Source organism: Trachypithecus francoisi, unplaced genomic scaffold (assembly GCF_009764315.1).
Source record: "Trachypithecus francoisi isolate TF-2019V2 unplaced genomic scaffold, Tfra_2.0 Lachesis_group20, whole genome shotgun sequence".
Classification (NCBI taxonomy): domain Eukaryota; kingdom Metazoa; phylum Chordata; class Mammalia; order Primates; family Cercopithecidae; genus Trachypithecus; species Trachypithecus francoisi.
The window spans coordinates 67285001-67418681 of NW_022681466.1; the positions used below are offsets into that span (position 1 = coordinate 67285001).

The window sequence follows — 133681 nt, forward strand, 5'->3', positions numbered from 1 at the left end:
TAATCCCAGCTACTCCAGAGGCCGAGGCAGAGGTTGCAGTGAGCCGAGATTGTGCCACTGCACTCCAGCCTGGCGACAGAGCGAGGCCCTGTCTCAAAAATAAAATAAAAATAAATTAATAAAATAAAATAAAAGGGAAAAGGTTACTGGCTCACGCCTGTAATCCCAGCATTTTGGGATGCAGACATGGATGGATTGCTTGAGCTCCAAAGTTCCAGATCACCCTGGGCAACATGACAAAACCCTGTCTCTACGAAAATTACAAAAAATTAGCTGGGCATGGTGGCGTGCGCCTGCAGTCCCAGCTACTCAGGAAGCTGAGGTGAGAGGATCACTTGAGCCTGGGAGGTTGAAGCTGCAATGAGCTGTGATGGCACCACTGCACTCCAGCCTGGGTGACAGAGTGAGATTCTTTCTCAAAAATAAATAAATGAAAGTTAAAAAATAAAACAAAAACAACAAAAACCAGGTGTGGTGGCTCACAGCTGTAATCCCAATACTTTGGGAGGCTGAGGTGGGTAGATCACTTGAGGTCAGGAGTTCCGAGACCAGCCTGGCTAACATGCCAAAACCCCATCTCTAACATTAGTTGGTCGTGGTGGCACGCACCTGTAATCCCAGCTACTCAGGAGGCTGAGGCAGGAGAATCACTTGAACCTGGGAGGCGGAGGTTGCAGTAAGCAGACATCGTACAACTGCACTCCAGCCTGGGTGACAAGAGCAAAACTCCATCTCAAATTAAAAAAAAAAAAAAAAGGTTTGGGGGAGAACAATTTCAAACCAAACCAAATTTGAAGCTCTTAATATAGAAAAGTATAAATAAGACTGGTGGAGAAAAAATGTATTCGATCCCCAAATTTATTCAAGATACAAAAGTTCCAGGTGACAACAACAACAACAAAATGTCTAAAAGAATAACCAACATATGCTGGTATGGTGTGGGAAGTTAAAAATAAAATAGTAACCAACAAGAGGAGAGAAGCTCCAAAGAAAGACAATGAAGAAAAGCAAATTAATTTCCAAGAAAACCAAGGATGACATTGTAGAAATGTCAAGATTGAGTGAGCTGGGGCCGGGCGTGGTGGCTCAAGCCTGTAATCCCAGCACTTTGGGAGGCTGAGACGGGCGGAACACGAGGTCAGGAGATCGAGACCATCCTGGCTAATACGGTGAAACCCTGTCTCTACTTAAAAATACAAAAAACGAGCCGGGCGACGAGGCGGGTGCCTGTAGTCCCAGCTACTCGGGAGGCTGAGGCAGGAGAATGGCGTAAACCCGGGAGGCGGAGCTTGCAGTGAGCTGAGATCCGGCCACTGCACTCCAGCCTGGGTGGCAGAGCAAGACTCCGTCTCAAAAAAAAAAAAAAAAAAGATTGAGTGAGCTAGAAAACGGAGATTGTTTGGGTGACTTCTTATGATTCCAGAGGTGGCCCATGAAATAGCTGCTGCTCTCACTCACAGGACAACCTGGGCAATTTGGGAGAGAACAGAAACTAGATCCAAGTTCATGAAATGCCTCGGAAGATCTGATTTGAGGAGAAGGCCTCATGGTTTCTAGGAGAGGTGATGGTGATGTCTGATATGCTTTTTATTTTTTATACATATTTTTGAGACAGGGTCTCCCTCTGTCACCCAGGCTGGAGTGACAATCACAGATCACTGCAGCCGTGACCTCCCAGGCTCAAGCGATCCTCCCACGTCAGCTTCCCAAGTAGCTACAGGTGTGAGCCACTACACCCAGCTAATTTATATATTTTTTGTCTTGCTATGTTGCCCAGGCTGGTCTCAAACTCCTGAGCTCAAACAGTCCTCCCGCCTCCGCCTCTGCCTCCCAAAGTGCTGGGATTACAGACATAAACCACCACACCCAGCCAATATTGGATGGCCTAGAGGGATGAGATGGGGTTTGGGCTTTAGTTACATTGACCTGGACTGGAATCCTAACTTTGCCAATTAAGAACTGTCTGAATTTAGGCAAGTCATTAATCTAATCAAATCTCAGTCTTTAGGAGCCAGGCACAGTGGCATATGCTTGTAGTACCAGTTACTTGGTTTGGGAGGCTGAGGCAGGATTGCTTGAGCCTGGGAGTTAGAGTTCAGGCTTGCCAACATAGCAAGATCTTGATTCTAAAAAAATAAATAGGCCGGGTGTGGTGGCTCACGCTTGTAATCCCAACATTTTGGGAACCAGAGGGGGGCGGATCACCTGAGGTCAGGAGTTGGAAACCAGCCTGGCCAACATAGTGAAACCCCATCTCTACTACAAATACAAAAAATTCGCTGGGCATGGTGGTGGGTGCCTGTAATCCCAGCTACTCAAGAAGCTGAGGCAGGAGAATTGCTTGAACCTGGCAGGCGGAGGTTGTAGTGAACCAAGATTGTGCCATCGCACTCCAGCCTGGGTGACGGCACGAGACTCCGTCTCAAAAAATACATAAATAAAAATAAACAAAACCTCAGTCTTCCCATCTGAAAAATGCAGACAAAAGACCTATTTTACAGGGGTACTTTAAGGACTAAATGAAATGGATACGGAATGTCGGCACATGTAGCACAGATAAAAGATAAGTAGGCAGCCAGGCGCAGTGGTTTACGCCTGTAATCCCAGCACTTTGGGTGGCCGAGGTGGGTGGATCACGAGGTCAGGAGATCGAGACCACGGCGAAACCCCGTCGCTCCTAAAAATAAAAAAAATTACTTGGGCGTGGTAGCTGGCGCCTGTAGTCCCAGCTACTTTGGAGGCTGAGGCAGGAGAATGGCATGAACCCGGCAGGCGGAGCTTGCAGTGAGCCGAGATCACGCCACTGCACTCCAGCTTAGGCGACAGAGCGAGACTCCATCTCAAAGAAAACAAAAAGATAAATAGGCACTACTCTGAATAAAATCTAAACAAGTTTGCCTGCATTATTATTTTTTATAGAGATGGGGGGTGGTCTCACGATGTTGCCCAGGCTGGTCTCAAATTCCTGGCCTCAAGTGATGCTCCCACCCTAATATCCCAAAGTGTTGGGATTACGGGCGTGAGTCACTGTGCCTGGCCCACGCAATTATTAAAGATTGACTTGCAAGGCCGGATATGTTGATCTTTTTTTTTTTTTTGAGAGGGTCCCATTCTTGCCCAGGCCGGAGTGCAGTGGTGCCTTCATGGCTCACTGCAGCCTCAACCTCCATGGGCTCAGGTGATCCTCCTACCTCCCTAGTAGCTGGAACTACAGGCACACACCACCACACCCAGCTAGTTTATGTCTTTTTTGTAGGTACAGGGTTTTGCTATGTTGCCCAGGCTGGTCTCGAACTCCTGGACTCAACTGATCCTCCTGCCTCAGCCTCCCAAAGTGCTGGGATTACAGGTGTGAGCCTCTGTGCCTGGCCATAAGTGCATTTTAAAAATTATGGATGATATACATTTATATAAGGCAAGGTCTTTAGGAAAAAATAATACGTCTTTTAAATTAGCGAGCTATTTTTCTCATCTTGAACCCCACAGTGTTCTCTGTAACACTCAGCTCCCTCTGACCTCCAGAGAACTTCGTATTCTATCATTTTCTTGCTCACATTTAATCTCCCCGGCCAGATTTTAAACTGCTCAAGCAAACACTGTTGCCAAACCATCCATTACATTCCAGGTCTTGGGTCACTGTCAACAGGTCTGTGAAAACCTGGCAGTCAGAGGTGTCAAAATAAAGGTAGGAGCATCAGGGTGTGGAAACCACACCCTGTGGAAACCAAGAGTAAACCTAATCCTTCCTTTGCCCAATGCCGTGGTTTGGCTGCAATTGGCGTATCTATGATTTTGGCTGCTTGCAACTGGAGACTGGCCTCAGAAAGCTGTGCAGTAGTGGCAGCTCAGAGCTTCAAGTGGGTCAAAGTGTTTTCCTGAGAACAGGATGAAAATGTGGGGACTCCAGAGTCTGGCAAGCCTACGGCAGTACAATCTAACCTGCAAAATCCTGGCAATGTGGCATAGTCAAGGGCTCGTTGCCTCGATCCAGAACGTTAAAACAAGCAGGCAGCAGTCTGGGAACAATGATGGACCCTGCCAGAAGGCAGGTAACACAACCAGGATGAAAACAATCAGGAAAGCGCAGTAAGCCTGCCCCACCCATTCCCACCCATTCGCTATCAGGAGAAACTAGCTACTTTGGAGACCTTTCAAACAAGTGAGGTGACTTAATAAAGCAGAACCCCTCTGTACCCCACAAATCCTTCTGTATCTGTCCGCAACAGCCAGTTAGGCATTGACAGGCTGGCAGTCCCTCTACCTCCCCTTGCATCCCCCCTTCTGTGCTTTGTCCCTCTACCTCCCCTCGCATCCCCCCTTCTGTGCTTTGTCCATAGCAGACAGCGGTGTGGTTGGCACAGATTGAGACACTGGATAAGCAAAAATGAAAGCAGGGGAGGCCAGGCGCCATGGCTCACACCTGTAATCCCAGCACTTTGGGAGGCCGAAGTGGGCGGATCACTTGAGGTCAGGAGTTTGACACCAGCCTGGCCAACATGGTGAAACCTTGTCACTACTGAAGATACAATAATGAGCCGGGTGTGGTGGCACATGCCTGTAATCCCAGCTACTCGGGAGGCGGAGGCTGTAGTGAGCCAAGACTGCACCTCCACCCTGGGCGACAAAGCAAGACCCTGTCTCTACCCCTCCCCCACCAAAAAAGAAGCAGGGAGAAAAGACCGGGGTGCGCACCCTGAAGGAAGAGACAGGAGGTTGCAGCTCAGGACGACAAGATGGAAACATTCTTATGTCCAGCTCTGGGTGGTGCCTGCACAGAGCACACATGTAAAACTCCACTGGTAAGTATGCTTAAGACCTGTGCCGTGTCCTTATATAACCTACACCTCCACGAAAACCCAAAACAAACAGGCCACAAGCTCCCTGTTCACTATCTTTTATTAAAGGGGCCACATCCTCATGGGACTCCAGCCACACCAGTCAGGTCCCCCAAATATAGCAGGAGGCCTGGAAGAGGAGGGGAATGACTTATGATCCTACCATGCCTCCCTAGAAACAGAAACCACCACAGACAGACAGACAGACGGACAGGGGCTGGGGAGAACTTGCCTCACTCTGTCCTCTCCCCCTTTCCCCTACTTGAAAAGAAAGTCAAACACTGGCTACGCAGCACCCCAGCCCCCCACCCCACCCATAGCAGCGTTTGTGGGACCCACCCCCTTGCGAGGGGTGGCCCCGAGGCAGCTTCCTCTCTCTCTTCACTTTGGTTTGCTCCTGGCAACTCCGTGCCCTCGTCCTTTCCTCAGCCTCCAGCTCGGCCTCCCCCGCGTCTTCTATCACCTACTCGGACCTTCTCTCTCGTCTCCTGGGCCTCCCCGCCCCAGCGCTTCCGGGGAAGCAGCGTCTCAGGCGTCTTCCCTTCTCCTAGCAAGGGGCCCCACCAGGCCCTCTGCCCAGGATGTGGGACTCACACAGCTGCCCCACTCTCCTTGAGGTCAGGGGCAGAGCGCTGCCGTCTCATTCGTGGGGGAGTAGTGTATGGGGGGTAGCGGGGCCCTTGGGGCCGCTGGGCTGGGTAGGGTTGGGGTGCCTGGGGATGAGAGTTGTGCTTTTTGGGCTGGAAGTGCTGGGGCTCAGGCTGTGCAGAACCCGCTCCCCGGGATCGGCCCCCTCCGTCCAGGGAGTTCCTGCGGGGATGGTGGGACCTTCGGGGACTCGGAGGCCTGCGGGCAGGGGTGGTTGGAGGGGGAGCGGCCTCCTCAGAGGGTTGGGGCGGAGCCGGAGCCTCCCCGCTCCCCATCCCTGGCCAAGACTCCCGGTGCTGGGGGTTGCTCTTGAAGGGAAAGCGTAGCTTGCAGTCGTGAGGGGGCACGAAGCGGGCTGGGGGCCTGCGCAGCCCCCCGCCCCGGCCCCCAGAGCCCTGCAGTCCCTGCAGCCGTAGCTGCTCCTGCTTAAGCCAGCGAAGACGACCACGACGGAAGGCAGGGTCCTCCTCCATGAGCCGTGACACCCGCTCCCAGCTTGACAGTGGTGGCGAGGGGGGCCGGGCTGACGGCATGCGGTCACTGGGGGCTGCCTCCTCTGCTGCCTCTGATCCCTCCGGGGGGGCCCAGGGGACCTCACCACCTTCTTCATTCTCATCCTCATGATCCTGGGAGGGAGGAGTGAGAGGAAAGGAGAAGGGATGTGAGGAGAGGTGAATCCTCAGGACCTGTGGATTCAAGAGGGACCGGGAGTGGCTGGAGGTCAGAGGGTCTGGAGAAAAGCCTGGAGATAAGGAAGCTCGAAAAATAGGGGTTTAGGGCCGGGCGTGGTGGCTCACGCCTGTAATCCCAGCACTTTGGGAGGCTGAGGCAGGCAGATTACAAGATCAAGAGATCAAGACCATCCTGGCCAACATGGTGAAACCCCATCTCTACTAAAAAAAAAAAAAAAAAAAAAAAAAATTAACCGGGCATGGTGGTGCACACCTGTAGTCCCAGCTACTCAGGAGGCTGAGGCAGAATTGCTTGAACCCGGGAGGCAGAGGTTGCAGTGATCTGAGATCGTGCTACTGCACTCCAGACTGGCAACAGAGGGAGACTCTGCCTCAGAAAACAAAACAAAACAAAAAAACCCTGCACACTTTGTATCAGTGGGTCTTAAACTTCGCTGTACTTCAGGAACACCCAGAGCTTATTACAAATGCAGATTTGTCCCCAAAGACGTGGATTCAGTAGGTCTGGGGTGGAACCCAGGAATCTGCATTTTTGATTAGCAGTCTGGTGACAGGGAGGCATGTGGTTCATAAACGATATTGAAAAAAACTGCGCTATACTTCAATGAAATTTTTTCCAGACTCGGGGAAGGTTAGGCTCTGAGATGGAAGGTTCAGACTCCGAAAGGGAAGAGCTGAGGGAGGAGAGAAGGGAGGGAGAAGGCCGGACCTACCTGGGCCAGGGGGATGACCCTCTCCATGCGGAGCATGCGGTCCCGCAGGGCCTGCAGCTCCCGGTCCTTGCTGCTGTTCTGCAGCTTCACCTCCTGCAGAATGCCCGTCAGCTTGTCGATGTGGGCCCGGAGGTCCTCCACCTCTGCCCCTCGGGCTCCCTCCTCACTGCCACCACCACTGCCAGGTCCACCTCCTTCCTCCTCGCCCACAGTGTCCCAGACATCCCGGGCCACGGCCCTCCAGGCATCTCCGGGGCCCTCCGGCTTGCCATAGGTGCGACACAGCTCCCGCATCTTGAGGGCAGCCAGGGCCTCAATCTCAGCCCGCCCGTGGCGGAAGTCAGCCAGGGCCACCTCGTAGCAGATCTCCTTCACGGCCTGCATCTTCAGGTCAGCCATGGTGGCCCAGCGGGGGTCTTTGCCCTGCAGCCTCCGTCGCTGGGGGATCTGATAAACCCTGCGAGGGGCCCTGCGTTTGCCACTGCTGGGCAGGCCACAGCGTTTGACAATGGTCTGGACTGTGGTGGGAGGCAGCTGCTCTCGCAAGGAGGAGATGAGTCGCCAGCTCTCTTCACAGGAGCGCTTGTCAGAGTCATCCCCGCTGTCTGAGTCCGCATACTGGGGCCAGAGAAAGAGGAAGAGAGGGCTAAGGACATCCAGAGTCCATGTGTCACTAAGGACACTGGAAACGCACCCATCAGGGAGCCTGGGTTCAAGTCCTGCTCCATCCCGACAGCACACCCTTGGGCAGACTGCTTAATCTCTGCTCCTCTAGACAACAGAGATAATGACGGTATCTACCTCCCAGATCTATTTAGAGTACTTAGAACCATGGCTGGCATGGAGAAAGTTACCGTAACTATTAGCTGTAGCTAATCAAGTGTGGAACTTTGTGAAAGACTTAAAAGACCACGGAGGGGTGGTGGCTCATGCCTACAATCCCAGCACGTTGGAAGGCCAAGGCAGGAGGATCGCTTGAGCCCAGGAGCTGAAGACCAGCCTGGGCAACGTAGTGAGACCACCATCTCTACAAAAAAATAAAAAAACCAAAACAAATGTAGCCAGGCATGGAAGTGCACACCTGTAATCCGAGCTACTCAGGAGGTTGAGTTGGGAGGATTGCTTGAACCCAAGGAGTTCGAGGCTGCAGCGAGCTATGATCAAGTCACTGCACTCCAGTCAGGGTGACAGAGCAAGATCCTGTCTCAAAAACAAAACAGAAAGTCCATGGCCAGGCGCGGTGGCTCACGTCTGTAATCCCAGCACTTTGGAAAGCCAAGGCGGGCGGATCACGAGGTCAGGAGTTCAAGACCAGCCTGGCCAACATGCTGAAACCCTGTCTCTACTAAAAATACAAAAATTAGCCGGGCGTGGTGGCGGACTCCTGTAATCCCAGCTACTGGGGAGGCTGAGGCAGGAGAATCGCTTGAAACCAGGAAGCAGAGGCTAGTGAGCTGAGACTGCCCCACTGCATTCCAGCCTGGGTGACAGAGGGAGACTCCGTCTCAAGAAAAAAAAAAAGAACAATCTTAAAAGCAACACAGGTGGTACTTGGATATGGTGAAAATCATAAACTTGGCACGATCAACTGGAGTATGGGAAACCCTGGTCAACTGGAGGAATCTTCCTTCCTTCCTCACAACGGATTCCTCCTGTAGTCACATCTCTCTCCTGGCTTTTTCCTTTCGGACCCTTCCCCTTACCCCATGCCCACTTCCTTCCCACTCTGGCTCTGCATCTGCAGTGAGCACTGCACTCGGACTCAGGCTTGCCGCTCATCCGCCCGTCAGCCCATCTCCAGCTCCTGCTGCCCCTCACCAGTCGCTGCTGCTCCAGCAGAAGATCAGCTTCTTCCTTTTCTTTCCTGTACTGATTCTCCAGATCCTGCAGCCTGGGATTGGGCGGGGAGGGAAGGAAGAGCAACCTTGGTGAGGTACCTGACAAGAGGAGGACACGGGCCCAGAGGCCTGGGAGGGCCGGCCTAGAGGGCCGTGGGGCACGTGGGCATCCCCCTCGCACCTCTTCTCCATTTCCAGCTTGATGTCGATGCCTTGCTGCTCCAGCAGTTCCTTCTGGGCAAAGTTCCAGTCGACTGGCTCAGAGGGCGGTCCTGGGGGTGGGGGGACCCCTCGTTCCCGTTCCAGCCTCGCCTGCTCCGGGTGGTTGAAGCGGAAAACGTGGTTCTTTCCCATCACAATCCTATTCCCTAGAGATGGGAGGAGGGAAAAGTAAACTCGCTCCCCAACAGCACCAAACCCATCCCTACACCCAAGGCAAAGAGGATCTAGCACAGGGGCTGTGACACCCTCTCTTCCATCACCCCAAGTCTGAGGGCAGTTGGAGCCTATGCTCCCCTGGCTGACACCCAGGGACCAACTCCATTCCTGTCAGCCAAAGGGAATTGCGAGAGCTTGGCATCCTCTTCCTGTTCCCTGGGGCAGCAGGAGAAACCAAGACCTGACTCCTTGACCTTCGCTTCCCAGTTCCTTCTTTATATCCCTGTGCTATTTCTGATGTATTTCAGGGTCCCTGTGCTATTTCTGATGTATTTCAGGGTCCTCCTCTAGGATGCACCCAGAAGGCCCTCCCTTGAGACTTCCTCCACACAGCCAGGCCCCAGAACCCTCACTCTGCCACACATCTTCTACCTGACTTCAGCACCAGCGGCTCCGTCACAAGCTTCCCATTCACATATGTCTCAGCTCCTTCACAAGGCTCCAGAGTGACCACCACTGAACGGAAGGGCAGAGGAAGGGGAAAAATTAGACCCTGGAGGAAGGTGGGTCATGGTCACAGATTCCCACCTTGCCTTACCCTGAAAAACCACACATGCACCACCAGTCCCACCCGCAGTACCTGTGGGGGGTGCCATGGCCCCTCTGGTGGCAGGCAGCACAGGAAAGGAAGAGCAGAAGGAGGGTTAGAGCCCCAACTACAATTCCCAGAAGCCTCTGCAGTGGCTCCTGACTCACCCACCTCTACCCTCCCCAGCAGCAGCTTCAAAAACCAATAATTGTCAAAAGGATTCATTCCTCATGTTTAACTGCTCAGAGGCCTGTCATTTCTGCCTTCCAGATGTCCATTTCTACCTTTCCCACTGACGTTATCCCTGGTGGGGCCTGGGTTTCTCCAGCAGGCTTGTAGCCCACCTCTCTGCCTCATGCATCTTGCAAACTGCTGCCTGACTCACCTTCTCAAGACACAGCTGACATATGACAAGAGAAAGTCAACCCAACCCAAACATCCATCAAGCTGCTCCTCAGTACAAATCACTGAGCCTGCCAGTTTCTGGGGACACGAAGATGCATGAGGCAACTCCCCGCCCTCAAGGAGCAGTGGCCATTGCCACAGAGGAACCCTGGTTTCCCAAAGGCCCAGGCTCTGCAGCTCCTTAGCCAGGGATGCTGAACAAGTCAATTTAACTTCTGTGATATTCTATAAGGTGGGATAATGAAGTCTGAATGAAGAGTTGTTAGAAGGCCCAAATAAGTAAACTATAAAATAACATGCAAACGTTTTATTATTACAACACTTATACTAGAAGTAATAGAGAAACACAGAAACTGGGATGAACGATAACATCAGGCAGGGATGGGGAGAACGGATGCTGCTGGGAGAACAAGGAGAGCAGAGGACTCAGCGTAGGGGCAGAGGACAGGAAATGAGCCAATGCAAAGAGAGACTCAGAAGACGGGGAGAGAGGCAGCCAAGGGCATCACAGTGGCTCAGGGCAACGGCGGCAGCAGGAATGGACAGCAGGATGGGATGCGGGTGCCTAGAGGGGGTGCCATCTATCCCCACCTTTTCTTCATTTCCATCATGCCCCAAAATTCATTTATTGATTTAAACCCAAATATACCACACTCCTACTATCTTCCAAACACGATTTTGTTAGGTCTTAGAAATACAGTGGTGATATAAAACAAAAAATTCCTGCTCTCATAGACCTTACTTCCGGCTAGTAAGACAGACAATAAACAAGATACTCTAAAGTCATTTAATCGTGATGGTTTTTTTTTTTTTTTTTTTTTTTTGAGATGGAGTTTCGCTCTTGTTGCCCAGGCTGGAGTGCAATGGTGCGATCTTGGCTCACTGCACCCTCTGCCTCCTGGGTTTAAGCAATTCTCCTGCCTCAGCCTCCTGAGTAGCTGGGATTACAGGCATGTGCCACCACACCCAGCTAATTTAGTATTTTTAGTAGAGATGGGGTTTCTCCATGTTGCCCAGGCTGGTCTCTAACTCCCGACCTCAGGTGATCCACCCACCTCAGCCTCCCAAAGTGCTGGGATAACAGGTGGGAGCCACCGTACCCGGCCAGATGCCATTTATTAAAACTAAAAAAAGAGGGAAAAAAAGGCATTTAATTCTATTAATTTTTTTTTTTTTTGAGACGGAGTCTTGCTCTGTCGCCTGGGCTGGAGTGCAGTGGCCGGATCTCGGCTCACTGCAAGCTCCGCCTCCCAGGTTTACGCCATTCTCCTGCCTCAGTCTCCGGAGTAGCTGGGACTACAGGCGCCCGCCACCTCGCCCAGCTAGTTTTTTGTATTTTTTTAGTAGAGACGGGGTTTCACAGTGTTAGCCAGAATGGTCTCGATCTCCTGACCTTGTGATCCGCCCGTCTCGGCCTCCCAAAGTGCTGGGATGACAGGCTTGAGCCACCGTGCCCGGCCCTCTATTAATATTTTTAAAAGTAGATAATCTAAAGTCCTCTCTAAAGAAGGGAGTTGGGGCCGGGCGCGGTGGCTCAAGCCTGTAATCCAAGCACTTTGGGAGGCCGAGACGGGTGGATCACGAGGTCAGGAGATCGAGACCATCCTGGCTAACACGGTGAAACCCCGTCTCTACTAAAAATACAAAAACTAGCCGGGCGAGGTGGCAGGCGCCTGTAGTCCCAGCTACTCGGGAGGCTGAGGCAGGAGAATGGCGTAAACCCGGGAGGCGGAGCTTGCAGTGAGCTGAGATCTGGCCACTGCACTCCAGTCCCGGCGACAGAGCGAGACTCCGCCTCAAAAAAAAAAAAAAAAAGAAGGGAGTTGGGTTGGGCGCAGTTGCTCATGCCTGTAATCCCAGCACTTTGTGAGGCCGAGGCAGGTGGACTGCTTGAGCTCAGGACTTTGAGACCAGCCTGGGCAACACATTAAAACCCTGTTTGTACAAAAAGTACGAAAATTAGCCAGGTGTGGTGGTGCAGGTCTGTAGTTCCAGCTACTCAGGAGGCTGAAGTGGGAGGATCGCTTGAACCCAGGAGGTTGAGGCTGCAGTGAACCATGATCGTGTCACTGCACTCTAGCCTGGGCAACAGGGTAACACCCTGTCTCAAAAAATAAAAACGAAAATGAAAATAAAAAGAGGGTATAGGTGTTATGGCGGGTAAGTGGGGCTGGGTGAGAAGACTGCTCCAGCTTGGCCCAGGCAGCCTTACCCTGAACCCATGATAATCTGACAGTCCAGGGCAGAGTTCACAGCACAGCCCCTGGTGCCTTCCATCCTGTGTCTAAATCCAGTTCTGCCATTTTGTGTGCTATTTTGCAAATCACCTAACCCCCGAGAGTCTCAGTTCTCTCACCTGTGAGCTGTGTGAGAAAATGCAGATGCACAGAGTAGATGGTTAGTAAAAACCACTCTTCTACATCTGTACCTGTCTGTGCTGCCCCGTCCTCTCTGCCTGTCTCTGGCCAGGACTTAAATCTGCTGTTAAGAACCGAGGCCCAGGCCGGGCACGGTGCCTGTAATCCCAGCACTTTGGGAGGCTGAGGTGGGAGGATCACAAGGTCAGGAGTTCAAGACTAGCCTGACCAACATGGTGAAACCCTGTCTCTACTAAAAATATAAAAGCAGCCGGGCGCGGTGGCTCACGTCTGTAATCCCAGCACTTTGGGAGGCCGAGGCAGGCGGATCATGAGGTCGCCAGATCGAGACCATCCTGGCTAACACGGTGAAACTCTATCTCTACTAAAAATACAAAAAATTAGCCAGGCGTGGTGGCGGGCACCTGTAGTCCCAGCTACTCGGGAAGCTGAGCCAGAAGAATGGCGTGAACCCAGGAGGTGGAGCTTGTAGTGAGCTGAGATCGCGCCACTGCACTCCAGTCTGGGTGACAGAGCAAGACTCCAATTCAAAAAAAAAATACATATATATATACACATATATATATACACACACACACACACATATGTAAAAATTAGGGCTGGGTGTGGTGGCTCACACCTGTAATCCCAGCACTTTGGGAGGTCAAGGCGGGCAGATCACCTGAGGTTGGGAAGTCGAGACCGACCAACATGGAGAAACCCTGTCTCTACTAAAAACACAAAATTAGCCAGGTGTGGTGGCACACACCTGTAATCCCAGCTACTCAGGAGGCTAGGTAGGAGAATTGCTTGAACCCAGGAGGTGGAGGTTGCAGTGAGTCAAGATCATGCCACTGCACTTCAGCCTGGGTGATAGAGCAAGACTCTGTCTCAAAAAAAAAAAAAAAAAAAAAAAAAAAGCTAACCATACAGGCCCCAGGTCCCTCGTTCCCTGGAACGTGTTAGGCCAAGCACTCCTAGGTCTCTGAGGCACAACGCACACACCAGGTCCAAGCTGACAGACGGTACATGTGTACCAAGTCCTGCCTCCCCGCCCAACTCATTTTCACAGAGACTTTGCTTGAGTTTATGTGAACCCAAATCATTCTATTTTTTTAAAAGTGTCAGAACTAAAACAAACTGGCGACCTCAAAAATATACCTCAGCAGGTGCAGTGGCTCATGCCTGTAATCCCAGGGCTTTGGGAGGCCGAGGCAGGCAGATCACCTGGGGTCAGGAGTTTGAGACTAGCCTGACCAACATGGTGAAACCCCGTCTCTATCAAAAATACAAAAACAGCCTGGCGTGGTGGCATGTGCCTGTAATCCCAGCTACTCAGGGGGTTGAGGCAAGAGAACCACTTGAATCTGGGAGGTGGGGGCTGCAGTGAGCCAAGATCATGCCACTGCACTCCAGTCTTGGGAAGACAGCGAGACTCCATCTCAAAAAAAAAGGCCGGGCGCAGTGGCTCACGCCTGTAATCCCAGCACTTTGGGAGGCCGAGGCAGGCAGATTATCTGAGGTAAGGAGTTTGAGACCAGCCTGACCAACATGGAGAAACCCCGTCTCTACTAAAAACACAAAATTAACCAGGCATGGTGGTGCATGCTTGTAATCCCAGCTACTCAGGAGGCTGAGGCAGGAGAATCGCTTGAACCTGGGAGGTGGAGGCTGCAGTGAGCCCAGATAGCGCCGCTGCACTCCAGCCTGCACAACAAGAGCAAAAACTCCGTCTCAAAAAAACAAAAACAAAAAGAAAAAGAAACCTCGGCAATCGTAGCTGGATTAAAGCAGGTTTTCCACAGGGATAAGTTCCGATATTCAAATACAGGTTTTTATTTAAAAAGGATCACGATGCTAGTTTTCATTAACAAGATCAAGAAGGGCAGGATCTTCTCTTCAGCAAAATCCCACCCTCTGGCTCACCAGTGTTCCATTTCTTTTTTCTTCTTCTTTTTTTTTTTGAGACGGAGTCTCGCTCTGTCACCCAGGCTGGAGTGCAGTGGCTGGATCTCAGCTCACTGCAAGCTCTGCCTCCCGGGTTTACGCCATTCTCCTGCCTCAGCCTCCCGAGTAGCTGGGACTACAGGCGCCCGCCACCTGGCCCGGCTAATTTTTTGCATTTTTTAGTAGAGACGGGGTTTCACCGTGTTAGCCAGGATGGTCTCGATCCCCTGACCTTGTGATCCGCCCGCCTCGGCCTCCCAAAGTGCTGGGATTACAGGTGTGCGTGAGCCACCGCGCCCGGCCAGTGTCCCATTTCTACCTTGGGACCCTCACCAGTTCCTAAGCATGCAGTAGTCTGCCCTCTCAGGGTGAGTGCAGAGGGCCAGGCCTGGGGTCTTCCTCCGTTCATACCATGAGCCTGAAGCCCCTCTGAGGACAAGACCGCATCCCCTCTTTATATGGCCGCACTCCCTGGTGCCCGACCCAGACCTCTGTGTTCAGTGTCTGGGGTGGAACATGGGGGCCTCTCTGTCTCCCTGTCTGGCCTCTCTCACCCCCTCAGCCATTACCTTCTCCATCTGGCTGGGGGATGCTCCGGAAGAGACAGTGTTGCTCCCGAATGAACTGTCCGGTCAGCTTGATGTCCACATCTACCTGGCCGACCCTGGGGAAGCAGCGGCCAATGTGTGTGAGCATACGCCAGACTTTAACCAAGCCCTGAACACTAGTTTATCCAACTCAATGAGCCAAGCAAATTACTCCCATTTCACAGATGAGGAAGCAGAGGCTCAGGGAGGAGAACTGGTATGCCCAGGGTCATTGCGGTGGGCAGTGGAGATGCTGGGATCAGAGCCCAGGTCTGCCTGACTCTGAAGCCATGCTCTTAGTCACCAAGTTATACAGGAAAGGGGAAAAGCAAACCTGGGAGAAAGGGGCACCCTCAGCCACAGGTCTCCACCCATCCTTAGGCTGATGATCCTGAGAGCTCACTCCCTACCCAAGATGCTCATCAAGGACAGCCACAAATGCCTGTGGTGGGAGGGGAAGGGCACCCTCACCCTTTTAGGGCAAGCACCGAGCCCCCAGGACTTCGTAATACCAGCCCAAGGAGCCACCTGCCTTTAGCTGCCCAGCCCGCAACCACACAGACCAGGCCATGTTTCCCTTCCCCCGCCCCCAGGGAAGGCCCTAGCAAGGAAGACCAAGGCAACGGCACCGGGGCTAAGAATGCAGGCTCTACGCTTCCCAACTCTATGCCCCAGCACAAAAGGATGTCTCGCCCCAACCAAACTGGCAGGTGGCGGCAAGACAACCACTGGGAAGGCAGCTCAGCGACTTCTCTTGAAGCTGGGAGAGCATGCAGGGCTGCGGAGGCAGCTGTTTAGAGATCGGAGGTATCTCCAGGGACCACCGGGGAAGGGAGACACCAATGTGGCCAACCCCCTGCAGCCACACCCCAAAAGCAGAGGCTGCCCCCTAGGTTGCTGGGTACACGCTACCTGGTGACGCCATCTTTGATGTGGTAGAGCAGACACTCAGACATCAGAGGGTCTTCGTTCAGGTTCACCAGGTGGGGAGTCTAAGGTGGGAGAGAAAGGTGGTCAGGGGGAGCCAGCCACGGCTGCTATGGAAAGGAAGAAACGGAGCGGTGGAAGGAGACACCCCTCCAGGCCTGGCACTGCCAGCTGCATCCCCTCACTCTGGAGAGCTCTCTTGCCCTCTGTGCTCCTCCCATCGTCATCCTTCCACCCTGAGGATCACATTGGTTCTTTGGTTCCCACCTCTCACACCAGCCGCCTTCGGCACAGCCTGATCCACCCTCTCCTCACACAAGGGGCCTACAAAAATTGCCCCACCCATCCAGCTGTGTCCTGGTCAGCAACCCTTCCCAAGGCCTGTCTCTTCAGAAGCACTCGACCCACCAGGCTTCCTGACCAGAAGTCCCGGAACCCCCTGCATTTTCTTCCTCTTCCCTATATTCCTCTGTCTCAGGTCCCATCATTTCTTTCCTCAAAATGTACCTTGCAGCTTCTGGAGAGTTGGGGGAGACTGAGTGAGCAGACCGGTGCTCCACACCTTTCATCAACCTTGAATTTCCTACACACATGAATTACTTTCACAATTTAAAAATAAAAAGTGTCGCTTCAACTTAAAAGCAAATGGAACTAACATGTTTCTTGAAGCGGACTCCCTGACTCTTCCCCAGTGACTACCTCTCCCTGGACTGCGTCACCTCAAGCCTGGGTCCCTGCAGTGCCTGCCTGGGGCTGTCCTTGCCTGAGCCCCCCAGCCAAGACCGTCCTGAGTGACTGTCATGCTACTCTGTGCTGAAAACCCAGCCCATTCCCTTCTCCCAAGCACCTTCTCCTGACTTGAATCTGTTACGACAGCCCTGCCCTTGCTGGGCAATACTCTGGGTGGCATACAGGCCTTGCTGCTCCTATACCCGTTCATGCCACTGCTGCCACACCTGAGGAAGTCTCCCTTCCTGCCAGCTGCTGCCCCCTTACATACCTGTCCATCCCTGGGCACCACCCTGTCCCAGGCCCACCTGCCTTCCTGCCACCCCTCAGGTCTCCCAGCTTCCTGCGCACACCTCGCTATGGCATGGCTTTGCGTCTCTGCTGAGACCTCTCCAGCTGGAACCCCAGGCCCGCAGGACTTGAGCCTGCTTTTTCCCCTGACATCCCTGGGCCTCCTCCACGTCCCGGCTCTAGTCCACCTGTCCAAGCCCCCCTCCCAGGCTTCTCTCCCAGGCTCTGGACTTCCACTCAGCGAACCCCTGAGCACTCACTCCAAAGCAGGCCTCCTGTGTCCCTGACCGCCAGTGTCCCCAACAACAGCCCCCCTCCCACCCTGCCCCCACCTGCCAAAATCATTCACTTCCTTTACATTCCTCCCAGTCTGTCTGAAATGTACCTTCCTCCAGGAAGTTTTCCTGAGCCTTCCATCAGAACACAAGACCCCTGCCTCTGCTGCAGAAGGACTAACTGTGGCCTTTCCACCTCACCCTGGTGAAGCACTAGGCGGGGTACAGAGATGAGTCAAGCCCAGGCACTGCTGTCCAGTCGGTCAGGAAATCAGAGTCAGCTAGGGGAGGTGAGGCTTGGCGTGGAAACACCATTACAAGTGGGACACGGATGCCTCACGGGGGGAGTTTCTGATCGTCTCATGCTCTTGCTTAAGTTCATGTGTTCATTCATTTGTTCCCAGGGGGTTGAGTGCCTCTGTGTCCTGGGAGGGACTCACATGCAAAGAGGAACAGAGTGAAGAACTGTGGGATTTCATGGCCGGGCGCGGTGGCTCAAGCCTGTAATCCCAGCACTTTGGGAGGCCGAGACGGGCGGATCACGAGGTCAGGAGATCGAGACCATCCTGGCTAACACAGTGAAACCCCGTCTCTACTAAAAATACAAAAAAAAAAAAAAAACTAGCCGGGCGAGGTGGCGGCGCCTGTAGTCCCAGCTACTCGGGAGGCTGAGGCAGGAGAATGGCGTAAACCCGGGAGGCGGAGCTTGCAGTGAGCTGAGATCCGGCCACTGCACTCCAGTCCGGGCGACAGAGCGAGACTCCGCCTCAAAAAAAAAAAAAAAAAAAAAAAAAAAAAAGAACTGTGGGATTTCAAGGGGACCAGGACTTAACGGAAGGGCAACACGGGAGCCGGCCTTTGAGGACGAGGAGGGCGTGGACATGCACAAGGAAGAGCGCTCCAGGAGAAAGCAGCCTGGACAGAAGCACGGAGGCAGAAAGCACAGGGTAGAGAAGGGAAACAGCATGGAGTCAAACCTGTTTCTCTGGGAGCCACCTGAACACTCAAGAGCCCAAAGCTGTGTCCCCCCCGGGGGTCTGTGTATCCTGTGCATCCGCCCTTCGCCCAATGCTCCAAGGATCACCCCTGCGACACTTCTCCTGAGAGACACCCATGTCCTTCCCTGCGCTGCAGTGTCAGGCCTGCTCTGGGACTGGCAAACACTGATGGGCTCCCGAAGCGGAAAAAAATCTATCCCTGGGAGAGGGAACACGATTTGGGGCAGTGCTTTTTAACTTTTTCTTCAGCCCTATAACTCTTTGTTCAAAATGAAACCTTCTCTAGAAGCCGAGGACATCAAGCAGATAAGCAAGAAGCCGCTCAGGCCCAGGGTGGGGGTGGGAGCCCCGGGGTCTGGTCCTGTCCCTCTCCTCAGCCCCTGAGAAGGAAGCTCAGAACCAGGTTTGAACACCACTGATTCAAGCAATCCTTAGCCCCGGTCGGGGTGGGTCTTAGCAAGAGGGGACTCCCTCCAAGACAAACTACAGTTGTTTTCCTCTAGGACCCAACCATTCCCTGTTTGAGCTATCCACACCAAACCCATTTCCCCCATGAGTCTAACAGTTCTCTCTTCTGGCTTCAGACCACATGGCTTTCAAACATGAGAATAGTTCTTCTTTTTTTTTTTTTGAGACAGAGTCTCACTCTGTCGCCCAGGCTGGAATGCAGTGGCATGATCTCGGCTCACTGCAAGCTCCGCCTCCCGGGTTCACGCCATTCTCCTGCCTCAGCCTCCCCAGTAGCTGGGACTACAGGCGCCACCACCACGCCTGGCTCATTTTTTTTTTTTTTTTTTTGTATTTTTAGTAGAGATGGGGTTTCACCATGTTAGTCAGGGTGGTCTTGATCTCCTGACCTTGTGATCCGCCCATCTCGGCCTCCCAAAGTGCTGGGATTACAGACGTGAGCCACCGTGCCGGGCCCAACCACATGGCTTTCAAACATGAGAATAGTTCATCCTCACCACCTTGAGAAAAATGTAAAAGTGAACTACCCTAAGACAACTTCTCACCAATTGCACTGGCAAAGAGAAAAGTCTTATTAAGCCAGAATGTGGAAAAGGGTGAGGGGAAATGGGCTCTCTTGTATGTTACCCTTGGGAGTATAAATTGGTATGGTTATAATCTTCAGAGGGCATTTTGGCAACATAGATTAAAATTTTACATGGCTACCATTTGATTCAAAATCTACACTTCTAGGAATCTGCTCTACAGACAACACATTTGCAAGACAATGCATTGCAGCCTTTTTTGTAGTATCAAGGAATGGGAAACATGCTGAATGTCCATTAGTGGGAAGCTGGTTAAATACGTTATCCTACACAACAGAATACCCTGACACCGGGGAGAAAAATAAAGGAACCTTTAAAATAAGGTATACAGGCCAAGCGCAGTAGCTCACACCTGTAATCCCAGCACTTTGGGAGGCCAAGGCTGGCACATCATTTGAGGCCAGGAGTTTGAGAATAGCCTGGCCAACATGGCAAAACCCCGTCTCTACCAAAATACAAAAATTAGCCTGGCGTGGTGGCGGGTGCCTGTAATCCCAGCTACTCGGGAGGCTGAGGCATGAGAATCACTTGAACCTGGGAGGCAGGGTTTACACTGAGCCAAGATTGTGCCACTGCACTCCAGCCTGGGTGACAGAGTGTGACTCTGTCTCAAAAATAAATAAATAAATAAAATGAAGTAAAATAAAATAAGCTATGCAACTATAACTATCAAGAGAGGCCGTGAATGTGTGCAAATGTGTATAGTTCTATATAACACATATCTGTACATGTATTATAACATCCCCTAGACAGCATTTCTAGGAGAACATTTTTTTTTTTTTGAGACGGAGTCTCACTCTGTCACCCAGGCTGGAGTGCAGTGGCGTGATCTCTGCTCACGGCAACCTCCACCTCCCGGGTTCGTGCCATTCTCCTGTCTCAGCCTCCCTAGTAGCTGGGACTACAGGCACCCACCACCATGCCTGGCTAATTTTTTTTTATCTTTAGTAGAGACGGGGTTTCATCATATTAGCCAGGATGGTCTCAATCTCCTGACCTCGTGGTCCGCCTGCCTCAGCCTCCCAAAGAGCTGGGATTACAAGTGTGAGCCACCGCACCCAGCCCAAAGAGAATATATTAATAACTCATAATGGGCCGGGCACAGTGGCTTACACCTGTATCCCAAGACTTTGGGACTCCGAAGTGGGTGGATCACAAGGACAGAAGTTCAAGACCACTCTGGCCAACATAGTGAAACCTCATCTCTAATAAAAATACAAAAACTTAGCTGGGTGTGGTGGTGTGCACCTGTAATCCCAGCTACTCAGGAGGCTGAGGCGGGAGAATTGCATGAACCCGGGAGGCAGAGCTTGCAGTGAGCCAAGATCATGCCGTTGCACTCCGGCCCAGGTGACAGTGTGAGACTCTGTCTCAAAAAAAAGAACTCATAATGAAGGCTGCCTCTAAGAGGGGAACTTAAGGGTGGGAAGGATGGAGAGTTACTTTTTTTGTTTTCTGTAACAAAATGCTGTAAACGGAGAGACTTTTCACTGTACACACCCGTTAGAACTATTAGAATATTCTCTCTGGTGTGTATTACCTTTATAAGAACAATTAAAAAATAAAACAAGAACCCCCTTCTTTGGTCTCCAGGCTTTGGCAGGTGGCATCTCTGCAAGCTCTCCAAGGAACAAACCTCCACCCCACCAGTCTCCCACTCCTTTCTGCTTTTTCTCCATCCTTGTGACCGTGGTGGAAGTGGCCCAGCTCCAGGTATGCAAAGGTGGCTGGAAGCCATGCTAAGAGCGCCTGTAGCCCCTCTCTCCACCTAGATGTGGCTGGGTCCCAGAAGAGTCTGACTCCTTCAGAAGGACCCCAAAGCCCAGGGTACCCAGCTCCAGACAAGACCCCAGACAAGCAGCCTGGCCTGCTGCCCATAGCTCTCTCACTCCCTCACTGTGGCTTGGGCCAGGCAAGGCAAAACCCCTCTCCTCTTTTCAGAACAGGGGTTCAGTGATCCCTGCTTGCTTAGTCCCCCAGACGGACCTGACTTTACAAAACAGAGAAGAGCCTTGTTCTGATAACCCATCACCTCTTCCAGGCAGCCCCCAGTGACCCTATCAGGCCCAGAGCACAGTGTATCTGATTTAGGGCCTGATCCTCTGCTGCTTCACACCATGGTCCAACGGGCTGGGCTGGTTCCCTGGTGGAACTGGAAGTTCATGCTCTGCTCAAACTGGCCTCTGCACCATCCCTTCATTGGTATGCACCAGTACAGCGGGGTGGCTGTCTATAACCAGTGTCCTTTCTGACTGGTCAGTCCCTCTGCCGGATGGTTATTAATATTTTGAGTATCATTCCTGCCTCCACCTGAGCCTGACCTCTCCTGCCCTGCTCCTTCCTTCCTTTCAGCAATGATTTATTAGGCACCTAAAACCTGGCGGCAGGCACGCGTTGGGCACTGGCATGTCCCACTCACCCCAACACGTACCCCAGGCTGTTCAATCTCATGTCGGCCCTACTCCTCCATACCCCCCAGGTCCTGTCCATCTTTCAGGTTCCACTTTCCAAACCACCTTCTCCAGGAAACCAGTTGCAGCATAGCTCCAAGCCACATGGGTGCCTCCATCTATAACCAACCCCTCACTGCAGTGGCAACCACTGTTTTACAGCACAGTGCTTACACCTCCTCTATTCCCTTTAGTCTAGTCTTCCCAAGTTATCCTTTTGAAAATAGATTCCTTTAGTTATCTTTTTAAGCATGCACAGAATACAAAACTCAAATGATACAAAAGCATGCACAGTGCCTCAGTCTCTATCCCAACCAATCTCCGATTTCCCAGGTCCTCTCCCTCTCCTGAGGCTGACTGTCAAGTGGCTGCAGGGAAAAGGCAGGGATGACTAGACAACACAGAGAGGAGGTGGCAGGGTGGGGACAGAAATGATGGAGGGACAAGCCAGGGACCTCAAAGGGAGCGATCAGGGACAGCATTCACTACCCTGCACCTGCTGCCTCTTTTCTAAGCATCCAGAGGCTCTCCAAGCCTCCTCGCCCGATTCCTCACTCACCTTCTTTGGAGAGAAGACGCCCACAGTTCCCCCATCCTCCCGGACGGCCACCCCCATCTCAGCCAGCAATGCTTCTCTGTGGGCAGAGGAGAGGCAAATGTCAGTCTTACCTTCACTGCCTGTGACCTCCTTCCCTGTGGGACCTGATCTCCCTCGCGGCCTCCAACTCCTCCCAGGACCCCAGCAGTCAGCCCTCACACCTCTCCATCCTCAAGGCTTCTGTCTTGCGTAGCTTCTCCTCCCACGTCTCGTTCAGCTCAGCTATTATCTTCTCTGTCTCCTGGGAGTATAAGGGTGGGTAGGTTTCAGGATGGTCTGGGACAAGCAGACCCAGGGTAAGGACAATCTACCCTGGGGCCATGCTACTCCTAGAATTCCTTCTTTCTCAAGCTTGACTTTGGAGAAGTAAACTCCCAGGAACGCCCAGACCCCCAGCCCTTGCCAGCTCCAGCTTCCTACCTGTAGCCTCTCCATGGCTTCCTCAGGCCCAATCTGGGGCTCTGAGTTGGGGGAGAATGACGGCTCCAGCTCCCCATTATGTGTGGTGGGTGATGAGGGTGAAACTGGAGCCGGGGGAGATGACACAGCTGGCAGGGCGCTTCCAACACTCCCTTCCTCCGCCTTCAGGCCTGGGAGGGAGACAGGGGAAAAAGAATGAGGCTAAGGAAAGAAGGAGCTGATGAGAGACATCCAGGAGACCAAGAGCTTCACAGAGTGGAGAGCTTGTTACTGAAGAAGGCGGCCAGTCCTTTCCACTATTACATAACTTGCACCATCAGAAAATTTTTAGGTGGGGCCAGGTGTGGTGGCTCACACTTGTAATCCCAGCACTTTGGGAGGCCGAGGTGGGCGGATCACCTGAGGTCAGGAGTTCGAGACCAGCCTGGCCAACATGGTGAAACTCCATCTCTACTAAAATACAAACATTAGTCTGGTGTGGTGACGGGCACCTGTAATTCCAGCTATTTGGGAGGCTGAGGGAGGAGAACCACTTAAACCCAGGAAGCGGAGGTTGCAGTGAGCCGAGACCACACCATTGCATTACAGACAGGGTTTCACATTTGGTCAGACTGGTCACAAACTCCTGACCTCAGGTGATCTGCCTGATCTGGCCTCCCCAAATGCTGAGATTACAGTCATGAGCCACCATGCCAGGCCAAAACCCCCATCTCTACTAAAAACCAAAAATTAGCCAGGTGTGGTGGCGGGCGCCTGTAATCCCAGCTATTCAGGAGGCTGAGGCAGGAGAATCACTTGAACCCAGGAGGCGGAGGTTGAAGTGAGCCAAGATCGAGCCACTGCATTCCAGCCTGGCGACAGAGCAAGACTCCGTCTCAAAAAATTAATTAATTAATTAAAAAGAAATTCTTAGCTGTGTTGAGCTGAAACTGGCCCCACGTCATGTGTGCTGGTGTTTCTAGTTCTGCCCTCTGGGATAAAAAGGTCTTACTGCTTTCTCTTCTGCAAGACAATCCTTCAAATGTTGGAAGGCAAACATCCTAGTTACCTTCTCCTTCTCTTCCCAAGAACACTCATATTCTCTGCACTGTGCCCTCAGCACCCTAACCATCTTCAATGCGATGATCTCCAGACTGAATGCAGGGCCCATTCCTGACCCAGTCAACATGGATTACACATCCAGTGACTTGGACACTGTTTCCATCACCGAGGCTGAGAACGACATGCCAGAAAGCACTCCACTGGAACTGTGACGCTATGGTCCACTTGGACTCTGGTGTTTTACAAGAACTTCTGTCAAGAAAGTTACAGTAGCCTAGCCTCTTCTCAACAATGTACCGTTTGACCTGTAAGTCCAGATTGCCATGTTTTCCTATAACGGTCATTAGTTCTAGGAGCCTGCCAGGTCCCTCTGGATCCTGACTCTCCCCAAGAGCATTAGTCCCTCCCTGTAACATCTGAAGACATACGTCCCCGCTCCACATCTGTGTCCACGTCACTGAGCACATGGAGGGTTTCATCGTGCGTGGTCCCTCCCTGGCTCCAGGACTGGGCAAAGGCAAGGGAGGAGGGATGGGGTGGCCCAAGGGGCATCCCTGAGCTGCCCCTCCCTGGAAACTCGACCTTCCAGAGCAGAGGCTGACAGTCCCTGAGCCATCAGTAGTTCCCGCAGCCGGGCTACTTCCTCCTGCAGCTCTCTGATCAGCCGGGCATTAGGGTCCTCATTGATGATGGCATTGCAGCGGATTTGCTTGGTGCGGTCAGCATACCTGGGTGACAGAAGAGAAGGGTCGGTGAGGCCTGGGTGCATGGGACCCTTGGTCTGCTGTTTCTCCTTCCCTCTCTCCCAGGTCTCAAGATATTGTGGCAGGGCTCGGGCATCTCCCCCGTCTCGTCTCACGAGCAGGGTCCTGAGCAGCTTGCTGAACTCCTGGCACTTTTCCTATGCTGCCCCATCCCTGCTAGAGCCAGAAGCCACACCTGAGGGTGCTGAGAGTCTCCTCGTAATTGATGTCAGCAGGGCTCAGGGCTGCAATCATTGCTGTGCGTGAGTTCCCACCTGTGAATGGAGTGCAGGGAAAAGCTTTAGCTGAGGTAGGGGCTAAGAAAAGTCAGACCGGGTCACGGGGCTGGGGCCCACTGCCCAGGCGGGGGTCTTATAGGGTTACGGTCTGAGGTAGGGGAATCTAGTGGGGTGGAACTAACCATGACATGTGGTTGTGGGAGGGAATGAGGTCAGGGAGATACAGCTGCAGGACAGTCACAGAACCATGGAAGGGGGATGAAGTCAGCAGTGCAGCAGTGGGTATGAGATCAGGGATTGGGGATCAGGGAAGGGTCATGAGTAGCCAGGTCAGTGAGGCCCTTGGCTTGGCGGGAGGGTATGGCCTTGTTCTCAGCATCAGGAAATCTTTGAAGGATGTTCCCTTTGAAGGGTCAGGGGGAGAAGTGAGACAATGGGATTTGGGATTCTCGGCATAGCAAGGGGATTTGTCAGACGTATCAGAGGAGTTTGTGGGATGTGTCAGGGTCAGCAGAGAGAGAGGAAGAGGCCCTCACCCAAATTTTCCTTGAGCAGCCAGGTGAGCACAGAGTCCCTGTAGGGGATAAAATCCGACTTCCGCTTCTTTGATTGCTGGGGAATAAAAAGGTGAAGGAGATTAGGGTGGGTCACCCCCCTTTCCCAAGCCCCTTCTCTTTCCAACACCCAGGTCTCACCATATCTGCAAGGGCCGAGATCACCTTCCCTAGAGTCGTCAGCGACTTATTAATGTTGGCGCCCTCCTGGAAAAGGATAAGGAATGTGGGGATGAGACCCTCCTCTCCCAATCCGATTCATTTCCCCTTCCCACCTCCCCAGTGAGAGTCTCATGTTCCGAATGAAGACCTCCACACACAGCCCAAAACACTGCCCCACAAACCACCCTCTGAAGCCCCTCACCTTCAGGCGCATGCCCCGGGCCCCTGAGGAGTCGGCTCGCTCACTCCCTGCAAGGTCCACCAAACTGATCTTACTGACCTGGGGTCAGAGGAAACAGGCAGGAGATAAGGTGCAGGTGGGGGATGGGGCAGGCAAATCAGGGAAGCACCCAGCAGGAATGTGGGCAGCTGGCAAGGGCTAGAGAGAGCCAGGAGGAGGCGAGGGAGGAGGCCGGGGGAAACAGAATACATGACAACAGTGAGACGGTGGTTACTCACTCAATTACAAATAGCTACAGGCCCACCGCAGGCACGGACAAGGGACACACAGGGGATCCAAGCCCTGTCCTGGGTCTTGTAAGAACAGCCGGGTGCGGTGGCTCACATCTGTAATCCCGGCACTTTGGGAGGCTGAGGCGGGTGGATCACCTGAGGTCAGGAGTTCAAGACCAGCCTGGCCAACACAGCGAAACCTCGTCTCTACTAAAAATACAAAAAAATTAGCCAGGCCTGGTGGCATATGCCTGTAATCCCAGGTACTCGGGAGGCTGAGGCAGGAGAATCGCTTGAACCCAGGAGGTGGAGGGTGCAGTGAGCCGAGATCGCACCACAGCACCACTGCACACCAACCTGGGCGACAGAGCAAGACCCTTAAAAAAAAAAAAAAAAAAGACAAGCAAACAGTAGAGGGGGACAGATTGATCTGATGGGAAAATGGGGTGGGGGTGGGGCAGGGTCATGGAAGGCCTGAGGAGGCACTCAACCCAGCATGGGCAAGGAGGGCCCAAGACCTTCTACCATGTCACTGTCCCTGTTGCCAGGGGAGGTTGCGTCCAGTGCAGGGCCGGGGGGCAGTCTCACCTTCTCCGAGTCCAGCCCAGTGAGCTGGTCATGGCAGCGCTGTGTGAAGACGATGGTAAAGACGGCATGGGATCGGCTGCTGGTCTCATTCATATTGGTGGCAGCCACAGTCCTTGGGGGCAAAGGAAGCAGTCACTGGATCTTGCCTCTCACCTTTCCAACCCTGGCCCCCTTGCCCTCTGCTCCATCAGCCTGCCTCACCGTGCTTTATTTCCACAGTCCATGAGGTCAGCAATGTCTGCGTAGGAGGTCACAGCCAACTTGGACAGGTCCTGCACGTAGGGGCCCAGGATGGGATGCTCCCGGACCCGCAGAGAACCCCGACTCTTGGGGTTCAAGAGGTCTCGTACCCGCTCACAGTAGATCTCCATATAGCTCACCTGAGTGGGAGAAGCAAATGAGAAGTAACAAAACTAGCAACAACAATGACAACGAAACCTAATCTGACTCTACTGGACATGATCCAGGTGACTGCAGCTAATACACAGTGCGAAGCATTCTGCAGATGCTAGCTCAGCGACCTGTCCAACAAGCCAGGAAGTCCGATCATTAGCATCTCCCAGACGAACATACAAAGCTGAAGGACAGAATCACTGCCCCAAAGTCACAGTTTATAACCAGCAGAGCCAGGATTAGATCCCAGGATGTCTGATTTCAGTGATGGCCCTCAGCAGTCTGGACCGCTCTCAGCTCCGCCACCAGGACCCGGGCTTACCTCCACAGAGTAGGATAGCTGAGCACTCTGGTTCTCACTAACGCGAGAGAAGAGGTCCTCACAGAGCTGGAGGGGGACACAAGGAAATACAGAGAAGCTCCTAGTTTAGGGCACACCTGAAGTATCCAGCCATAGGCCAGGCCCAGTCCCAAGTGACCCCATTTAACCCTTGCCACAGCCCTGAGGGAGGGGTTATTCCCATTTCACAGATGGGAAAACAACCTCAGAGAGGTTCCCACTTGCCCAAGAACACAGGCTAGCGTTCAGCCAGCCAGGGTGCAAACCCCAGGCGTCCTGACTCCCAAGCCTGTGTGCCAGGTTGCTATGCTAGACAGCCAGGAACAATTATGGTCAACTCTGTTATCGCAATTGGCGTTTCCAGAGTTAACACTCTGCGATGGTACACAAGCCTGCAGGAGAACCATCCTCACAAATTATTATGAAACTAAGTAAAACAGTAATAAGTGATAACACTGGCGCTCGAACCCAAGACTCACTGATGCCAAAACCTTGCTCTTCTCAATGAGGCTCGTTGCCTCCGATAGGGGCAAAGACCCTCCCACCCCAGTGGGCTGTCCAGCTTGCAGTCAACCTCTATCTCCCATCACCAGCGGCCTCAGAGCCAGGTCTCTGTTCCACAATCCTCAGACCCCATTCCTTCCTTCTTCAAGGGGCAGCTAAAGATGTTCCTGCCCTGGCTGCCGCACCAGGTCCTAGGTGTACCTGGGGCACGATGCCCTGCTGTCCTGGCTCCTGCCGCCCCATCATGGTATAGGATTTCCCAGCCCCGGTCTGCCCATAGGCAAAGATGCACACGTTGTAGCCTTCAAAGGCGTGGAGCAGCATCTCTTCTCCAATGTCCCGATACACCTGCTGCTGAGATGCAAACTGGGGGTCCTCCGCCTAGGACAAAGCGGGGGCAGAGAAAAACAGAAGGAACCCTGGATGTTTTTATCTTTTGTGTCTGTCCCAAGCGTCTTGCTTCCATCACTGATGATTCTCCAAAGGTCCTGTGTGCCCTCCCACCCTCATCATTGTCCTAAATACCCTGAGGATCCTATCCAGCCCCTGCTAGTCCTAATTACCCCAAGGGATTCTGCCTTCCTGTCATGGCCTCAATCACAGCCTAAGGGTCCTACCACCCCCATCCAGGATCATCCTCCCAATTCAGCCTGAATAATCCCCTGGGGGTCCTATTTCTCAACATGTCCCCTCCCCAGGACCTAAATCCACTATCTCTCACTGCCCTGCTCTTCCCCCAGCCCAACAACCCACCGAAGTGTGTGACCAGTAGGAGTAGTCGAAGGTGAAGCTTTTGGGGGCATCCTTGCTCTGTTTAGGATTGATGATGGCTGAGGGGCAGGAGAGGGTAAAGGAAGGAAAGTCAAGGTCAGGTACTCCCAGCCCCTGCCCTTACCAACCCCTGGAATCCAAGCATCCCACTCCTCACCACTGCCCTGACTCATCTCTCCCCTTTAATATTCCCCACCCCCTCCAGCCACCAAAGCTAATTTTGGCTTCCTAGGACCCGCCCCCACTGAGCTGCCTCCCTGGATTGGGCAATGGAGGGCTCCAGGCCAACATTCCCCCTCCCAGAGACTGGGAACACGGGAAAGGCCAGCCTGCCCCAGGCCCCGCCCTTACAATTAGCACCTGCTCTGTGCCCAGCACAGACCTCCTCTTAGTTTGGCCCAGCGGGACTGGCCTATGTGGTGGGCCCGGCCTTCCCTGTCTGTGCCCAGCCAGGCCCCGGGGACTCACTCACAGGTGGTGTTGCCCTGCATGCTGACCACACACTTGGCATCCTGGCTGGTCTCACGGGCGTTAAAGGGCCGAACCCTCACTGCCACTTTCACTGAGGCACCAGCCATGGCTTCAGACACTCCTGCCCTCCTCAGCTGGAGGACAGAGAAAGGAGTGGTGGGGTCAGAGCCACTGGGGGGACCCAGACATTGCCTCCCAGCTTCTTCCCAGAACCAGTCTCTTCACATCTCCCCCAGAGCCACCCAGGCTCTCAAGGACCCAGCTCTGATTCCCCTGACTTTCCTCCCAAATGTCACTGTCTTGAGAGACTCCCAAAGGTATTTCTGCCTCTCTCCCCAGCCATATTCCACCTTGCAGGAAGCTGGGCGGTCTCCCCCAGAGTTACCTGGCGTCCTGGCCCCAGACCAGGGGGGCTGTATCAGTTCTTGCTGCCACTGGCCCTCGTAGGGGGAGCCCCATCCTATTCCTGGGACCTGGCCACACCAGCTGGGGCTCTGGGAGACACCCTGGTTGTGGGGGAAGAGTTGTTAGGAGGGACCGGTGGCTCCAGAGACCTGTCTGGGGTTCCCAGGTTGGAGGGCCAAGGTTGGGGGGAAGAGTAGGAAAAGTATGGACAGCTGCCCCTCTGGAGTGGCGGAATGCAATGTGAATCCAAGGGCAAGGACGGTGATATTTTTATTCCTCATCACTCGCAAGTGTACTGAACGTTCAGATAGAGGACAGAGACAGAAAGAGGCTGGACAGAGGGCAATTCAGAGAGAGGGGCACACGGACAGAGACGTGAGGGTGGCGGGAAGAGAGAGAGGAGGGGTAGAGAGTCACAGACACCAAGAAAATGAGAGAAATAAGACAAAAGGCAAGCCTGAGGTCATGCTATGAAGGAAAGAATGGGAGAGGAAAGGAGAAAGAGATACAGCACAGCAAACACAAGCTGTTAAAGAGGCAGGAACTCCGGGGCCAAAGCACAAACTGGGGGCCCACAAGAGAGATCAGAAAGGAAACTGCAAATGCAAAACCTGTCCTAAAATTTAAAATTCCCCACAGGGTCGGCAAGGGAGAATCCAGTTCCCACCTAAGGCCCACAACCTCCACACCCCAAGCCGGTAGTGCGGATGGGCAAAGTCCAAGGACTGTAGGTAGGGCCCAGGACTGGGATCCACAGGGCCAGCTGTGTGGGCTTTAAGCCCCTTGCCCAGCCCCCAGCACTTCCTCCTCAGGATCCAGGACAATGGGCACGGGAGGGTGGGGTCATCCTGTAGCCATCAGACCAATCCTCAGGGCTCCACCCTTGGGGTGCCCAAAAATACCTGTGTTTGAGGGTAGAGGATCCCTGGGGCCTCCCTGAAAGGGAGAAAGAAAAGGAAAAAGAAGCCGGCTGGCCAGTGCCAGCCCCAGCCTGGGGCTAGTGCTATGGCGTCCACTGCCCTGGGGAAGGTGCCAGGCTGGAGCCCAGGAATGTGGGTGATCGGGTGCCCACACCCTGGGAGGAGAGGCTGAGCAGCCCACGCCCACGGACAACAGGGAGGAGAACCACGAAGAGAAATAAGGGATGCTGAGCCCCCTCCTGTGATCCCTGTGGGCCCCAAACTCCTGTCACACTGGGCCTCCCCTCACCAGCCTTCCTGGGCAGAGCATGGGAGGGTGAGGGACTGGTCTGTCCCAGGACAGGAAGGGAGTAGCTGGAATCACAGAAGCTGGCTCAGGAAGAACAGCCCTGACCCCCCAGACCCTGACCAGGGGAGGGAAGGACACTGGTGGGGACGAGCGATGGTGACGCCGTTGCTGCAGCTAATGGGACAAGGAATGGGGTGGCATGGCTGGGGGCCAGCAGGGTAAGGGAACAGAGGCAGGGACAGGGGTCAGCCGGTGCAGCTGTGAAGGAGCCGTGGGGTACAAGGAGGATACTGGGAGGCTGGGGTGGGGCCGACCGGCCCGAAAGGGAGTCTTGGGCCACCTGCACCTTGCCCACCCGGCAGTTCTCACACAGGTCCCCGCCCGGCCTCTCTGGGCGGCCATGCGGACCGGTCCTCCTGTCTAGCCAGCCGGCGGCCGCCCGGGCCTGGCACCTCGCTGCGCCTCCGCGGAACAAACAGCACATGATCCCGGCTCTCGAGCCTAGATCGCGCCGCCGGACCCCGGCTCCCCGCCCCCCAACCCGGCACATTCCTCCGCGGGCGTCCCTTCCCTCCCCCTTCCCCAGCCCTCACCTCGGCGCGGCTGGGCTCCCGGAACGGCTCGGCGGAGAGGGACAAGCTTTCCAGGAAGCGTGAGGCGGCAGCGGGAAGGATCTGGGGCCGGTTCGAAGCTGCCCCCGCCCCTCGCCGGGTCCCCGGGCGGCGGGCGGCGGACTCGCGCCCCGGGGGCGGCAGCAGTAGCGGCGCCAGCGGCCGGCGCCCGCCCGGGCAGCGCGAGCTGGGGCGGGAGCGAGGGGCGGGGGACGCGCGGGAGCGCGCGGAGGGGCGGGCGCGCGCCGTCCTGGGAAGGAGCCGGGAGCCACCCGGGCTACTGTTATTAAAGGGGCAACGGTCCCGGCCTGTGGGGCCCAGCGAGCAGGGACGCGGGGACCGAGCTGCGGACGCAGAAGGGCGAGCAGACGCCGCAACCCAAGAGGGCTGCAGACGTCTGAGGAGCAGGGAAACGTCGGGTGCTGACCCGCGGGGGCACCAAGGCCCCGGCCCAGCACATGTCGCCGCCGTTGGAGGCGCGTCCAGGGGGCGGAGCCTCCTGCCGAGGCCCGCCCAGAAGGCGGCTCCGCTCAGGCCCCGCCCTCAGGCGAGCACCGCCCGTCGGCTCCTCCCGCGGCTCGAATCGCCGTCTCTCTCCTCCCCGCCCCGCCGAGTTCTAGAATTCGCCGCGCAGCTGCTTCAGGTGCTGGGGCCAAGTGCGGCCGGCCGTGGCGCGGCTACTCGGACGCTCTGTCCCCGCCTGGCCCTCAAGTTCGGCCGCCCCGGACGCCGCCTCAGGCCCAAACAATCCCTTCAGGCCCGGGTGCCACCTAAGGCCGGAGCTGCCCCCTCAGACCTGGGACTCCCCTCAGGCCCCAGCCTGCCGCTCAGCCTGGGCCCACCACCTCGGGCCCCTCTCGGGGCACGCAGCCCCCCGTCGTCGCAGCCCCCAGGCTGGGCTGTCCGGAAGGTCCGGCCACGCCCGGTCCACCTGTCGAGGGTCCCGGTCGCCCTTTCAGGCGCCCCCCGCGCCCTCCGGCCCGGCGCTTCCCTCCAGCGGGGCTCCAGGTTCCAGGCAGCCCCTCAGCCCCAGCCTGACTCTCGGGTCCTCATCCACCCTTGCAGGCCCGGGCCGTGGCTACCCCGAAGTCAACTGTGGAGGATCCTTCCTGGCTTCCTTCAGCTCTGTCCTGCCCTTGGATCTACGTCACCCGCTTGGGCCCCACTTATCTGAGGCCGGAATGCCCCGCAGCTCCCGCTTCCCCCGCCCCACGCGCCCCCCCGCGTTCTGCTGACCCCCCTCCGAGTCACGACATCCCCTTTAGACCCCACTTTAGGCCCTTTCAGCTCAACTCCAACCTTTGACCTCTCTCCGCCTTTGACCTCACCTGCTTTCTCAGCCCATCCCTAGTTCCCTTGGATAAAGGCTAGTTCACCTCTACAGTTCTAGCTGGCTGCTTCTGTCCTTCAGGAGCCTGCAGGCACTCTCTCCTAACTTACCTAGTTTTTTTGTTTGTTTGTTTGTTTGTTGAGACGGAGTCTTGCTTTGTCGCCCAGGCTGGAGTTCAGTGGTGCGACCTCGGCTCATGGCAACCTCCGCCTCCTGGGTTCAAGCAATTCTCCTGCCTCAGCCTCCTGAATAGCTGGGATTACAGGTGCACACCACCACACCCAGCTAATTTTTGTAATTTTAGTAGAGAGAGGGTTTCGCTGTGTTAGTCAGGCTGGTCTCGAACTTCTGACCTCAAGTGATCCGCCCACCTTGGCCTCCCAAAGTGCTGGGATTACAGTCTTGAGCCACCGCGCCTGGCTTTTTTTTTTTTTTCTTCTTAGAGACAGGGTCTCACTCTGACGCCCAGGCTGGAGTGCAGTGGTGCAATCTCACCTCACTGCAGCCTTGACCTCCCGGGGCTCAGATGGTACTCCCACCTCAGCCTCCCAGGTACAAGTGCACACCACCACACTTGGCTAAATTTTTTTGTATTTTTGTAGAGAGGGGGTTTTGCCATGTTGCCCAGGCTGATCTCAAACTCCTGGGCTCAAGTGATCCACCCACTTCCACCTCCCAAATTGCTGGGATTACAGGCGTGAGCCACTGTCCCCAGCCTTAACTGCCCTTTCTCCCCACCCCAACTGGCCTTCAGGTCATCTTTGGCTGTCCCTAATTTTAGCTATATGCAACTGACCTCCCTGCTCACCTTCCTATCCACAGGCATTCCCAACTGCCCCCTCCTTCCCTGTCACCAGTTGACCATTATGTCCACATTAACTTTTTTTTTTTTTTTTTTTTTTTTGAGACGGAGTCTCGCTCTGTCACCCAGGCTGGAGTGCAGTGGCCGGATCTCAGCTCACTGCAAGCTCCGCCTCCCGGGTTTACGCCATTCTCCTGCCTCAGCCTCCTGAGTAGCTGGGACTACAGGCGCCCGCCACCTCGCCCGGCTAGTTTTTTGTATTTTTTAGTAGAGACGGGGTTTCACCGTGTTAGCCAGGATGGTCTCGATCTCCTGACCTTGTGATCCGCCCATCTCGGCCTCCCAAAGTGCTAGGATTACAGGCTTGAGCCACCGCGCCCGGCCACACTTAACTTTTTAAAATTTATTTATTTTTGAGACAGAGTTTCACTCTTGTTGCCCAGGCTGGAGTGCAATGGCATGATCTCAACTCACCGCAACCTCTGCCTCCCCGGTTCAAGCAATTCTACTGCCTCAGCCTCCTGAGTAGCTGGAATTACAGACACCCGCCACCACCCAGCTAATTTTTGTATTTTTTTAGTAGAGACAGGGTTTCTCCATGTTGGTCAGACTGGTCTCGAACTCCCGACCTCAGGTGATCCACCCACCTCGGCCTCCCAGAGTGCTGGGATTACAGGCATGAGCCACCACACCCGGCCAACTTTTTTTTATTTTTTATTTTTTGGAGACGGAGTCTTGCTGTGTCACCCGGGCTGGAGTGCAGTGGCCGGATTTCAGCTCATCGCAAGCTCTGCCTCCTGGGTTTATGCCATTCTCCTGCCTCAGCCTCCCGAGTAGCTGGGACTACAGGCGCCTGCCACCTCGCCCGGCTAGTTTTTTGTATTTTGTATTTTGTATTTTTTTTTTTGAGACGGAGTCTCTCTCTGCCGCCCAGGCTGGAGTGCAGTGGCCGGGTCTCAGCTCACTGCAAGCTCCGCCTCCTGGGTTTACGCCATTCTCCTGCCTCAGCCTCCCAAGCAGCTGGGACAACAGGCGCCCGCCACGTCGCCCGGCTAGTTTTTTGTATTTTTTAGTAGAGACGGGGTTTCATCATGTTAGCCAGGATGGTCTCGATCTCCTGACCTCGTGATCCGCCCGTCTCGGCCTCCCAAAGTGCTGGGATTACAGGCTTGAGCCACCGCGCCTGGCCCAACTTTTTTTAAAAATAGAGATGATGTCTCTCTGTGTTGCCCACGCTGGTCTCCAACTCCTAAGGTCAGGCAATTCTCACGCCCCGGCCCCTCAAAGTGCTGGGATTACAGGTGTGAGCCACAGCGCCCAGTCCACACACTTAACTTTCACTAACCACTCATAGTTGATTCATTGAGAACCCTCAATTCTGTCACTTCTCTTACCCCCAAATGCCTCCGCCCCATCCAATCTCCACTGTCATTATTTTTCAATTTCATTGTTCCATATTGCCAGTTGTCACTTAACTGCCATCTGTAAATTTCACTTACTTTGCACATTTAGCTTCAGAAGATTTGCTTTCTCCTTTATCTTTTTACCATACCCACTTTTCCTGTGCTCACTGTCTTCAACCTAATGTTCAATTAATAGTCCAGCACTACAAGTATCTTTTTCTTTTTTTTTTTTTTGAGACAGAGTCTTGCTCTGTTGCCAGGCTGGAGTGCACTGGTGCAATTTTAGCTCACTGCAACTTCCTACTCCCTGGTTCAAACGATTCTTCTGCCTCAGCCTCCCGAGTAGCTGGAATTAGAGGCATACACCACCATGCCTAGCTAATTTTGTATTTTTAGTAGAGATGGGGTTTCTCCATGTTGGTCAGACTGGTCTCAAACTCCCAACCTCAGGTGATCCACCTGCCTCGGCCTCCCAAAGGGCTGGGATTACAGGCGTAAGCCACCGTGCCCAGCTGCTACAAATACCTTTTAAGCTCTCTCTTTTTTCAGCATCCATATGTTCTTTTTCCAGTCTCTAGATCTGATACTGGTCTCATCCCTACAGACATTATATGAATGAATGTCTTTTTTTTTTTTTTGAGATGGAGTCTTGCTCTGTCCCCCAGGCTGGAGTGCAGCGGCATGATCTCAGCTCACTGCAACCTCCGCCTCCCGGGTTCAAGCGATTCTTCTGCCTCAGCCTTGTGGGTAGCTGGGACTACAGAAGCACGCCACCACGCCCTACTAATTTTTGTATTTTTAGTAGAATTAGGGTTTCACCATATTGGCCGGGCTGGTCTCGAACTCCTGACCTCATGATCCGCCTGCCTTGGCCTCCCAAAGTGCTGGGATTACAGGCGTGAGCCACCACGCCCAGCTGGAATGAATGACTTCTTTTCCATTATCCTCCCAGCACCAAAAAGGAAACTAGCTACCCAGCCCAGTCCAGTCATGCAGGTGCAGGATGATGGAGGCAACCTCATCCCCTTTGCCAAGTGAGTCCTCCCACTGGGTGGGGAGCATGGGGAGGGGATGGAGGGAATATTGCATGCCTGGGTCCTTCCCTAAGAGGATTAGGAAATAAAGAAAAGGAAATGCAATGCCTGGTCTCAGGAGATTGATGATTCATTAATTTATTCAACAAATAGTTTGAACACTACAGTGTTCCAGGGACTGTATTAGGCACTGGGGATTAAGCAATTAGCAGGATAGAGGTCCTGCTCTTGTAGAGCTTACATTCTAGAGAGGGGAACACATTCTAGAATGTGTAAACAAATAAAATTTCAGCTAATGATGGGTGCTATTTAAAACGTAAAACACAGGGCCGGTTGTGGTAGCTCACTCCTGTAATCCCAGCACTTTGGGAGGCCGAGGCGGGCGGATCACCTGAGATCAGGAGTTCGAGACCAGCCTGGCCAACTATGGCAAAACCCAATCTCTACTAGAAATACAAAAATTAGCCAGGCACAGTGGTGCTCACCTGTAATCCCAGCTACTCGGGAGGCTGAGGCATGAGAATCGCTTGAACCTGGGAGGCGGAGGTTGCAGTGAGCCAAGATTGCGCTATTGCACTCCAGCCTGGGCGACGAGCAAAACGCCATCTCAATAAATAAATAAATAAAATTATGAGATTTTTTTGTGATTTTTTTTCTTTTCTTTTCTTTTCTTTTTTTTTTTGTGAGACGGAGTCTCGCTCTGTCCCCCAGGCTGGAGTGCAGTGGCACCATCTCGGCCCACTGCAAGCTCCGCCTCCCAGGTTCCCGCCATTCTCCTGCCTCAGCCTCCTGAGTAGCTGGGACTACAGGCACCCGCCACCGCACCCAGCTAATTTTTTGTATTTTTTTTTTTTTTTTGAGACGGAGTCTCGCTCTGTCACCCGGGCTGGAGCGTGGTGGCCGGATCTCAGCTCACTGCAAGCTCCACCTCCCGGATTTACGCCATTCTCCTGCCTTAGCCTTCCGAGTAGCTGGGACTACAGGCGCCCGCCACCTCGCCTGGCTAGCTTTTTGTATTTTTTTTAGTGGAGACGGGGTTTCACCGTGTTAGCCAGGATGGTCTCGATCTCCTGACCTCGTGATCCGCCCGTCTTGGCCTCCCAAAGTGCTGGGATTACATTTTTTGTATTTTTTTTTTTTTTTTTTGAGGCAGAGTCTCGCTCTGTCGCCCGGACTGGAGTGCAGTGGCCAGATCTCAGCTCACTGCAAGCTCCGCCTCCCGGGTTTACGCCATTCTTCTGCCTCAGCCTCCTGAGTAGCTGGGACTACAGGCGCCCGCCACCTCGCCTGGCTCGTTTTTGTATTTTTAGTAGAGATGGGGTTTCACTGTGTTAGCCAGGATGGTCTCGATCTCCTGACCTCGTGATCCGCCCATCTCGGCCTCCCAAAGTGCTGGGATTACAGGCTTGAGCCACCACGCCCGGCCCATTTTTTGTATTTTTAATAGAGACAGGGTTTCACTGTGGTCTCGATCTCCTGACCTTGTGATCCGCCCGCCTCGGCCTCCCAAAGTGCTGGGATTACAGGCGTGTGTCACTGTGCCTGGCCTTTTATTCTTTTTTGAGACGGAGTTTCTCTCGTCGCCCAGGCTGGAGTACAATGGCGCGATCTCGGCTCACTGCAACCTCCACCCTCTGGCAGGATTCTCCTGCCTCAGCCGCCCAAGTAGCTGAGATTACAGGTGCCTGCCACCACGGCTGGCTAATCTTTTGTAATTTTAGTAGAGACGGGGTTTCAACATGTTGGCCAAGCTGATCTTGGACTTCAGACCTCAAGTGATCCACTCACACTGGCCTCCTAAAGTGCTGGGATTACAGGCGTGAGCCATCACGCCCGGCCAGTGTTAGTGTACTTTATGTGTGGCCCAAGACAATTTTTCTTCTTCCAGTGTGGCCCAGGAAGCCAAAAGATTGGATATCCCCCGTATAGAGCTTAGACTCAGTGAGATCTGAGGGTCAAACTATAGCCAATCTCCATCCTCAACCCAGCTTCAATTTCCTTTCAAGGCAGAGGCCTTACCACCTTCTTCAGCTAAAGTGGTTAAGAGAGGACACGGCCTGAGGGAACCTGGCAGCTTTATAGTCCCATGGAAAGATGGCCCTTGAATCCTTCGGGTGAGTAGATTGCTGTAAGGGAAGAGCCAGACCTGAGCCTATCTTGTCCTCCCCTCAGGTGTTCCAGGGTGGTCAGCCGATCTCCACCACCAAGGTTGCCTTCCCAGAGCCTCAGACTCATGCCCCAGCGTTATGGAGATGTCTTCTGGAAGAACCTTAGTCAAAGGCCCAGGTGAGTAAAGGAGAAAATGGATACCAACTGGATGTGGTCTTAACTGGATTAAACTACCATAAACCCATATAGCAATAGGCCCTAGTCCGGGGTTAATTTCCCACTGGCTGGTGGACATTATAGCTCCTAATGATAGAAAGGAGGTTGGGAGAGATTATTAAAGAAGCAGTATGGATGGATGTGTCCCCTCTGCACTTATAGCCCCCTTTTTGTTCTTCACAGCCTCACTTGGCTGGAGGAGCAGCACATTCCACCCATGCTGGTAAGACAGACCCTCTGCCTTCAACACTTCTCTGTTAAAATTGCACCCACTGCTATCCTGTCCCAAGCTCTCCTCATTACCGCTTCCCTATGGTATTCCCCAACCAGTGCACTCCCTTTCTATGAATCAGTCATCATGTTTTCGAGATATCACAGAGGTCTTCCCAAGACCCCGGACTCCCTACCTAGTTCAATGCAAGCGCCCTTGAGAGAGCCAGTTCTTTTTTCTAGCTCTTTTTCCCCATTCTCTCGCACAGAGAGCCACTGGTTGCTCCCAGCTTGGTCTGTATCCTCCTGAGCAGCTCCCACCCCCTGAAATGCTTTGGAGAAGAAAGAAGAGGAGGCCATGTTTGGAAAGAATGCAGCAGCAGGGGCTTGGGGGGGTCCCCGCCCGGGTGAGGGCTGTCACTTACCACCTGGAGGACCTAAGAAGGCGTCAGAGCATCATCAATGAGTAAGGAAGGGAGACATCTAGGTTCTGGCAGTCATGCAAGATTTGGGGGCAGAACAGTTTGAGCTAAGGAAGGGGTTGAGAGCTTTGAGGGGAGGTTTGAGGGGAGCTTTGAGGGGAGACTGCTTGGGAGGAAGCTGTGGGCTTTGGTGTGATTGAAACAGGTTTCTGTAATATGAAAAGAAGGAGGGAATTGCGGTAAGGAGGATGAGCCACATGAGCTGGAAGGAGTAGAAACTGGATCACTGAAGACAGGAAAGCAAACCATAGAACTGGAGGACAGTGGGGAGGCTGGGGTCACCTCTGGGTTCCTAGACAACATGCTTCAGTCTGAGGGGAGCAGAAAATTGGGAGTGGAGAGTTAGAGGTCAAATGACAACTCCCTGGAGTCCCAGCAGGAAGTATTTCAGAACAGAAAGGTGAAGAATGGAGAGACAGGAAGCCTGGCCTCCAGGTACTTCTCTCCTCAGCCTAAAGTCTCCACAGACTGAAGAAGGCCCAGTGGGGCAGCTCTGGGGCTGCATCTGAGCCAGTGGTGCTTGGCGAAGAGGGCTGTGGATTTCCTAGCACCAATGAATACCCTGATCTGGAAGAGGAGAGGGCAACCTATCCACAAGAAGAGAACAGTTTTCTCACTCCTGGCAGGGCCCAGGTATTGTTGGAGTGGAACTGGGTGGAGTGAGAGGGAGTGACGTGGGTTTCTGCTCTTGCATGGAGATGCAGTAGAAGCTGAGAGCCAGGTTGGAGAGCTGGATTTGAGAGGAACAAAAATAACGTAGCTGAGAGCCAGAGACTTTGAGGTACCTAAGCTTGGGTACTAGGAAATCTGGAAAAAAATATCTACTTTTCCATTCTCTTTTTCAATTTATCTCATCTTTACAGCTGCTTTGGTCTCCCTGGAGTCCCCTGGGTCAGAAGGTGGCTTGTGCCTCCAGGCAGCTGCACTCTCTGGCCTCCTTCAGGACTGTCACAGCCAGGAGGAACCCCCCTCACAATCCCTGGGGGATGGAGTTGGCAGCGTCTGAAGAGTAAAGAGAAACCACCGATGCCGAGATACTGGTGGTGCCCCAGGGACCCAAGACTAGTTCCGTCACTAGAGTCACCCCCATTGCTGACATGAAGGCGTTTCCCCTTCCTTAGCCTCTCCAACTGCCGTTCCCATCCTCTGAACTAGGCATTAACAGCCCCCCTGGGCTCCCAACTCAACCCACCGCTCTCACACGAGCACCCCAAGTCCTGTTTTCCTCCAGGCCCCGCCCCGGCCTTGTGTTCTCTCTGTTATTAAAAAGCAAGTAAGTGGAGCCCGAGTTGTCTTTCTTCTTGGGATGCAGCGATGGAGAGGCCAATGGGGAAGAAGGGCTCCTTTCGCTTTCTCGAGGACTCAGCTACAATGAAGTCGGGCTGGGTCCCCAAATTCAAGGAGTCTTGTCCGAGGCGAGAAGGGTCCTGCTCCCAGTCCTGTGTTCCTCGCCCGGCCCCTCGGGTTCCAGCACTGGTCGGCCGCCCCTGCCCCGTTCTCTCGGACTGGGAGTCAGCCGGCCGAGCTTCCGCCTCCAGGACCCTGGAATCCTGCCCCTCAGCGCTGCTGCCCTTTTGGGGACTTCCCAGTTGTATGTATGTCCCTCGGGCTGGCTCAGAGCCTCAGAAGCCGAGTCCCTCTGCCAGGCGCCCCACCCAGAACCCCACGTGTGCTGACCCCAGGTTCCCTTCCTGACCCCCATCTCCTTAATTGGGAAGCCCCGCCCCGTGCGCAGTGACGTCGGACGCCGCTGTCAGCCGGCGCTGGGGGGGGTCGGTGTGGGGTAGAATGGCCGCTGCCGCCGTCACCCGCGGGACCCCGGGAGGTAAGAGCCAGGGCCTCTCGCCCGCCTCTCCGCCCCCGCGCCAGGGGGCGCAGCTCCTCCAGGTCCTGACGCGGAGCGCCGCGCCGAGGACCACCGTCCCTCCTCCCGGTTCGCCCTCACCTCCCGCTTCCGTCCTCCTCCCCCGCGCCAGGGGGCGCCGCTCACCGCAGGGCCCCACAGCAGACCAGCGCGTGCCGGGGACTGTCCCGGAGACCCCCGCACCCGGCACCCGCACTGTCCCTCTCCCACCGCGTGCCCGTGGACTCTGCTCCCGGCTTCTCCAGAACATCCCTCTATGCGGGCGGGACCCTCCCACCTCGAAGGTTCTCCTGGGACCACCACTCCGCCGGGGGGCCGCCCAGAGTGCCAAGCGTCCGATCCGGCGCCGCCCAAGTGCAGCCCAAGGACCCGCTCCCGCTCCGCACCCTGGCAGGCTGCCTAGCTGGGACTGCGCACCTGCGCCCTGGGGTGGAGTCCTTACCCCAACCCCAGCTTCACTGCACACGGTCGAGCCCGACGGGCCTCCTCCCATCTCCATCCTGGACACCTGGCGGAGCCCGTGCTGAGAGCCTCCTCCAGCTCCCATCTGTTCCCCCAGAAGGGCGGGGGGCTCAGGCTGGAGCCAGAGCGGTAGATGGGGTAGGCTAGGCCTGGAGGCCAGGGGAGGCAGAGGCGTTTGGGGAGAGGGCGGTAGAGAGGGCTGTCAGCTGGAGGGCGGGTGGTCCTGAGGGTGGGAATCTGGGTGTCTGGCCCAGATTCTATCAGGTCCTAACCAACCTGGAGGAGAGAATAGGTTAGGCTCAGTTATCAGATCTGCCCTTCCCCTTGGAAAAATCAAATAGAGAAGGAACTCAGGGCGTGTCTTCTACAGGCCTAGCTCTCTACCGGAGGTAGAATCTCCTGCCCTGCCCCCAGGATCCTGGCTGTCTCGCCAAACCATCCTCCAAGGACCGGATGGCCTGAGTCCCAACCCCCAGGACCTGACCTAGCCATAGCCCCAGTCTGTGCAAAAGCTCAAGCTTTAGGGCCTCTGAGGCCCCAGACCTGCCTGTCTTCTCCCCTCCCCCACCCCAACCCATTTCTTCCTGCTCACTCTTTCTGTCCAGTCTCCTCACTCATATTGACTCCGGCACCGTGTCTGGTTCTCCCTTCTACTGTCACATCACAGTCAGCCCCTCCCTCCCTTTCCTCATCCTTCCCAGATACTATGACCCAGTTCTATACTCACTCCCCACCTCATACGTCTCATCCTGGATTAATGTGGGGGCTTCTGCCATGACCTTGTTCTCTCCCTTCCCAGCACAGACTCCCCCTCCCCCCGGCCCCTCAGGCCGGGGGTGACCTTGCCCCCTGGAACCCTCACCATGAATACCAAGGACACCACCGAGGTTGCTGGTAAGTTCACAAAGCAGGTTCCCAATGTGGCCACAACCTTTCGTTCTCCCCATGCCTTAGTAGCCCCGTAATTCTTGGATTCCTTGTTCTTCTTAGTGAGGTTTCAGTTCTCCCCAGTGCTCTGTATTGCCTTCAGCCCTTTCCCCTTGGACAGGGATGCCCCGGGGTAGCACACTAAACCCTCCCTTCTAATTCCCTTTAGAAAACAGCCACCACCTGAAGATCTTTCTCCCCAAGAAGCTGCTGGAGTGTCTTCCTCGCTGCCCGCTGCTGCCTCCAGAGAGGCTACGGTGGAATACAAATGAGGTTTTCTAGGGAGGCTGGGGGTTGGGGCCCAGCAAGACCTAGTAGGCTGGAGGAGGGTGAGTGGGGGGTCTTTCTGTGTCTCTCCACACTCTTAACTGCAGAGCACCATTCTGAGCTCTTTGGGGATCATAGGAGAGTTATAAAGAACATGGATCTTGGCCGGGCGCGGTGGCTTATGCCTGTAATCCCGGCACTTTGGGAGGCTGAGGCGGGTGGATCACCTGAGGTCAGGAGTTCAAGACCAGCCTGGCCAACATGGTGGAACGCGTCTCTACTATAATTACAAAAAATCAGCCAGGGGTGGTGATGTGCGCCTGTATTCCCAGCTACTCGGGAGGCTGAGGCGGGGACAATCACTTGAGCCAGGGAGGCGGAGGCTGCGGTGAGCCGAGATCGTGCCACTGCACTCCAGCCTGGGCAACAGAGCGAGACTCTGTCTCAAAAAAAAAAAAAGACATGGATCTTGTAGGAGCCCTCTTTTCCATGGCATAGCCCCCTGGGTAAAAACAAAAGCTACTGCCAATAAAATATTCCTTACATACTGGGCACTATGCTGAACACTTGGCCTGCCTTGTCTTGTTTAATCCTCTAAGGATGCTACAGAGCAAGCCCTGTTATTGCTCCTATGTTATTGATGAGGAAACTGATTTACCTCATAGTTTATCTAACTTAGTCCAGAGCCCTTTTTTTTTTTTCTTTTGAGATGGAGTCTCACTCTTGTTGCCCAGGCTGGAGTGCAATGGCGCGGAGATCTCAGCTCACTGCAACCCCTGCCTCAGCCTCCCAAGTAGCTGGGATTACAGGCGTGTGCCACCATGTTGGTCAGGCTGGTCTCAAACTCCTGACTTGAGGTGATCGTTCTGTTTCGGCCTCCCCAAGTGCTGGGATTACAGGTGTGAGCCACCGAGTTCGGCTTTTTTTTTTTTTTTTGAGATGGAGTCTCACTCTGTCGCCCAGGCTGGAGTGCAGTGGTGTGGTCTTGGCTCACTGCAACCTCCACCTCCCAGGTTCAAGTGATTCTTCTGCCTCAGCCTCCCGAGTAGCTGGGACTACAGGCCCACCACCACACCCGGCTAATTTTTGTATTTTTAGTAGAGACAGGGTTTCACTAGGTTGGCCAGGCTGGTCTCGAACACTGGACCTAGTGATCCGCCCGCCTCAGCCTCCTACAGTGCTGGGATTACAGGCATGAGCCACCATGCCCGGCCGGAACCTTTGTTTCTAACCACCACTGATACTGGCTCCTTCTGGAGGGGGCACAGTCCTTGTGTACACACCTTCTGTATTCTGCATACGTAGTGCCTTGTATGTAGTTGGTTGTTAATATTTATCAATTTGATGTCAGAAGAGAACTGTCAGTATGTGTGTGTGTGTGATTGTTGTAAGTGCGATAGAGCTTTTAGGAAGGGCCAGTGTGGTCAGCAGGGCTTCATGGAGCATCTGAAAAGGGGTTTGGTTTATAGAATAGCTAGGATTTCCAGACACGGAGGGCACTAACATGCAGGAGGTAACTCTTAAAGCATGTTCAGGAAGGAATCAATGGACCCATCTGGCAGGAATTGTAGGAGCAATATGGGTAAATAGTGGGCACAGTGAAAGTTTGATCCCTTGTTGGGGAGAACCTTGGAGTCAGGCTAAAGAATCTGAAATTCCTGCCAGGCACAGTGGCTCATGCCTGTAATCCCAGCACTTTGGGAGGCCGAGGCAGGTGGATCATGAGGTCAGGCGATCGAGACCAGCCTGGCTAACACGGTGAAACCCCGTCTCTACTAAAAATACAAAAAATTAGCCAGGCGTGGTGGCGGGCGCCTGTAGTCCCAGCTACTAGGGAGGCTGAGGCAGGAGAATGGTGTGAACCCAGGAGGCGGAGCTTGTAGTGAGCTGAGATCACGCCACTGCACTCCAGCCTGGGCGACAGAGTGAGACTCTTGTCTCAATCAATCAATCAATCAATAAAAGAATCTGAAATTCCTGGTAGTGTCAAACTACTGAAATTTTTTGCTAGGAAGGGGCACAGAGGCCAAGCATGGTGGCTCATGCCTATATAATCCCAGCACTTTGGGAGGCTGAGGTAGGCAGATCACCTGAGGTCACGAGTTCGAGATCAGCCTGGCCAACATGGTGAAACCCCTGTTTCTACTAAAAAAACAAAAATTAGCCAGACATGGTGGCAAGTGCCTGTAATCTCAGCTACTCGGGAGGCTGAGGTGGGAGAATCACTTGAACCTGGGGGGTAGAGGTTTCAGTGAGCCGAGATCACTCCAGCCTGGATGACAGAGTGAGACTCTGCCTCAAAAAAAAAAAAAAGAGGGCCGGGCGTGGTGGCTCAAGCCTGTAATCCCAGCACTTTGGGAGGCCGAGGCGGGCGGATCATGAGGTCAGGAGATCGAGACTATCCTGGCTAACATGGTGAAACCCCGTCTCAAAAAAAAATACAAAAACTAGCTGGGCGAGGTGGCGGGCACCTGTAGTCCCAGCTGCTCGTGAGGCTGAATCAGGAGAATGGCGTAAACCCGGGAGGCGGAGCTTGCAGTGAGCTGAGATCCGGCCACTGCACTCTAGCCCGGGCGACAGAGGGAGACTCCATCTCAAAAAAAAAAAAAAAAAAAAAAAAAAAAGGCTGGGCGTGGTGGCTCACATCTGTAATCCCAGCACTTTGGGAGGCCAAGGCGGGTGGATCACCTGAGGTCGGAAGTTCGAGATCAGCCTGAGCAATGTGGAGAAACCCCATCTCTACTAAAAACAAAACAAAACAAAACAACAAAATTACCCGGGTATGGTGGCACATGCCTATAATCCCAGCTACTTGGGAGGCTGAGGCAGGAGAACTGCTTGAACCTGGGAGGCAGAGGTTGCAGTGAGCTGAGATCGCGCCATTGCACTCCAGCCTGGGCAACAAGAGTAAAACTCCATCTCAAAAGAAAAGAAAAGAAAAGAAAAAAGCAAGGGGCACAGAAATGAGATTTTTGGAGGGTAAAATAATTCAAAGTATGATGAATGGACGATGAAGAATGTGGGCCTGCCCCTAAGATAAAGGCCCCAGGTGGGAGTAAGGGAAGGATAAAATGTTAGACTTTTGTCTTAGGACAAAAGAGGGGTTCTTAGGAGGGCAGTGGGTCTTGCTGGGTCCAGATACCTAGAAGCTTCCTCCACTAGCTGCCACAATTCAGCAGAGAGTGAGACACTGACAGGATGACCAAGAAGCCAGGCTGAGACTATGAAGGAGACACCCACCTGAGTGCCTACTCTTCTACAGGAGATTGCATCCTACCTGATCACCTTCGAGAAGCATGATGAGTGGCTGTCTTGTGCCCCAAAGACAAGGTGAGAAAGTGTGAGAACGTGGGGGAGTGGCAGGGGTTCTGGGTTCTGTTCACAGAATTCCAGGGCAGCCCTTCCCTTCACAGGCCTCAGAATGGCTCCATCATCCTCTACAATCGCAAGAAGGTGAAATATCGGAAGGACGGTTACCTCTGGAAGAAGCGGAAGGATGGGAAGACCACCCGAGAGGACCACATGAAGCTGAAGGTCCAGGGCATGGAGGTAAGAGAGTCAGACCTTCAGCTCATCTTCCCGAGCCTGCCCTCCTCCACCCTTAGCTGAACTTGCGCCCTACCAGGGCTTGGTGGCATTGTCCACCTCAGCCCCCTCCCAGTTACTCTTCCCTTCTCACTCACTTTGGGTCGGCTGACATTGCTTTGGCCACTCTCCACTTCCCATTTCCCTCCACGACTCAACTCTCCAGGCCGTAGGCCATGCCTCCCTTCCAGAACGCTGATGCCCAGGCCCCTCACTGCTCTTGTGTTTCCCTCAGGGATCCCAGCAGTGATGCTCTCAGCACAGGTTTCTCTTCCCCAGATCATGGCCCCTCATCTCAGATGCCTTCTTGCTCTGCCCTCTGGTTCCTAGATAGTCCCATACCTCAAATCTGGTCCTCACTGTAAGGCCCCAGCCCCACTGCTCATCTGTGACTCAGGGCTGCTGGGCTTCAAAGGGATGGGGACTAGGTGGGGGCGAGGGTGGGGGAAGGGTTGAAGAGGAACTGGTGGAAAGATTGGGATTCCTGCAAAGGGACTGAACAGAGGAAGAGTTGGGGAGCAGACTAGCCCTCCCCCCACCCCAGCCTGTCTCCTGGCAGTGTCTCTATGGCTGCTACGTTCACTCTTCCATCGTCCCCACATTCCATCGGCGCTGCTACTGGCTGCTCCAGGTAAGGACGGAAGAGCCCAGGGAGCCACACTCTTCCTGGTTTTTTGAGGGTCTGAAAGAAGGAAGTGAAAGGATAACTAAGTTCTGAGTGAGGAAAGGAGCCTGGGAAGAAGAGAAAGGGGCTTGGGGATGGAGAGAGTCAGAAATTGGGGGTGAGGTTAGGAGGGTGCCCAGGAAGAAGTGAGGATTAGGAAGCTGAGCCCCTGGACCTCAGGACCCCATGGCTCTGTGTGTCCCCTTATGCTCTCAGAACCCTGACATCGTCCTTGTGCACTACCTGAACGTCCCAGCCCTGGAGGACTGTGGAAAGGGCTGCAGCCCCATCTTTTGTTCCATCAGCAGCGACCGTCGAGAGTGGCTGAAGTGGTCCCGGGAGGAGTTGTTGGGACAGCTGAAGCCCATGTGTAAGCAGCAGGGTGGGGATAGAGCTCCAAGGGGAGAGTAGCAACAGGGCTCCCAGAGGGGCCATGGTTCTGGACCCAAAGCCTGATGGCTGATCGTCTCCGTCCAAGCTGGGAGGGTGCTAGGATTCCTGGCGTGTTCTCAGGTATTAGAATACGGAGAAAGGACTAAAGCGACATGTCTGAGCAATCTTGAGGCTGCTGGCTTCTGTTCACCTGGCCAGAAGTCTTGAAGCGTGTCAGGTGCTTGGAGGAGCCATCAAGGTACTCTGGGGCCTGTTTCGTGGGGGTCCCACAGCACTTCCCCCTAACTTCTCTAGTTCATGGCATCAAGTGGAGCTGTGGGAATGGAACAGAGGAGTTCTCTGTAGAACAGCTGGTGCAGCAGATTTTGGACACCCACCCAACCAAGCCTGCGCCCCGAACCCACGCCTGCCTCTGCAGTGGGGGACTTGGTAAGTTACTCCCTGACCTCTTGGCTGTCTTCCCACCTAGCCACCCTGCTCTTACGCAAGCCAGGGGGATATCCGTCTTGATGGGATTTGCATGCTGATTTGCAAGTCTTTTGCATGTCCCAGAAAGATGGGCCAGATGAACAGAGATGTTCCCATCTGGGTGCACACTGGCCGCAGCCTTGCACTCAGCCGTCCTGGCAGCTTCTGCCCTTCCTGTCTTCTACCTTCAGCAATCCCTGTCCCCTCAGCACCACCCAGGACACTCAGCCTTAGCCTTCCTCCTAGTTGGCACCCCCTTGGGTCTGTTCTTTTGTCCTTTTCCTATGCCTTTACCTTTGGCTTTTAGCTACTCTCCCAAGCCCTCAGTTCTCCTCTGCAGTGTTCCTCTGGTTCTGCTTGTTTTGGGGGGAAATGGAGAGGGGGAGGGGCAATAAAGGGTAGGGATAGAGAACAGACATTTCTGATGCCTCCCAGTGGCTACAGTCAGTATTACACCTGTGGTTTCTAGGGATGTCCCAGGAAATACTTCTGAGGGCTTCAAGGTAGAGAAGGGTACGGAATGATGTGTCTTACCTTCTCTCCTTCCTGCTCCTCTCCACTCCAGGTTCTGGGAGCCTTACCCACAAATGCAGCAGCACGAAACACCGCATCATCTCTCCCAAAGTGGAGCCCCGAGCTTTAACCCTGACCTCTGTCCCCCACACTCACCCCCCAGAGCCTCCTCCACTGATAGCCCCACTTCCCCCAGAGCTCCCTAAGGCACACACCTCCCCATCTTCTTCCTCTTCTTCCTCCTCATCGGGTTTTGCAGAGCCCCTGGAAATCAGACCTAGCCCACCCACTTCTCGAGGGGGTTCTTCAAGAGGAGGCACAGCTATCCTCCTCCTGACAGGACTGGAGCAGCGGGCTGGGGGCTTGACGCCCACCAGGCACTTGGCTCCCCAGGCTGATCCTAGGCCTTCCATGAGTTTGGCAGTGGTTGTAGGCACTGAGCCTTCTGCCCCACCGGCTCCTCCCAGTCCTGCCTTTGACCCTGATCGTTTTCTCAACAGCCCCCAGAGGGGCCAGACATATGGAGGGGGGCAGGGAGTAAGCCCAGACTTCCCCGAGGCAGAGGCCGCTCATACCCCCTGTTCTGCCCTAGAGCCTGCTGCTGCCCTGGAGCCCCAGGCAGCTGCTCGGGGTCCCCCCCCACAGTCGGGAGCAGGTGGGAGAAGAGGAAACTGCTTCTTCATCCAAGATGATGACAGTGGGGAGGAGCTCAAGGGTCAGGGGGCTGCCCCACCCATACCTTCACCCCCTCCCTCACCCCCACCCTCACCTGCCCCCTTGGAGCCATCAAGCAGGGTAGGAAGAGGAGAGGCCTTGTTTGGAGGACCTGTTGGGGCCAGCGAACTGGAGCCCTTCAGTCTTTCATCATTCCCAGACCTTATGGGAGAACTCATCAGTGAGGAAGCTACAAGCATCCCTGCTCCAGCCCCCCAGCTCTCTCCTGCTCTTAGCACCATCACAGACTTCTCCCCAGAGTGGTCCTACCCGGAGGTGAGGCTCAGGCTTATCTCCTCCCTTCTCCCTCCCATTTGTTTTCTGACTGCCCAAAACAAATTGTATTAATGCTTACCCCATGGTCTGTGACCTAGTTTCCCTCAGTTTTGATGGCTTCTGAGGCTTCTTAGTTCTCTACCCAATCCCTGTCTTGTATTTTTTTTTTTCTCTTTTTGAGATCTTTTTGTGTTTTTCTTTTTGAGTCTCACCCTGTCGCCCAGGCTGGAGTGCAATGGCATGATCTCGGCTTACTGCAACCTCCACCACCTGGGTTCAAATGATTTTCCTGCCTCAGCCTCCTGAGTAGCTGGGATTATAGGTGCCCACCACCCTGCCTGGCTAATTTTTTGTATTTTTAGTAGAGACGGGGTTTCACCATATTGGCCAGGCTGGGCTCGAACTCCTGACCTCAGGTGATCGCCTGTCTTGGCCTCCCAAAGTGCTGGGATCACAGGCGTGAGCCACCGTGCCCGGGCGCCAATCTCTTTTTTACGTAGAGTGAAGCTGCTTTCCTGTTTCCAGAGTCCTCAGCAACTTAACCTGTTTTCTGTTCCTCTCCCTTCCACGTGTTAGCATGGTTTCTGGAGTCTCCTGGGACCTCATTCCCTTCCTGACTGTTTTCAGGGGTAGGGAGCTGGGGCTGTGCAGCCTGGAGAAGAAAGGAAAGATCAGGGATGTGATTGCAGACTTTGAGCAGCTGAAAGACTGTCTTCAGCAGTGCAGAAGTTCTGTTTTGTGCTGCCTTTGAGAGGGAAAGGAGGAACTGCAGTGGGGCTGAATTAGACCAAGAACAGAGCTTCCTTCTGGTGACAGCTCTGTGGTAGCTTTGGGGGAGGCCCTGAATTCCCAGTTGCTGGCAGATTCAGGTAGAGACCAGGCAACCACTTAGCAGGAATGTTGGGGAGGGATAGACTAACTGACCTCACCCCACTGGGTCCTGTCTATCCCTGTACCCCCAGGCTCTAGCACAGGACCTGCCATACCCTATAACGGTCTGAATACATGAATGAGGGAGTGGATGAACGCCCACCTCCAGTCACATGGTCTCTGACTTCTGTCTGCAGGGTGGGGTCAAGGTGCTCATCACAGGTCCTTGGACCGAGGCCGCCGAGCATTACTCCTGTGTCTTTGATCACATCGCAGTACCAGCCTCACTTGTCCAGCCTGGTGTCTTGCGCTGCTACTGTCCCGGTATGAGGATTGGGAACTGTAGGGGGAGGGACTGACATGGGCAGTTAGGATAGATCAGGACCTCCAGGCTTCCAGAAAGCACTGGGAACGAATGGATTGTTTTGAGAGCACAAGGACTTCATGCAGTCCTGAGGTTGAGCCCCATGCTCTCCCAGCAGGCAGAAGAGCCTGGACTTAGGTGTCAGATCTAGGTTCTGGTCCAAGAAATCTACTCCTTAGCTAACCAGTGACGTTAGATAACGCTGATCCTTCCTGAGGTCCTTGGCCCCCCCTCCTGTAGGGTTAGGCATTGACCAAAGGGATTTCTAATGTCTGTCCAGGCTTTCTGGCCTAGTTAGAGCCAGAGTCTCCCGTTCCACCCCCCGGGGGAAGGAGAAAGAAGACATGTGGGTGTCCTCTAACCAGTCTGGGGACCGAAGGACATTGGCTTTTAGAACTGTGGTGTCCAGTATGGTAGCCATTAGCCACATGAGCCTATTTAATTAAAGCTAAAGAATACTTAAAATTGACTTCCCCAGTCTCACTGACCACATTCCAAGTGCTCAGTAGCCACACGTGGCTGGTGTTACCCTGTTGGATAGTGATGACATAGAACGTTTTTGTCAGTGCAGAAATGTTCTTTTGGACAGCACTGGTCCAGACTTCATTGCCAAGGTTCATCTCTGCCCTTTTGCCACCAGCCTTGCCCTTACCCTATGCTCAAAAATCAGCCTTACTAGGGGACCTCAAGGACCACCAAAGTGACAGGTTGGCAGCTTTGCTGTCTGTGAGTGTGTTTGCCCCCAGTCTCTACAGCGGCATCCAGCATGTGTGGATGGAAAGGGGATGAGACCAGAGAATCTGGGGACTGGGAGAAAAAGTCTCAGCACCTGCTCTTAGGATCAGGGCCTGCTGGTTCCATCCTTATGGCCACTGGACACTGTTTATGAGCAGCGAGCTCCCCTTTCCTCCATCTCAGTAACAAGGTCATAACTTCTGGACTCTGATCCAGGGATCAAGAGGATTTTCCAACATCAAATTGTTCATAATTAGTCTCTTGACGCTCTGTTTCCAAACCTTCTTGCTGAATAACAAATATCTTCAACTACAGGGTCTAGAATCGAAGGGCTCTCTGGCCCATAGTATGTATTAAGTTCTCAAATGGACTCCCTTCCCAGTTAGTGCCAAGGCCGCTGAAGCCAGGGGCCTCTTGGCCCACAGCAGGGCAGTAGGGGAAATAGCTATGGAATAATTGTCTATGGCTGACCCAGGTAGCCAGAGAAGGAGCCAGGCAAAGAGAGCCCTTCTCGCTGATCCTGCCCTCTCCAGCCCATGAGGTAGGGCTGGTGTCTTTGCAGGTGGCAGGGCGGGAGGGGCCCCTTTCTGCTTCTGTGCTCTTTGAGTATCGAGCCCGCCGATTCCTGTCTCTGCCTAGTACTCAACTTGACTGGCTGTCACTGGACGGTGAGTATCTAGCCCTCTGACCCCAAGTATCAGGCCCATAGCCTTTGAGCATGACATGCTCCTAGACCCCTCAGGGTTCAGGTGACCACCACTGAGCCCCAACTTTACCATTCTTTTTTTTTTCAATTCCTGTTTCATTAGTGATCTCTCTCTCTTTTTTTTTTTTTTTGAGACTGAGTTTCACTCTTGTTGCCCAGGCTGGAGTGCAATGGCACAATCTTGGCTCACTGCAACCTCCACCTCCCGGGTTCAAGCGATTCTCCTGCCTCAGCCTCCAGAGTAGCTGAGATTACAGGCATGTGCCACCACGCCCGGCTAATTTTTTTGTATTTTTAGTAGAGATGGGGTTTCTCCATGTTGGTCAGGCTGGTCTCAAACTCCCGACCTCAGATGATCCGCCCGCCTCGGCCTCTCAAAGTGCTGAGATGACAGGCATGAAGCCACCGCGCCCGGCCCTTCATTAGTGATTTCTAAATGTGGCAGCAAACGTCCCTCACCTCCTCTTCCCCATAAATCTTGGGGTCATTTTTATACCAGTTCTTTTTTGTTTTTTTGAGACGGAGTCTCGCTCTGTCGCCCAGGCTGGTATGCAGCCGCGTGATCTCGGCTCACTGCAAGCTCCGCCTCCTGGGTTCACGCCATTCTCCCGCCTCAGCCTCCGGAGTAGCTGGGACTACAGGTGCCCACCACCAAGCCCGGCTAATTTCTTTTTCTTTTTGTATTTTTAGTAGAGACGGGGTTTCACCATGTTAGCCAGGATGGTCTCGATCTCCTGACCTCATGACCCACCCGCCTCATCCTCCCAAAGTGCTAGGATTACAGGCGTGAGCCACTGCACCCGGCCTTTATATCAGTTCTTGACCTTCCCTTCATCCCAAAGGGTGGAATCTAGACAAGGAAGGTCAACAGGCAGGGCAGGGACAGTGTCTAGAGCAATATATAGGTGCTATGCACAAGTTTATATATTTATTATTTATTTTTCTCTTCTTTTTTGAGACAGAGTCTCGTTCTGTCTCCCAGGCTGGATTGCAGTGACACGATCTCAGCTCACTGCAACCTCCACCTCCGGGGTTCAAGTGATTCTCCTGCCTCAGCCTCCCGAGTAGCTGGGATTACAGGCGCCCACCACCACGCCTGGCTTAATTTTTTGTATTTTTAGTAGAGACAGGGTTCTCCATGTTGGTCAGGCTGGTCTCGAACTCCTGACCTCAAGCAATCCGCCCCGCTCAGCCTCCCAAAGTGCTGGGATTACAGGCGTGAGCCACCACACCCAGCTGTAGTTACATATTTAAATTTCTATTGTTTTTTCTCTTCTGATTATAAAGATGTGTTCATTAATGGAAATTCAGAAATTATACAAAAGCACAAAATAGAAAATAAAAATTCTGACTGGGCCCAGTGGCTCACACTTGTAATCCCAGCACTCTGTGGGGCCAGAGTGGATGGATCACCTGAGGTCAGGAGTTTGAGACAAGCCTGACCAATATGGTGAAACCCCGTCTCCACTAAAAATACAAAAATTAGGCCGGGCGCGGTGGCTCAAGCCTGTAATCCCAGCACTTTGGGAGGCCGAGACGGGCGGATCACGAGGTCAGGAGATCGAGACCATCCTGGCTAACACGGTGAAACCCCGTCTCTACTAAAAAATACAAAAAATTAGCCGGGCGAGGTGGCAGGCGCCTGTAGTCCCAGCTACTCGGGAGGCTGAGGCGGGAGAATGGCGTAAACCCTGGAGGCGGAGCTTGCAGTGAGCTGAGATCCGGCCACTGCACTCCAGCCTGGGCGGCAGAGCGAGACTCCGTCTCAAAAAAAAAAAAAAAATACAAAAATTAGCCGGGCGTGGTGGCACGTGCCTGTAATCCCAGCTACACGGGAGCTCAAGACAGGATAACTGCTCGAACCCGGGAGGCAGAGGTTGCAGTGAGCTGAGACTGTGCCACTGCACTGCAGCCTGGGCAACAGAGCGAGACTCCATCTCAAAAAAAAAAAAAAAGAAAAGAAAAATTTCCTATACTACTACTTCTCAGTGATATCCATTGCTAATAACATGGTGTACTAACACAAACACGGAGGCACATGCATACATGTATATATATGTGTGTGTATTTATTTAAATCTGGGATTGTTTTTGTTCCTGTTACTGGTTCTCTCTCTTGTGGCCTTGAGCGCTGTTTCTGTCTGCACCTGCTGCTTTCTCAAGCTTTGCTTTTCTCCCTCTCTTCCTCTTGATGTCTTTGTTGGTACCTCTTGGTTCCTCTCAGTTCTGCGGCCGTCTTGTGTTATCTTAGTCTCTCTCTGTCCTTACTTCTCTCTCCGGAGCTCTGGTCCCTAGTTTTGCCTCAGCCTTGGAGCTGGCCCCCACACGAAGCCTGTGTTGTGTGCTGGGTTGCTTGTCTCTGACTTGAGTCTGCCTACCTTGGGATCTGGCCAGGTCTCTCAGTCCTGTGCTGTCTCTGTCCTGCCCTGTGACTGTTCGTTACCTTATTTCTCTGTCCCTGTCTAATCTGCATTTTACCATCTCTCCTATGAGTCTCTTCCATCCCTCTTCTTTCCATTTCTTCTTGAACCAATATCTTAACTTGCGTCTCTTTGATCATCCTGTCTTACTGCTTGTTTGGCACTTTCCCCCAGCCCTCCTCTGTCCTTTCTCTATTCTCCTTCACTTGGTCTTTTTTGCCCTCTCCCCTCCGTTTGTTTTACTTGGATTTCTGTTAATCATTCTCTGTCCTCCCTTACTATCACCTGTGTACCTCCATCCCCTTCTATCCTGGCATTTCAGAACATCTCCAACCTTCACCCTGTTTCTCTGTGTCTGTTTTCCTACGGCTCTGATCCCCTCCCGCCTCCCCTTCTTGTCCTTGTTTGATCTCAAGACGGGACACATATAGCTTGGGGGGATGTGTGTGTCTGTGCATGTGTGTGTGTGTGTGTTTGTGTATTTGTGTATGGGGGGCAGAAGGAGGAGGAGGAGAAATGGACATGGCTATCCATCTCTGTCACCTTCCCTCCCCCACCATCATCTTTGTGGACAGCTGCAGGGGGCTGGGAGGAGGGAGAGGTGCTTTTCAAATCACAGTCCCTGAGCTCTTTGGGGCAGTGGTTATTAAAGAGGAGGGACCCTGGAATCCTTCACCTTCACCATGGAGGACAAAGGTAGTGTCTGCTGCAAAAACTGATGGAACATTTTACCTAGGAAAAGGCTGGGGGGAAGAGTGTGCATGCATAGGATTTGGGACCGCAGAAGGCTAGATGGCCATTTGGGAATTCCTACTACCTCTGTACCTTGAAGGAAACAGTTTTGGTTCCAGATCTGGTTCTAGGTCAGTGGGAAGTATTCACAGCCCTAGCTTAAGGACTGAGTCCTGGTGGGCTTTATTGGGGTAAAGGAGCTGCTGTTTTGGGGAAGATAAAAGAATATGGTTCTGTGTCCTCATCCCCAGATCTTGGGACAGGTCTGCTTTTGGTGTTCAGGGCATCACCTAGACTCTGCCCACTCAGCCTCCCACACCCGTTCCCCCTCAGACAACCAGTTCCGGATGTCCATACTAGAGCGACTGGAGCAGATGGAGAAGCGGATGGCAGAGATCGCAGCAGCTGGGCAGGCACCTTGCCGGGGTCCTGACGCTCCTCCAGTTCAGGTACTTCTGTGAGGAGGGAGGTGGGCTCTGGTGGGAAGCAGGGGGAGGATGCAGCTGAAGAAAACGTCCAGCGCCCGTGGCTCTCCTCCCTCCCCTCTCCCCAGCCTCCTCAGCCTGTCTTCCCTCTCCCTGATGTCACCCCGTTCCCATCCCCACCTCGTGGATAGAGTGGCTATTCTGGGCATCCTCTTGGCATGATAGGCTTCGGACTATTTCTGGTCTGAAGAAGGGTGGACGTGAAGGAGAGGGCGGGGGAGGGGCCAGGAGCATTTTGGGGCTTGGATCACGGTGGGTCCCAAGTTTCTGAAAGAAGAGGGCTGAGGAACGGCTCAGAGAAGGCTCTGGCTTCTGAAGGGAAGAAGCCATGTGTGAATATGGCACTCATCTGAGCTGATGGGAAGGCACATGGGCAAGATGGTGTCAGCTCCGGCTGCTGGATGGGCTAGAGGAAGTGGCTATGGGAGCAGGAGACACTGAGGCCACACAGGAACTTTAACTGATGGGATCCTAGAGTGGGACGCGTGGGGAAGGGGTAAGATTCGAAGCTGGGAGGATAATGTGAGGTGGCCAAGGGCCATCCCAAGCCAGGGGAGCAGATACCTGGGTCTCTGCCTAAGAGTGTGTATATCGCAGGATGAAGGCCAGGGGCCTGGGTTCGAGGCACGGGTAGTGGTCTTGGTAGAAAGCATGATCCCACGCTCCACCTGGAAGGGTCCTGAACGTCTGGCCCACGGAAGCCCCTTCCGGGGCATGAGCCTTCTGCACCTGGCTGCTGCCCAGGGCTATGCCCGCCTCATCGAGACCCTGAGCCAGTGGCGGTGAGCAAGGGCAGCTGGGTGAGGGCTGGGCAGCCTCTGGGACAGAAGTGTCAGGGGACTGAAGAGGGACGGAAGAGGAACTGGAGGACCTGGGGCCCTACCAAGTGGGAGCTGGGGTCATTGTGGGAAGGGAGGGGCTGGGAGAGGACTTACATTTTGGGGAACTTTCATTCCCTGACTTAAGACACTTTGACTTCTTGACCTCCTTAAACTCGTGTCCTTGACTGCCTCTTCCCACCGGCCCTGTACAGCGTGCCTCCTAGTGCCTTTCCTTCTGACGTTCTTACTTTGCCCACTTTTTCCCTCATTGGGCTCCGCTGTCTCTCTCCCAAACCCTCCAGGAGTGTGGAGACTGGAAGCTTGGACTTAGAGCAAGAGGTTGACCCGCTCAACGTGGATCATTTCTCTTGCACCCCTCTGGTGAGGATGACAATTCCTGAGTGCACATGGGGCACTGGGCGATGGGAACCGCCCTTGAAAAGGAAGATCCTGAGGAATGTAGGGAGTGGGGCGGGCTGGGGTCTGAAGACCTGACTACTGGAGGAAAAGCCCCAGGCCTCAACCTCCACCTCCTGTCCCGCCCCCTTCCTCAGATGTGGGCTTGTGCCCTGGGACACCTGGAAGCTGCCGTGCTTCTTTTCCGTTGGAACCGACAGGCACTGAGCATTCCCGACTCTCTGGGCCGTCTGCCATTGTCTGTGGCTCATTCCCGGGGTCATGTGCGCCTTGCCCGCTGCCTTGAGGAACTACAGAGACAAGAGGCTTCGGTGGAGCCCCCACTTGCCCTGTCACCACCCTCCTCCAGCCCAGACACTGGTGAGGGTGGCCCTAATCTTTTGGAGAGAGGGATGTGGGCAGGAGGCTAGGCCAGGGCAAAGCCAAAAGGTGGGAAAGGAGTAAAAGAGGAGACAAACCACAGAGGCAGGGATGAGATAACAGAAGCAAGAACAGACAGGGGACCGATAACAGGATGGCGGAGGCAGGACACTTGATCAAGGGATGGCCATGGCTCCTGCTGCCTTGACTCTCTTCCCTCCCCACACAGGTCTGAGCAGCGTCTCCTCACCTTCGGAGCTGTCGGATGGCACCTTCTCCGTCACATCAGCCTATTCTAGTGCCCCAGATGGCAGTCCCCCCCCTGCACCTCTGCCAGCCTCTGAGATGACTATGGAGGATATGGCCCCAGGCCAGCTTTCTTCTGGTGTCCCAGAGGCCCCCCTACTCCTCATGGACTATGAGGCTACCAACTCCAAGGGACCCCTGTCCTCCCCTCCTGCTCTCCCACCAGCCTCAGATGATGGGGCTGCTCCAGAGGACGCCGACAGCCCACAGGCTGTGGATGTGATCCCGGTACTGCTTCTGTCGACGGAGTTATGGGGGCTAGAAGTGGAGTAGGTAGGGTGAGGCCAACTTCCATGAAGCAGAATCAAAGTCTGGCTTCAGTTTAGGAAGGACCCATTTACTTCATTTTGGGACAGGCAAGGTAGCCTTTTGCTTAGCTCCTTTCAGACCATGTGACTTGGAAGTCATGAGGCAGTGGAGGTTAAAAATTCTGGCTGATCCCACAATTCAGATGTTGGAAAAAAAAATTTTTTTGGCCGGGCTGGGTGGCTCACACCTGTAATCCCAGCACTTTGGGTGGCCGAGGCGGGTGGTTCACTTCAGGCCCAGAGTTTGAGACCAGCCTAGGCAACATGGCGAAACCCCACCTCTACAAGAGATACAAAAACTGGGCATGGTGGTACGTGCCTGTAATCCCAGCTGCTTGCGAGGCTGAGACATGAGAATCGCTTGAACCTGGGAGGCATAGGCTGCAGTGAGCTGAGATTGCACCACTGCACTCCAGCCTGGGTGACAGAGTGAGACTCTGTCTCAAAAAAAAAAGAAAGACAGGCCGGGCGCGGTGGCTCAAGCCTGTAATCCCAGCACTTTGGGAGGCCGAGACGGGCGGATCACGAGGTCAGGAGATCGAGACCATCCTGGCTAACACGGTGAAACCCCGTCTCTACTAAAAATACAAAAAAAAAAAAAAAACTAGCCGGGCGAGGTGGCGGGCGCCTGTAGTCCCAGCTACTCGGGAGGCTGAGGCAGGAGAATGGCGTAAACCTGGGAGACGGAGCTTGCAGTGAGCTGAGATCCGGCCACTGCACTCCAGTCCGGGCGACAGAGCGAGACTCCGCCTCAAAAAAAAAAAGAAAAAAAGAAAAAATAGTAAGATTTAAAATATAAAAAGCATTAAAAAATATTCTGGCTGGGTGTGGTGCCTCACCCCTGTAATCCCAGCACTTTAGAGAACGAGGTGGGAGGATCACTTGAGGCCAGGGGTTTGAGACCAGTCTGGCCAACGTAACAAGACCCCATCTCTACAAAAAGTAATTTTTAAAAAGTAGGCATGGTGGCACACACCTGTAGTTGTAGCTACTTGGGAGGCTGAAGTAGGAGAACCCCTTGAGCCCGGGAGTATGAACCTGCAGTGAGCTAACTACCATTGCATTCCAGCCTGGGCAAGAAACCCTGTCTCTATAATGCACGAAAATTCTGGGGAATATCTTCAGTTAGAGCTGGTTGGTAAGAGTTACCTGTTGATCCATGTAGGGACAAGGTTCTAGGAGAACCAAGATGACAGAGGGCAGCTGGGAGTTGTGTGGAGAAGTAAGGTTGGCAAGATGGGGTTATTTGGCAATGATCTGATGCAGGAAGGAGGCTTGCACACGATAAAGCTAAGAAGGTCTGTGGAATGGAAGTCAATCTTCAAGTATAGCCTTGGACTTCTCTGCTAGAGACTGGGAACATACCTGGTTTAGAGAGACTAATGGGAGTAAGTGGGTGGCACTTTACGTACAACAAGCTTAAGAGAACTCCACAAGCAGGCCGTGTTGAGTGTGTCCAGCAGGAAGTACTGGGGCATAGGCTTCAGGGCTGGAGCAGAGGCCAGACTGGAGCCATTCATAGGGCAGTAGTTGGCAAGTGTTGGGACGGTTCTTGGAGAGTTGAAAGGGAGTTGGGGGTGGGCACAGCCAAGCCTGTGGGGAGCATGTGCTGGTCAGCTGGCATGGGGCAGGCCCAGGTAGGACAGTGGATGGTTGGCCTGAAAGGGTGTCAAGTCCTCCATTTGTTCAGCTTCTGAATCCCCACTTGGGAGTGTCTCCTTTTTATCCTGTATTCTCCATAGCATCTCAGCACGGAGGGACCCCCAAGTGGGAGCCCCACCAGTATCAATGAATGAGTCTGGAACAGTGGCCCAGAAAGACAGGGTTAGCAGCGCCTGGCAGGGAGAGAAGGAACGAGCCAGGAATGGACGGAGGTTACAGCTGGCAGTTGGGGCTCCTCAGGGTTCACGCAGCTTCTCCCTTCATCCAGGTGGACATGATCTCGCTGGCCAAGCAGATCATCGAAGCCACACCAGAGCGGATTAAACGAGAGGACTTTGTGGGGCTGCCTGAGGCTGGAGCCTCCATGCGGGAGCGGCCAGGGGCTGTGGGACTCAGTGAGACCATGTCCTGGCTGGCCAGCTACCTGGAGAATGTGGACCACTTCCCCAGCTCAACCCCTCCCAGGTGACTAGCTCAGGACAAAGCCTCCAGATTCTTCAAAGATGGGAGGAAGGGAGAAAGGTGGCTTTCCACAGCCAAAGCTCCATTCTGGCTGAGGCCCCAGGGCCTTGGAGAAGCAAACTGAACTGGCTGATGAACTCTGAACTCACTCTCCAGACTCAGTTGCTGGTGGTCTTCCTTCACAGCCATCCATAGGTAGCAGAGGAGAGACTCAGATGCTTCATGACACCCTCTTTCCCTGCCCCCTACAGTGAACTGCCGTTTGAGCGAGGTCGCCTGGCTGTCCCTCCAGCACCCTCCTGGGCAGAGTTTCTCTCTGCATCTACCAGTGGCAAGATGGAAAGTGATTTTGCCCTGCTGACCCTATCCGATCATGAGCAGCGGGAACTGTACGAAGCGGCCCGCGTCATCCAGACGGCCTTCCGAAAGTACAAGGTCAGGGGAGAGGGGCTCACGGTGAATTACACCGTCTCCGGTCAGGGGAGACCGGGCCCCCAGGGCGCTTGCAGGAGGAGCAGTCATGCAGACAGGCCTTGGATGGGGTAAAGGGTCAGGGGAACCCCAGAAAAGTTGGAGGGACAAGTCAGATATCCCACCATGTGGGTCATGAGGTGCTGCGACTTCTCTCCCCTCAGGGCCGGCGGCTGAAGGAGCAGCAGGAGGTAGCAGCAGCTGTAATCCAGCGCTGTTACCGGAAGTACAAGCAGGTGAGACCCTTCTCCCTCAAAAGCATACCCACCAACCCACACCCACGCCTAACCATTCCAGAACGTTGCCAGAGTCCTAACTCCCCTTCTCTCTCCACAAGCTGACCTGGATTGCACTTAAGGTATTAGGCATGAGATCTGAGTGTGAGGTCTGTGATGATTCAGACTTTCCTTGAGTGTGTGGGTTACAGAAAGAGCCTTGCATCAGCCTATCTTGGGTGAGCCCCAGGGCTTTGGGTCTCTGTCCCTTGATTTCAGCCCCCGTCCCTCCTCCCCACCCCTGCAGTTTGCACTCTATAAGAAGATGACCCAGGCGGCCATCCTGATCCAGAGCAAGTTCCGAAGCTACTATGAACAGAAGCGATTTCAGCAGAGCCGGCGAGCGGCTGTGCTCATCCAGCAGCACTACCGCTCCTACCGCCGCAGGCCCGGCCCTCCCCACCGGCCTTCGGCCACCCTGCCTGCCCGCAACAAGTAGGGCTCAGCCCCAGCCCTCTGTGCCCACCCACTGCGTCCACGCCATTCCCCCTTATTCAACTTCTTGATCATCTTGCCTTACCGCCATTCCCTGCCTAGGGTTCCAGGGGGCCGAAGGCATGCAATGCCTGGGGGGGTTCTGTGAGGTCCATCTTTTATTTCTTTCACCAGAGGCTCCTTTCTCACCAAGAAGCAGGACCAGGCAGCCCGGAAGATCATGAGATTCCTGCGGCGCTGCCGACACAGGTACTCATCCCTTCTCCCCCTGGGCTTTTGCTCTGCCACCTGTCCTGATCGCCAGTCTTCTCTGACTCCTGTCTCTCTCTCTGCAGGATGAGGGAACTGAAGCAGAACCAGGAGCTGGAAGGGCTTTCCCAGCCGGGACTGGCCACCTGACCCGGCCACCGCCTTTCTCACCACCCTGGGGACGCCTCGTGCAGTCTTAACAGGGAGGGGGCTTTCTGGGGCAGGGGGAGCCCCTGTCGGCAGCTTTCCCGTTCACCTTTGTTGGAGCCCTTCGTAGGCCTCCTCCCTCCTCCCCACGCCTTGCTCCCACACCCCTCTCCTCGTCCCTCCTGGTCGTGCCCCATCTCTTTTGGTCCTGGCTCCAGAAGAGCCGCGCCCCACATACCTGCATCTTCCGCTGTGACCTCCAGAGCCCTGCCTGCCCCTGCTCCCCAGCTCCTCCTGCCTGCACCCGACTCGGCCCCCTCCTGACTTGCCTTATTTATTTGTTCGACGCGTCTCTGAATGTATCCGCCTCGGTTCCCACCTCTGCCTTCGCTGCGCACGCCCCTCGTGTTTCAGGGCTGACCATGCCCCCACCCGACTCCGCATGTTTGCGTCTGTTTCCTCCCTTTCTGGCCCTGTCTTACCCCATCACCCGACTCTGGCCACCGACTTCAGGGCCGAAAGGGAGGTGGTGTACATAGGAACGCGTTGCGGAGTCCGCCCCGTCCCCCGAGGGGAGGGGTCTTGTACATACTGTAACATACAGAGTATAGTGAAGAATCTATTTAAGGCGCCGCGGGGAGGGCTGCACGGCCGGGCTTGTGGTTCTCTAGCGCGGCGGGGGCCTCCTGCCGGCTCCACGGGCACTTTCTACTTGTGCATGGGCTTGGTTTATACGAATTGCCATTAAACATCGCTGCACCAGCCAGCCTGCGGCCTCTGTCTACGGGGGCGGGGCGGGGCCTCGGCCAGCTGGAGGTCGCCACGCGCCGCTGGCCTCGGATCTGCGCCCGGGCCAGGCGGGCTCGGGATTTTCCGCCTCCGATGTGTTTCCGGCCTTAAAGGCATTCCGCCCTTCCCTTTAAGACGCACCGCCCCCTCTCAGTCACTCCCAAGATGGCGGACCTACTGGGCTCCATCCTGAGCTCCATGGAGAAGCCACCCAGCCTCGGTGACCAGGAGACTCGGCGCAAGGCCCGAGGTGAGGATCCCAAATTCACAACCGCCTTCCTTCGCCCGGTTTTCAGGACCGCACTTTTCCCTCTTTGGACGATACCGCCTCCTCAACCTTGAAAGACCCCTCACAGGCCCCTTCCGAGACCCTCAGAGTCCCTAAAAGGGCTGCTGACACGCCCGCTGTTCTTAGCGGACAGTGATTGGCTACCTGAGAGATAGCGACAGCCTCCTGCCTCTTTTCCCGACCCTGGCCTTCCGCAGTCCTTGTTTCCCATTAGCCAACCGGCCCGCCTGTCTGCTGCTGACCTGGTCTGATTGGTAGGGTGTCTCCAACCTGCCGCATTCCTGCCCCGCCCGCCTCTAGCTCTATTTCCATTGGATTTAGGACACGCCCATCTACTCTGCCTTCATCTCCATTGGCTATCTCAACTTAAAGCTCTGCCTCCTAGGCCTGTTCGACCTTCCTTCGGGCCCACCCCAGCCTCAGAACTCCCATTGGTTGTTGGGTCCTGTGCCTCTTCTTGCCCCTCCTGCTTGGTTTAACCCAGTCCCTTCTGCCTCCTTTCTGCAACCTTTTTCCCATCTGTATCCTTAAATTCCCGAGCTGCCCGGGCGGATCGTAGTGTTGATTGGAGGGATGAGAATGCCCGCCGGGTCCGATTGGCCACTGTCTCCGCCTGCGTTCTCTGAGTAGCTTCCCTGAGGGCTGGCTGGAGTTCGGCGGCCGGCGTAGGGCGCGGCCCGGCGGGGCGGTGGGAGCCTCCCCGGGGTTGCTCGTGTTGGGGCTTGGGATGATCCTGGCGGAATGCAGGACCCCAACTCCCAAACCTGCGGACCTTGACCGCGGACGAGCCCTGTCCCGGCTCCCCACGTGCCCCAGGGGGGCCAGGGCAGACAGGACGCCTTCCAAGTATTCAAGGGGTGCTGGATGCCTACACTTCGTCTCGTTATTTCCTGAACAACTGTTAGGGGCCAGGGGTACCCCTCAGGGAGGCCACAGTCCGGGGCTGGGGCACTCATTGATGCAGTGATCACACGGAAGTTTAATAACCAACTTGATAAGTGCTCTGAGAGAAAAATAAGTGTGAAAGCGGCCACTGAGATTCTCCCCCAGGCCGCAGTGAGCCGAGATCAGAACAGATAATTCTGTAAATGAGAGAGAGAAGCAAAGCGTTACAGGCAGAAGAGTCTATTTGAAATCTCTGAGGAAGGAGGAAGCATGATGGGAATGGGGAACTGGAATTCTTTAATTCTCTGACGACTGACTAAGTGGGTGATCACCGGCGGCATTGACAGACTAGGAAGCTTAAGTTAGTCACTCGCCTGAGGTCACATGGTTAGTTTGGTAAGTGGCAGAGTTTCAAACCCAGGTATGACTGGGCTTGAAGCCTATGTTCTTGACCATAATCTTATGCCACTTCTCTAGATGCAGAAAAGACTCGAAAATCAGTTAAAGAACAGTCAGTGGGGTCCGGCCTTGTAGCTCACACCTGTAATCCCACCACTTTGGGAGGCTGCGGCGGACGGATCGCTTGAGCCCAGGAGTTCAAGACCAGTGTAGGCAACATGGAAAAACCCCGTCTCTACAAAAAAATACAAAAATTGGCCGGGCGCTGTGGCTCACGCCTGTAATCCCAAAACTTTGGGAGGCCGAGGCGGGCGATCATGAGACCAAGAGATCAAGACCATCCTGGCCAACATGGTGAAACCCCGTCTCTACTAAAAGTACAAAAATTAGCTGGACATGGTGGCGCGTGCCTGTAATCCCAGCTACTCAGGAGGCTGAGGCAGGAGAATCCGTTGAACCCGGGAGGCAGAGGTTGCAGTGAGCCAAGATTGCCCCACTGCACTCCAGCCTGGCGGCAGAGCGAGACTCCGTCTCATAAATAAATAAATAAATAAATAAATAAATAAATATTAGCCGGGCAACAGAGCGAGACTCCATCTCATAAATAAATAAATAAATAAATGCCAGGCAACAGAGCGAGACTCCGTCTCATAAATAAATAAATAAATAAATAACCGGGCTCAGTGGCGCGCTCCTGTGGTCCCAATTCTCTGGAGAATCTTGGGAGAATTCCACAAGGGGGGAGAATCACTTATCACTTCAGTCTGGGAGGTTGAGGCTGCAGTGAGAGGTGATTGCGTCACTGCACTCCAGTCTGGGCCGTGAAATTGAGACTGTTTCCAACAACAAAAAATGAAATGCCCTGATGGTCAGTGAGGGCAGAGGGATGACAGCTCCGAGGCTGTCAGGCCCTGGGGCTCCAGAGGATAACTGAACAGTAGATGAACAGGATCCCTGCCCTCCAGGAGCTCATACTATGCTAAAGGAGACAACAAGTTATGATATGTTAGTTCTCTATGCTGTGCTGGGTGTCTGAGCCAACGGAGCCTGGAGCCCAGGGGAAGAAGTAACTCTGACTCATGGTAGATCTCAATGTTTGCAAGAGGAGGAAAAGCATTAAAGCAGAGGAACATGTGCAAAGGCATGGAGTTATTTAAAAAAATGGGGAGAGAGCTGGGCACCGTGGCTCATGCCTATAATCCCAGCACTTTGGGAGGCTGAGGCAGGCAGATCACTTGAAGTCAGAAGTTCAAGACTAGCCTGGCCAACATGGTGAAACATCATCTCTACGAAAAATACAAAAAAAAATGGCCAGGCGTGGCGGCTCACGCCTATAGTCCCAGCACTTTGGGAGGCTGAGGCGGATAGATGAACTCCGACCTGAGGTTGGGAATTCGAGACCAGCCTGATCAAAATGGAGAAACCCCATCTCTACTAAAAATACAAAAATTAGTGAGGTGTGGTGGCGCATGACTGTGATCCCAGCTACTTGGGAGGCTGAGGCAGGAGAATCACTTGAACCCGGGAGGCAGAGGTTTCAGTGAGCCAAGATTGTGCCACTGCACTGCAGCATGGGCAAAGAGAGCGAAACTCCATCTCATAAAAAGAAAAAGAAAAAGAAAGTAGCCAGATATGGTGGTTCACACCTGTAATCCCAGCTACTTAGGAGGCTGAGGCATGAGAATCGCTGGAACCTGGGATGCAGAGGTTGCAGAGAGCCGAGATCTTGCCACTGCACTCCAGCCTGGGCACAGAGCGAGACTCTGTCTTGAAATAAATAAATAAATAAATGATGGGGAGAGGTTCAGTGCAGCTGGAGAGGATTCAGATCCTGTGGAAGAAGGAGGCCTTAAGGATGTAAAGGATTTGAAATGGCAAAAGAGAGAAAAATTTCAGGCTGAGGAGCAGGAATAGGAAAAAGCATCCACCCAAATCTCAAGAGGTAGTAAAATCACATCATGGGGAAGACAGGCAAGCATGGAGGGCCCGGGTTAGAAATTCCTCCTCCTCCTCCAGAGGCAGAGGAGATCTGGTGCAGAGGCAGGATCTAAGGAAGAGGAAGAAAGTTAAATAAGACCCTTAGCCAGGCAAGGGGACTCACTGCTGTAATCCCAGCACTTTGGGAAGCTGGTCTTGAACTCCCAGCCTCAAGTGATCCTCCCACCTTGGCCTCTCAAATTGCTTGAGAAGCTTGAGTCTCTGCACCCCGAGCTGGCTGTTTTTTTTGGTTTTGTTTTGTTTTTAAGTTTTCTGTAAAGATGGGGTCTCGGGCATCTTTAGGCAAGAGGCAGGCAGATCTCTTGAGCCCAAGAGTTCAGAAAGAAAAGACCCTTCACAGCTAACCTTGGACTCCCAAAGGAGAAGGGTGTCAGATTATCCATTTCGGCTTTATCCTGTCTGTAGAAGTGGGAAGTGGGGGATTTTACAAAATATAGGAAGTTAAATAATTTCCCCTTTCTGGCCCGGTGCAGTGGCTCAAGCCTGTAATCCCAGCACTTTGGGAGGCCAAGGCAGGTGGATCACAAGGTCAGGAGTTCGAGACCAGCCTGGCCAATATGGTGAAACCCCATCTCTACTAAAAATACAAAAGTTAGCTGGGTGTGGTGGCGGGTGCTTATAGTCCCAGCTACTCAGACGGCTGAGGCAGAAGAATCGCTTGAACCCAGGAGGTGGAGGTTGCAGTGAGCCAAGATCATGCCACTGCACTCCAGCCTGGGTGACAAAACGAGGTTCTGTCTCAAAAAAAAAAAAATTCCCCTTTCCTGTGTAGACAACGAGATGATAGACTCTTTGAGGCCAGGGTCTTAGTCTGTTTTCCTTCCCAGATGCATTATGGTTCTTTTTTTTTTTTTTTGAGACGGAGTCTTGCTCTGTCGCCCGGGCTGGAGTGCGGTGGCTGGATCTCAGCTCACTGCAAGCTCCGCCTCCCGGGTTTACGCCATTCTCCTGCCTCAGCCTCCCGAGTAGCTGGGACTACAGGCGCCCGCCACCTCGCCCGGCTAGTTTTTTGTATTTTTAGTAGAGATGGGGTTTCACCGTGTTAGCCAGGATGGTCTTGATCTCCTGACCTCGTGATCCGCCCGTCTCGGCCTCCCAAAGTGCTGGGATTACAGGCTTGAGCCACCGCGCCCGCCTCTTTTTTTTTTTTTTTTTTTTTTGAGGCGGAGTCTCGCTCTGTCGCCCGGACTGGAGTGCAGTGGCCGGATCTCAGCTCACTGCAAGCTCCGCCTCCCGGGTTTACGCCATTCTCCTGCCTCAGCCTCCCGAGTAGCTGGGACTACAGGCGCCCGCCACCTCGTCCGGCTAGTTTTTGTATTTTTAGTAGAGACGGGGTTTCACCGTGTTAGCCAGGATGGTCTCGATCTCCTGACCTTGTGATCCGCCCGCCTCGGCCTCCCAAAGTGCTGGGATTACAGGCTTGAGCCACCGCGCCCGGCCTCTTTTTTTTTTTTTTACAGGGTCTTGCTCTGTCACCTAGACCTCTCAGGCTCAAGTGAGCTTCCTACCTCAACCTCGCGAGTAGCTGGGACTACAGACATGCATCACCGTGCCTGACTAATTCTTTATTTTTTGTAGAGACAGGGTCTCACTATATTGCCCCCACTGGTCTCGAACTTCTGGCCTCAAGCAGTCCTCCCACCTTGGCCTTCCAAAATGCTGGGATTATATACGTAGGCCACCACGCTCAGCCCAAACATTTATTTAATGCCCACAATGTACAAAGAACTAACTATAGTCCGGGCATGGTGGCGCACACCTACAATCCCAACACTTTGGAAGGCCAAGGTGGGAGGATTGCTTGAAGCCAATTGGAGATGAGACTGGGCAACCAACTGAGACCCCATCTTAACAGAAAACTTAAAAAAAAAAAAAAAAATCCAAGGCTGGGTGCAGAGGCTCAAGCCTCTTAAGCAGTTTGAGAGGCCCAGGTGGGAGGAGTATTTGAAGCCGAGTTCAAGACCAGCCTGGGCCCACACTTGTAATCCCAGCACTTTGGGAGGCTGAGGCGGGCAGATCACGAGGTCAGGCGTTCGAGACAAGTATGACCAACATCCTGAAACCCCATCTCTACTAAAAATACAAAAATTAGCCAGGTGTGGTTGCACACGCCTGTAGTCCCAGCTACTCAGGAGGCTGAGGCAGGAGAATCTCTTGAACCTGGGAGGCAGAGGTTGCCGTCAGCCAAGACTGTGCCATTGCACCCTAGCCTGGGTGACAGGGTGAGACTCCGTCTCAACAACAACAACAAAAATACCATCCTGGGCAACGTAGTGAGACCTCATTTCACAAATATTTTTGTTTAATTATTTTTTTAAAAGTAGATGAGCATGGAGGCACACGCCTGTGGCCCCAGCTACTTGAGAAGCTAAGGTAGGAGGATCCCTTGAGCCGAGGAGGTCAAGGCTACAGTGAGCTGTGATTGTGCCACTGCACTCCAGCCTGGGCAATAAAGTGAGATCCTGTCCCAAAAATAAATCAATATATAGGCCGGGTGCAGTGGCTCACACCTGTAATCCTAGCACTTTGGGAGGCCGAGGTGGGTGGATCACCTGAGCTCAGGAGTTTGAGACCAGCCTGGCCAACATGGTGAAACCCCGTCTCTACTAAAAATACAAAAATGAGCCGGGTGTGGTGGCGGGCGCCTGTAATCCCAGCTACTCGGGAGGCTGAGACAGGAGAATCGCTTGAACCCGGGAGGCGGAGGTTGCAGCGAGCTGAGATGCCACTGCACTCCAGCCTGGGCGACAGAGCGAGACTCCGTCTCAAAAATCAATCAATCAATCAATGTTTGTTAATTGGTTTCCCCAGTGGAGTTGGAAAAGGGGGTTAAGCATTATTCTGATCTTTGTCACTCCCACTAAACTGGGAACTCTTGAAGGGCCACATCATGTCTTAATCATCTCAGTACTTCAGGGTCTCGCCTGGTGCCAGATACCGTAGTCCCTGCTTCTCCCTTATCCAAGGTTTTCTTTCCAAGGTTTTAGTTACCTGCAGCCCAGAACTATTATATACAATAAGATATTTTGAGAGAGAGAGAGCACAGCCACAAACTTTTATTTCAGTACATTGTTATAATTGTTCTGTTGTATTATTGTTATTCTTAATCTCGCTCTCTTTTTTTTTTCTCTGAGGTGGAGTCTAGCTCTGTCGCCCAGGCTGGAGTGCAGTGGCGCCATCTCGGCTCACTGTAAGCTTGGCCTCCCAGGTTCATGCCATTCTCCTGCCTCAGCCTCCCAAGTAGCTGGGACTACACGCACCTGGCACCACACCTGGCTAATTTTTTGTGTGTATATATATTTGTATATATATGTGTATATATATATGTATATATATGTGTGTATATATGTATATATGTATATATATGGATATATGTATATATATGTATATATATGTGTGTATATATATATGTATATATATATATATATATATTTTTGAGACGGAGTCTCGCTCTGTCGCCCCGGCTGGAGTGCAGTGGCCGGATCTCAGCTCACTGCAAGCTCCACCTCCCAGGTTTACGCCATTCTCCCGCTTCAGCCTCCCAAGTAGTTGGGACTACAGGCGCCCGCCGCCACACCCGGCTAGTTTTTTGTGTTTTTTTTTACTAGAGACGAGGTTTCACCGTGTTAGCCAGGATGGTCTCAATCTCCTGACCTCATGATCCGCCCGTCTCGGCCTCCCAAAGTGCTGGGATTACAGGTGTGAGCCACCACGCCTGGTCATCTCTCTTTTTTTTTTTTTTTTTGAGACAGAATTTCACTCTTGTTACCCAGGCTGGAGTGCAATGGCGCGATCTCAGCTCACTGCAACCTCTGCCTCCCAGGTTCAAGCGAGTCTCCTGACTCAGCCTCCCCAGTAGCTGAAATTATAGGTGCCCACCACCACACCTGGCTAATTTTTGTATTTTTAGTAGAGATGGGGTTTCACCATGTTGACTAGGCTGGTCTCGAACTCCTGACCTCAGGTGATCCACCCGCCTCGGCCTCCCAAAGTGCTGGGATATAGGCTTGAGCCACCGTGCCTGACTTGTTATTCTTAATCTCTTACTGTGCCTAATTTATAAATTAAACGTTATCATAGCCATGTATGTGTAGAAAAAGACATAGTATATATAGAGGTCAGTACTATCCACAATTTCAAGCCTCCACTGAGGGTCCTGGAATGAACCCCCATGGATAAAGGGGACTATTAGGTAGAATAAACATCAATAAATGCTTGATGAATAAACGCTAATCCTGCCTTCCCAGCCTGACACTACCCGGGGGCACCACACTTCACTTGAAGCCTTAGAAACCTTCCCCATCCATGCTTCCAGCCCCGGCTTCATGCTGCCATTTCTCACCCCCAGAACAGGCTGCCCGCCTGAAGAAACTACAAGAGCAAGAGAAACAACAGAAAGTGGAGTTTCGTAAAAGGGTGAGAACAACTGGAGTGATCAAAGACAGACTCAGGGAGGACTTCCAATAAGTTAAAATTGGAAGGTTGAGGACTCAGTTTTTCTGAAAATGTCTTGAGAGAGGTGACGCCTGGAAGCCAGTGGCGTGGAGGCTGGGGAGGGGGCTGGGGAGGCGTAGAAGGGCCGCCGACTCAGCTGGGGGGGGGGTACTTGGGTGGAGCCATTTGTTTCATATCTTCTTCCTTTCCCCTCTCCCAAGATGGAGAAGGAGGTGTCAGATTTCATTCAAGACAGTGGGCAGATCAAGAAAAAGTTTCAGCCGATGAACAAGATCGAGAGGAGCATACTGTGAGTGTCTCTGGGCTGGGGGAAGGAGGAAATGGGTGGCTAGCGGGGCATGAAAGGGCCAGCACAGGGCTCCTCCAGAGGAGGGCACTAGGCCCACTCCTGGCTCATGATACTCTTTCCCCTCTGCCGTCCCATCCCAGACATGATGTAGTGGAAGTGGCTGGCCTGACATCCTTCTCCTTTGGGGAAGATGATGACTGTCGCTATGTCATGATCTTCAAAAAGGTAAAAGGCCTGAGTTCCTCTTTCTCTCCTCTCCCCTTTGTGGCCTTCTCCCCGCTCCCCGATGAAGGAATGAAATGAAACATTTGTATGGACTCTGACCCCATCATTGTGCTCTTCTCCAGGAGTTTGCACCCTCAGATGAAGAGCTAGACTCCTACCGTCGTGGAGAGGAATGGGATCCCCAGAAGGCTGAGGAGAAGCGGAAGCTGAAGGTGAGCTATGCTTGGCAGCCCTTGGGGCCCAGAAGCCCACCACCTGGGAGGGGTGGGGATTTGGGCTGGGGCCCTGAGCACCAGTGCCCCCACTTTCACCCCTAGGAGCTGGCTCAGAGGCAGGAGGAGGAGGCCGCCCAGCAGGGGCCCGTGGTGGTGAGCCCTGCTAGCGACTACAAGGACAAGTACAGCCACCTCATTGGCAAGGGAGCAGCGAAAGACGCAGCCCACATGCTGCAGGCCAATAAAACCTACGGCTGTGGTGAGGCCACAGTGCGGCCGGGGGTGGCTGGGAGAGGAGCATAGGATGTGGTGGGAGGGCAGTGGAGGCTGAGGGAAGGGTTTCTAGGTCCTCCCTACCCTCCTCTCTGCCCCTAGTGCCCGTGGCCAATAAGAGGGACACACGCTCCATTGAAGAGGCTATGAATGAGATCAGAGCCAAGAAGCGTCTGCGGCAGAGTGGGGAAGAGTTGCCACCAACCTCCTAGGTGCCCCGCCCAGCTCCCTTTGACCCCTGGGGCAGGGCAGGGGGCAGGGAGGGACAAGGCTGCTGCTATTAGAACCCATCCTGGAGCCCCACCTCTGAACCGCCTCCTACCAGCTGTCCCGCGGGCTGGGGGAAAACAGGTGTTTGATTTGTCACTGTTGGAGCGTGGATATGTGCGTGGTATGTGTGTGTGTGTGTGAGAGTGTGAATGCACAGTGGGTATTTAATCTGTATGATTCCCCGTTCTTGAAATTTTCTTCCCCAGGGGGCTGGGGTACTTTACATTCAATAAATGCTGTTTCACCCAGTGTCCTGGTTGGTTTGTACACAGAAAGGTGGGTCCCGGAGCCACTGGTAGAGAAGAAGGGGAGTAAGTTTCAGTTGAACAGCATAAAATTGCTGTTTGTGTAGGTTAAACATGGCCAGCTGACACTATCAGAGGTTTTTTGTTTGTTTTGAGACAGAGTCTTTGTTGCTCAGGCTAGAGTGCAGTAGTGTGATCTCGGTTCACTGCAACCTCTGCCTCCTAGGTTCAAGCAATTCTCCTGCCTTAGCCTCCTGAGTAGCTGGGATTACAGGCATGTGTCACCACACCCGGGTAATTTTTTGTATGTTTAGTAGAGACAGGGTTTCACCATATTGGCCAGGCTGGTCTCTAACTCCCAACCTCAGGTGATCTGCCCACCTCAGCCTCCCAAAGTGCTGGGATTACAAGTGTGAGCCACTGTGCTCAACCCAGAGGGTTTTATAAGATGCAGTATTTTAAGAGTGCAATCAGAGGCTGGGCACAGTGGCTCACACCTGTAATCCCAGCATTTTAAGAGGCCAAGGCTGGAGGACCACTTGAGGCCAGGAGGTCAAGATCAGCCTGGGCAACATAGTGAGACTTTCTGTCTACAAAATTAAAAAATTGGCTGGGTGCAGTGGCTCACACCTGCAATCCCAGCACTTTGGGAGGCCAAGGCGGGCGGATCATGAGGTCAGGAGATCGAGACCATCCTGGCTAACACGGTGAAACCCCATCTCTACTAAAAATACAAAAAAATTAGCCGGGTGTGGTGGCGGGCACCTGTAGTCCCAGCTACTTGGGAGGCTGAGGCAGGAGAATGGCGTGAACCCAGGAGGCAGAGCTTACAGTGAGCCGAGATCATGCCACTGCACTCCAGCCTGGGGGACAGAGCAAGACTCTGTCTCAAAAAATAAATAAATAAAAATTAAATTAAATTAAATTAAAAATTGGCAGGATGCAGTAACTCACACCTGCAATCCCAGCACTTTGGGAGGCCGAGGCAGGAGAATCGCTTGACTCCAGGAGTTTGAGATCAGTCTAGGCCACAAACCTTCTCTACAAAAAGAAAATAAAATATACAAAATTTTAAAATTAGCCATGCCTGGTGGTGTGCACCTGTAGTCCCAGCTACTTTGCAGGCTGAGGCAAGAGGATTGCTTGAGCCCAGGAGTTTGAGGCTACAGTGAACTGTGATCGCATCACTGCACTCCTGCTTGGGTGTTGGATCAAGAAGCTGGCTCAAAATAAAGATACAAGAGTATAATCGCTGGAGTCAAATACCTTGGCTTTGGATCCTAATCCTGCCAGCTGCCAACCGTTACTTTGGGTAAGGCATTTAACCTTTTGTGCCTCAGTTTCCTCACCTGTAAAATAAGGATAATTATGGCAGCTGACAGACCTGTTTGAACAATTGCGCAGGACAATACATGTCAAATATTGAGAACAGTTTCAGATCCTGTAAGTTCCTTAGGAGAGGCAGCCACTGTCATCATCACTCTCATCCTCACAAAGCCCTCACTAGGACTGCAGCCTCACTCTAGTGTCCTGTGCAGACCATTTACTTCACAGCCAGCTTCCCCTCATGGTGGTGGCAGGACCCTCAGCCCCACCCTGCTCCCCTCTCCTGGAGCTGGTTTCTTATTCCCTCTGAAACTCTTTATTAATTTAGTTTTTTGTTTGTTGTCTTTTTTTGTTGTTGTTGTTATTGTTGCTTTGATACAGGGTCTTGCCCTGCAGCCCAGGCTGGAGTGCAGTGGTACGAACAGAGTGTACTGCAGCCTCGACCTCCTGGGCTCAAGTGATCCTCTCAACTCAGCCTCCCAGGTAGCCGGGGCTACAGGCATGCGCTACCATGCCTGGCTCCACTGGCAACTCTGCCTCATTTTGCCATATAACATCTGCTTCCCCCTACCTCCTTTGGAAATGTGAACACCTCTGTTGTTCTAGATCCACCCAGCTTCCTCTCTGCATCCCTCACCTCCTCTTTGTCCTAGTGGGTTACACATCTATTTGCCTCCCCTCCCTGCTCCCATCTCTCCACCTCCTGTCTTTCCCAGCTCAGCCCAGAAACCAGTATCCCTCCTCTCGCGCCCACAAAGAAGCACACAGCTGTCTTGGTTGGCACTAGTGTTTATTTCAGGAAGCAGGTCTGGAAGACCTGGGTCTGTCCAGTGGAGTCCTAGAGCCTCTAGCTTCTCACTTGGCCTTCGGGTTACGGAACTTGCGTCCAGCAAAGACTGCCTTGTCCCCAAGAGCCTCCTCGATCCTAGAATGCAGGCAAGGTCAGGGCTGCTGCCTTCCAACCTAACGGCCTCCAGCACCCCAATGCCCAGGCCCACTGTTCCCGCTGTACCTCATGAGTTGGTTGTATTTGGCCAGACGCTCTGAGCGGCAGGGGGCGCCAGTCTTGATCTGATGAGGGAAGAAGGATTTGGAGGGTTGGGTGAGGCTGGAGAGGAGGGGTTGGACCTGGCCCCAAGGGAACATTCACCTCAGAGGCAGGAGGCCAGGGACCCCAAGAAAACTTGGTGAGACACTCAGTAGACAGAAGCTGCAAGTACCTGTCCTGTGCAGAGCCCCACCACAAGGTCAGCAATGAATGTGTCCTCAGTCTCCCCAGAGCGGTGGCTCACCATCACCCCCCAGCCATTAGACTGGGCCAGTTTGCACCTGAGTGGAAAGGATATTTGATGTGGCCTTCTAGAGGCTCCTCAGGGGGAAAGCAGAGGTTGGGTGGGGACTGTCCCTGCTGTTTTGGGTAGCAAGCACTCTGCAGGAAGGGCAGTGACTAAGTTCTTTGGGAAGTAGGAGAGGAAAAGAATTCTCATCTTGATTTTGGGCTCTTGAGATGCTGGTGAGAACAGCAGAATCTGAGACAGGAATGGTGTGGGCTGCGGGTGGGGAGTCATGACAGGGCCACAGTGGCAAAGCTCTTGGAGTCAGGCCAAAGATTAGTCAAAGCATTGAGATCAACGTGTGGGTAGGTCAGGTGCCGGGGAAAGGTAAGCTTGGAGTTAGTGGGTGAGACTGTAGCTGGAGTGGGCAGAGCTGGGGCAGAGGGAGGCGATGGTGAGCCTCAGGGTCAGGAGATACTCACGCCTGGATTGATTCAGTCACCGAGCCAATCTGGTTGACCTTTAGCAGCAGACAGTTGCAGGCCTTCTTCTCAACGGCCTGGGCAATCCTCTTGGGGTTGGTGACTGTCAGGTCATCCCCCACAATCTGGATGTTCACCCCCGAGAGGAAAGAGGTCCAAGTGGCCCAGTCATCCTGGTCAAAGGGGTCCTCGATGGAGACCACTGGTGGGGTTTGGGAGCAGAGACAGGGCTAGAGGTCAGAAGGCGCCTCATGGAGGGGTGACAGGGCAGAAGAGCTTAAATGGGGATTTCAATGGGGCTAAGGATTGGAAGGATCCAAGCCCATGGTAAAGCAGGTCACTGAAATCAGGGTATTAGGCAGCTGCAGGGGATTCGGGCAGGAACACTGGGACACCTGAGCGCCTCACCAGGATAGTTCTTGATAAAACTCTTATAGAGCTCTCCGAGCTTCTCCCCAGTGATGTGCCGTGCGGGATCATCGGGCGACTTGAAGTCAAGATCGTACTTCCCATTGCGATAGAACTCAGATGCTGCCACATCCATGCCGATCACCACCTTGTCTGGGTAACCAGCTGCCTGGATGGCTGTCTTCAGCAGCTCCAGGGCTGGGGGAGGACCAAGAAAGGACCTGAGACTCCAGCACTCCTTGTCTACAGCCTTCCCTGCCCATGTGGAGATCCAGGGGGTCTGCCCCCCAGGGTGCTCAGCACTGACCCTCATTGTTCTCTAGGATGTTGGGTGCGAAGCCACCTTCATCACCCACATTGGTGGCATCCTTCCCATATTTGGCCTTGATGACGCCCTTAAGGTGGTGGTAGACCTCAGCACCAATGCGCATGGCTTCCTTGAAGGAGCTGGCTCCCACAGGCAGAATCATGAACTCCTGCATGGCCAGCTTGTTTCCAGCGTGGGAGCCCCCGTTGATCACATTGAAGGCCTGAGATGGGGAGACGGTGTCTGGACCTGGGCTGGGGCATGAGGGCTCAAGAAGGGACAGGGGCAGGGGGTGTTGGGGTGGAAACCTGGCTTCCCTGCTTACTCGCTCAGTGATCTAGGATGAGTAATTTTGCTCAAGAGCCTCTTTCCTCATTTCTTTTTTTTTTTTTTTCTGAGACAGAGTCTCGCTTTGTCACCAGGCTGGAGGGCAATGGTGCAATCTCAGCTTACCGCAACCTCTGCCTCCCGGGTTCAAGTGATTCTCCTGCCTTAGCCTCCCAAGTAGCTGGGACTATAGGCGGGCGCCACCATGCCTGGCTAATTTTTGTATTTTTAGTAGAGACAGGGTTTCACCGTGTTGGTCAGGCTGGTGTCGAACTCCTGACCTCATGATCTGCCCGCCTCGGCCTCCCAAAGTGCTGGGATTACAGGCGTGAGCCACCGTGTCCAGCCTCTCTTTCCTCATTTCTATAAAATTTCTACTTCCCTGTAGGATCTTTTGCTGAAAATTAGAGAAATTGAATGTAAAGTTCTTAGCATGTGCCTAGTATATAACAGCTAACACTTTTTTTTTTTTGAGACAGAGTCTGGCTCTGTCGCCCAGGCTGGAGAGCAGTGGCGCGATCTCGGCTCACTGCAAGCTCCGCCTCCCAGGTTCACGCCATTCTCCTGCCTCAGCCTCCCGTGTAGTTGGGACTACAGGTGCCCACCACCACGCCCGACTAATTTTTGTATTTTTAGTAGAGACGGGATTTCACCATGTTAGCCCGGATGGTCTCGATCTCCTGACCTTGTGATCCACCCGTCTCGGCCTCCCAAAGTGCTGGGATTACAGGCGTGAGCCGCTGCACCCGGGTTTTTTTTTTAAGATGGAGTCTTGCTCTTTTGCCCAGGCTGGAGTGCAGTGGCACGATCTCGGCTCACTGCAACCTCTGCCTCCTGGGTTCAAGTAATTCTCCTGCCTCAGCCTCCTGAGTAGCTGGGATTACAGGCGCCCGCCACCACACCCAGCTAATTTTTTGTATTTTTAGTAGAGATGGGGTTTCACCATGTTGGTCAGGCTGGTCTCGAACCACTGACCTTGTGATCCACCCACCTCAGCCTCCCAAAGTGCTGGGATTACAGGCGTGAGCCACCGCGCCCGGCCATAGCTAACACTTTTATATGGCATTTACTACACGCCAGGCACTAAGTACTTTACATATATAAGCCCATTTCATTCTCAAAACACCTCTATTCATTGGTATCATTATTACACCCCATTTTACAGATGGGGAATCATATATAAGCCTATTTCATTCTCAAAACAGCTCTATTCATTGGTATCATTATTACCCCCCATTTTACAGATGGGGAAACCGAGACGGAGCAGTTAAAGAACTTGCCTAAAATCATACAACTCTTAACAGGCAGAGCCAGGATTCAAAACCAGCAATCTATCTCTAGAGTCCCTGCTCTTATGCAATCTTCCTAGTAAGTAACAAGAAATGGTAACATTATTATTGAGATTAAATTCAAAGAGTTTCCATTCATTAAGAGGGCACTGGTGTAAGAAGGACTCAAGAAGATACAAAGAAATGCCAAGATCTTTGCCTCAAAGAAACTCTGAATATGATTTGGGGTGTGAGGTGTAGGGTGCGGGGTTGGAATGAGGCTGGAGTTACCGAGCCTGGGACTGGAATGGGAAGGAACTGGGTTATATGGCAGGGAAGGAAGCACATAGAAGCTTCAGGGAAGGTTTGGATTGTGGGAAAGAGGGAGGGGCTGGACCACAGCAGGAGAGATTCAGTTTCAGGAAACTGCTTCTTAGGAGCTGGTCTGAAAGGTGGATTTTCCATGGGGGCATCCCTGGCTGGGTGGGGGTGGCTCTGTCAAGGCGAGATCTAGTGGGGGCGGGTAGCTGCACTTACTGGCACTGGGAGTATGAGGTCAGGGTTCCCAGCGAGATCTGCGATGTGGCGGTACAGGGGGACCCCCTTCTCAGCTGCTCCTGCCTTACACACGGCCAAGGACACGCCCAGGATGGCATTGGCCCCAAACTTGGCTGGAAGGAGGCAAGCGGGAGGCAAGGATGAGAGCTTCTTCCGGGTTTGGGGTGGCTACTCCAGGAAGACGCCAGAGCTCCGAACCACTGAGCATGAAGAATTGGTTAACAGATCTCTCTCCCACCGCCTGAGTAGCTCTGGGAGCCCCCACCCCGGGGGAATGTGTCAGCTGCATGTCTGTGTCCACGGCCCAGCCCAGGCCTGGCAGAGGGCAGGCATAGGAAATGCCTGTGGAATGAACACACATCCATCCAGCTGCGGTGTGACCCAAAATGGGGGACCCAGAAATAACCCATCAGGCCTCACCCCTGTAGCTTCTCACCATCTCTCCCATACCTCAACCCTTCCCCACCGCTGCCCTGCACTCACACTTATTCTCGGTCCCATCCAGCTCAATCATAAATTTGTCAACTTTTTCTTGATCCACAACACTTAGTTTCTGGAAGGGTGGGTTTGAGAGGGGAGAGCAGAGGTCAGATTTCTCAGAAGTCAGGGCACGCACAGGGGGAGGATAAGTGAAAATGGGGAGAGGCGTGTCCGGGGTGAGGGAGCAGGGGCAGGGAGAGGAGACTGCAGGGAGCCGGCTTCCCCACTTGCCTTTTCCAGCAGAGCAGGGCCTAGAGTCTTGTTGATGTGCTCCACAGCCTTCAGGACTCCTAGACAGGTCAGAGGACGAGGTTTGGATCTCAATCAATTGGGCCTCTTTCTGTGGACTCCAGCTCCTCAAGAGCTTTGGGGGTTCCAGTCCTCTACCCATTGTGCACCCATGTCCTAAAGCCACCCACACAGACTCCTTCTGCACTGGTGTCTCCTCACCTTTCCCCAGGTAGCGGCCTTTGTCGCCATCTCTTAGTTCCAGAGCTTCATAGATACCCGTGGAAGCCCCACTGGGCACAGCTGCTCGGAATCGGCCTGGGGCAGGAGAAATTGGAAGATCACAGGGATGGCTAGGCCAAGTGGCTCATGCCTGTAATCCCAGCACTTTGGGAGGCCTAGGCAGGTGGATCACTTGAGGTCAAGAGTTCAAGACCAGCCTGACCAACATGGTGAAACCGTCTCTACTAAAAATACAAAAATTAGCTGGGCATGATGGCACAGGCCTGTAATCCCAGCTACTTGGGAGGTTGAGGCATGAGAATCGCTTGAACCCGGGAGGCAGAGGTTGCAGTGAGCCGAGATTGCATCACTGCGTTCCAGCCTGGGTGACAGAGCGAGACTCTGTCTCAAAAAAAAAAAAAAAAAAAAAGCTCACAGGGAGTCCCCTCTACCCCTCAAAGGGCTGAGGTATCCTCTCTGAGCTCAGGGACAGGAGGCAGTGCAGAGAGAGACTCCTGCTTCTCCCCTTCTCCCAGCTTCCAGCTCTGGTTCCATGTTGGAAGAGGGCTTGGGAAGAAGTCTGGGAAAGGGAACACAGAGAAAGGAGAGGATATGGCACAGAATTGGGGGGCGACGCCCAAAGGGTTGGGGTCTTCTGAGGCGAGCCTATCCAATGGGCCTCATGTTACCCTTGGCTGTGTGCAGGTCCACCTCCACTGTGGGGTTGCCCCTGGAGTCCAGGATTTCCCGGGCAAAGATTTTCTGCATGGCCATGGCTGCAGGACAGGAGGTGTAAGTGTAGACAGTTGATCTCTTAAGGAACCAGAAAGCCCTTGCCCTTTAAGAGTCTTCCCCACTCCAAGAAGGCAGGTGCTGGAGCTAAAAATACCCTACAAAAAGGTCACAGACCAAAGAGGCAGGCGCAGCCCCCTCCCCCACTCAGAACAGCTCTTATTCCACCCTCCCATCCTAAGAATCCAGGGGCCTCTCATCTATGGCTCCTAGGATGCCATCACTCCCCAAGCCCCCACCTCCCCAAGGCTGCACTTAGGCCTTCTCCTTCCACCCTCTGGTCAAGCAGTCTGTTCTCCATGGCTGGTGGCCTTCCAGTCCTTTCTGGTTCTCATTTTCCTGCTCCGAAATCCTCTTGGACCCCAATTCCCTACCAGGGTTCCAACTGGTTCCAACTCTAGCTGCCTTCTCTATCCATCCCTGCTGCCCCTCCTCACAGCCTCCCTTCCCTAGATCCTTAGGCGCTCCCGGAGTTGGTCCCATCTGCTTGCTCCAGCCGCCCCTTCCCCCAGCTTTTTCAAGCACCTCCAGTCCCAGGAGGAAAAAAAGCAGAAACGTTCCCCGCTTCCTCCAAGTCAACACCATGCGCACCCTTTAACTACGTCCACCCCCGGGGCTGGAAGATTTACCTGACCTGGGATGTCTTCGTTGGAGGTTTGGATGGAGCTCCGAGTCTAGGTGGCAGCTGGGACAGTGTCAGCTCACCCCCTCTCAGGCTGCGCATTTATCCCTGAGCCACTGGGTCCCCAGCCAGCCCCGCCTCTCTCTCTCTCCATCCTCCCCCCTTCACACTGGGCTGGCAGCCAAGTGCCCACTACAGCCTAAAGCAGAAGCCTCTGGCCCTGGGCACCTGCCCCCTTACCAAAGGTCAACTACTATCCCCCCACTTTCTTTCTGTCCCCGAGGAACAGTCCCTGTTTTAATTCCACCCTTTGGGAGGAGCAGGGGAGGGGCTTCAGATGAGGGGTCTCCCCCACCCCAGGATTACATTCCCCTTTTGCAAACGTCAAGAGGAATGTGTGACCTTTAGGAAAGGCCAGGGGTAACCTGAGCCCTGCAAGGCTGGGGAGGGGGCCTGGAAGAGGGGCTGCAGGATTGACGTCCACACATGCTCAGATCGCTGGGCGGGCCTCTGCCCTCAGTGGGGGAAGGGAGGGGACTGTTGGGCAAGCTCTGACATCTAAAATTGAATCCCCCACCTCAGAAGGCGAGAGGGTCTCACCTCTTAGGGTCCTCATAACGGCCATTATCGGCGCCGCCCCATCCTACCCTCTCCAGGCCAGCCAGCGTGGGGATGAGTTAGGGGCCAGGAGACGAATTTAGACCAGCCCTCTAGGCTGGAGCGGCGCCCGATTGATAACGCTGGGACAGCACTTGTCGCCCGGCGTGGAGACTGTTGGTCAGAGCCCTTCTCCCCACCGACTGTGGGCGCTCAGCACACGGCCCCAGCCCATCAATGAATGGGGTTGAATCAACAGTGAACGAAAATGAATGGACCGAGGACGGGTGGCCCTTTGTGAGCTTCTGCACGCCTGGGGCTCCTCCGGCGCCCCGCCGTAGCACTGCGGGGAGGTGGGTCTCTGCTCTTGGTAGAGATCTCCACCTTGCCGGCTCTAGGGCCAGTGCGGGGTCTGCCCCGAGCTCCTCTGCGGCCATGCCAGCCGAACGGCTGAGGTCACGGGGCTCGACTCGGAGGCCCTTCCCGCCGGCGCCGGGGCAGCCCGCGCCCGGTGACTCACCCCCGCCGCCCTCTCCCCACCCCTGCTCCCCGCCCCGCCGGCCAGCGCGGCCTCCCAGCCTCCACCTCAGGCCACCTGCCCCACCACCCGTCCCGTCTCCCATCTCGCCCCGCCCTCTCATCTCAGGCCGCTCCTCCCGGGATTTTTCCACCCTGGGGTGCGGGTGCGGCGGGTCAGGGGTCAGGAGATGGCGGGGGGTGGGGGGAGCGCCGCCACGTGCCCGGGTGCGGCCCCGCCCGAGCCCGCCAGTGACTCAGCCGCGCGGCTGTCGAGGAACACGCGCTCGAGGGGCGTCGGGGACTGTGGGGTTCGGCGTGGACGCCAGGGATGCGCGCCGCGCTCGGGAGGAGGCGAGAGAAAACCAAGCCCGGGCCGCGCTCCGTGACCTCGCGCCCCTAACCCAGGCTCCGGAAGCGGCCCAGCCCTCGGCGGCGGGTCGGAGAAGACGGCTTCACCGCGGCCGCCCCGCCCTCCCCAGGTGGCGGCGAGCGCACATCTGACTGAGAAGAAACCCAAAGGGCCCGAAGTGGGACTTTCCCCTTCTTGAAAAAGTTGTCACTCTTGCAACTTGAGTATTCTTCCGCTTCGAAAAATAGCCCCGCCTGTTAAGCCCCGCGGGTGTCCGCGCTCAGTGACCTCTGCAGACTCAGGCCAAGGGGCACGGCCGGTGATCCAGACATTGCCTGCCCGGGGCGGGCATGGCTGGGATATGGGATAAGGCCCTGGGCTAGAGCCGATCCAGAGAAGGGACAATCCTCTGGACTGAGAATGGGCCCTGGTGAACCTAACCTGCACTACCCGGGAAGACGCTGGGGACAGAAGTGGCCCCGGTGGGTGCCTTCAGCTATGAGAGCGACTAGGGTATTTGGCCGAACTCCCCTTTGCTTTCCTATTGAATAAGTAAAATCAAGGGTGGTGAGGCGGCAGCGTGCACGGCTTCGCCCCCGCCCTTTCCGCCAGGCGGGAGACACGTCCCCAGCCCGCCTTCTTTCCCGGAGGGTCCACATGGGTCGGGCCGGGCGCGCTCCCGTGCAGCCGGCTCCGGCCCCGACCGCCCCATGCGCTCTCCCTCCCGGCCTTGGCGCAGGCGCAGGCGCGGGCACACGCGCCGCCGCCCGCCGGTCCTTCCCTTCGGCGGAGGTGGGGGAAGGAGGAGTCATCCCATTTAACCCTGGACTCCCCGAACTCTCCTTAATTTGCTAAATTTGCAGCTTGCTAATTCTTCCTCCTTTCTCTTCCCTTCCTTCCTTCTGGCTCACTCCCTGCCCCGATACCAAAGTCTGGTTTATATTCAATGCAAATTGGAGCAAACCCTACCCTTCACCTCTCTCCCGCCACCCCACATCTTTCTACATTGCTTTCCATCGAACTCTGCAAATTTTGCAATAGGGGGAGGGATTTTTAAAATTGCATTTGCAAAGTTCGCTGTCTGGGCTGGCGAGTGGGGGAGGGAGGGAATGGGGAGTAGGCCCCGCCCCTACCGTCCTTTGCAAATAAAAATCTAGCGGGGCGGGGGGGAGGAGCAGGAAGTGGCGGTGCGAGGGCTGCTGCACAGCGAGCAGAGCCGCGGTCCGGACGGCAGCGCGTGTCTCGAGCTCTCCGCCTCCCCCCGCCCGCCAGCCGAGGCAGCTCGAGCCCAGCCCGCGGCCCCAGCAGCAGCGCCGAGAGCAGCCCCAGTAGCAGCGCCATGGCCGGGTGGAACGCCTACATCGACAACCTCATGGCGGACGGGACCTGTCAGGACGCGGCCATCGTGGGTTACAAGGACTCGCCATCCGTCTGGGCCGCCGTCCCCGGGAAAACCTTCGTCAACATCACGGTACTGCGAGGCCTGTGGTCCGGGGCACTGGTCGGGCTTGGACCCTGAGGGAGGGAATTGGGTGGGGGCGGGCGCGGTCTAGAGCGCGCAGCGAGAGGCCCTGACTGGGTGCTTGCCCTAGGAAGCGGCGCGAATGGCGGCTGCACGTGAGCGGGTCCCTCGGTTGCCCCTAAGTCCTATGTCCCAGGCGGCAGCGCCCATCCCGCCCGCTACCCCGCTTTCCGCGACGGGGCGTTACATCCGGGGCACAGGGCGGGGAGGGGCGCGGCGCCCGGTGCGGCGGCCCACTTCCGCCTCTCCCAGGGCGGGGCGGGGACGCGCCTCAATTTTAATTGGGGATTGGGATTGAGAGGGGACCCGGGGACCCTCAAACTCACAGCTCCCCATCCGGCCGCCAGCTCGCGCCCCTCTGCCATTGTTTCCCCTGGTGCGGGAGGGAGCCCCAGGCGCGTGGTATTGGTCCCTTGCCCACCCTCTGTGGACTCCCGGCCCCTCCCAACTCCGTTAGAGAGGGCGAGGCCACCACACGCCCCCCCAGCTCAGCACGTTGGACTCAACATTCCTGCGAGGCCAATCCCGGAAGTCCCCTCGCCCTCCCTTCCCGCCATCCGGCGGGGCCTGGAGCAGGGGAACTTTGTGAGAAGTTCTGAGACAGCATAAGCGAAAGAATATGGGTTGACTACCGTTGCTCCCACCACCATCTCCCTGTCCACACTGCCCGGAAGTGGGGAGGGGGAGCGGAAGTTCGAAAGGGGGGGAAGGGGGTTTCCGGGCGGGAGGGGACCGGATGTGGGGGCTTGGGGTGAAAGGGGGAGGGGGGAAAAGGTTCCCGGGGTACCTAGACCCGAGAGCCGGCCTGCCGGGTCTAGCCCCCGTCCACCTTCAAAAGTTTTCCAACTTTCCCGGAAAGCCCCCAGGGGTCTGCTTCCTCATGTCAGGGCAGACATACCTGGAGCTAAACTAGGTTACTTGGAGACCCAGGCGTCCGGGCCCTAAGAGCTCCTGCAGAACCTTTGACCAAATAAGGGCAAAGTTGCTTCTCTTGTCTCGCCCGCCCCCCTCCCTTCCCCTCTCCGCTTCTGCTTTTCCTGAAGGAGAGTTCTGAGCATCCAAAGGCTCCTCACTTTTCTCACTGATTCCCTTTATTTCCTGGGTTTACTTTCCCCGTTAACACTGAGATCTAAATCTCTAGAGAAGTATGTCATCCCTTCCTCCCTGGTCCCATGTTCTAGGTTTGAGAATCATGATCGTTTTCTGCACTGACGTTCCACAGTCCTCAGAGTTTCTCACAGTTCATTGATGGGTACTGAGTATGTAACTTCGCGGGGTGGGTCTTTGGAGAACAAGGTGGGAATCTTGGTGCACTGACTAACTTGATGGGCGCTTGGTTCCTCTTCCAGCCAGCTGAGGTGGGTGTCCTGGTTGGCAAAGACCGGTCAAGTTTTTACGTCAATGGGCTGACACTTGGGGGCCAGAAATGTTCGGTGATCCGGGACTCACTGCTGCAGGATGGGGAGTTTAGCATGGATCTTCGTACCAAGAGCACCGGTGGGGCCCCCACCTTCAATGTCACTGTCACCAAGACTGACAAGAGTGAGTTCCTGAGTCTTACCCTTCCTCTAGCGCCAAGATCTCATGTACCGCCCTCTGGTAATCTTGAGGGTGCTTTTTTGTGTGATTCCCCAGCATGAAGGGAGTCAGACCAGTATTCTGCCCCTTGGCTGCTGGATACTGGATGGAACATGGGATAGTCCCTCCATTTGTCTCAGTTCCTCATCTTGTAATTCGAAGTTGTTGAACTGCATTACCTCTTAAGTTACTTCTGCCTTGAGCTCAGATTAGAAGCTGTTTTCTAGGAGTATAAGTAGATTGTTGGGGTCCTGAATCATCAGCTTTTTTGTTAGAACCCGGAGGTGGCATGCTCATCCACAGCCCTTTCTAGCCTGAACACGAGTCAACAGTCTATGAGCCTTTGACCCCCAAGTTTTTAGTCTCTTCCTCTCCAGCATTTAAGCTTGATTTTCCTCTTTTGAAAAGCCTTATTGTTTCAGGGTGACTGACAGCCTGCCTGTGTGTGTGTGTTGGGGGGGGTGGTTGGGAGAGATGAGGTTGGGTTACAGCCCCCAGGGCTGGACAGCTGCTGAACAGCTGGCAGGGGGTGGAATTGTGACACCTGGGTCCTAGCCTCCTTTCTCTTTCCTCCTCCTCCAGCGCTAGTCCTGCTGATGGGCAAAGAAGGTGTCCATGGTGGTTTGATCAACAAGAAATGTTATGAAATGGCCTCCCACCTTCGGCGTTCCCAGTACTGACCTCGTCTGTCCCTTCCCCTTCACCGCTCCCCACAGCTTTGCACCCCTTTCCTCCCCATACACACACAAACCATTTTATTTTTTGGGCCATTACCCCATACCCCTTATTGCTGCCAAAACCACATGGGCTGGGGGCCAGGGCTGGATGGACAGACACCTCCCCCTACCCATATCCCTCCCGTGTGTGGTTGGAAAACTTTTTTGTTTTTTGGGTTTTTTTTTTTTTTTTTTTTTTTCTGAATAAAAAGATTCTAACAAGGTGCTGTGTGATTTGAGCTTGGGTGTCAGAATGGGGGACAGGCACTGTGACTTGCCTCCTTTATCATGGCTTGGGAGCAGGAAGGTTGAGGCACTACAAGGTGCAGGAATTTGAGCTTCTGGCCAGGTGGCCATGCCCCTCCACAGTGGCATTTCCAGGCCTAAGTCCTCAGTGTGCTGGTTAAATTGGTGGATAATGGAATAGAGCCATCTGGACCAGAGAATGGGTGCAGGCCTGCAGGCAAGGCAGGGCTAGTTGAGTCATCCTTGTGGGTGGGGCTCCCCCTGAGTCACAGCAAATGCCTGCTGGGGCTGTCCCCATGACTCTAGGTTAGTGTCTCAGCATTCTCTTGCTCCTTATGGCTAAAGGGGTGATTCCCCCAAAGGGTCAAGTTCACCTGAAAATGATCTCACCCTTCCTTAGTCCACAAAAAACAATTTTATTAGCCCAAGAAGTGAAGACCCAGTCCCTTTGCTTGCCCCAGCCCCACCCCAATGCCCCTCAAAAGGATAGGTGTGGGTAAGGGAGCAGCTTAGGATGGAATGTCCCCTATCCCTCAACTTAGAAGACTGCAGGGAAGAAGACGGTCTGTGCAAATATGTCACCAGAAGTGTACGTGTAGAGGGTTATTAGACCAGGATAACAGGGGAAGAGGAAGGAGAGGGTGGGGGATCTGTTGAAGGCCCAGGAAAAACAAGGGGAGCTGGGGCTAGGGAACCAAATGAAGTGGGAAGAGTGGGGCTAGAACCCAAAAGTGGGGTCCTTTCTGAGGCAGAGTGGTCCCTTGGCTCCACTTCTTCATCACCCTCCTCTTGCCCCTGAGCTGCTTCCTCTTGCTCTTCGTCCCCAGGACCACGATGAACAGGCTGCTTGCAAATGGGGCAGGTCTTCCGGGTCTGAGTGAGCCAGGGGTCCACGCAGCGGCTGTGGTAGGCTGCAGAGAGGAACAAGGTGAAGCACCTGGTGGCTGCCAGTGGCAGAGGAGCATGAGCAGGCAGTGAGGGCCTCACCATGAGCACAGGGGAGTACCCGCAGCTTGTCCCCATCCTCATATTCATCCAGGCAGATGGCACAGACATCATACTGGTCTCCTGGGACAGAAAGAAAATAATCTAGTCCTTCACTGAGCCACCATGACCCAGGGCTAAGGCTTTTAAAGCCTTGCGAAAATGTTCCCTCACCTACAAAGCCAGTGGAAAAGCTAAGACAGGAAGGCAGGATAAGGTCAGGGCAGAACATGGAAGAATTTAGGGCTAAAAGGGACAAGCAAAGAGAAGCAGAGGTAAGAAGGGAAGTGGTTTTTGGGGAGGTGTGAAGGTGGAGATAGGGAGTGGAAGGGACGGAAATGGGCAGGGCTTCTGCCATAGCCTTATACGGGCACTGGAGGCCCCAGGGCCTAAAGCCCCAGCCCCACAGTACCGGTTTCTTCCTTCTCTAACTGAATCCTCCCCATTCCTCCCATTTTTCTGCCCTCTCCACATCCCCCATAAGCAAAGTCTGTCCCTCTATTGTTTCCCACAATGATTTCACTTAATCATCTTTGCATCTCTCCCATCTTCACTGTATTTATGGGTAAAAACAAGAAAAGACAGCATCTCAAGCTGAAAACTTCTTACTACCATCTTTATTTTTATTACTTTTATTTTTTTGAGAAAGGGACTCCCTCTGTTGCCCAGGCTGGAGCACAGTGGTGCAATCTCAGCACGCTACAACCTCCGCCTTCCTGGTTCAAGTGATTCTCCTTTCTCAGTCTCCCAAGTAGCTGGGACTATAAGCGCACAACGCCATGTCCAGCTAATTTTTTTTTTTTTTTTTTTTTTGAGACGGAGTCTTGCTCTGTCGCCCGGACTGGAGTGCAGTGGCCGGATCTTAGCTCACTGCAAGCTCCGCCTCCCGGGTTTACCGCCATTCTCCTGCCTCAGCCTCCCGAGCAGCTGGGACTACAGGCGCCGCCACGTCGCCCGGCTAGTTTTTTGTATTTTTTAGTAGAGACGGGGTTTCACCGTGTTAGCCAGGATGGTCTCGATCTCCTGACCTCGTGATCCACCCGCCTCGGCCTCCCAAAGTGCTGGGATTACAGGCTTGAGCCACCGCGCCCGGCCTGTCCAGCTAATTTTTGTTATTTTTTATAGAGATGGGGTCTCACCACGTTGCCCAGGCTGCCCTGGAACTCCTGGGGTCAAGGGATCCACTTGCCTCAGCCTCCCAAAGTGGTGGGATTTTTTTGTTTCATAATGTTGCCCAGGCTGGTCTCAAACTCCTGGGCTCAAGTGACCTACCCACCTCGGCCTTCCAAAGTGCTGGGATTACAGGCACTTGGGATTACGTGAGCCACTGGGCCCAGCCACTGCCATCTTTGTATACCCTATCTTCTGGACTCAAAGTCCTTCAGAACCAGGTAAACCGTGGGAAAAGCCCTCTCTTCCCCTAACCCCCTCACCCTTCTGATAGTCATGTGTAGGAATCTGTTTCAGTTGCTCTTTGGTAAGTCGATTCCGCTGGAGCCGTTTCCGGTGCTGGATACAACGAACTATCTGGTGGAAGAGGGGGTGGATAGACAAGGCTTAGGAATAAAACTAGACAATCTAAGACAAGCCACTCCCATCTCCCAACTCCAGATCCAGTCTGGCCTTACAGGCCTCAGTGCTTCCCATCATGTTCCCTCAGCTACTCACCATTACTGCTCCCATGGCCAAAACCAGCAGTCCCACAATCCCTGTGAAAGGGATGAGGTAATAGCCCAAGGGGAAGGTATTATCTGGAACCAGAAGCACCCGAGCCCTGGGGAGGGGAAAGGACAACCAGTCTCAGCAGGGCGAGAAAGGCAAAGGGAGAAAAAAAGAGGGACAAAGCAACTGGCTCTGGACAAAGCCCATAGATGGGGATGGGAATGGGAATGGGAAGAAAGAGGCAGGGAAGGAAGGACAAGAGGCTGAATGGTTCAGGTAATGAGGAGGCCTGGGCTCCAGGTTGGCATGGAACTGCTTGCTAAAGGAAGAATGAGAAGGAGGCATATGTCCTACCCCTTTTCGTAGACAAAGAGGGCACGGAGGTACTCGGAGCTTCTCTCCCCAATAAATACAGATGGGATCCAGATCTGCTGCTGGATTTCCTCTGCAGGGATCAAGGTGTTACTCTGGAAACTCACAACCTTCTACTCAAATCCTTTGGGAACCCTGGCATCTGGCACTTTCGCCCCAACCCACCTAAAGGATTGGCTTCTTTCCTGAAGCCTTCAGCCTTCCCACCATCTCTGGATCCTACTGAAAGCCCAGCTGTATAGATTCCCCCAGCCTTACCACTGTTCCACACCATGTTCAGAAGTTCATTGGAATTCACATTATGTACTACAGCGGCACCATATCCAGCCTTCTGGGCATTTAGGACCTAGGGAGACAAGGCAGAGGACAAGGAGCCATCATAGGCCTGACTTGTCTTCATTCCTGGTGCCTTTTTTTACCCTCAGCTGCCCAGCTCCCACTCCACATTCAGCAACCTTGAGGTCAAAGTTGCAGTCGAATCTTCGAAGCAGCGCAATAAAGACTGACCCATTGACCGGGGCTGGGGGTGGTGGGGCAATGGGGCTGCAGGCATTGTCTGGGTGAGCCTCCACAAGGAACCCCTGAAGGATAGAAGCAAACAACAGTGAGATTTCTCCTCCCTAGGTTTCACTCTCTACAAGGGCCACCAAACACACCAGCCCACATGCTGCACATCCTCTATCCTCACTTCCTTCTCCTTCCTGGGGTCTGAGCATCCCAACCTCACAACTTTCTCTTAGCCTCTTGAAAAGGCAATGACATAAAACATCCCTTCACCAAACTCTCCCATCATCCCTCTCGCTGTCTCAGATGGGCTAATCTGTACCCTAAACTGCAAGCTAATGCAATTATTCTGTCTTCTAATGTTCCGACTCTCAAGTTCTGTTTCACAGTCCCCTCTCCAACACATACTCATACAGAACACACTCCCCTTCCTTCAATTTTCTTTTTCTTTTTTTTTTGAGATGGAGTCTCGTTCTGTCACCCAGGCTGGAGTGCAGTGGTGCGATCTCGACTCACTGCAACCTCCACCTCCCGGGTTCAGGTGATTCTCCTGCCTCAGTCTCCCAAGTAGTTGGGACTACAGTCATGCACCATCATGCCCAGCTAATTTTTGTAATTTTAGTAGAGATAGGGTTTCACCATGTTGGCCAGGCTGGTCTTGAACTGGGATTACAGATGAGTCACCGCGCCCGGCCTCTTCAATTTTCTAGTTACCCATCTCACAAACAACTCGACTGCTACTACGGCCCAACTGAGTTCTTGCTATGTGGCAGTCTTTGAGATGAAGTACTACAAAAATTGCGTATCTAATCTTCACAATAACCCTAGGAAAACTTCTAATATCCCATTTGACAGTAAAACAAACTAAGGCTCAAAGAGAAATTAACTTGCCCAAGGTCATACAAGCAATAACTAGCTCCTGAGACCCTCTTGATAAGCACCGTTGATCCTGCCTTCTGTCTCTGTCCACTTTCAGTCTCTCTGATAACCTTGGAGTTCCAGGGGTGGACACTTTGTCTTCTTCCTCTGGATTCTGGATTCTACACTAGACGTGCTCAGTTCCTAACCTGATTTTCCTACCTCCAGTTTCACCCAGGACAAACCTCCCCAACCCCAGCCCAGGATGGAAGATCTTGCTAAATATTAAAAAAAGAAAAAAGACAGAAAAGGAAGGAAAGTGGGGGGAAGGAGAGGAAGAAAAAAAAGAAAGAAGGAAAATCACCTGGAGTCCCTCTTGGCTCAAGGTAGCCCCAAACAGAGCTGGGAGGTCTGCAAAGTCCATGCTGGCATTGTGGTCCGAGGTCTGCGGACAAAAAAGGCAATGTTCCCCTTCAGCCTGCAACCGTTCCCTTCAGCGCCCTTTCCCCCTCCGTCCCTCGGACTCACCGCTCGAATGAGCCCCCGGATGGGGGTCGCTCCCCACAGCACAGCGGCCACAACCACAGGAAGCGGGAAGGCTGCAGGGTGCATGGCAGCGGGAGGAAAGAGGCTGAGGAGGCCGCTCGTCCTGGTAGCAAGGAGCAGAAGCGGAGTTCTGCGCCCTCCCTGCCCCTCCTTTAGGATCCCAGGGGTCCAACCACCCCCAGGTCCCACTTCCCAGCTACATGGGGGCGCCGGGGAAGGAACCCCGACTCAAAGAATGAGATATCCAACCCGTTTAGTTGAGCTGGATGAGAGGCACTAAATGTATCCTTTTCTGGCACGGGAATAAAACGGGGAAAGGGGACGGAGCCTAACACAGGTGACAGAAAAACTTCGGGAAGGGTGGCGGAGCTCAAGGAGGTGGGACTTCCTGCCAGGTGGGCCGTGTTCCCAGCCTCTGGAAAAGGGCTTCCGGTAGAGAAAGTCAGGCCGCTTTCAGCATTTGATGCTTGAGATGAAGAACTTCCGGTCCTAAAAGGCCGGTTAAAAAAAGGTCAGCGATGGAGGGAGTGCCTGTGGAAATGGAAGGAGCACTGGTTGCCCAGAAGACGACCTAATAAAGGTGCCCGGAAACCTGGAGCCGCCTAGTTTACAAACCTCTCCTCCCGCTGGCCGCCGCCACCACTCCTTCAAATCTCGCGAGAGTGCTCACCACCTCCCCCGTCCCCTCGCTGCTGAACGCTTGGTGTGTCTATCGCGAGAGCTCTCCTACTCTGGTGAGCCGTGCTCACTCGATCTCGCGAGACCTTGAGACAAACTCTTCTCTATTTTCCCGCGATTCCAATTTGGTGAAAACTGCGCCTTTCCTCTGGTTTCCTAAATCAGTTACACCCCTTCTCGCACGCTTCCCTCAAGCTCCTCCTTCAGCTCCGCCTTACTCCCGGCCGCCTTTGCGCTGCGCGCCTGCGCCCGCGCTGGCTTCCAGCGGGTGCCGGACCTGAGAGCCGGAGGGGCGTGCGCGCGCCCTCGCCCTGTTGCGCGCGCGGTGTCACCTTGGGCGCGAGCGGGGCCGCGTGCGCACGGGACCCGGAGCCGAGGGCCATTGAGTGGCGATGGCGGCGACGGCGAGTGCCGGGGCCGGCGGGATGGACGGGAAGCCCCGTACCTCCCCTAAGTCCGTCAAGTTCCTGTTTGGGGGCCTGGCCGGGTAAGCTCAGGCCCCAGGGTTGGGAAAAGAGGAGGAAGGGACGGGTGCAAGGAACTGGGCCCGGTTCATCTCTGGGTCTGTTGCAGTGAACTGTGCCGGCACGGGGTCAGCGTGATCTCCAGCGTATTGCGAGTTCCCCAGTGGGCTGCTAGGGCCCCATTGCAAGGCCCGTTCTGGACTGTATGCGGGGTCGTTGCACAACCCCCGCCGGGCCACCTGAGTTTCCCAGCGCATTGCCAAGCTTGGCCGGGCTACAGGGGGTTCCAGGCCATTAAATGGCTCCTAGAGGACTACCTGGAGTCCTAAATCTTGGACGCCCCTTCGTCCCCTCCCTGTGTCGGACTGCGTGCAGCCCCAGGTCACTGCTTGACTGTCATGAAGCTACTTGGAGCACTTTCATTGCATGGCCCCCACTGGACAACTAGACTTTTCAGACCCGTTGCACTCGGTGTACATATAGACTGTTACACACGTGCTCACCAGCATTCTGATTCTTGAATCGCATGGCAGGCCCTGACCTTTGTAACCTCTTGCTGCCAGGCTCCAGTGGGCACTGGTAGATCTGGAATGCCTGGCCCTTCACTCCACCTCTGTCTTCCCCCAGGATGGGAGCTACGGTTTTTGTCCAGCCCCTGGACCTTGTGAAGAACCGGATGCAGCTGAGCGGGGAAGGGGCCAAGACTCGAGAGTACAAAACCAGCTTCCATGCCCTCACCAGTATCCTGAAGGCAGAAGGCCTGAGGGGCATTTACACCGGGTATTGGGGCCTCAGGATGGAGGGTAGGGTGTGGGTTGGTAGCTCCAGACCTTGGCCTGATATGCTGACCCCTCTGCTCCTCAGGCTGTCAGCTGGCCTGCTGCGCCAGGCCACCTACACCACTACCCGCCTTGGCATCTATACCGTGCTGTTTGAGCGCCTGACTGGGGCTGATGGTACTCCCCCTGGCTTTCTGCTGAAGGCTGTGATTGGCATGACCGCAGGTGCCACTGGTGCCTTTGTGGGAACACCAGCCGAAGTGGCTCTTATCCGCATGACTGCGGATGGCCGGTGAGTTCCAAGTCTGAGCCTAACCCCAGCCCCATTCCCTGGAATCTAGAATGAAAGGACCACTTTTCTATCCCAGATCTAGAGCAGAGCCTTTACCTGTTCTGGCCTTCCTTTCTTTGCATCTGTGGGCCCCTGTGGGCTATCCTGATCTTGACCTCTTCCTGCCTTCCCATCAGGCTTCCACCTGACCAGCGCCGTGGCTACAAAAATGTGTTTAATGCCCTGATTCGGATTACCCGGGAAGAGGGAGTCCTCACACTGTGGCGGGTGAGTGGAGGGGCTGGAGACTTGGGGTTTGTGAAGTCCGGTTTTAGGGGTTTCTGACTCCTGCCCGCTCCCCTCCCTCCAGGGCTGCATCCCTACCATGGCTCGGGCCGTCGTCGTCAATGCTGCCCAGCTGGCCTCCTACTCCCAATCCAAGCAGTTCTTGCTGGACTCAGGTGAGACCCAGAGCTGGGCCCTTAGCTCCCAGCCTGGCCTGAGCCACCTCTGAGCTGACTGCCACTCCCGCCTCACCTCCCCCAGGCTACTTCTCTGACAACATCTTGTGCCACTTCTGCGCCAGCATGATAAGCGGTCTTGTCACCACTGCTGCCTCCATGCCTGTGGATATTGCTAAGACCCGGTGAGCGTGCAGTCTGGTCCTGGAGGTGGGTGGGAAGGTGTCCTTTCGGTCTCTCATGCCCCTGCCTCCTCGCCTTCAGAATCCAGAACATGCGGATGATTGATGGGAAGCCGGAATACAAGAACGGACTGGTGAGCAAGGCATTCTGGGAGCCTGGGTGGGGTGTTGGATCTCTCCTGGGAAAGGTGTGAAGGCAGCTGGGTAAGGGGGATGGGGCCCTCGAGTCCTAGCCCAAGCGCCCTGCTTGTCTGTGTCTAGGATGTCCTGTTCAAGGTTGTCCGCTACGAGGGCTTCTTCAGCCTGTGGAAAGGCTTCACACCGTACTATGCCCGCCTGGGCCCCCACACCGTCCTCACCTTCATCTTCTTGGAGCAGATGAACAAGGCCTATAAGCGTCTCTTCCTCAGTGGCTGAAGCGGCCAGAGGCTCCCACTTGCCTGCTGCGTCTATGGCCGCTGCGCCCTGGGGGCCTGGACTCTGCTGCCCTGGACCCCTCTATTTATTTCCCTTCCACAGTGTGGTTTCTTCCTCTGCGGTAAAGGACTTGATCTGTTCTACCCCCTGCGCCAGCTTGCCCTGCTCGTCCTGATCCTGTGATTTCTCTGTCCCTGGCTATTCTTGCAGGGAGCTGGAAAACTTCCTGAGGATTTCTGGCCTCCCCCTGGGTTTTAGTTTCAGGGCACACAGGACAGCAGAAGATCCCCTTTCTCAGTGGGGAAACCAAGGCAGAACTGAGGGGACAGGGAGGAGCAGAAGCCATCAAGATGGTCAAAGGACCTACAGAGGGAGATGTGGCCCTTCCTCCCCCTCACTGAGGACTTAATAAATCGGATTGATGACACCAGCCCCAAATCTGGAGAGTCTGGGGGGTGGTTAGGAGAGGGGAGGAGACTGGACAAAGAAGCTGGTGCCCCTGGAGAATAGGAACTGGAGTTTTTAAGAAAAATGGTTAAAGAAAAAGCAGCCGCTGGTTTTATGCAAATGCTGTAAATCTGTCATGCCACAGCAGCTGACAGGGCTAGAAAAACTCAAATCCCAGGCCCGGCGTGTTTCCTCCAGCCACTTGCCCAAGAATGCCACAGACGCACAGATCATTTCACATAATCCCCAGGAAAAGCCCCTCCGTCTGATGAGTGTTTCTGCAGCCTAAAGAGGGAGGAAATAAAGAGACTCAGAGAGGAAGTCAGACCATTGTGGGCTGGAGGCAGTGCGCATGCAGGGCCAGGGCTTAAGTGGGTGAGCACTGGAAGCTTGAGGAAAGGGGGATGCTGGCCAGAGACCTGATCTGGGTCCTTGGCTGGGGAGAGAGAACCTTATCCGTTTCTTTAGAAGATGTGTGGTTCCCAGGCCAGCCCTCAAGGAGCCTTAAAACCTCTTGGGGGCATAAAAGAGCTTGGGAAGGTCAAACTGAGGAGTGCTGGCCAGGCTAGGGGACAGGCAGGCAGCAGGTGGGAGCTGTCCCTTTGGCAGAGCCTCATCAGCAGAAGAGGTGGAGCTCAGCATCGTGGCACCCCTGCTGCTCCCTCCGTGTACACTCTGTCCTGGGCCTTAGTGGCTGTTGTGAGACACTTGAAGCCTAGACCTTGTCCTTAAGGAGTTTCCAGTCTAGAAGGCAAGATTATACAGGAGCAATTGGGAAACTGAGTGTAGCAATAGTGTTGCAGGGTAACCTGGAAAGCACCTGACCTCACCTGGGAGAAGTGACTTGCACACTGAGTGGTTATACTGGCTGGGGAGGGGGCAAGGACAGCACACCTGGCTGGACTGAGGGCAAAGGCCTAGAGTAAAACACTGTCGGGGAGCAGGTGATCTATAGGCTTGTGGTAGTTGGAGCACAGGCTGTGATCTGGCTTGAGATGAAGCTGGACTGTCAGATGGGGACAGTGCGTGGCACTCCCTGACTGCCAACCTCAGGAGTTGGTCCTCCACCTGGGGAGAGGTGCAGTCAGACTTTCAGGTTTGGGAGATCTTCCGGGACCATCTGGAGGGGGATGGGGGTCTCCATGGTCCCATTCTGTGGGCCCCAAGCCCTGGATTGGGCTGGAGACAAGGCAGGAGAGGAAGCCACACCAGTGTGTTTAGGGAATGGCAGGATTTATGAGAAAAATGGGGTCCCGTTTGCCTGTGTCCCAGCCTGAAAGCAGGAAACCCAAGACTTCAGTCACACTCACCAAACGGTGCATGCTGCAAGGCCAACCCCTTGCTGTCTTGCTGACCTGGGCAGTGAGAGCTGCACTTCTGAGACTGCAGGTGCAAAGCAGGCACCCACCTTTGCCCCTAGTACTGCAGGCTGCTGCCAGGTGGGTGTCAGCAGTTGTCGTTAAACTCCAGGAAGACGACAATTTTTGAGCTGGATCTGATGCCTAAGGTGGCCTGGTGGGTGGCCAGCCCTGGAGGAGAGAAGGAGGCACCCCAGGCAGGGGAAGTGCAGGCTATCACTGAAGGTCTATTGGATAAGTTGTGACCAGTGTAGGGGCAGTTGGAGCCTTGTGAATTCTCATGACAGGTGCCCCAGGCACTCTTCACCAAAAGAAACCGAGTTGTTTTGAAACAGGCTCTCACTCTGTCACCCAGGCTGGAGTACAGTGGCACAGTCAGGGCTCACTGCAGCCTCCATCTCCCAGGCTCAGGTGATCCTCCCTCCTCAGCCACCCAGGTACCTGGGACCACAGGCACACACCACCACAGCTGGCTGACATTTTGTATTTTTTGTGGAGATCAGATTTTGCCATGTTGCCAAGCCTGGTGTCAAACTCCTGGGCCCAAGCAACCCACCCGCCTCAGCCTTCCAGAGTGTGGAATTACAGGTGTGAGCCCCTGCACCCGGCCAGAAGGCATTTTTTTTTTTTTTTAGATGGAGCCTTACTCTGTTACCCAGGCTGGAGTTCAGTGGCACAATCTTGGCTCTCTGCAACTTCCACCTCCCAGGTTCAAGTGATTCTCCTGCCCCAGCCTCCCGAGTAGCTGGGATTAAAGGTGTGCACCACCATGCCCGGCTAATTTTTGTATTTTTAGTAGAGACAGGGTTTCACCATGTTTGCCAGGCTGGTCTCGAACTCCTGACCTGGCGATCCACCCACCTTGGCCTCCCAAAGTGCTGGGATTACAGGCATGAGCCATCACTCCCAAACCTAAAATTATTTTTTATTATACAGATAATATACAATAATAGTGGAAAACTAGAAAATGCTAAACAGGGAAAAAGAAAATAAAACCACCCATATTTGTAACATCCAGACACAATGAGTGCTCACATCCTGATAAATCACTTTCCAGATTTTCTTCTGTGCATAGATGCACGTGGGAACCATGCTGTATTCTGCCAAAATGATTCACCGCGAGGTCTGGCAGCACCCCATGCAGCATCGGGAGCTTTGTCCTGTGACCCACCCAACTCCATGTCATTCCCCCTTCTGCTTTGCTGGGACTGAAGTTGTGTGCCTGTGGTGTGAAGAGAGGGCTTCTGATACAGAAAAAGGAATTAAGACCCCTCCCCCAAGACTCTGTGTTCCTCATCCCCCCAACCCCCAACTAGATTCGATAGAAGAGCCCATAGCCTCCTCTCTCAAGGTCCACAAGCCTCCCACCCTCAGAGGCTGTGGCCAGAGTACCCAATGCTCACTGTGCCCAGCAGGTCCTCACCACGACCCTGACTCAGAGCTGAGGGCCTCCTTCCTGCCACTAGAGGCCCCACACGGCCATTAGGCCGTACCCACAGGAAGAGGCTGGAGCGGAAAGTGGGGAGTGAGCCTCGAAGGAAGAGAAGCCAGGCCCGGGGCACCGTCACTTGCCGTCCCCTCTGCAGCTCCAGATGTGTGGTTTGTGTGGCTGTGGCCAGAGGAGCACCTTGGCCAGAGTCCAGGGCCTGTGGTTTCACATGCCTGACCCAGGTCAGCAGCAGGATGAGGACCACAGAGGCAAAGAGCAGCCAGAGGAGACCCAAGACATAGAAGCCCAGGGGGAGGAGGCAGCAAAAGTCGGGGTGGAGAAAAGGGTCATTTCTGTAGCTCTCGAAATGCCCTTGGAGCACCCCACGGAGCTTTGGTTGCTGATCAAATTCAGGGATGGTTTTTTTGGTGGATTCTAAGAGTGATACGGGTTTTGTGGTAGTCAAAAATATGACGCTTTTTGGAGTGATCAGGCTTGTGGCAGACTCCGGAATGGTCAGGCTTGTGGCGGACTCTGGGATGGTCCGACTTGAGGCCAGCTCTGGGGTGGTCTGAGTTGGAGTGGGCTCTGGGGTGGTCGGGCTTGGGGTGGGCTCTGGGGTGGTCGGGCTTGGGGTGGGCTCTGGGGTGGTCGGGCTTGGGGTGGGCTCCGGGGTGGTCGGGCTTGGGGTGGGCTCTGGGGTGGTCTGATTTGGAGTGGGCTCCGGGGTGGTTGGGCTTGGGGTGGGCTCTGGGGTGGTCGGGCTTGGGGTGGGCTCCGGCTCTGGGATGGTCCGGCTTGAGGCCAGCTCTGGGGTGGTCTGAGTTGGACTGGGCTCTGGGGTGGTCGGGCTTGGGGCGGGCTCTGGGGCGGGCTCCGGGGTAGTTGGGCTTGGGGTGGGCTCTGAGGTAGTCGGGCTTGGGGTCAGTTCAGTAGTGGATTTTGGAGTTTTGGAGAATGTGGCGGATCCCGTGTGAAGTGTGAAATCTGGGGTCCATCTGGGTGGGAATGTGGTCTGCTCCTTAGTGGATTCTTGTGTTGGATGCAAGGAGGAGGGCATTTGGCTGTCTACAGAAGCAGCAGACCATGAGTGGAATAGACCCCAGGGAGTTGTATGGGCTTTGGTGGAGAACTTGACCACAGTCCTTGTGGCACGCACCTCATCACCCTCAGTGTCCTCGTCTGTGTAGTAATCATATAGCCCTGGGTCATCTTCATCACCAAGGGTGGGGCATCCCTTTCCCGGGTATTTGTAGACAGGAATCTTGTCTGAATTGTCACACTGCACACTGGCCACGTTAGAGGTCATGGCCTTGACGTCCACACCTTCCTTCCACACGTAGACATTTTCGGCATTGTCCTGCAGCCAGCGACGAAAATAGAGGATCTCACAGTTGCATAACCAGGGGTTCCCATGGAGAAAAGCAAAAGGCAGGAGGTGGAACCCAAAAAAGCCCTTTGGTATCGTATACAGCGAGTTCTCTTGGAGGAGGAGGGTGTCAAGATTCCCCAGCCCATCCAGGAGCCCGGCGGGGAGCTCGGTCAAGTGGTTGTTAGCCAGACTGAGCTTCTCCAGTTTGGGTGTGGGCGTCAGGAGCCCTGGGGGCAGGGTCTTCAGCTCATTGCCTTTCAGGTAGAGCTCTTGGAGTTTGCCAAGACCATGCAGGGCACCAAGAGGCAGCGAGGTCAGCTGGTTGAAGGAGACGTCCAAGATGGTGAGAGCAGGCAGTGTCTGCCCTAGCAAGGGCAGGCTTTGCAGCTTATTGTGGGATAGATCCAGGGTCCCCAGCACTGGCAGTGTCCCATCGAGCTGGAGCTTGGTGAGCTCGCACTTATCTAGGTACAGCTGAGTGAGGCGAGTGAAAGGCAGCAGGGATGCCAGGGAGAAGGTGTACAGGAGGTTCTCACCCAAGTGGAGGATTGTCGTGTCTTTTGGCAGGTCTGGAGGCAGCGCTATCAGATTCCTCTTGTCACAGTTCACTTCTAGGTGGCTGGCCACTTTGGAGACCTCACAGATGGGGTGGGGATGTAAGGGGCTTGGCAGCAGGAGCAGCAAGAGGAGGAGAGGCATGAGGACCTGTGGGCAAGGGGGCCTTGAGTGGACCCCCCTGCAGCCCCTGGCAGCATTCCCCCAGGTCCCAGCCCCCTTCCCCCTGCAGCTTCGCTTCCAGAAACAGCGTTCACACCTCCTGTCCTCCCTACTCCCCTCTCCCACCCTTGCCTGCAGAGCTTAGCTCCAGTCCCTCTTTCCCCTCCCTCCGACCCCTCTCCTGCTCCAGCACCAACCCCGGCTTACAGGCAGGCGGAAAGACCTCCGAAAGCACACAAAGTCTTCTAAGGTGCCACTCGACTCAGTCCTTCTCTCTTCTAGCCCCATGGAGGACTAAGCCAGTGGCAAGGAAGGGGATGGGGGTGAGGAGGAAATGCAGGCCTGATAGGGATTCCAGTGACCAGGAATCCCTTGGACACAAGCCCTTATCGCCTCATTCCACGGCTTTCCCCCAAGCCTTCTTTGTGGTTCTCTCTTCCGCTTTCCTTTTACACAAGGGAGATGGGGGTGGACTCCTCCAAACAGCCTTCCGCCATCTTTTAAAAACCTCTCCAGGGCCGGGCACAGTGGCTCACGCCTGTAATCCCATAGCTTTGGGAGGCTGAGGTGGGTGGATCACCTGAGGTTGGGAGTTCGAGACCAGCCTGACCAACATGGGGAAACCCTGTCTCTACTAAAAATACATTAGCCAGGCGTGGTGGCGCATGCCTGTAATTCCAGCTCCTCGGGAGGCTGAGGCAGGAGAATCACTTGAACCCGGGAAGTGGAAGGAGGTTGCAGTGAGCCGAGATCGTGCCATTGTACTCCAGCCTGGGTGACAAGAGCGAAACTCCATCTTAAAAACAAAAAAACCTCTCCAGATGCCACCTTCTCTTCCTCTTCACAGCTGCATTCTGAGAATTGCCTACTCTTTTTTTTTTTTGAGATGGAGTCTCACTCTGTCGCCCAGGCTGGAGTGCAGTGGCACCATCTCGGCTCACTGCAACCTCCACCTCCCGGGTTCACGCCATTCTCCTGCCTCAGCCTCCCGAGTAGCTGGGACTACTGGTGCCCGCCACCACGCCCGGCTAATTTTTTGTATTTTTTTTAGTAGAGACGGGGTTTCACCGTGTTAGCCAGGATGGTCTTCATCTCCTGACCTCGTGATCCGCCCGCCTCGACCTGAGTTGCCTACTTTTAATTCTCTCCCACCTTTCTCTCTGCCTTCTCATCCCAGTCTATGCTGATTTCTTTCCCCCGCGACTCCATTGACTCGGTTCTTACCAAGGTCTTTAATGCCCTCCCTTCTCTACGTCCACGGGACACTTCTCCATGGCGATCTTACTTTATTTCAGCAGCCCACATACCCATGGCCACCACCCCTTGGGATTCTTCTTGTGGCCTCTGTGACACATGACCCTGTAATTTTCTTAGTTTTCTTCTTACCTGTTTGGTTGGGCCTTCTCAGTCTCCTTCACAGATTCCCCTTCCTGTGCCTTTCCTGAACAATTAACCTGCCCCCAGAGTCTGTGCTTAGGCTCTCTTCTTTCCCTTTTTTTTGAGACAGAGTCTTGCTCTGTTTCCCAGGCTGGAGTGCAGTGGCATGATCTCGGCTCACTGCAACCTCCGCCTCTTGGGTTCAAGCAATTCTCCTGCCTCAGCCTCCCAAGTAGCTGGGATTACAGTCACGCACCACAATGCCCAGCTAATTTTTGTATTTTTAGTAAAGATGGGGTTTCACCATATTGGTCAGCCTGGTCTCGAACTCCTGACCTCCAGTGATCCACCCACATCGGCCTCCCGAAGTGGTGGGATTAGAGGCAGGAGCCACCGTGCCCGGCCTTCTCTTCTTTCCTTATGCTATGCAACCACCTGAGATTATCCTCATCCATTCCCTTGCCTTCAACCACCACCTACAACCTAATGATTCTCAAATCTATGTCTCTAGTCCAGACCCTTCTCCTGAGACACAAGCACATGTGTACAGTTGCCTTCTGGACATCTCTACTTGGATGTCCCACAGACACCAAAACAGTATGTTCAAAGCTGAAGTCATCATTTCTCTCCAGATGGCTTCTTCTCCTGTGTTGCTTAACCTGGTGAATGGCACCATCATCCACTCATTTACCTAACCAATCAATCAACACAGACACAATCCCTAATAGCCATCTCTAACGTCTCCTGTCTTTCATCCCCATCACCAAGTCCTGCTGATTTTATCTCCCGTCTCTCTCAAATCTACTCTCCATCCACACCATCCTCCCAGCATTCCTAGTCCAAGGTTGTTATTGTTTCTTCCTCCTCCTCCTCCTCTTCTTCTTCCTCCTTTTCCTCATTTCTTCTTTCTTGTTCTTCTTCTTTCTTTCTCTTCTTCTTCTCCTCCTCCTCCTCCCCTCCTCCTCCTCCTCCTCCTCCTTCTTCTTCTTCTTCATGTTCTCTCTTTTTTTTTTTTTTTTCCCTTTTTTGAGATGGAGTCTGGCCCTGTCACCCAGGCTGGAGTGCAATGGTGCCATCTCGGCTCACTGCAACCTCTGCCTCCCTGGTTCAAGTGATTCTTCTGCCTCAGCCTCCTGAGTAGCTAGAATTACAGGTGCGTACCACCATGCCTGGCTAATTTTTCGTATCTTAAGTAGAGACAGGGTTTCACCATGTTGTCCAGGCTGGTCTCCCTTGCTCTGTCTCCCAGGCTGGAATGGAGTGGCACAATCATGGCTCACTCAACAACAAACTCCTAGACCCAAGGGATCCTCCCGCTTCAGCCTCCCAAGAAGTTGGGACTACAGGCGCGCACCACCACACCTGTCTAATTTTTTTTTTTCTAGAGACAGGGTCTCCCTTTGTTGCCTAGGCTGGTCTCAAACTCCTGGGCTCAAGCAATCCTCCCACCTCGGCCTCCCAAAGTGCTGGAAGTACAGACGTGAGCCACCATGCTCCGCCCAGGGCACCATCTTCTCGCTACTGCTTCCCTGCAACAGCCTCCTTGCTGGTCTCCCCACTTCTCAATTCCCTTTGTTCTCTTTATTCTCCACTGGAGTGGTCTTTCAGATCTTCACATTTGCTCATATCCTTCCATTGCTTGAAATTCACCAATGAGGCCGGGCGCCGTGGCTCACGCCTGTAATCCCAGCACTTTGGGAGTCTGAGGCGGGCAGATCATGAGGTCAGGAGATGGAAACCATCCTGGCTAACATGGTGAAACCCTGTCTCTACTAAAAATACAAAAAAAAAGCCGGGCGAGGTGGCGGGCGCCTGTAGTCCCAGCTACTCGGGAGGCTGAGGCAGGAGAATGGCGTAAACCCGGGGGGCGGAGCTTGCAGTGAGCCGAGATCCGGCCACTGCACTCCAGCCTGGGTGACAGAGTAAGACTTCATCTCAAAAAAAAAAAGGGAAGAAAGAAATTCACCAATGGGCTCACACCTGTAATCCTAGCAGTTTGGGAGGCTAGGGCGGGTGGATCATCTGAGGTCAGGAGTTTGAGACCAGCCTGGCCAACATGGCAAAAACCTGTCTCTACTAAAAATACAAAAAATTAGCCAGGCGTGGTGGCGGGTGTCTGTAGTTCCAGCTACTAGGGAGGCTGAGGCAGGAGAATCGCTTGAACCCTGGGGGCATAGGTTGCAGTGAGCTGAGATCACGCCACCTCACTCCAGCCTGGGTGAAAGAGCGAAATTCTGTCTCTAAATAAATAAATAAATAAATAAATTCACTAACGCCTCCTTATACATCTCAGGAGGAAGTCGAAAGCTCCCAACGTGGCCTGTGGGATCCTGCAAGATCTCACCTTCACCTTTGCCTGCCTGTCCAGCCCCATCAGTTACCACTCTACCCTTACTCTTGTTCATTCTCTCCTGTGCCTGAACTTTTTCTTCAAACTTATCCCCTTCTGCCTAACTTTTACTTATTTGGCAAGTTCCAGCTCAGAACTCCTTCCTCTGGAAAGCCTTTTCTGACTTCTCAAGACGAGGTTAAATGTCTATTATAGAAAGTCGGACACCATGCCCCGCCTGTTGGCCCATTGCCCCTTCTGTGATGAGAATGTGCCCTGCACTGTTCCCCAGTAGGAGCTCCAGGCAGCTGCCTGAGCCTGCCCCTATCTGCTTCCAGCTGGTGACTGGACAAGGGACAGACCTTTAAGCCAGATGCAGTTAATCCATAGATTTGCCATTTATATGATTTGCCAGCTGCAAAGGCATTGCAAAATGTGGAGAAAACAAGGTAGTATAGAAAGTGAGGTAGAAGATTGTCTAGAGAGAAGCCAGGAAATTAAATAAGGACCCTAAGCCCCAAGGCTGTTGATTTTTTTTTTTTTTTTTTGACACTCACCCAGGCTGGAGTGCAGTGGCATGATCTCAGCTTACTGCAACCTGTTCAAGCAATTCTCCTGCGTCAGCCTCCCAGATAGCTGGGATTATAGGTGCACACCACCATGCTGGGCTAATTTTTGTATTTTTAGTAGAGATGGGGTTTCACCATGTTGGCCAGTCTGGTCTTGAACTGCTGCTCTCAAGTGATCTGCCCACCTCGGCCTCCCAAAGTTCTGGGATGACAGGTCTGAGCCACTGCGCCCAGCCTGCTGTTGATTTTTGAGGGCATTTTACTGTATCAGAATGTTTAGTTGTAAGCAACAGAAAATGGTCTGCCTAATTTAGACTGCAAAGGAAATCATTAAAAATACATTGGTGGGGCACATTTCCTTTTTTTTTTTTTTCCTCTTTTGAGATGGAGTCTCTCTCTGTTACCCAGCCTTTAGTACAGTGGCATGATCTCGGCTCGCTGCAATCTCCGCCTCCCGGGTTCACGCCATTCTCCTGCCTCAGCCTCCCGAATAGCTGGGACTACAGGCACCCGCCACCACGCCCGGCTAATTCTTTTTGTATTTTAGTAGAGACGGGGTTTCACCGTGTTAGCCAGGATGGTCTCCATCTCCTGACCTCCTGATCCGCCCGTCTCGGTCTCCCAAAATGCTGGGATTACAGGCATGAGCCACTGTGCCCGGCCTGTGGGGCACATTTTCTCAGGACCTCCTGGGACAGTGTCATGGGTGAAAAAACAAAAAACGAAACAAAACGAAACAAAACAACAACAATAAAAACCCTGGCTACTTCAAAGACTTCCCAGTGAGGCCTGGAGAAGCAGATATGGAGCTATGCAGCCAGGAACAGTGCCCAGAACCAGGCTGCAGAACCAGTCTGGTGAGCAAAATTCTGCTCCTGCTGCAAGACCAGGTTATGGAAGCGTGTAGAACTCGAGCTACTGAGCCAGAAACAGTGTTATCACAACAGCACCTGCTGCAGACAAAATCCTACACCATCCCTATTCCTTTGTGATACTAGCTCCCAATTCAAAGTCTGGGCCAGGCATGGTGGCTCACACCTGTAATCCCAGCACTCTGGGAGGCCGAGGGAGGTGGATCACCTGAGGTCAGAGTTCGAGACCAGCCTGGCCAACATAGTGAAACCCCGTCTCTACTAAAAATAAAAATTAGCCGGGCGTGGTGGTGCGCGCCCGTAATCCCAGCTACTCAGGAGGCTGAGGCAGGAGAATCACGTGAACCCGGGAGGTGGAGGTTGCAGTGAGCCAAGAACGCGCCATTGCACTCCAGCCTGGGTGACAGAGTGAGACTCCATCTCGAAAAAACAAAACAAAAGTCCGGGTGAGTCTGATTGGGCATGTGTCTGTGACCCAGCTGCAAGAGAGTCTGGGAAAGCAGGTGTCTGGCATTTCCAGCTAGGAAAGCTGAAGCATGCTCCACTTCTCCAGAGATTCTGAAGTTGAAGGATTTTACAAACATAGACTCACATGCTTTGGCACCTACTAAAGTGCTCCTATGTTTTACTTTCTTCAGATATCAATGTCCTGATTATTTATTTATTTATTTATTTAGTCTTCTGGCTCTGTTGCCCAGGCTGTAGTGCAGTGGCACGACCTCAGCTCACTGCAACCTCTGCCTCCTGGGTTCAAGCAGTCCTCCCACCTCAGCCTCCCAAGAAGCTGGGACTATAGGCACATGCCACCATGTCTGGCTGGTTTTTGTATTTTTTGTAGAGATGGGTTTTGCTATGGCTGGTTGTGAACTTTGAGTTCAAGGGATCTGCCTGCCTCGGCCTCCCAAAGTGTTGAGATTACAGGTGTGAGCCATCGCGTCACGCCCTGAATTGTATTAACACATTTTCAAATTTTGCATCTTTGAGTCCTTGGAATTAACCTTACTTGGTCAATATAATTCTGAGTTGATTTGCTCACTTTTTTTTTTTTTTTTGAGACAGAGTCTTACTCTGTTGCCAGGCTGGAGTGTAGTGGCACGATCTCGGCTCACTACAGCCTCTGCCTCCCAGGTTCAAGCAATTCTCCTGCCTCAGCCTCCCGAGTAGCTGGGATTACAGGCACACACCACCACGCCCAGCTAATGTTTTGTATTTTTAGTAGAGAGGGTGCTTCACCATGTTGGCCAGGATGGTCTCAATCTCTTTTTTTGCTCTTGTTGCCCGGGCTGGAGTTCAATGGCGTGATCTCGGCTCACTGCAACCTCCACCCCTGGGTTCATGCGATTCTCCTGCCTCAGTCTCCCAAGTAGCTGGGATTAAAGGCATGCACCACCACACCTGACTAATTTTGTATTTTTAATGGAGACAGGGTTTCTCCATTGTTGGTCAGGCTGGTCTCGATCTTCCGACCTCAGGTGATCAGCCTGCTTCAGCCTCCCAAAGTGCTAGGATTATAGGGGTGAGCGACTGCACCTGGCTAGTCTGGATCTCTTGACTTCGTGATCCACTCGGCCTGCCAAAGTGCTGGGATTACAGGCGTGAGCCACCGTGTCTGGCCTGCTCACATTTTATTTAGGACTTCTGCATCTAAGTTAGAAAATAGGAGTGGCTTATAGATCTCTTTTGGGGATCTTTGTCTGTTTTTGTTTGTTTGGTTGTTTGGTTTTATGATCAGAATTATGCCACCCTTGTAAATTGGAAAACTATATTCTCTGGAACAGTTATAGATAGGGATTTTCTGTTCTATATAGATTGGTGGAGTTCACCTATAAACCCATCTGGATGTGGTGCCATTTTGGAGATAGCTTTCTGTGTTTTTTGTTTGCTTGGTTTGGTTTGATTTGAGACAGGGTCTCACTTTGTCACCCAGGGTAGAGTGCAGGGTGCCATCATGGCTCACTACAGCCTCAACCTCCCAGGCTCAAGCGATCTTCCCACCTCAGTCTCCTAAGTAGCTGGGACCTCAGGCATGTGCCACTATGCCCAGCTATTTTAAAAAATTTTTTGTAGAGACAGAGTCTCACTATGTTACCCAAGCTGGACTCGAACTCCTGGGCTCAAGCAGTCCTCCTGTCTCCACCTCCCAGCCACTCGAAAGGCTGAGGTAGGAGGATTGCTTGAGCCCAGGAGGTCGAGGCTGCAGTAAGCCATGATTGCACCACTGCAGTCTGGCCTGGGTGACACAGTGAGACCCTGTCTCAAAATAAAATAAAATAAAATAAAATAAAATAAAATAATTCCTTCCCTAATATTCTTCCTGTTGTTGAAGCCACCTTTGCAAAATTATGACTGAGACAGTGAAAGAGGTCTAACCAACTCCATCTTGCTTCTAAACTTTAAGCTGTGCTTCTTCCTTTCTGGGCATAGGCTGAGCTAACTTTGAGAGGAACTGAGTTTATTGTTCATAGTTAACAGGCGTGAGCCATCACACCCAGCCTATAGTTTATAGTTTAAAACAAAGACGGTAACAGCCCTTTCCCAAAACAGACCTACTTCTTGCCTGGGGACTAGACTGCCTTTGTAGGACTAACAAAGTAGCCACGAGATTAGCAATTGTGGTTTAGGAGGCTGGGTGCCAGTGGCTCACGCCTGTAATCCCAGCACTTTGGGAGGCTGAGGTGGGCGGATCATCTGAGGTCAGAAATTTGAGACCAGCATGACCAACATGGTGAAACCCTGTCTTTACTAAAAATATAAAAATTAGCTGGGCGTGCTGGTGGGCACCTGTAATCCCAGCTACTCGGGAGGCTGAGATGGGAGAATTGCTTGAACCCCAGAGGCGGAGGTTGCAGTGAGCCGAGACGGCACCAACTGCACTCCAGCCTGGCTGACAGAGCAAGACTCTGTCTTAATAAAGAGAGAGAGAGAGAGAGAGAGAGACAGAGAGAAAAGGAAGGAAAGGAAGGAAAGGAAAGAGAAAGAGAGAGGAAAGAAAAGAAAGAAGAAAGAAAGAAAGAAAGAAAGAAAGAAAGAAAGAAAGAAAGAAAGAAGAAAAAGAAAGAAAGAAAGAAAAAGAAAGCAAGCTAGCTAGCTGGAGGCCACAGGATTCTGACCCTCCCTGGACTGCCTGTAAGACCAGTGCTTGATGTATTTTGCAGACCCTGCCCTTGATGGATCAGCTGGCCCCACCCAGATCAATCAACTGGCTCATCTGATCTTGTGGCCCCCACCCGGGAACTGACTCAGCACAAGAGAACAGCTTCAGCTTCCCATATTTTCATCTCTGACCTGATCAATCAGCACTCCCGGCTCACTGGCTTTCCCCCACCCACCAAGTTGTTCTTAAAAGCTCTCATCCCCGAATGCTCAGGGAGACTGATTTGAGTAACAGTAAAACTCTGGTCTCCCACACAGTCGGCTGTGCGTGAATTACTCTTTCTCTATTGCAGTTCCCCTATCTTGATAAATTGGCTCTGTCTAGGCAGTGGGCAAGGTGAACCCATTGGACGGTTACCTTATTATCTGAGCCTAGCCCAGGGGTGTGATCTAATCGTGGACAACTGTCCTCCTCCTAGGATTCCACATGGTGAATGAGGTGATAAGGGAAGAGGATGCAGAACTGGTCTTCATTCATTTCAGCAGGAAAAGCTGTAGAGACGTTCCTGCTACTAAGGTCCCCAAAGTTACCTGATTCCTGAGCTGTCCTGTGTTGTCAATGTTCTCTTGCATCCAGTGAGCTCCTGTATCTCTTTCCAAGAAATTTCTGTTGGATTAAGTTAGCTAGAGTAGATTTCTGTTACATGCATTCGAAGAAACCTAATCCAGTTCTTGTTTTTGTTGTTGTTGTTGTTGTTGTTGAGACAGAGTCTCACTGTGTCAGGTTGGAGTGCAGTGGCACAATCTCGGCTCACTGAAACCTCCTGCTCACTGCAACCTCCGCCTCTTGAGTTCAAGCGATTCTCCTGCCTTAGCCTCCCGAGTAGCTGGGATTACAGGTACACGCCACCACACCTCACTAATTTTTGTATTTTTGTAGAGACGGGGTTTCACCATGTTGGCCAGGCTGGTCTTGAACTCCTGACCCAAGGTGATCCACCCACCTTGGCCTCCCAAAGTGCTGGGATTACAGGTGGGAGTCACCACGTCTGGCCCCTAATCCAGTTCTCCAGTTCTCTAGTGTAATTCATTCCTTTCTTTCCTTTTTCTTTCCTTTCTTTCCCTCCCTCCCTCCTTCCCTCCCTCCCTCCCTCCCTTCCTTCCTTCCTTCCTTCCTTCCTCCTTCCTTCCTTCCTTCCTTCTTTTCTTTTCTTTTTTTCTTTTTGAGATAGGGTCTCACTCTGTTACCCAGACGGTAGTGCAGTGGAGTGGCATGATTGTGGCTTGCTGCAACCTCCACCTCCCAGGCTCAAGTGATCCTCCCACCTTGGCCTGCCTAGTAGCTGGGACAGCAGGCGTGTGCCACCACGTCCGGCTAATTTTTAGTTTAGTTTTTTTTTTTTTTTTGGAGAGATGGAATTTGCCATGTTGCACAGGCTAGTCTTGAACTCCTGGACTCAAGTGATCCACCTGCTTCAGCCTCCCAAAATGCTGGGATTACAGGCATGAGCCCATGCGCCCCCCGCCCCAGTGTAGTTCATTTCTAAAGAATTTGTGTAGAAGACATTAGTTGGAGGTCTATCTAAAATCCATTCAACTTTTGCTCCTTTCTTTCTTTTGAGAAACTACTCCTATCTCATCCCTAGAATTTTTGGTGACATTGACTCTCTCTCAGCTGCAAGAGTGGATCTAAGCCACTCAATAGACTCCCTCCTCTTTAACAGAGTTTATGGACCGGCCAGTACCCTGACATAAGCTGATTAGGGTGTTCATGGTCAGGGTGATTGGCCCAGGGATAGAAATAGGACATAAGTTGGTGCTTTCATAATGAAACTCAAGACTGTTGTTTGATGGTTAAGGTATACAAACCTTCTCTGAATATGGATGAGGAAATATGTAACTCCAGGTGAGCTGTCAGCTGTTGACATTTTTTTTTTTTTTTACTTATTTTTTTTTTGAGACGGAGTCTCGCTCTGTCGCCCAGGCTGGAGTGCAGTGGTGTGATCTTGGCTCACTGCAAGCTCTGTCTCCCGGGTTTACGCCATTCTCCTGCCTCAGCCTCCCGAGTAGCTGGGACTACAGGCGCCTGCCACCACACCCGGCTAGGTTTTTTTGTATTTTAGTAGAGACAGGGTTTCACCGTGTTAGCCAGGATGGTCTCGATCTCCTGACCTCATGATCCACCCACCTCAGTCTCCCAAAGTGCTGGGATTACAGGCGTGAGCCACCGCGCCTGGCCAGCTGTTGGCATTATTCTCGTGATTATGATGGGGTCTAGCGTTAGGATGAAGCTATTGTCAGAAAAGGTATGTGTTCATCAACAGTTGACTGGATAAAGAAAATTGTGAGGTCAGGGCCGGGCGCGTGGCTCATGCCTGTAATCCGAGCACTTTGGGAGGCGGAGGTGGGCGGATCACGAGGTCAGGAGATCGAGACCATCCTGGTTAACATGGTGAAACCCCGTCTCTACTAAAAATACAAGAAACTAGACAGACGTGGTAGTGGGCACCTGTAGTCTCAGCTACTTGGGAGGCTGAGGCAGGAGATTGGCATGAAACTGGGAGACAGAGCTTGCAGTGAACCGAGATCGCACCACTGCACTCCAGCCTGGGCGACAGAGAGAGACTCCGTCTCAAAATAAAATAAAATGGCCGGGCGCGGTGGCTCAAGCCTGTAATCCCAGCACTTTGGGAGGCCGAGACGGGCGGATCACGAGGTCAGGAGATCGAGACCATCCTGGCTAACATGGTGAAACCCCGTCTCTACTAAAAATTACAAAAAACTAGCCGGGCGACATGGCGGGCGCCTGTAGTCCCAGCTGCTTGGGAGGCTGAGGCAGGAGAATGGCGTAAACCCAGGAGGCGGAGCTTGCAGTGAGCTGAGACCCGGCCACTGCACTCCAGCCTGGGCGGCAGAGCGAGACTCCGTCTCAAAAAAAAAAAAATAATAAAATAAAATAAAATAAAATAAAAGAGCCTGGGGATGGTGGCTCATGCCTGTAACCCCGGCACTTTGGGAGAGCGAAGCTGGAGGATTGCTTAAGTTTAGGAGTTTGAGACCGGCTTGGGTATAACACAGTGAGATCTCATCTCTACCAAAAACAAAAACAAAAAGATTAGCAGGACTTGGTGGTGTACTCTTGTAGTCTCAGTTACTGAGGCAGGAGGATCCCTTTAGCCCAGGAGGTCAGGGCTGCAGTGAAACGTGATTGTGTCACTGCACTCCAGTCTGGATGACAGAGCCAGACCCTATCTCCCTGTCTCAAAAAAAAAAAAAAGTTAGGAGGCCGAGGCTGACGGATTGCTTGAGCCCAAGAGCTTGAGACCAGCCTGGGCTACATGGCAAAACTTGGTCTCTACAAAAAAATATAAAAAATTAGCCGGGCATGGGCATGGTGACTCCTGCCTGTGGTCCCAGCTACTCAGGACACAGAAGTAGGAGGATCACCTGAGCCTGTGAGATCGAGGGTGCAGTGAGCTGTGATCTCAACACTGTACTCCAGCCTGGGCAACAGAGTTAAACCTTTTTTTTTTTTTTTTTTTTTGAGACGGAGTCTTGCTCTGCCACCCAGGCTGGAGTGCAGTGGCCGGATCTCAGCTCACTGCAAGCTCCGCCTCCCGGGTTTATGCCATTCTCCTGCCTCAGCCTCCCGAGTAGCTGGGACTACAGGCGCCCGCCTCGTCGCCTGGCTAGTTTTTTGTATTTTTAAGTAGAGACAGGGTTTCACCGTATTAGCCAGGATGGTCTCGATCTCCTGACCTCGTGATCCTCCCGTCTCGGCCTCCCAAAGTGCTGGGATTACAGGCTTGAGCCACCACGCCCAGCCTGTTTTTTTGTTTTAAGATGGAACCTCACTCTGTTGTCCAGGCTGGAGTGCAGTGGTGCGATCTCAGCTCACTGCAACCTTCGACTCCTGGGTTCAAGCGATTCTCTTCTCTGAGCCTCCCAAGTAGCTGGGACTACAGGCCCATGCCACCACGTCTGACTATTTGTGTGTGTGTGTGTTTTTAGTAGAGACAGGGTTTCACAGTGTTGCCCAGACTGGTTTTGAACTCCTAAGCTCAGGCAATCCGCTGGCCTCAGCCTCCCAGAGTGCTAGGATTATAGGCATGAGCCACTGCACCCAGCCGCCAGACCCTGTTTTTTTTTTTTTTTTTTTTTTTTTGAGGTAGAGTCTTGCTCTGTTACCAGGCTGGAGTGTAGTGGCGCGATCTTGGCTCACTGCAACCTCCGCCTCCCAGGTTCAAGCGATTCTCGTGCCTCAGCCTCCCTAGTACGTGGGATTACAGGCATGTGACATCACGCCCAGCTAATTTTGTATTTTTAGTAGAGACAGGTTTCTTTTTTTTTTTTTTTTTTTGAGACGGAGTCTCGCTCTGCCGCCCAGGCTGGAGTGCTGTGGCCAGATCTCAGCTCACTGCAAGCTCCGCCTCCCGGGTTCACGCCATTCTCCTGCCTCAGCCTCCCGAGTAGCTGGGACTACAGGCGTCCGCCACCTCGCCCGGCTAATTTTTTGTATTTTTAGTAGAGACGGGGTTTCACCGTGTTAGCCAGGATGGTCTCGATCTCCTGACCTCGTGATCCGCCCGTCTCGGCCTCCCAAAGTGCTGGGATTACAGGCTTGAGCCACCGCGCCCGGCCAAGAGACAGGGTTTCTCCATGTTGGTCAGGCTGGTCTCGAACTCCCAACCTCAGGTGATCTGCCCGCCTCGGCCTCCCAGAGTGCTGGGATTACAGGCATGAGCCACTGAGCCCAGTTTCTTTCCATTTTTTAAACTCTCAACCTACCTGTACTGTTTTATTTGAAGTTAATTTCATATAAGTAACATAAGTTAGGTCATACTTTTTTTTTTTTTTTTTGAGACGGAGTCTCACTCTGTCGCCCAGGCTGGAGTGCAGTGGCCGGATCTCAGCTCACTGCAAGCTCCGCCTCCTGGGTTCCCGCCATTCTCCTGCCTCAGTCTCCCGAGTAGCTGGGACTACAGGCGCCCGCCAACTCGCCCGGCTAGTTTTTTGTATTTTTTTTTTAGTAGAGACGGGGTTTCACCGGGTTAGCCAGGATGGTCTCGATCTCCTGACCTCGTGATCCGCCCGTCTCGGCCTCCCAAAGTGCTGGGATTACAGGCTTGAGCCACCGCGCCCGGCCAGGTCATACTTTTTAATCCAGCCTGTCAATCTCTGTTTTTTAGTTAATATACTAATCCTTTTACCTGTAATATAATTATCGATAGGTTAGGGTTTAAGTCTGACATTTTGTTTGTTTGTTTGTTTTGTTTTGTTTTTGAGACAGAGTCTCACTCTATCACCCAGGTTGGAGTTCAGTGGCATGATCATGGTTCACTGTAGCCTCAACCTCCTGGGCTCAAGCAATCCTCCCACTTCAGCCTCCTGAGTAGCTGAGAACACAGGCATGTGCCACCACACCCGGCTAAATTTTGTATCTTTAGTAGAGACTGGGTTTCCCATGTTGTCCAGACTGGTCTCCAACTCCTGGACTCAAGCGATCCACCTGCCTCAGCCTCCCAATGTGCTGGGATTATAGGCATGAGTCACTGCGCTGGGCCTTTTGTTTGTTTGTTTTCTATTTGTCCTCTTTGCTTTTTATTTTTTCTCTTTCTTTTTCCTGCTTCCTGTGAGTTATCTGAACATTTCTTAGAATTCATTTTTTTTTTTTTTTTTTTTGAGACAGAGTCTCACTCTGTCACCCAGAGTGGAGTGCAGTGGCATGATCTCGGCTCACTACAAGCTCCGGCTCCCGAGTTCATGCCATTCTCCTGCCTCAGCCTCCCATGTAGCTGGGACTACAGGCGCCTGCCACCATGCCTGGCTAATTTTTTTGTATTTTTAGAAGAGACAGAGTTTCACCGTGTTAGCCAGGCTGGTCTCAATCTCCTGACCTTGTGATCCGCCCGCCTTGGCCTCCCAAAGTGCTGGGATTACAGGTGTGAGCCACTGCACCCGGCCCTATGTTTAGTTTTTTGAGGCACCTCCATTCTCCGTAGTGGTTGTACTAATTTACATTCCCACCAACAGTATACAAGGGTTCCCTTTTCTCCACATCCTCACCAGCATTCATTATTCCCCGTCCTTTGATAAAAAACATTTTAACTGGGGTGAGATGATATCTCCTTGTAGTTTTGATTTTCATTTCTCTGATGATCAGTGATATTGAGCACCTTTTCATATATCTATTGGCCATTTGTATGTTGCTTTTTTTTTGAGACGGAGTCTCACTGTTACCCAGGCTGGAGTGCAATGGTGTGATCTCAGCTCAGTGCAACCTCAGCCTCCCTGGTTCAAGTGATTCTCCTGCCTCAGCCTCTTGAGTAGTTAGGACTACAGGTGCACGCCGCCATGCACAGTTAATTTTCATATATATATTTGTGTGTGTGTGTGTGTGTGTGTGTGTATTTATTTATTTATTTTTTAGTAGAGATAGGGTTTCACCATATTGGCCAGGCTGGTCTCGAACTCCTGACCTCATGATCCGCCTGCCTTGACCTCCCAAAGTGCTGGGATTACAGGCGTGAGCCACCGTGCCTGACCAGTCTTTTACTGAGAAATGTCTATTTAGATTATCAGACTGATGCACTGCCTGTGGCACTAAGGAGGCAACTAGAAATGTCTATTTAGATCTTTTGCCCATTTTTATTTTTTACATTTTTATTTATTTATTTATTTTTTGAGACAGAGTCTCGCTCTGTCACCCAGGCTGGAGTGCAGTGATACAATCTCGGCTCACTGCAACCTCTGCCTAACAGGTTCACACCACCGTTCTCCTGCCTCAGCCTCCTGAGTAGCTGGGACTACAGGCGCCCGCCATTAAGCCCAGCTAATTTTTTGTCTTTTTAGTAGAGACGGAGTTTCACTGTGTTAGCCAGGATGGTCTCGAGCTCCTGACCATGTGATCTGCCCACCTCGGCCTCCCAAAGTGCTGGGATTTACCGTGTCCGGCCTTTTGCCCATTTTTAAAACAGATTATTTGATTTTTTCCTATTGAATTATCTGAGCTCCTTATGTATCGTAGTTATTAATGCTCTGTCGGATGGATAGTTTGCAAATATTTTCTCCCATTCTGTGGGTTGTCTTTTCACTTTTTTGGTTGTTTCCTTTGGTGTACAGAAGCTTCGTTAACTTGATGTGAGTCCATTTGCCCATTTTTGCTTTGGTTGCCTGTGCAAGATTTGTAGTTTTTTTTTGTTTGTTTGTTTGTTTTTTTTTAAGAGAGAGTCTCGCTGTTGTCACCCGGGCTGGAGTGCAATTGCTACAATAGGCCAGGCATGGTGGAAGGATGGCTTGAGCCCAGGAATTCCAGACCAACCTGGGCAACAGAGCAAGATCCCACCTCTAAAAAAAAAAAGAAAGAAAGAAAGAAAGAAAGAAAGAAAGAAAGAAAAAACAGTTATATTAAAAAAAAAAAATCCATCTGAGAGACTTCTGCTTCAGGGAAGATGGAGTACACTTTCTTTTCCCTATTCCACCTGCTAAGTTCAACAAAACCGTGGATATTATACGTAAAACACAAAAACACGGTGGCAGGTTCCTGTAATCTCAGCTGCTCAGAAGGCTGAGGCAGGAGAATCGATTGAACCTGGGAGGTAGAGGTTGCAGTGAGCCAAGATTGCACCACTGCTCTCCAGCTTGGGCAACACAGCGAGACTCTATCTCAAAAAAAGAAAAGAAAACAAAAATGAAAAAACAACCCACTATTCTAGATGTTGCTGTGAAGGCATTTTCAGATGTGATTAACATGTAAATCAGTATGCCTGGAGTAAAGCAGATTATCTTTCTTAACGTGGGTGGGCCTCATCCAACCAGTTGAATGGCTTAGGAGTAAAGACTGAGGTTCCCTTGAGAAGGAAGGAATTCTGCCTCCAGACTACCTTTGGACCCAGGATTACGTAAACTCTTCCCTCTGTCTTTAGCTTGCTGACTCGCTAGTCAAGGTTTTGGACTTGCTAGCGCACATAATCATGAATCATGTGAGCCAATTCCTTAAAATAAATATTTGTCGCCGGGCGCGGTGGCTCAAGCCTGTAATCTCAGCACTTTGGGAGGCCGAGACGGGTGCATCACGAGGTCAGGAGATCGAGACCATCCTGGCTAACATGGTGAAACCCCGTCTCTACTAAAAAATACAAAAAAGTAGCCGGGCGAGGTGGCGGGCGCCTATAGTCCCAGCTACTTGGGAGGCTGAGGCAGGAGAATGGCGTAAACCCAGGAGGCGGAGCTTGCAGTGAGCTGAGATCCAGCCACTGCACTCCATCCCAGGAGGCAGAGCGAGACTCTGTCTCAAAAAAAATAAAAATAAATAAATAAATAAATAAATAAATATTTGTCGTGTGTGTGTGTGTGTGTGTGTGTATACATCCTATTGGCTTATTTGTTTATTTTTGAGACAGAGTCTCACTCTGTTGCCCAGGGTGGAATGTAGTGGCGTGATCATGGTTGACTGCAACCTCCTGAGCTCAAGCCATCCTCCCAGCTCAGCCACCCAGGTAGCTGGGACTTATATAGGCACATGCTACCATGTCTGGCTATGGTTCTGTTTTTGTAGACTGCCCTGACTAGTACCTATGATTTTCACTTTCTGGAATTTTTTTTTTTTTTTTTTGAGACAGGATCTATCTCTGTCACCCAGGCTCATTGCAACCTCTGCTTACCAGGCTCGAGCAATCCTCCCACCTCAGCCTGCCCAGTAGCTGGGACTACAGGCACATACCACCACACCAAGCCGATTTTTGTATTTTTGGTAGAGATGGGGTTTCGCCATATTGCCCAGGCTGATCTCGAACTCCTGGCCTCATGTTATACTCTTGCCTTGGCCTCTCAAAATGCTGGGATTACATTAGCGAGCCACCAAGCCTGGCTTCTGGAATTTGTTATTCCCTTAATGTTCTATGTGCATTTTAAAATAATATGTATTCCTTGTTGAGATAATATAAACTCTCAAATCCTGCATAGTTTTTCTTATTTTTTTGTGTACTTGATCTGTCCATTTCTGAGCGAGGTATGTTAAAATCAAGCACCCCAGTTGTGGATTGTTCACTTTATTCTTTATTTCTATACAATTTTACTTTATTTTATTTTTAATTTTTATTTATTTATTTATTTATTTATTTTGAGACTGAGTCTCGCTCTGTCGCCCGGGCTGGAGTGCCGTGGCTGGATCTCAGGTCACTGCAAGCTCCGCCTCCCGGGTTTACGCCATTCTCCTGCCTCAGCCTCCCTAGTAGCTGGGACTACAGGCGCCCGCCACCTCGCCCGGCTAGTTTTTTGTATTTTTTAGTAGAGACGGGGTTTCACCGTGTTCGCCAGGATGGTCCCGATCTCCTGACCTCGTGATCCGCCCGTCTCGGCCTCCCAAAGTGCTGGGATTACAGGCTTGAGCCACCGCGCCCGGCCGATTTTACTTTATTTTAAAGCTATGTTTTTAGATAGACAGATGCCTATGACTATTAGCTAGTCGACTTGCTGGCTGCTGTAACATATTACCACAAATCGAGTGGCTTGCAGAAATAAAAAGGCATCCTCTCACAGTTCTGGAGGCCAGAAGCCCCATGGCCACACTTGCCCCGGAGGCTCCAGCAGACAGTGCGCCCCTGCCTCTCCCAGTATCTGGCAGCTGCCAGCATTCCTACGCTTTCCCCGCTTGGAGCTTTATCATTCTAATCTCTGCTACTGTGTTCCTATCACTTTGGTGTCTGCGTGTCTGTGTCTTCTCCTCTCCTGTCTCTTCTAAGGACACACGTCATTGGTTTTAGGGTCCTCTTGGATCATCTAGAATGATCTCCTTATCTCAGGCCCTTAACTCATTTACATCTCAAAGATCCTTTTTCCGAATAAGATCACATTCCCAGATGTCAGGGATTGGGATATGGATATATTTTTTGAGGGGAGCCATCCTTCAGCCCACTACAACTATTATACCTTCTTGGTATATTACACCTTTTATAAAGATGAAATATCCCCCTTAGTCCCTTTTAACGCTTTCTGTTTTGAATTTTTTTTTTTTTTTTTTTGGAGAGGAAGTCTGGCTCTGTCGCCCAGGCTGGAATGCGGTGGCCAGATCTCAGCTCACTGCAAGCTCCGCCTCCTGGGTTTACGCCATTCTCCTGCCTCAGCCTCCCAAGTAGCTGGGACTACAGGCGCCGGCCACAACGCCTGGCTAGTTTTTTGTTTTTTTTTTTTTTTTTAGTAGAGACAGTGTTTCACCGTGTTAGCTAGGCTGATCTCGATCTCCTGACCTCGTGATCCGCCCGCCTCAGACTCCCAAAGTGCTGGGATTACAGGCTTGAGCCACTGCGCCCAGCCTGTGTTAGTATTTTTATGCCATAACTTTTTTTTTTTTTTTTTGAGACGGAGTCTTGCTCTGTCACCCAGGCTGGAGTGCAGTGGCGGATCTCAGCTCACTGCAAACTCTGCCTCCCGGGTTCACGCCATTCTCCTGCCTCAGCCTCCCGAGTAGCTGGGACTACAGGCGCCGCCACCTCACCCGGCTAGTTTTTTTGTATTTTTAGTAGAGACGGGGTTTCACCATGTTAGCCAGGATGGTCTCGATCTCCTGACCTCGTGATCCGCCCGTCTCGGCCTCCCAAAGTGCTGGGATTACAGGCTTAAGCCACCGCCCCCGGCCTATGCCATAACTTATTCTCTTATTTTCCAGCTTTTTTTTTTTTTTTTTTTTTGAGACGGAGTTTCACTCTTATTGCCCAGGCTGGAGTGCAGTGGTGCGATCTCGGGTCACTGCAACCTCTGCCTCCCGGGTTCAAGTGATTCTCCTGCTTCAGCCTCCCGAGTAGCTGGGATTACAAGTGCCCAGCTAATTTTTTTGGTATTTTTAGTAGAGATGGGGTTTCACGGTGGTGGCCACGATGATCATGAATTCCTGACCTCAGGTGATCCACCTGCCTGGGCCTCCCAAAGTGCTGGGATTACAGGCATGAGCCACCATGCCCGACATTTTCTAGCTTTTTACCAATTTGTTTTTGTTGTCTCTTGCAAACAGCATGTAGCAGAATTATTTTATTTATTTGTTTGTTTATCTATTTTTGAGATGGAGTCTCGCTCTTTGCCCAGGCTGGTGTGCAGTGGTGCAATCTCAGCTCACTGCAACCTCCTCCTTCCAGGTTCAAGCAATTCTCCTGCCTCAGCCTCCCGAGTAGCTGGGACTACAGGCATGTGCCACCACGCCTAGGTAATTTTTGTATTTTTAGTAGAGATGGGGTTTCACCATGTTGGCCAAGCTGTTCTTGAACTCCTGACCTCAGGTGATCCACCCGCCTCGGCCTCTTAAAGTGCTAGGATTACAAGCGTGAGCACCACGCCCAATACCATTCATTAATTTTTAACATAACATTTAAATGTAACTTTCTATCAAAATCTAGAATTAATAACTATTGATTGCCCCCAAAACAAGATGAGGTTCTTAGAATGTGTTTCGTTTTCTATCCCTACCCCTTCATCTTCCATGAAATATCACCGAGAATTTAAATTATAGATTACTACTTATACTGCATTTTGTGTATTTGTTTACTTATTTATTTATTTTTTGAGACAGGGCCTCCTTCTGTCACCCAGGCTGGAGTATAGTGGTGCGATCATAGCTCACTGCAACCTCCAACTCCTTGGATCAAGCAATCCTCCCAACTCAGCCTTCTAAGTATCTGGGACTACAGGTGCCCACCACCACACCCAGCTAATTAAAAAAATAAAAAGGTAAAAAAAAAAATAGTGTTATGAAAAGTCTTCTACATTATGTTAGGGCGTATGTGCAAGAATTTCTTTAGGACAAGCCCATGCCCACCCCTTGCCCCCAGACAGTTAAATCAAAAATTGAGTGTGACAAGCCAGGTACAGTGGCTTACGCCTATAATCCCAGCACTTTGGCAGGCTGAGGCAGGCGGATCACTTGAGGCCCAGAGTTCAAGACCAGACTGGCCAACATGGCAAAAACCCATCTCTACTAAAAATGCAAAAATTAGCCAGGCGGGGTTGTGCATGCCTGTAATCCCAGCTGCTGGGAGGCTGAGGTGCAAGGATCACTTGAACCCTGAGGTGGAGGTTGCAGTGAGCTGAGATTGCACCACTGCAGTCCAGCCTGGGTGACAGAGCAAGACATGACCTCTAAATAAATAAATAAATAATAAAATAAAAATATTGAATTAATAAATTAAAATAAGAAACGGGGGGGTGGTGAGTCCCAGACATTAGCAGTTTTGCTAAGATTTTATTTTTATATAATTTAAAACTTACAGAAAAAATACCAGAATAGTACAAAGAACTACATGCCCTTTTCCCAGATTCACCATGTGTTAACATTTTGTGTCATTTGCTTGATCATCCTGTCTTTCTCCCTCTTAAGTGTTTTTTTCTGGAACCATTTGAGAACAAGCTGAAGACATTATGTTTCTTTACCACTAAATATTTCAGTGTGTGTTTCCTAAAACAAAGACATTTCCTTATATACTACAGGGCAGTTATTAATTTTAGGAAATGTCATATTGATACAATACTAATACTAATATCCAATCCACAGTCCATAATCCCATTTGGCCAATTGTCCTAAAATGTCCTTGATAGTTTTGATAGGTTTTTGTTTTTTTGTTTTTTTTTTGGCTTTTTTTTTCCTGTCCAGAATCCAATCCAGGACCATATCACTTTAATTTGCTTTAGTTCCTTAACCTGTCTTTATTTTTCATAAGTTTGACATTTTTGAAAATTATAGTCCAGTAGTTATGCAGAGTTTCCCTCAATTTGTCAGATGTTTCCACAAGATTGTATTGGGGTTATGTTTTTCTGGCAGGAATATTACACCAGCGATCTTTCTTGGTACATTGTATCAGGAAACACATTATATCAACTTCAGCCTTAATGGGGATGTTAACTTTGACCCCTTGGTTAAGGTGGCATCCACCATGTTTCTCCACTGTGGAGATTCTGTTTTTTACTTTGTAACCAAGGAGCACTTTTGTGGAGAGATACTTTGCTACTATGTAAATATCTTGTTCCTTCTCAAACTCTGGCCTATATCCTGCAGTATCCACTGATAATTTTTTTTTTTTTTTTTTTTTTTTTTTTTTTTTTTTTTTTTTGAGACGGAGTCTTGCTCTGTCGCTGGGGCTGGAGTGCAGTGGCCGGATCTCAGCTCACTGCAAGCTCCGCCTCCCGGGTTCACGCCATTCTCCTGCCTCAGCCTCCCGAGTAGCTGGGACTACAGGCACCAGCCACTTCGCCCGGCTAGTTTTTTGTATTTTTTAGTAGAGACGGGGTTTCACCGTGTTAGCCAGGATGATCTCGAACTCCTGACCTCGTGATCCGACCGTCTCGGCCTCCCAAAGTGCTGGGATTACAGGCTTGAGCCACCGCGCCCGGCCTTTTTTTTTTTTAAAAGACAGAGTTTCACTCTTGTTGCCCAGGCTGGAGTACAATGGCGTGATCTCAGCTCACCACAACCTCTGCCTCCTGGTTCCCGGTTCAAGCAGTTCTCTTGCCACAGCCTCCTGAGTAGCTGGAATTACAGGCATGCGCCACCACGCCAGGCTAATTTTTGTATTTTTAGTAGAGATGGGGTTTCACCATGTTGGCCAGGCTGGTCTCGAACCCCTGACCTTGTGATCCGCCCACCTCGGCCTCCCAAAGTGCTGGGATTACAGGTGTGAGCCACTGCACCTGGCTATCCACTGATAATTCTTGCCAGAATATTACTGTCATGATGACTGAAAAATTTTCCTTAAAAAAAAAAAAAGTGATTTAGCTGACTCTGGGCACATTGTCTACGGGTTAGTTCTGTTCTTCGAGAAGCAACAACAAATAAAATTTAAAAAAAGAAAAAAAGGCCGGGCGCGGTGGCTCAAGCCTGTAATCCCAGCACTTTGGGAGGCCGAGACGGTCGGATCACGAGGTCAGGAGTTCGAGATCATCCTGGCTAACACGGTGAAACCCCGTCTCTACTAAAAAATACAAAAAGCTAGCCAGGCGAGGTGGCTGGCGCCTGTAGTCCCAGCTACTCGGGAGGCTGAGGCAGGAGAATGGCGTAAACCCGGGAGGCGGAGCTTGCAGTGAGCTGAGATCCGGCCACTGCACTCCAACCTGGGTGACAGAGCGAGACTTCGCCTCAAAAAAAAAAAAAAAGAAAGAAAAAGAAAAAATATAGGCTGGGTGCAGTGGCTCACGCCCGTAATCCCAGCACTTTGGGAAGCTGAGGTGGGTGGATCACTTGGGGCCAGGAGTTCAAGACAAGTCTGGGCAACACGGTGAAATCCCTTCTGTGTTGAAAAATATTTTTTAAAATTAGCCTAGCGTGGTGGTGCGTGCCTGTAATCCCAGCTACTCAGGAGGCTGAGGCATAAGAACCCCTTGAACCTGGGAGGCAAGGGTTGCAGTGAGCAGAGATCTTGCCACTTGCACTCCAGGCTGGGTGACGGAGTGAGACTCTGTCTAAAGAAATAAATAAAAATACAAAAATTAGGCCTGGCGTGGTGGCTTATGCCTGTTATCCTAGGACTTTGGGAGGCCGAGGTGGGTGGATCACCTGAGGTCAGGAGTTCGAGACCAACCTGGCCAACATGGTGAAACCCTGTCTCTACTAAAAATGTAAAAATTAGCCGGGCGTGGTGGCAGGCGCTGTAGTCCCACCTACTCTGGAGGCTGAAGCAGGAGAATTGCTTGAACCCAGGAGGCAGAGATTGCAGTGAGCCGAGATTGCGCAACTGCACTCCAGTCTGGGTGACAGAGCGAGATCCCATCTCAAAAAAAGAAAAATAAATAAATACAAAAAATAAAAAGTGATTTAAAAACCAGAAGCGATGGCTCATGCCTGTAATTTGAGCACTTTGGGAGGCTGAGGTAGGAGGATTGCTTGGGTCCAGGAGTTTAATACCAGCCTGGGCAACACAGTGAGACCCTGGCTCTACAAAAAAATTTAAAAATTAACTGGGTGTGATGGTGTGGACCTGTAGTCCCAGCTATTCGGGAGGCTGAGATGGGAGGATCGCTTCAGCCTGGGAGGTCAAGGCTGCGGTGAGCTGTAATGGTGGCACTGTAGACTTGGCAACTCTGTGAGACCTCGTCTCAAAAAAAAAAATATATATATATATATAATATATATATATACACACACACACATAAATAAGTGATTTAAGTGTATTCCATTTTCTTTGTAACCAAAAGAGTCCACCTAAAACAAAAGTTAGAATCAGAAGTGGGGTTCCGTGGAACTGATCCTGAGTCCGATAAGGTGCCTGGACAGTTGAAGTAGAATGTTTCTATCCAAAGTTTGCATGAGAAAGTCACTAATTAATCTGTCACCTGGGGGATGTTGGACTTTAAACATGAGCACTGTTAGTAGGCATTTGATCAATTGGTGGCTCTAGCTCTGGGTCAGTTCCAGGAGAGAAAGTGTATTTTGAGCTTTCTAGACTGGATTAGCTACTGTGTTATAAATTCCTAGGGCACCTTGCCAAAGCTGTTCTGCTACTTTGTTTTAATGTCTGTCTGTCCCTCTGGATGGCAGACTTTGGAACAGCAGGCACGCGGAAGCACAGCCCATGTTCTAAGAGACAGGAGCTTTTCCGTGGATTGGGAGAGGATTGAAAACATTAAATACGGAACTCCTTGGGCTTCTCTCTCTGTCTCATGTCTCACTTTTATAAGCTTCCTCTGATGTCTTTTTTTTTTTTTTTCTTTGAGAGAGAGTCTTGTTTTGTCGCCCAGGCTAAAGTTCAGTGGCATGATCTCGGCTCATGGCAACTTCCGCCTCCCAGGTTCAAGCGATTCTCCTGCCTCAGCCTCCCGAGCAGCTGGGATTACAGACACCTGCCACCACGCCCAGCTGATTTTTGTATTTTTTTAGTAGAGACAGGGTTTCACCATGTTGGCCAGGCTGGTCTTGAACTCCTGACCTCAAGTGATACGCCTGCCTCAGCCTCCCAAAGTGTTGGGATTACAGGCCACTGCGCCCAGCCTAAAACAATGTATGAACATTAAAATTAAGGTTTTTTTTTTTTTTTTTTTGTAGAGATGGTGGTGGGGGGGGGGGTCTCACTATGTTCCAGGCTGGTCTAGAACTCCTGAGCTCAAGCTATCCTTCAGCCTTGGCCTCCCAAAATGCTGGGATTACAGATGAGAGCCACCTAACTCAGATACCACTTTCTTTTTAAAAATAGACTTGGCGTGGTGGCTCATGCTTGTAATCCCAGCACTTTAGGAGGCTGAGGCGGGCGGATCAGCTGAGGTCAGGAGTTTGAGATCAGCCTGACCAACATGGAGAAACCCTGTCTCTACTAAAATACAAAATTAGCCGGGCATGGTGGCATATGCCTGTAATCCCAGCTACTTGGGAGGCTGAGGCAGGAGAATCGCTTGAACCCAGGAGGCAGAGGTTGCAGTGAGCCGAGATTGCACCATTGCACTCCAGCCTGGGCAATAAGAGCAAAACTCTGTCTCAAAAACAATAATAATAAGCTGGGTGCGGTGGCTCACGCCTGTAATTCCAGCACTTTGGGAAGCTGAGGCGGGCGGATCACGAGGTCGGGAGATCGAAACCATCCTGGCTAACACGGTGAAACCCCGTCTCTACTAAAAATGCAAAAAATTAGTTGGGCATGGTGGCGGGCACCTGTGGTTCCAGCTACTCGGGAGTCTGAGGCAGGAGAATGGCGTGAACCTGGGAGGTGGAGCTTGCAGTGAGCCAAGATCGTGCCACTGCACTCCAGCCTGCGTGACAGAGTGAGACTCTGTCTCAAAAAAGTAAAAATAAAAATAATAATAATAAATAAAAATAAAAATAGACTTCTGGCTGGGTGCAGTTGTTCACGCCTGTAATCCCAGCACTTTGGGAGGCCGAGGCCGGTGGATCACGAGGTAAGAAGATCAAGACCATTCTGGCCAACATGGTGAAACCCCGTCTCTACTAAAATACAAAAAATTAGCAGGGCGTGGTAGCGCACACCTGTAGTCCCAACTACTTGGGAGGCTGAAGCAGGGGAATTGCTTGAACCTGGGAGGCGGAGGTTCAGTGAGCTGAGATCACGTCACTGCACTCCAGCCTGGACAACCGAGTGAGAATCTGTCTCTAAAAATAAATAAATAAATAAATAAAAATGGACTTCTATTTACTTTTAGTATTAATAGTATAAATAAGTATTGGTAGTAAGAGCATTAAAAGTCAGGCCAGCCATGGTCAAGTGAGGCTGCAGTTGATGCTACCCAGGAGGCCAAGGCAGGAGGATCATTTGACCTCAGGAGTTTGGGATCAGCCTGGACAACATAGCATAGGGAGACCCTGTCTTGATGAAAATGTTAAAAAATTAGCCAAGTGTGGTGGTGTGTGCCTGTAATTCCAGCTATTCAGGAGGCTGAGGCAGGAGGATCATTGAGCCCAGCAGGCTCAATAAGCCAAGATTGCACCACTGTGCTCCAATCTGGGTGACAGGTATACTTCCCCTTTTTTTTTTTGAGACAGAGTCTTGCACTGTCACCAGGATGGAGTGCAGTGGTACGATCTCGGCTCACTGCAACCTCTGTCTTCGGGTTCAAGATATTCTCCTGCTTCAGCCTTCTGAGTAGCTGGGATTACAGCAATGTGCCATCACACCCAGTTCATTTTTGTATTTTTAGTAGAGATGGGGTGTCACCATGCTGGCCAGGCTGGTCTCGAACTCCAGACCTCAGGTGATCCGCCCACCTTGGCCTCCCAAAGTGCTGGGGTGACAGGCGTGAGCTGCCGCACCCGGCTGTCATTACTTCTTGCCTCCTTTCTGTTTGGGATTCCCACCTCATCAAACTGTTTAGGAACCGGGAGTTCTTAGCAGTTTTTCTCTGATTTTGAATCCTTTCCTCCTGAACTTTCAAGATCAGCTGGACCCTCATCTGGCTTCTGCAGCAGCATCGTCTCTACCACCACCTTCTCACTTCCTGAAGGCAAAGCCCACGATGTGGTGAAAACTGCCTGTGAATGCAGTGTTCATCCTTTGCTGATACGGAGACTCTCCTTATCGATTCATTCTCGTCTTCTGCCTCTGTGCTGAAGTGAGAAGCAGATTCGAGATCTTTACTTTTCTTTTTTTTTATTTTTAATTAATTTATTTTTTTATTTCAGTAGAGGCTCACTCTGTCATCTGGGCTGGAGTGCAGTGGCGCGATCTCAGATCACTGCACGCTCCACCTCTCAGGTTCAAGCAATTCTCCTGCCTCAGCCTCCTGAGTAGCTGGGATTACAGGCACCTGCCACCATAGCCAGTTAATTTTGTATTTTTAGTAGAGACAGCGTTTCTCCATGTTGGCTAGGCTGGTCTTGAATTCCTGACCTCAGGTGACTCACCCGCCTTGGCCTCCCAAAGTGCTGGCATTACAGGCGTGAGCCACTGCGCCTGGCCGAGATCTTTTCTAACAAGATGACCAGTATGGACTCTTCTTCTTGTACTGGTAAGTCGCAAGGACTTTTGTTTTCTCTTCTTTACCCAAGCTGGTAAAGAGATTGCCTCCTGGGGAGGGTGAGCGCTTAGCCCTGGGCCTGGGGCCACCCTGGTGGCCTCCCTCTCCTCTATCTCTCCATCTCCCCCTCCCCCACCCTCCACATTTTTATCCCTCTTTGAAATCACTTTGGAATTTTTACCATTTTGTTCCTCTCTTTCCCAGGCACCAGCCCCCCTTCTGCTCTGGTGTGCTGTTCTCCAAATCCAGGACTTCCTCTCTCCTGGAGTTCCTCACCATTTCCCTGCGGTGCTTTTACATTTGCCGGCAGCCCAGGTTTTGTCAGCTCTTTATGGCTTTCTCTGAGGGCTTCATAAATACAGCAGATAAGTAGCTGGTTGCAGACATTTTTCCCAGTTTGTATTCGCTTGCCTTTCGCTTTATAGTTTTTGCCCTACAGAAGTTGAGGTATTTTTTCTTTTTCTTTGTGGTCTCTGATTTGGGTTCTAGGGAAAGGAAGAAAGACCTTTCCTCTGAAATACTAATTAGTTCATTGATTCTTGTTTTGCTCTACGACTTTCTTGGCTTCATTTTTTTTCTTTTTCTTTTTTTATCCTTCCTTCTTTCCTCCCTTCCTCCCTTCCTTCCTCCCTCCCTCCCCGTCTCTCTCTCTCTCTCTTTTCTTTCTTTCTTTCTTTCTTTCTTTCTTTCTTCTTTCTTTGTCAGAGTCTTGCCTTATTGCCCAGCTGGAGTGCAGTAGCACGATCTCAGCTCACTGCAACCTTCGCCTCCTGGGTTCAAGCAATTCTCCTGCCTCAGCCTACAGATGCGTGCCACCATGCCCTGCTAATTTTTTTTTTTTTTTTTTTTTTTTTTTTTGAGGTGGAGTCTCACTCTGTTGCCCAGCCTGGAGTGTAATGGTGCAATCTCGGCTCACTGCAACCTCCGCCTCCTGGGTTCAAGTGATTCTCCTGCCTCAGCCTCCTGAGTAGCTGGGATTACAGGCACATGCCACAATACCCAGCTAATTATTTATTTATTTATTTACTTATCTTGAGAAGGAGTCTTGCTCTGTCGCCCAGGCTGGAGTGCAGTGGTGCCATTTCCACTCACTGCAAGCTCTGCTCCCCGGGTTCACGCCATTCTCCTGCCTCAGCCTCCCGAGTAGCTGGGACTACAGGTGCCCGCCACCATGCCCGGCTAATTTTTTGTATTTTTAGTAGAGACGGGGTTTCACCGTGTTTGCCAGGATGGTTTCGATCTCCTGACCTCGTGATCCGCCTGCCTTGGCCTCCCAGAGTGCTGGTATTACAGGCGTGAGCCACTGCGCCTGGCCTAATTCTGTATTTTTAGAAGAGACGGGGTTTCACCATGTTGGTAAGGCTGGTCTCGAACTCCTGACCTCAGGTGATTCGCCTGGCTCAGCCTCCTAAAGTACTGGGATTACAGGTGGGAGTCACCACACCTAACCTGAAAATTCTTTTTTTTTTTTTTTTTTTTGAGACAGAGTCTCGGTCTATCACCCAGGCTGGAGTGCAGTGGTGGGATCACTACTCACTGCAACCTCTGCTTCCCAGGTTCAATTGATCCTCCCATCTTTTCACTTCAGCCTCCCGAGTAGCTGGGACTACAGGTGCATGCCACCAACCGGACTAATTTTTTTTTTTTTTTTAAGCAGAGGTGGGGTTTCGCCATGTTGCCCAGGCTGGTCTTGAACCCTTGGGCTCAAGCGCCCGCCTTAGCCTCCCAGAGTGCTGGGATTACAGGCATGAGCCACCCTGCCCTCTTTGAAAATCCTCATATATTAAGCCAAGAAAAGGGGGATTTATTGGAAAGAGGCTGAGGTACCTCATTCAATCAAAGGAAGTGTGGGAAGCCAGCCTGTAGCCGCTCTGCTGGGCCTCAGGTATTCCTGGGTCGGGGTGGGAATGCCGAGGCCCATTCTTGTCTCTGCTTGTCTGCGTCTCAGCTGCATTCTCTCTCATTCTACGTAAAAGACTAGGAATGAATGTGGCGGCCCATGAGTCCAGGTTTCATAGCTTGTGGCAGCAGAGACAGACTGTCTTCCTGAGTTCCTGTTTGAGAACATTCCCAGGGAAGGGACTTTCTTTGGCCTGGCTTGGGTCAGGTGTCCTGCTGAGATCAGTCCACTCTGGCCAGGGGTGGGTTCTCTCTGCTCCAGGCAGATCCTCTGGGCCCACAGGATTGGAGACGGATAGTTCTCAGAAGAAGGGAGGGTGCTGGAAGATAAAGCACACATGACTTCATGTATTTCCTTCATACAGGCTCGCACTTGTAATTTCAGCACTTTGGGAGGCCGAGGCGGGTGGGTCGCCTGAGGTCAGGAGTTCGAGACCGGCCTGGCCAACATGGTGAAACCCCGTCTCTACTAAATATACAAAAATTAGCTGGGTGTGGTGGTGCCGCCTGTAGTCCCAGCTACCCAGGAGGCTGAGGCAGGGGAATCGCTTAAACCCGGGAGATTGCAGTGAGCCGAGATCATGCCACTGCACTCCAGACTGGTGAGAGAGGGAGACTCCGTCTCAAAAAAAAAAAAGAAAAAGGAAATCCAGGTCTACTACACCTCCTTGTTCTGGTTCAGCTGAACCTACTTCTGTTCACAGATCAAGAGCAGGTCTTTGTGTGGAATGGAGAGGGGGCCCTCCTCTGGCCAGCCTGGGGATATTTGCGCTGTGAGGGCCCTGAAGCCTGAGAGGCCGCGGCCTGGTCGCTGGGGGCAGCGGCGGCTGCAGCTGTTCCGCGAGGCTGGCCAGAAGCCGGCAGGCGACGGGAGTGACTTCCTGTTGAGCTGAGTTCTTTGGGTCTAACGTGGAAGTCAAAGCATCCCGGGGTGTGTGTGTGTGTTGTGTGTGTCTGTGTATGTGTCTCTGTGTCTATGTGTGTGTCTGTGTGTGTGTGTCTGTGTGTGTCTGTGTGTGTGTGTCTGTGTGTGTGTGTCTGTGTCTGTGTACGGGGAATTGTCAGGCAGCCCACTCAGGTTCTGGGGAATTTATATTATGACAATACGAACCATCAGCCCTGGCTAGCAGGCCTGTGCCTGACTCCACTAACTCGGCAGAAAGTCTCACCCCCTTAGGCAGTCCTCATTGTGAGCAAACCAAACCTAGACAAAGACGGTGGCTGAGCGTTGCTCCGAGCACTGGCAGGAACTCACTGCTGTGACTTGGGAAGTGGCAAGAGCCCCTTCCAGAAACTCCTCTAGCATGAGGAGCAAGACAGCAGGTGCAAGCCCCTGGGATGCACCGGTCACTCACAAGTTGCAGCTCCAGCCCCTGGCGCTCTCGGGTGTATGCGGTCTATGCGTGGGGCCCATGGCCATGCATCCATCTATGGGCTTAGCCATCCAGGGATGAGGATTTCTACTCATTGTAACCCCCACCCATGAGCACCTCTCCTGTGCAGGTTGTTGGTTCAAATGTAGTTTTGTTCACTATTGCATTTTATTGTTGTTATTATTATTGTTATTATTATTATTTTGAGGCAGAGCCTCGCTCTGTCACCAGGCTGGAGTGCAATGGCGTGACCTCAGCTCACCGCAACCTCTGACTGCCTGGTTCAAGGCAATTCTCCTATCTTAGCCTCCCAAGTAGCTGGGATTACAGGCATGCGCCACCACGCCCAGCTAATTTTTGTATTTTTAGTAGAAATGGGGTTTCACCATGTTAGCCAGGATGGTCTTGATCGTCTGACCTCGTGATCTGCCCACCTCAGCCTCCCAAAGTGCTGGGATTACAGGCGTGAGCCACTACTCCAGCTTATTTTTTAAAATTATTATTTTGAGACGGAGTCTTGCTCTGTGGCCCAGGCTGGAATGCAGTGTCACTATCTCGGCTCACTGCAACCTCCGCCTCCTGGGTTCAAGCGATTCTCCTGCCTCAGCCTCCCAAATAGCTGGGACTGCAGGCACACATCACCGCTCCCAGCTAAATTTTTCTTTTTTCTTTTCTTTCTTTCTTTTCTGTTCTTTTTTTTTTTTTGAGACCGAGTCTCACTGTGTCACCCAGACTGCTGGAGTGAAGTGGCACAATCTCGGCTCACTGCAACCTCCACCTCCCGGGTTCAAGTGATTCTCCTGCCTCGGCCTCCCGAGTAGCTGGGATTACAGGTGTGCACCACCACGCCTGGCTAATCTTTTGTATCTTTAGTAGAGACGGGGTTTCACCATGTTGATCAGGCTGGTCTTGAACTACTGACCTCGTGATCCACCCGCCTCGGCCTCCCAGAGTGCTGCAATTACAGGTGTGAGCCACTGTGCCCTGCTAAATTGTCTATTTTTAGTAGAGATGGGGTTTCACTATGTTGGTCAGGCTGGTCTCGAACTCCTGATCTCAAGTGATCCACCTGCCTGGGCTGCCCAAAGTGCTAGGATTACAGGCCTGAGCCACCGCGCCTGGCTCACTGTTGCATTTTCTGTGTTGTGGGGTGGGGGTGTGTGTGTGATGTATTGTTTATACATGATGTAGTCGTGGTGCGTGAGGATTTAGCCCATCATTTGGAGAATGGATGGAAATCACACCTGAGTGAAACTACTTAGAGCAGGGAACACTGGACTCTGGGCTGAGAGTGTATTTTGTTTGTTTGTTTTGTTTTGTTTTGAGATGGAGTCTTGCTCTGTCGCCAGGCTGGAGTGCAGTGGTGCAACTTGGCTCACTGCAACCTCCACCTCCCAGGTTCAAGCGATTCTCCTGCCTCAGCCTCCTAAGTAGCTGGGATTACAGGCACATGCCACCATGCCCAACTAATTTTTGTAGTTTTAGTAGAGATGTGGTTTCACCATGTTGGCCAGGATGCTCTTGATCTCTTGACCTCATGATCTGCCTGTCTCAGCCTCCCAAAGTTCTGGGATTACAGGTGTGAGCCACCGTGCCTGGCCAAGAGTGTTTTTTTGAAGGATCCTTGCCATAATCACTTTTTAAAAAATTCCCTCAATCATTTATCCTTTGAGTTACAAACAATGCAATTACACTCTAAGTGATTTTTAACATATACAATGAAGTTATTGACTGTAGTCACTCTGTTGTGCTATCAAATAGTAGGTCTTATTCTATTTTTTTTGTACCCATTAACCATCCCCACCATCTGCCTACCCGCCCACTACCCTTGCCAGCCTCTGGTAACCATCCTTCTACTCTCTATGTCCATGAGGTCAATTGTTTTGCTTTTTAGCTCCCACAAATAAGTGAGAGCATGCGATGATTGTCTTTCTGTGCCTGGCTTATTTCACCTAACATAACGATCTCTAGTTCCATTCATGTTGTTGCAAATGACAGGATCTCATCCTTTGTTATGGCTGAATAATGCTCCATTGTGTATATGTACCACATTTTCTTTATCCATTCATCTGCGTTTTTTTCTTTCTTTCTTTTTTTTTTTTTTTGAGGCGGAGTCTCGCTCTGTCGCCCGGACTGGAGTGCAGTGGCCGAATCTCAGCTCACTGCAAGCTCCGTCTCCCAGGTTTACGCCATTCTCCTGCCTCAGCCTCCCGAGTAGCTGGGACTACAGGCGCCCGCCACCTCGCCAGGCTAGTTTTTGTATTTTTTTTTTAGTAGAGACGGGGTTTCACCGTGTTAGCCAGGATGGTCTCGATCTCCTGACTCCGTGATCCGCCCGTCTCGGCCTCCCAAAGTGCTGGGATTACAGGCTTGAGCCACCGCACCCGGCCCTTTTTTTTTTTTTTTTAAACAGAGTTTTCACTCTTGTTTCCCAGGCTAGGGTGCAGTGGCGTGATCTTGGCTCCCCATTCATCTGTTTTTTAAATTTTTATTTATTTATTTACAGATAGGGGCTCACTATATTGCCCAGACTGGTCTTGAACTCTCAGGCTCCAGTAATCCTCCTACCTCTGCCTCCCAAAGTGCTGGTATTATAGGCCTGAGCCGCTGCACCTGGCTTATCCACTCATCTGTTGATGAACACTTAGGTTCTTCTAAATCTTAGCCATTGTAGTGCTGCTCATTCTCAGCTAGTTCTAGTGCTGCAACAAACAGAGGAGTGCAGATATCTCTTCGATATCCTGATGCCCTTTTTTTTTTTTTTGAGATGGAGTTTCGTTCTTGCTGCCCGGGCTGGAGTGCAATGGAGAGATCTTGGCTCAGTGCAACCTCCGCCTCCCAGGTTCAAGCAATTCTCCTGCTTCAGCCTCCCAAGTAGCTGGGATTACAGGCGCTTGCCACCACACCCAGCTAATTTTTTTTTTTTTTTTTTTTTTTTTTTTGAGATGGAGTCTCGCTCTGTCGCCCAGGCTGGAGTGCAGTGGCCGGATCTCAGCTCACTGCAAGCTCCGCCCCCCGGGTTTACGCCATTCTCCTGCCTCAGCCTCCCGAGTAGCTGGGACTACAGGCGCCCGCCACGTCGCCCGGCTAGTTTTTTGTATTTTTTAGTAGAGACGGGGTTTCACCGTGTTAGCCAGGATGGTCTCCATCTCCTGACCTCGCGATCCGCCCGTCTCGGCCTCCCAAAGTGCTGGGATTACAGGCTTGAGCCACCGCGCCCAGCCTAATTTTGTATTTTTAATAGAGATGGGATTTTGCCATGTTGGCCAGGCCAGTCTTGAACTCCTGACCTCAGGTGATCCACCCGCCTCGGCCTCCCAAAGTGCTGGGATTATAGGCATGAGCCATCATGCCCGGCCTGATTTCCCTTTTTGGGAGGCATATACTCAGCAGTAGGATTGCTGGATCATATGGAGCTCAATTTTTAGTTTTTTGAGGAACCTCCAACCCGTTCTCCATAGTGCTTGTACTAATTTACATTCCCAACAGTGTACGAGGCTTCCCTTTTCTCCACACTGTCGCCATCATTTATTGCCTGTCTTTTGGATGTAAGCCATTTTAACTTGGATGCGATGATACCTATCTCATTGTAGTTTTGATTTGCATTTCTCTGATCACCGATGATGCTGAGCACCTTTTCTTATACCTGTTTGGCATTTGTATGTCTTATTTTGAGAAGTGTCTATTCAAATCTTCTGCCTTCTTTTTGATCAGATTATTAGATTTTTTTCCTCATAATAACTTTTGGAAGCAAGATTTCAAGTTTGAATCCTGCTGGGGAGGATAGAGTGAATTTATATTAACTGTATTGATTTATCTATATTTAATATATTTGTACATATTTCAGCTCTAGCAGTGAGAATGGCATCATGACAGGCTGTGTTGGGAGCTAAACATATAGGAGAAGTGGGCTGGGTTGGGAGAGGGTGAAAGGCACCGAACTTGTAGTGTCGTAGGGCCTGCCACATCCACCATCCATCCTAAACGAGAGTCTTAGGCCAACCCCATGACCCTCCTTCCGTGTCTGCACTGCAGGGTCTCATAGCATCAGGCAGTAGCAACAGGAACAAAACCGCTGCCTCTGCAGAGGGAAGCCAAGAAGTTGGTCTGGGGCCAAGACCATGGTGAAATGATGCACAGGCGATGAGAAAGCAGAAACTACACTGTAGAAAGGGGACATGCAGAGTAGGGGGAATGGGCAGTGTTGACGAAGTGAGAGGAGCAGAGAGCGGACAGAGCAGCGGAGACAGAGAGATCGGGGAACAGGCCCTAGAGCTGCCTTGGTCTCTGACACTGGTCCAGTGGGTTCCAGTCCATGTGCGAGACTACAGGAAACCAAGGAGAAACTTCATTTTTTTGTTTTTTGAGATGGAGTCTCGCTCTGTCACCCAGGCTGGAGCACAGTGGCGCGATCTCAGCTCACTGCAACCTCCGCCTTCTGGGTTCAAGTGATTCTCCTGCCTCAGCCTCCCAAGTAGCTGGGATTACAGGCACCCGCCACCACACCCAGTTAATTTTTGTGTTTTTAGTAGAGATGGGGTTTCACCATGTTGGCCAGACTGGTCTCGAACTCTTGACTTCAGGTGGTCCACCTGCCTTGGTCTCCCAAAGTGCTGGGATCACAGGCGTGAGACACCGCATCCAGCCAGAAACTTCATTTTTTTGAGGTAGGGTCTTGCTTGTCACCCAGGCTGGAGGGCAGTGGTGTGATCATAGCTCACTGCGTCCTTGATCTCTTAGGGTCAAGCAATCCTCTCACCTCAGCCTCCTAAGTAGCTGGGACTACAGGCATGTACCTTGATGCCTGGCTAATTTTTTTGTTGTTAATTTATTTTTGTAGAGATGGGGGTCTCACTGTGTTGCCCAGGCTGGTCTCGAACTCCTGGGCTCAATAATCCTCCAGCCTCGGCTTCCCAAATAGTTA

At 52.6% G+C, this 133681-nt stretch overlaps 9 protein-coding genes across 38 annotated transcripts; 5 read left to right on the forward strand and 4 right to left on the reverse strand.

The window, feature by feature from the left end:
- Nucleotides 1–4878: 4878 nt before the first annotated feature.
- KIF1C (kinesin family member 1C) lies at nt 4879–31441 on the reverse strand. 2 transcript variants are annotated; one of them, XM_033184948.1, is made up of 23 exons: nt 31196–31441; nt 29374–29494; nt 28990–29122; nt 28500–28576; nt 27948–28127; nt 27225–27290; nt 26711–26889; nt 26510–26621; nt 25671–25748; nt 25448–25513; nt 25289–25364; nt 24710–24788; nt 24353–24498; nt 22730–22899; nt 22471–22550; nt 22271–22346; nt 15902–15981; nt 14972–15066; nt 9537–9620; nt 8908–9094; nt 8707–8779; nt 6889–7506; nt 4879–6109 (listed from the first exon to the last, which is right to left on the reverse strand). In XM_033184948.1, exons 3-23 carry the CDS (start codon nt 29093–29095, stop codon nt 5426–5428), a joined length of 3312 nt encoding a protein of 1103 aa, XP_033040839.1. In that variant the 5' UTR covers nt 29096–29122; nt 29374–29494; nt 31196–31441; the 3' UTR covers nt 4879–5425. The 2 variants fall into 2 exon arrangements, with proteins under 2 accessions (XP_033040839.1, XP_033040840.1); XM_033184949.1 differs by lacking the exon at nt 31196–31441 and adding an exon at nt 30296–30324.
- Nucleotides 31442–31492: 51 nt separating this feature from the next.
- Nucleotides 31493–40081, forward strand: INCA1 (inhibitor of CDK, cyclin A1 interacting protein 1). Of its 3 annotated transcripts, none has more exons than XM_033184951.1 (7): nt 31493–31856; nt 35701–35782; nt 37955–38068; nt 38291–38330; nt 38587–38783; nt 39267–39432; nt 39663–39826. In XM_033184951.1, the coding sequence occupies exons 2-7, from the start codon at nt 35739–35741 to the stop codon at nt 39810–39812; spliced, it is 711 nt and encodes a 236-aa protein (XP_033040842.1). In that variant the 5' UTR covers nt 31493–31856; nt 35701–35738; the 3' UTR covers nt 39813–39826. The 3 variants fall into 3 exon arrangements, with proteins under 3 accessions (XP_033040842.1, XP_033040843.1, XP_033040841.1); XM_033184952.1 differs by lacking the exon at nt 31493–31856 and adding an exon at nt 31864–32359 and having other exon boundaries at nt 39663–40081; XM_033184950.1 differs by lacking the exon at nt 31493–31856 and having other exon boundaries at nt 35588–35782.
- A 437-nt stretch (nt 40082–40518) lies between these two features.
- Nucleotides 40519–61922, forward strand: CAMTA2 (calmodulin binding transcription activator 2). Of its 15 annotated transcripts, none has more exons than XM_033184940.1 (23): nt 40519–40624; nt 41925–42019; nt 42222–42325; nt 45582–45649; nt 45718–45868; nt 46449–46535; nt 46785–46938; nt 47256–47390; nt 47995–48932; nt 50000–50126; nt 51435–51569; nt 55092–55207; nt 55841–56025; nt 56367–56445; nt 56619–56841; nt 57071–57375; nt 59386–59582; nt 59831–60014; nt 60215–60286; nt 60388–60408; nt 60573–60760; nt 60935–61009; nt 61096–61922. In XM_033184940.1, the coding sequence occupies exons 2-23, from the start codon at nt 41989–41991 to the stop codon at nt 61157–61159; spliced, it is 3639 nt and encodes a 1212-aa protein (XP_033040831.1). In that variant the 5' UTR covers nt 40519–40624; nt 41925–41988; the 3' UTR covers nt 61160–61922. The 15 variants fall into 15 exon arrangements, with proteins under 15 accessions (XP_033040831.1, XP_033040833.1, XP_033040834.1 ...); XM_033184942.1 differs by having other exon boundaries at nt 45733–45868; XM_033184943.1 differs by having other exon boundaries at nt 45733–45868; nt 46464–46535; nt 61096–61918.
- SPAG7 (sperm associated antigen 7) lies at nt 61922–71492 on the forward strand. Its single transcript, XM_033184953.1, has 7 exons — nt 61922–62195; nt 69865–69932; nt 70172–70260; nt 70401–70485; nt 70608–70697; nt 70803–70959; nt 71076–71492. The coding sequence occupies exons 1-7, from the start codon at nt 62111–62113 to the stop codon at nt 71183–71185; spliced, it is 684 nt and encodes a 227-aa protein (XP_033040844.1). The 5' UTR covers nt 61922–62110; the 3' UTR covers nt 71186–71492.
- A 2093-nt stretch (nt 71493–73585) lies between these two features.
- On the reverse strand, nt 73586–79948 carry ENO3 (enolase 3). 4 transcript variants are annotated; one of them, XM_033184956.1, is made up of 12 exons: nt 79790–79948; nt 79058–79144; nt 78369–78464; nt 78150–78208; nt 77922–77991; nt 77418–77551; nt 75286–75508; nt 74979–75176; nt 74571–74772; nt 74035–74143; nt 73827–73885; nt 73586–73739 (listed from the first exon to the last, which is right to left on the reverse strand). In XM_033184956.1, exons 2-12 carry the CDS (start codon nt 79140–79142, stop codon nt 73670–73672), a joined length of 1305 nt encoding a protein of 434 aa, XP_033040847.1. In that variant the 5' UTR covers nt 79143–79144; nt 79790–79948; the 3' UTR covers nt 73586–73669. The 4 variants fall into 4 exon arrangements, with proteins under 4 accessions (XP_033040847.1, XP_033040848.1, XP_033040849.1 ...); XM_033184957.1 differs by having other exon boundaries at nt 79795–79934; XM_033184958.1 differs by having other exon boundaries at nt 79058–79247; nt 79790–79913.
- Nucleotides 79949–81891: 1943 nt separating this feature from the next.
- PFN1 (profilin 1) lies at nt 81892–85285 on the forward strand. Its single transcript, XM_033184972.1, has 3 exons — nt 81892–82718; nt 84119–84311; nt 84930–85285. The coding sequence occupies exons 1-3, from the start codon at nt 82587–82589 to the stop codon at nt 85025–85027; spliced, it is 423 nt and encodes a 140-aa protein (XP_033040863.1). The 5' UTR covers nt 81892–82586; the 3' UTR covers nt 85028–85285.
- A 420-nt stretch (nt 85286–85705) lies between these two features.
- RNF167 (ring finger protein 167) lies at nt 85706–91125 on the reverse strand. Of its 8 annotated transcripts, none has more exons than XM_033184963.1 (11): nt 90985–91125; nt 90485–90724; nt 90218–90338; nt 90054–90134; nt 88783–88908; nt 88586–88673; nt 88310–88400; nt 87962–88067; nt 87727–87820; nt 86297–86377; nt 85706–86220 (listed from the first exon to the last, which is right to left on the reverse strand). In XM_033184963.1, exons 3-11 carry the CDS (start codon nt 90299–90301, stop codon nt 85916–85918), a joined length of 1056 nt encoding a protein of 351 aa, XP_033040854.1. In that variant the 5' UTR covers nt 90302–90338; nt 90485–90724; nt 90985–91125; the 3' UTR covers nt 85706–85915. The 8 variants fall into 8 exon arrangements, with proteins under 8 accessions (XP_033040854.1, XP_033040856.1, XP_033040853.1 ...); XM_033184965.1 differs by having other exon boundaries at nt 90218–90288; nt 90851–90992; XM_033184962.1 differs by having other exon boundaries at nt 90851–90992.
- Nucleotides 91126–91131: 6 nt separating this feature from the next.
- Nucleotides 91132–96846, forward strand: SLC25A11 (solute carrier family 25 member 11). Of its 3 annotated transcripts, XM_033184970.1 has the most exons (8): nt 91132–91400; nt 92005–92157; nt 92242–92448; nt 92625–92715; nt 92798–92888; nt 92974–93073; nt 93153–93204; nt 93332–93918. In XM_033184970.1, the coding sequence occupies exons 1-8, from the start codon at nt 91306–91308 to the stop codon at nt 93485–93487; spliced, it is 945 nt and encodes a 314-aa protein (XP_033040861.1). In that variant the 5' UTR covers nt 91132–91305; the 3' UTR covers nt 93488–93918. The 3 variants fall into 3 exon arrangements, with proteins under 3 accessions (XP_033040861.1, XP_033040862.1, XP_033040860.1); XM_033184971.1 differs by lacking the exon at nt 93332–93918 and adding an exon at nt 96708–96846 and having other exon boundaries at nt 91243–91400; nt 92005–92448; XM_033184969.1 differs by having other exon boundaries at nt 91243–91400; nt 92005–92448; nt 93332–93917.
- Nucleotides 96197–99143, reverse strand: GP1BA (glycoprotein Ib platelet subunit alpha). Its single transcript, XM_033184954.1, has 2 exons — nt 99018–99143; nt 96197–98798 (listed from the first exon to the last, which is right to left on the reverse strand). Exons 1-2 carry the CDS (start codon nt 99096–99098, stop codon nt 96663–96665), a joined length of 2217 nt encoding a protein of 738 aa, XP_033040845.1. The 5' UTR covers nt 99099–99143; the 3' UTR covers nt 96197–96662.
- Between the last annotated feature and the right edge of the window lie 34538 nt (nt 99144–133681).

Bases quoted from the DNA above. Each gene is read 5' to 3' on its own strand.
- ENO3 (XM_033184956.1), bottom strand. From the start codon at position 79,142: ATGGCCATGCAGAAAATCTTTGCCCGGGAAATCCTGGACTCCAGGGGC. The intron at 77,992-78,149 runs GCAAGTGGGGAA...CCACCCTTCCAG, and splicing joins GCCCTGCTCTGCTGGAAAAG to AAACTAAGTGTTGTGGATCA. The intron at 74,773-74,978 runs GTGAGGCGCTCA...AAACCCCACCAG, and splicing joins TTTTATCAAGAACTATCCTG to TGGTCTCCATCGAGGACCCC.
- SPAG7 (XM_033184953.1), top strand. From the start codon at position 62,111: ATGGCGGACCTACTGGGCTCCATCCTGAGCTCCATGGAGAAGCCACCC. The intron at 62,196-69,864 runs GTGAGGATCCCA...TCTCACCCCCAG, and splicing joins GACTCGGCGCAAGGCCCGAG to AACAGGCTGCCCGCCTGAAG. The intron at 70,486-70,607 runs GTAAAAGGCCTG...GCTCTTCTCCAG, and splicing joins ATGTCATGATCTTCAAAAAG to GAGTTTGCACCCTCAGATGA.
- SLC25A11 (XM_033184969.1), top strand. From the start codon at position 91,306: ATGGCGGCGACGGCGAGTGCCGGGGCCGGCGGGATGGACGGGAAGCCC. The intron at 91,401-92,004 runs GTAAGCTCAGGC...GTCTTCCCCCAG, and splicing joins CTGTTTGGGGGCCTGGCCGG to GATGGGAGCTACGGTTTTTG. The intron at 92,449-92,624 runs GTGAGTTCCAAG...CCTTCCCATCAG, and splicing joins CGCATGACTGCGGATGGCCG to GCTTCCACCTGACCAGCGCC.
- GP1BA (XM_033184954.1), bottom strand. From the start codon at position 99,098: ATGGGGCTAGAAGAGAGAAGGACTGAGTCGAGTGGCACCTTAGAAGAC. The intron at 98,799-99,017 runs GTAAGCCGGGGT...CCTTGCCCACAG, and splicing joins GGAGGTCTTTCCGCCTGCCT to GTCCTCATGCCTCTCCTCCT.
- RNF167 (XM_033184968.1), bottom strand. From the start codon at position 90,301: ATGCACCCTGCAGCCTTCCCGCTTCCTGTGGTTGTGGCCGCTGTGCTG. The intron at 87,821-87,961 runs GTGAGTAGCTGA...CTCTTCCACCAG, and splicing joins TGGCCATGGGAGCAGTAATG to ATAGTTCGTTGTATCCAGCA. The intron at 86,540-87,726 runs GTGAGGGGGTTA...TGTCCCTTTTAG, and splicing joins TACACATGACTATCAGAAGG to CCCTAAATTCTTCCATGTTC.
- INCA1 (XM_033184950.1), top strand. From the start codon at position 35,670: ATGAATGACTTCTTTTCCATTATCCTCCCAGCACCAAAAAGGAAACTA. The intron at 38,331-38,586 runs GTAAGACAGACC...TCTCTCGCACAG, and splicing joins AGCACATTCCACCCATGCTG to AGAGCCACTGGTTGCTCCCA. The intron at 38,784-39,266 runs GTAAGGAAGGGA...AAGTCTCCACAG, and splicing joins CGTCAGAGCATCATCAATGA to ACTGAAGAAGGCCCAGTGGG.
- CAMTA2 (XM_033184931.1), top strand. From the start codon at position 40,588: ATGGCCGCTGCCGCCGTCACCCGCGGGACCCCGGGAG. The intron at 48,933-49,999 runs GTGAGGCTCAGG...TTCTGTCTGCAG, and splicing joins CAGAGTGGTCCTACCCGGAG to GGTGGGGTCAAGGTGCTCAT. The intron at 56,842-57,070 runs GTGAGGGTGGCC...CTCCCCACACAG, and splicing joins CTCCTCCAGCCCAGACACTG to GTCTGAGCAGCGTCTCCTCA.
- KIF1C (XM_033184948.1), bottom strand. From the start codon at position 29,095: ATGGCTGGTGCCTCAGTGAAAGTGGCAGTGAGGGTTCGGCCCTTTAAC. The intron at 28,128-28,499 runs GTGGGTTGTTGG...GCTTTGTCCTAG, and splicing joins CCTACTGGTCACACACTTCG to GCGGAGGACCCCCAGTTTGC. The intron at 15,067-15,901 runs GTAGCGTGTACC...CTGCTTCCCCAG, and splicing joins ATCAAAGATGGCGTCACCAG to GGTCGGCCAGGTAGATGTGG.
- PFN1 (XM_033184972.1), top strand. From the start codon at position 82,587: ATGGCCGGGTGGAACGCCTACATCGACAACCTCATGGCGGACGGGACC. The intron at 82,719-84,118 runs GTACTGCGAGGC...TTCCTCTTCCAG, and splicing joins AAACCTTCGTCAACATCACG to CCAGCTGAGGTGGGTGTCCT. The intron at 84,312-84,929 runs GTGAGTTCCTGA...CTCCTCCTCCAG, and splicing joins TGTCACCAAGACTGACAAGA to CGCTAGTCCTGCTGATGGGC.